This window comes from Scyliorhinus canicula, chromosome 8 (genome assembly GCF_902713615.1).
Source record: "Scyliorhinus canicula chromosome 8, sScyCan1.1, whole genome shotgun sequence".
In the NCBI taxonomy this organism is placed as follows: domain Eukaryota; kingdom Metazoa; phylum Chordata; class Chondrichthyes; order Carcharhiniformes; family Scyliorhinidae; genus Scyliorhinus; species Scyliorhinus canicula.
The window spans coordinates 4,062,335-4,206,513 of NC_052153.1; the positions used below are offsets into that span (position 1 = coordinate 4,062,335).

A 144,179-nucleotide genomic window follows, 5' to 3' on the forward strand; every position below is an offset into this window, starting at 1 on the left:
AATTTGCATCTATTTAGTGGACACGGCCCCTGTGCTCCGGCCTTCCTTCATTCTCTGATCCCCGCAGCCGGGAATCACGTGGGCGCAGATCATGTGTGACTTCTCCTAGTGTGGCCCTGGCATGGTGGCTCACATGGGGGGCTACAGGGGCAACGGTTGCCTCCTTGGCCCACCGTGTGGTCCACCATACCAGGGCCATGCTGATAGAGGCCATCTGAGCCCTCAACAATGCACTGCCTGCTTCATGCCTCCTCTACCAAACCCCCCCCTCCCTCACCATGCCCTCCCCCAGGGACCCCTGTAATAGGTAGACCCCCCACAGGGACCCCTGTAATAGGGAGACCCCCCACAGGGACCCCTATAATAGGGAGACCCCTACAGGGGCCCCTGTAATAGGGAGCCCCCTACAGGGACCCCTGTAATAGGGAGACCCCCACAGGGACCCCTGTAATAGGGAGACCCCCCACAGGGACCCCTGTAATAGGGAGCCCCCCACAGGGACCCCTGTAATAAGGAGACCCCCCCCCCCGACATGGATCCCTGTAACAGTGGGAACCCCCTGCTTGAAGGTACCCAACAGACCCCCCCCCTCATAAATGAGACACCTGCCTGGAAGCAGTCCTCACAGGGGCAGTGTGAGGAATTACAGCTGCAATATTTACCTCAAAGCTCCATGTGTCCATCCTGGAGGGAGAGCAGCTGTGTCCGGTTCCCACTGATCCATTCGCTGCAAGACATTCATAGCTTTCTATTAGTGATCTGTTATTGACAGCTTCTACACACCGTCTGCAGTTTTGATTCATTCATCTCCCTTCAGGGTTCAGTGGCTGAAGTGGTGAAACCCCAATGTTTGTAAACATTGACCACATCAAAGAGAGATAAGTGCAGTGAAATCACAAACTTATAGAGTGATTGGAATGCACTTAATGCTTGGAATGCCGTCCCCCCCCCCCCCCCCCCCCCCCACCCCTTTCATGGACATGGCCCTCCTCAGTCCCCGACCCTTGGCATTGTCAAACTGGCACCTGGATACCCTGGCTCCGCCCACTTGCACCCAGGAAGTGCCCTCCCCAGGCTGGAAGTGCGAGGTTGGCACTGCAATGGTGTCCAGGTGTCAGGGGGAAGGACAGGGGTACATCCCGTCCCCGATCACTTCCAATGGCCTCCGAGAGCCCAGAGTGGCCATAACGAATGGTGTCCGCTTACAGAGATCAGTGCTAATCGGCACCCGGTTGCGGGTTTTGCCAGTGCAGCCGGTCACTCCCGGGCGGTGGATGAATGTGGCGTCGGCATATTTAAAATTGCGGCAGGCACCTCGAATCAGGTGACTCGCACGAGGTTACACACCCAGCCCGAAGGGCGATTCGGGCATCTGCCGCGATTGGTCCATTGTGCCTGGCTCTGTGCTGGGTGCAACGCGATGAGGAAACCCACACCCTTAGTGTCAGCTTAGTCACGCATTACGTGTGCAACCACACACACTGGCGTTAGTGGATTAGCAACTAAATCACACTAACAGATATTGGTTGTTACTGCTTTTCATCAACTCACACTATCAGGAGTCGATTTGAAACTGGCATGTGAGAGTACCTTTAAGAAATGTGTATTTATAAATGGATGTGTATATAAATATCTGTAGTGAGAGTACCTTTAAGAAATGGGTGTTTACTACTGCAGTGATGTCAGAGAGTGGGTGGAGCTGGGCTGTCTGTCAGCTTTTTACTTTTGTTTTAGGTTGTTTGCTGCAGGGTGTGTTTTAGTTTTGTTTTCAGTGTTGGAGCTGAAGCCAGACAGAGCAGGTGTACTGTTGATCTCTCTGCCATGAAAAGAGTATGGGCGGAATTCTCCGCTCCCACGATGAATCGGGAAGGCTGTTGTGAACTCGGCCGAGTTTCACGACGGCTTCGGAGGCCGCTCCTCACATCTTATTCACCACCACCCGGGGGGCTAGGAGCGGCGCTCCGTAAATCTTGGCCGCCGGGCCTTGACGCTTGTGTCAAGGCGGCGCGCCGAGAATGACACGACGGCGGCACCTATGTGACGTCAGCCGCACATGTGCAGGTTGGCCGGCTCCAACCCGCGCATGCGTGGCTGACGTCACGACGGCTCCAACCCGCGCTTGCGCGGTTGCCGTCTTCCCCTCCGCTGCCCCCGCAAGACGTGGCAGCTTGATCTTGCGGGGCGGCGGAGGGGAAAGAGTGCGTCCCTTTGAGACGCCGGCCCGACGATCGGTGGGCACCGATCGCGGGCCAGTCCTCTCCTGAGCACGGCCGTGGTGCTCACTCCCCTCTCCGCCCCCCACAAGCCACAAACGAGCATCTGGTGCCCATGTTCACGACGGCAGCGACCAGGTGTGGTTGCCGTCGTCGTGAACCGGTCAGGAACGGCAGGCCACTCGGCCCATCCGGGCCGGAGAATCGCCGGTCGCCTTGAAAAACGGCGAGCGGCTATTCGGTGAGCGGGGGGGCGGGTGAATCACCGGGGGGGGGGGGGGGGGGGGGGGGGAGGTGTTGTGAGTTGCCCGGCCCTCCCGCAATTCTCCCACCCGGCATGGGGAGCAGAGAATCGCGCCCTTTCTCTTGATCATTTGGTGTTATGGTCTCAGTAGTGAGTGTAAACCTAATGTGCTTCTGTTAAAAAGTGTTTCTTTTGTCTTCTGATGTTGTTTGGGAAGTTATTAAGGATTGTTTGAATTGATGGTTGCTAAGATGTTCATTGTATGTTTCAAAAATGTTAACTTGAGTTCATAGAATAAACATTGTTTTGCTTAAAAAATACGTTTCCATTTCTGCTGTAACACACCTGTAGAGTGGGCTGTGTGCTCCCCATACCACAATCTATTAAACGTTGTGGGTCAGGTGAACTCCATGATACACTTTGGGGTTCTCTAAACCCTGGCCCATAACACAACCTCCAAGCAAGCAACAACATGACAACTCAGCAGCTATACTACCCCTGTGTCCCTCTCACCAGTTGCTCCAGGATATTCTGAAGGAGTTTGTAATTTGCTTTTTTTATTGTGTCTGTTGCTTGTAATTGAACATAGAACATACAGTGCAGAAGGAGGCCATTCAGCCCATCGAGTCTGCACTGACCCACTTTAAGCCCTCACTTCCACCCTATCCCCGTAACCCAATAACCCCTCCTAACCTTTTTTGGTCAAGAAGGGCAATTTAGCATGGCCAATCCACCTAACCTGCACATCTTTGGACTGTTGGAGGAAACCGGAGCACCCGGAGGAAACCCACACAGACATGGGGAGAACGTGCAGACTCTGCACAGACAGTGACCCAAGCCGGGAATCGAACCTGGGACCCTGGCCCTGTGAAGCCACAGTGCTATCCACTTCTGCTACTGTGCTGCCCATTGTTACAATCCAGTTGATATAACTGAATGCAATCCTGGCTTTAAAGTCCCGTAACTTTAATTTTTTTTAAAATCACAACGTGGAGTATCAGAGTAACAATGCTGCTAACTAGTTTTAACAAGAAAAAAAAATGGATAATTATACAATACTCCTTTACTCCCCCCTTAGGTTAACAATTACACACAGGTTTTATCATTAACACGGATGACAGTACATTTGAATGCACAACGGCCTCATTGGCACACAAAGTCCTTCTTTAAAAAACACAGATTGGCTGTGTTCTCGCCACTCTGAACTCAAGTTAGTGTCTCTGGATGCCTAATCCATGACGGATTCTGGTAGAGATCTTTGTAAAATTTTGATGGGCTTTGATATGGTGCGGGTAGGGGCATGTTTCCATTTTGGGTGATGTCCAAAACGAGGGACCATTAATATAAATCCAATCGGAAATTCAGGAGTGTGGTAAGAATGTGGCACTGTCTGCCACAGGAAGTGGCTGGTGGGGGGGGATCTAGATGAATATCAGTTGATATCTACGTCATATCTTTCACGTAAGAACAGTCCCCAAGGTGCTCCACAAGAGCAATGTAAAACCAAGATGTGGGGGTGAAGGAGATGGGGGAGGGAGGTGGCCACGGAGAGATTTGAAAACGAGAATTTTAAAAGTCAAGACATTGAGGACCTTCATTGGCCCCTGGTCAAGCAAGCATGGGGTGATGAGAGAGTATGACTTGGTGCAGTTCAAGACGCGGGAAGCAGAGTTTGGATGACCTCAAGTTTACAGAGGGTAGAATGTGGGAGACCAATCAGGAATACTCCAGCCTAGCTCGAAGAAATACATCGATGGGGTTTATGCAACACCCCTGAGGACCTATGGAGGTTGCAGAAGATGATCCTAGTGTCCCACAAACATGAGGTTGGAATCTCATGTCAGGTCAAATCTGACGCAACAGACTGGATAAGTGTTGGATGTTAGGAAGGGGGACGCAGTCAAGAACGTTTGAAAAAGGGGATCAAAAATGGCTGCAATCTTCAGTCAAGACGTGAGGGAGAAAGAGGATACAGTGAGATGAGTAAGGACATGAGGAGATTCAGCAACAGTGGCACAGAAACATTTAATTAAACCCACCTTAAACAATACCTTGTTTTTAATGTTTACCAATTCAAATGTAAATCCCTTCAACCAGCTTCGTTCTCCTGCCACAATCATCCATATGGTATTGACATTTGTGCAAGTACCACTTTGTAACCATGTGAAAGGGTGAAGGTGGAAGCAGAATCTGTGATTTCGGTGGGTTTTACAGCACCCAAACACTCCAACATATCCATCACTGTTAGTGAACCTCCTCGTGTCCTTACTTCATCTCTCGGTGTGTGTGCGACTTCAGCTGCCTGCGCCGAGCTCTGGAATTCTATCCCTACACCTCTCCGCCTCACTTTCCTTCCTGGAGACACTAAACTTTTCCTCTGTGATCAAGCTTTTAGTCATCTGACCTGTGACTCAGTATCACACTTGCTTTTACAATAATCTTGTGAAGCAGGTTGGGGGAATGTTATTACATTAAAGGTGCGACGTAAATACAAACTGATATCCATCTAGATTCCTCCGCTTTGCAGGCACGTTGCTGCCTCGGCCACTCCCTGTGGCAGAGTTCCACATTCTCACCACTTTCTGGGAAAAAGACTTTTCTCCTGGATTTCCTGGGCAGCAGGGTGGCGCAGTGGTTAGCACTGCTGCCTCACAGCACCGAGGTCCCAGGTTTGATCCCGGGTCACTGTCTGCGTGAAGTTTGCACATTCTCCCCGTGTCTGTGGATTTCATCCCCACACCCAAAGATGTGCAGGGTAGGTGGATTGGCCACGCCAAATTGCCCTTTAATTGGACAAAATGAATTGGGTACACTAAATTTTTTATTTAAAAAAAAATCTCCTGAATTTCCAACTGGATTTATATTAATGGCCCCTAGTTTTTTTTGGGACAAGGCCAAAATTGAAAAACATGCCCCACCCTCACAATATCAAAGCCCTTCAAAATTTTACAAAGGGCTGCACAGTGGTTAGCATTGCTGCCTCATGGCGCCGAGGTCCTAGGTTCGATCCCGGCTCGGGGTCACTGTCCGTGTGGAGTTTGCACATTCTCCCCGTGTTTGCGTGGGACTCAACCCCACAACCTAAAGACGTGCAGGGTAGGTGGATTGGCCATGCTAAATTGACCCGAATTGGAAAAAATATCTTTTTTACAAAGAGCTCAACCAGAATCAATCATTCCCTGTTGCTGTTTGGGGTCAATTACCGCAGGGATCAATTTCACGGTCACATCTGGACAATAGCAGCAACTGCTAAGCTACTTTCCAACCAAGAGCTGGAACCCCAAGGATCATACTCCAAACGGCCCAATGCGGGTCGAGGTACTAGATCTAGCTGACCGCAATTGTGATTAATAGCAGCCAGGCTGTTTTTTGATATGGTGTCTAAGATGGGGGGGGGGGGAAATAAATCTCCCAAGAAAGTTACAAAATTAAAAAGGAGTCATCACTTTTTATTTATCAAGTCAGCAAAACAAAATACCAGGAAGTACAGTATTTACAGATCAGCCTAGAATCTAAAGCAGCTTCATTCAGAAGCTGCACTATCAAAATACAGAGGAAAGCCAATCAATTTTGGTAATGTTTACAGAGTTCATTTCTTCAACCCTTACAGTTGGTTTTAAAATTACAACAGGCTTCCACTGTATGTCCTAAACAGTCAACTTCGAAAGTATCTTAGATAACAAAAATATTTAAAAGTTTCCTAAACTACAATGTAGACAACAGAAAGAACACAATATACACGGTAATCGGCAACATCCCTGTCTTTTTCACAGAAACTGCTCCCATTTTTTTTTTTGCCCCCTGTTTTCAACATGAAAATAGGTGATGTTTAATGAACTGCTTCGCGGAACAGGACACTGGTTGCTGTTCTCCTCCGAAAGCATCATTTCAAAAATACCTTGATCACAATAATATTTCATTTGAAAATGCAAACACCTGGATCCAAACTGTGGAGACGTGGGCTGAACAAAGGTGGTCATTGAATGAGCAATGGGCTATGGCAACCCGTATATAATGACTTAATTAAAGTGTTTTATATAAAACAAAAGTAGAATAAACTGTAAACTTGGCAAACAAAACCTAACCTATGGAATCTTTATTCGTGTAGATTAGTCTCACTACAACATTGCAATGCACCTCTCAACAGAGAGGTTCAGGGGAAAAAGAAAAGTAAAATCTACACAGTTTTATGAACAGGTATCACGGATACAGAGTGAACATTCAGTAAAGATTAATGCTGAGGTACTGCAAATCATATCACCTTTTTGCACCAACTTTTCCTACATTAACAGTAATCGTTAGGACCATATCTGCTATACAAACAAGTTTTCTTTTAAATAAATCGATTTAAAAAAACATTTTACCAGATGCATTAGTGCAAGAAAACAATGTACTCTTAGTATGGTAAGCTTTGTTCAGTTCTGTATTACACGGGGGGGGGGGGAATCAAATAAATGTTGGTGCTATGAGTCGGGCTTAGTACCTGCCGAACTATAACCACCGGGGTCCAAACAGGTCGTTCGTCCACAATTAGAGAGTGCCTCAGTCATTTCACTGTTCACACCAGTTCGGAGACACGCTTCCAAATCACCTCAGTTGTAAGCCTACAGGAAAAGTCAACTATTACAGGTGATGTTTCCATTTCTCCTCTAACTCATGAGGTAAATGTCATCATATCTAACTGGGTGGGAAAGAGGAGGAGGACCTCGAGTAGTTACAGCCTGCAATATGTGACCCATGGAGAGTTAAACAAACTGGTTAAAAATGGTACTTTGGACGCGAATCAGCCAAGTGCCTTGAACCCAACCAGTTGAAGGCTGTAATGCAGCAGTTGGCAAATATGTCCCATCATAACATAAAACTCACTGAATCAGAGGTGCTTGATCGATCAATTCCCAGGACCCACTGGAGATGTATCAATGGATTCAAAACTGTATCAAAGTCAATTTTTGGGGGGGGTTCTCAATTCAGACATTTGATTGTGTTTTTTTTAAAGAAAAGAGTAATATGAAAGATTACTTCAATGAATGTCACAATTCCTAGTGAAGTAATGAGATTCCCACAAGACCATACTAAGTTTAAAATAAAACACAACTTACTAGATTAATGAGGCAGTGCCCAATATTATTTTTCTTTTACACAATTCACTTGAAGAGGATAGGAGGGAGGGAGGAGTGGAAGATAGCATGGGAGGGGGAAAGGGAGGAGGTGGGAGCAAGAAGAGAGGGGAGGAGAAGAGGATGGAAGAGGGGAGGAGAGGACTGGGAAACAGGAAAGAGGGGGCTGGGAGAGGAGTGACAGGACAGGAGGAAGGGGGAGGTGGGAGCAGAGCTGAGCGGAGGAAAGGGGAGGAGCGAGAGCTCCCCAGATGGCTCAGTAGGTGAACACCATGTGGTATATGACCCAGAGTTACAATGTTCATAAGTGTCCGAAAGGCTTAATTTTTCATCTGAGTTAACTGATCTGACCTTGGGTGGCAGTCGGAGGTTCTACAATTTGCCTCAGTCCAGGAGAGGTACAATTTGGCAGGGTCTCTGGTTTTGATCACACTCCAGCGCCCGTGTGTGGAGACATCAATAGCAGGACTGGGCTGAGCTGTCGGCCTACCTCTTTCAGCCCAGAGTCTGTCAGTACTTTCCACTCAGACTCGCACATGAAGAACAGACACTTCGATGAGGTACTAACAGGGTCAGGTGGACCCACGGAACTTTGCGCCAAAGTGAATCAGGAGGACATGGGGGTGGGGGAGGGGGGAGGAAATTAGAAGGAACTTGCACAATGTTTCAAGAATACTAACACAGCTCAGACTTTTGATTTTTGGTCTCAGTATCTAGATCGTGGGAGTTTTCCTTTATTAATGCTACAGGTATTGGACAGGATGGTACATCCTGGAAAGAGATTTCTGTATGTAAATTGTCAGCTGTATCTAAATGCTCTCGTACTCCTGAAGATGTAGTGTTATTCTCTTCACTGGCGCTCTCTGTTACTGGACTGCTTTCACTTTTTTGATGATTAGTCTCACTCAGAGCCCTGGTTTAAAAATCAAACACAAAACAATAATTTAAGGGCAACATTTCATGAAGAGGTAGATAGCCAGTTCATCTTCCATGTAATAATAGTAGCAATCTTTATTGTTGTCACAAGTAGGTTCAGAATTAACACTGCAATGAAATTACTGTGAAAATCCCCTAGTCGCCACACTCCGGCGCCTGTTCGGGTACACGGAGGGAGAATTCAGTATGTCCGTTTCACTCAACTGCACGTCTTTCGGGAATTGTGGGAGGAAACCGGAGCGCCCGGAGGAAACGCACGCAGACACGGGGAGAACGTGCAGACTCCGCAACAGACAGTGACCCCAAGCCGGGAATCGAACCTGGGACCCCGGCGCAGTGCTAACCACTGTGCTGCCGTCCCGCCCATTTACATAAACCAAACATTCTTTTGAGCATCCTCCGAGTAATTTAAGTTCTTACATTCCATGTCGTTGAATGTGCCGCTCCCAGTCAAAGCCACGGGCAAACGTGCGGCCACAGAACTCACAGGGGAATCTTCTCTCGTTGTAAATACGAATGCCACTCCCTGGGCACGTTTCAATTCCTGCAATACAATTTGTTCCATAACCCATCAGTCAAATCTGGTTCAACACCAATTTTAACATAAGAACATAAGCACTAGAAGCAGGAGTAGGCCATCTGGCCCCTCGAGCCTGCTCCGCCATTCAATGAGATCATGGCTGATCTTTGGTGGACTCAGCTCCACTTTCCGGCCCGAACACCATGACCCTCAATCCCTTTATTCTTCAAAAAACTATCTATCTTTACCTTAAAAACATTTAATGAAGGAGCCTCAACTGCTTCACTGGGCAAGGAATTCCATAGATTCACAACCCTTTGGGTGAAGAAGTTCCTCCTAAACTCAGTCCTAAATCTACTTCCCCTTATTTTGAGGCTATGCCCCCTAGTTCTGCTTTCACCCGCCAGTGGAAACAGCCTACCCGCATCTATCCTATCTATTCCCTTCATAATTGTATACGTTCCTATCAGATCCCCCCCCGCATCCTTCTAAATTCCAACGAGTACAGTCCCAGTCTACTCAACCTCTCCTCGTAATCCAACCCCTTCAGATCTGGGATTAACCTAGTGAATCTCCTCTGCACACCCTCCAGCGCCAGTACATCCTTTCTCGAGTAAGGAGAGCAAAACTGAACACAATTCCCCAGGTGTGGCCTCACTAACACCTTACACCGTGCATGTATTGTAAGACTGGAGGGTGAGTTAAAGAGAGGCAGCACAATGACGAGTCAGGACAAGGTTAGAACGGTATTGTTCCCACTGAACCATCTGCAGCTTCTTTGAAAGGCCAATGGCCAGGAAAACAAGACTCTCTCAAACTTTGAGATAGATTTTGTTATTACTGAGCGGGATGCAAGTTTTGAAGACCCCAGTTCCTGATCCAAGTCAGGCTGCACAGGAAAATGACTTCTTCGGCCTCATTTCAGTCAGCATTCATTTATTTAGAGCATTTTACAAGCTCAGAATCTCCCAAAGCGCTTAAAACAAAGTGTGGTCGCGAGTGTAACATAGGAAACAACAGCAGCCAATCAGCAAACAGAATGATCCGTAAAGATCAAATAATCCCGTGTTCACAATCCAACCTGGCTCCCGGTTAAGCAATGTGCAATCACTTCCCAATAGATGTTGGCCCGGAATTAGGGCAAAACTTCGCCATCCTTCTCCGAAACAATGTCACGGGATCTTTTACACCCATCGACAGGGCCTCAATGAAAGGATTCATCTGAAAGAACGTCAACTGGAATTGTCCACTTACACCCCTAAAGCAAGTCTTGAACCCATGACGTTTAGACTCACAGATGAGGCGCGCGGTAACGGGCAGGCAGCTTGGTTAAAGAAAAAAACTACCACCAACAGTGATCTGGGATCAGACCCATATCTTCAATGCTCCCAGCGGAAAGACAAACTGGAATAGCCACTGAGCGCACACTTTTGAAATGACACCTGGTTCCGATATTTCAAAGCGAGTAAACAAAGTCCGGAGCACGGTCCACTCAAATTCTGATGTCGCCGGAGCTTTTGAGTGCGAATAATGCAATTAGCGTGAACTTCTGTCAACCTCCATTATCAAACTTCAAAAATGCTTTGGTGCAGAGGGAGCTGGGATGCGGGAATTGTAGAAAGTTAGTATGCAGCTGCCGCAGGTAACAAGGAAGGTCAATGGAATTTATATCATCCATTGCTAATGGAATTGAGTATAAAAGTAGAGAAGTGTTGCTGCTACTGTATATAGGGGCATTGGCGAGACCACATCTGGAGTACTGTGAGCAGTTTTGATCCCCTTACTTGACGAAGGACGCAAATGCATTAGAGGCGGTTGAGTAAAGGTTAACTAGATTGATTTCAGGGTTGAAGGACTTTTCTTACAAAGAGGAAGTGAACAGCTTAGGTCGACACTCACTGGAGTTTAGAAGAATGATTGGAGATAGAGTTGAGGCGGAGAAGATGCTAAAGGGGATTGCCAGGGTAGACGGGAAGGGGATGTTTCCCCTGGTTGGACATTCCAGAATGAGAGGCCCGTAGTTTTAGTCTAAGGGGTGGAACATTCCAAACAGAAACGAGGAGGATCACTTCACTCAAAGGGTGGTGAATCTGTGAAATTTTCTCCCCCAGAGTTTAGAGTACCCAATTCATTTTTTCCACTTAAGGGGCAATTTAGCATGGCCAGTTCGCCTATCGTGCACATCTTTAGGTTGTGGGGCGAAACCCACGCAAACATGGGGAGAATGTACAAACTCCACACGGACAGTGACCAAGGGCTGGGATCAAACCCGGGTTCTCAGCGCCGTGAGGCAGCAGTGCTAGCCACTGCGCCACCTAGACAAATTTAAGGAGACAGACAGGTGTTTAATTAGTGGTGGGATGAAGGGTTAGGGGAAGCGGTCAATAAGGTGGTGATGAGGCGGAGATGAGGTCAGCCATGGTTGAGTTGAATAGCGGAGCGGGCTCGGAGGGCTGAACTGCCCACTCCCTCCTCTTCATTTTAGGTTGCGTTCTTCTGACCAAAATAACCAGTTCCCACATTCAACGTGCCTCGTGAACAATGCTGCACTGCCAGAACACCAGCAGAATCTCCTTCACCGCAACCTGCCACACTGGTGATCTGTGAAGGCCGCAGTGACACCACAACAATGGAAAAGACTCAAATACGGACCTACTTTTGGCTGCTTATGATGTAATAAAATCTCCAAATCTGTCTCTTCCTCTCATCTGCAACTCACTTCGAGACAAAGTGAACATTTTTTTTAAAAGAAAGCCAAATTCTTACCTTACCAGTTACTTTATTTTTTTTATTATTAGATTTTATTTTTGGTATGTTTGTGTGTGCCCTTCTCTTCTACAAATATATATATTATTCGGTGTACATAACGGTAAATATACTTTATTGAAAAACCCAATAAAAAACATAAGAAAAAAGAAAGCCAAATTCTCGAACGTACGAACCTCTTTGTTCAACACCATGTCCTCCCTTCTCCTCTTCTCTGGCCTCCTCTTCACTGCTGAACCAATCCTTATCTTTAGAATCCAACTGGTCGAGGTTGACACGGCCGACCAGCTCAAAGTTGCGAACTACCTGAAATCGGGGGGGGGGGGAGGGGGGAAATAACACAAGACTGTTGAACATTTGACCACTCAGGCCACGAGGCCATTCAGCCCAACCAGTCGAGGCCCAGTCTTTAAGCTCCACACAAAAGTCCTCCCGCCCCGACTTCATCTCATCCAATCTGACAAATGTTTGACGCTCATGATGCTTCCTTAAAAAAAAATTGTCGGCAATATTACAGATGCAAGGCGAAAAAAAAACTTGCGCCCGCAAAAGGCAATGCTATAACGATCGCATCTTTTTTTAAATAAATTTAGATTACCCAATTATTTTTTCCAATTAAGGGGCAATTTAGCGTGGCCAATCCACCTACTCTGCATATTTTTGGGTTGTGGGGGCGAAACCCACGCAGACACGGGGAGAATGTGCAAACTCCACACGGACAGTTGCAAACTCCACACGGACAATGCATCTTTTTTTTTTTTTTTAAAGTGTCGTGTGGGTTGCTGGATAAAAATTGGCCGGGCACTGCAGATTTAGATTTAGAACAGTACAGCACAGAACAGGCCCTTCGGCCCTCGATGTTGTGCCGAGCAATGATCACCCTACTCAAACCCACGTATCCACCCTATACCCGTAACCCAACAACTCTCCCTTAACCTTACTTTTTAGGACACTACGGGCAATTTAGCATGGCCAATCCACCTAACCCGCACATCTTTGGACTGTGGGAGGAAACCGGAGCACCCGGAGGAAACCCACGCACACACGGGGAGGACGTGCAGACTCCGCACAGTGACCCAGCCGGGAACCGAACCTGGGACCCTGGAGCTGTGAAGCATTGATGCTAACCACTATGCTACCGTGCTGCCTCCTGCTCCTCTTCCAAATAATCAACCATCTGGAGAGGGTGGGGAGCGCTTCAGGTTAACGTTTCATCGGAAAGACGGCACCTCCGGTAGTGCAGCACTCCCTCGGTAAAGTCACCACAGACCCAGATGACCGTCGGCTGCTTTTCCCTTGGAGGGGGAGAGCTGACTGGCGGGGATTTAAACCCGAGAATCACACCTCAGGCGAGGAGCAAGGCCGAGAAGGCGGAGCCTTTGTGAATAGTCTGAATTAACCATTTCAGTGTTGGGATGGGGAGTGTCGACCAGGAATTTGTGCTGAAAGCTCCCAAAGGGTAAGGGACGGCAGTCCCTGCTGTGTGCACTTGGCAGCAGCAGAGCTAACATTACCTTTGACACAGTATCAATATCAACTGTGACGACAGGGATTGTGTGCTCGTTAGCTCCCAGATCATTACATGTGAATATGTAGCAATGATCGCCGGGGGCTTTTCAAATGCAAATTACATTGCCAGAAATACAGCAATCAGTGCGATGGTGTCAATTACTCTGCAACTGAATGCTCTTATTTCCTTATCGCTAGAGCCCCAAATATATAGTTTCAAATGGAAAGGCGGCCAATAAAATAAGCTCAGGAACATCGTCTTCCCCCATCCATTCATCAAAACGAATCCACGGAGGCAAGGACGTTCGGCTAAACCTCGCGAAAGTGAAAGCTTAGAACTCAGCTGGAGAACTGGGTCCAATTCCGAGCACCACTTTGTGGGAAGGAAGCCACGCCCACGGGCAGGGGGGCCACAGGAGGTTCACTGGATCGAGACCAGGGACGGCAGGGGGGTGGGGGGCACAGGAGGTTCACTGGATCGAGACCAGGGACGGGCGGGGGGGGGGGGCACAGGAGGTTCACTGGATCAAGACCAGGGACGGCGGGGGGGGCGCACAGGAGGTTCACTGGATCGAGACCAGGGACGGCGGGGGGGGGACAGGAGGTTCACTGGATCGAGACCAGGGACGGCAGGGGGGCACAGGAGGTTCACATGGATCGTGATCAGGGACGGCGGGGGGGGGGGGGGGCACAGGAGGTTCACTGGATCGAGACCAGGGACGGCAGGGGGTTGGGGGGGGGCACAGGAGGTTCACTGGATCGAGACCAGGGACGGCAGGGGGTTGGGGGGGGGGGGAAACAGGAGGTTCACTGGATCGAGACCAGGGACGGCGGGGGGGGGGGGGGCACAGGAGGTTCACTGGATCGTGATCAGGGACGGCGGGGGGGGGGGGGGCACAGGAGGTTCACTGGATCGAGACCAGGGACGGCAGGGGGTTGGGGGGGGGGGCACAGGAGGTTCACTGGAACGAGACCAGGGACGAAGGACTCTTGGAGAGAATGGAGAAACTGGGGTTGTCCCGCTTAGAGCAGGGATTGTTTTGGGGGTGGGAAGATCACAAGGCAAAGGGGGAGATTTAATGAAGCGTTCAACACCAGCAAGATTTTCAACAGGATTGAGGGGGAGCTATTTCCAGTCATAGGAGGATCAGTAAGCAGATTTAGGCCGATTGGTTAAAAAAAGTGCGAGACAAGATTTACTTATTTTTTTTTTTTAAAAAAGAGGTGCCGAATTATCATAGAATTTACAGTGCAGAAGGAGGCCATTCGGCCCATCGAGTCTACACCGGCCCTTGGAAAGAGCTCCCTACCCCCGCCCACACTTCCACCCCATCCCCGTAACCCCACCCAACCTTTTTGAACACTAAGGGGCAATTTAGCACAGCCGATCCACCTAACCTGCACGTCTTTGGACTGTGGGAGGAAACCGGAGCACCCGGAGGAAACCCACGCAGACACGGGGGAAGAACGTGCAGACTCCGCACAGACTGTGACCCAAGTCGGGAATCGAACCTGGGACCCTGGTGCTGTGAAGCAACAGTGCTAGCCACTGTGCTACCATGCCGCGTGGTTAGTGAAGGCTGGAAAAACCCACGGGGTGATCGAATTGAAATAAATTTTCAGTTCGACTGCAATTGAAAAACGAGCAGACCTGCTGGAATCATCCGAAACATTCCTAACCCAATCCGCTTTCATCACAGACCGAGCAGCAGCCCATTCGGCCCACCATGTTTGTGCGGGCTCACTGAAAGAGGTATTTAATTAGTCCCACTCCCCTGCTCTTTCCCCGCCGCCCTGCGCCTCTTTCCCTCGGAAGTTATTTAATTTCCTTTTAAATCTGCTTCCCTTAGGCTGGGCCCTACCCCCTTTGCCCTGTGGTCTTCCCACACCCACAGCAACCTTTTCCTACCCGTAATGGAGTCTGTCCCACAGGAGTGGGAGGCAACTTACACAATGAGGTGCGTCTATATTCTGTCCTTTAACCTGCAAAATCTAAAGTCTGCAGCATTTTTCCCCCTCGGCAAGTTCTTCCTTTCTCTGTACAGTTGTCAGTTTGATTAAAAATTGCCCGGGGTCCTGTAACAAAACCCAGGCGAAAGGGACAGGACAACCCCTGTCATCATCAGAGCACTGCCCGAATGAAAAGGCTGTTGAACATGACATGCAATATTCCGATAAAAAGGTTCATAAGCTTAGGGGCCATCGATGTAAAGCATCGATATAATGGGGTACTCGGGAGAATCGTCTTTACCCGGAGAGTAGTGAGGATGTCGAACCCGCTTCCACAGCCATTAGTTGAAGAGATCGCAGAGACACACAAGTGACTGCTGGATTAACACATGTCAGAGAAAGGGATGGAAGGAGATAGCTCGAGACGAGGAGAGGGTGCGAGGAGGCTGGTACGGAGCAGAAACCAGCACGGACCTGTTCCTTGCTGCATGCAAATTTAGGTGGCCACCATTTACCAGTTAAAGCGACATAATTGTGTCAACAATTAACCTGAATTAGTAGGATGGAGGCAGTTTGAAGAGTTCAACACTACCGCTTAATGGTAGAAAAACACTTAACAGTCGAGTGTTAATGGGATGGTTTAATCACTAAATTACAGGCCAGGGGAGGATACAATCCAAAACAATAATCAAAGTTACTTTGTGTTCTTCCTGAAGATGATTCTCCAAGTCATCTTTTATTCTGCTCTCATAGTAACACAGTTGGCACTTGTATGGTTTCATTTCCTTGTGCTTTTCCATGTGTTGTTGCAGCGTCTCATCGCTGGAGCAGGTAAATGTGCACTTATCACAGCGAAACACAATTCCCTGCAGGTATCTGGAGAGCTTCGAGCGACGGACTTCAATGGGGACAATCCTCTCCTCTATGCAAGGGCAAAGGATTCAAAAACATTCGTCAGTACCAGCCTCACTAACAGCCACCATCAAACCCAAAAGAGGCAAAAAGCTGCTGGTGAATGAATATAGAAAGCCACGCATACATTTTTCAGAGACATTAAGATCGCTTTGCTCTGCAGCCAAAGGACAACAAGAGGAGCGAGATCTGCAATTAATTTGCCGCCAGTAATTAGGCACTTCTTATAATCGATGGAACAAAAATCCACTGCTTCAGTTCACCCCAGATAAGAATTTATTGGCATGTTTCACAACCACAAGTCTGGTCGACCAATTCTGAAGTGCCGATTGGTGACAGACTTTAATCAACAATCTTTATTGTCACAAGCAGGCTTACATTAACACTGCAATGAAGTTACTGTGAAAAGCCCCTAGTCGCCACATTCCGGGTTCACAGAGGGAGAATTCAGAATTTGACGTTTACTGAAAAGAGTTAACGGCATCAGGCTTTATTACAACCACAGATTTTACCATCTGAAAAAGGTTTGGAAAATAATCAGGGGAAAACCGCTGCTCTGGAACGTCAGCGTAGAAGATTCGATTGCGGCTGATTTAACTTATCTCAATTTCCAAACGCTCTCGCACAAAAGAAAGCTCACCTCTGTGAAGGACGATATGGTCAATCATGCTGCTTTTGTATTTTGTGTGGTACAGGCAGAGAGGACAACGTAGGTCCTTTGGACCCTCAATGGGAGGAGCTGTGTGGCTCCCTTCAACATGCATAGAAAATGTAGACCTGCAAAGCAAACAGAAGCCATCACCACGGACTTTTAAAACCCGAACAGGCGGTTTCATCATCAATACACACAGCATCTTGACATTGAATCAGATAACACGAAGAAGGCCATTCAGTCCATTATACCTCTTTGAAAGAGCTACCCACTTAGTCCTACACCCCCGTTCTTTACCCACAGCCCTGAGAGTTATTATTCAATCTGCTTCCAAGGGCAGCACGGTGGCACAGTGGTTAGCACTGCTGCCTCACGGCGCCAAGGTCCCAGGTTCAATCCCGGCTCTGGATCACTGTCCGTGTGGAGTTTGCACATTCCCCCCGTGTTTGCGTGGGTTTCACCCCCACAACCCAAAGATCTGCAGGGTAGGTGGATTGGCCGCGCTAAATTGCCCCTCAATTGGAAAAAATTAATTGGGTACTCTAAATTTGAAAGAAAAAAAGCGAACCTGCGTCCACCGATCTTTCAGACAGCACATTCCAGATCATAAAAACTCCTTAAGTAAAAAAAAAATAAATCCCTCTTCTCATCCGGGTTCTACATAAGAACGCCAAGTAGAAGCATCATTAGGTCACAAACGAGGGCGGCAGGGTGGCACAGTGGTTAGCACTGCTGCTTCACGGCGGCGAGTACCCTGGCTCGATCCCGGCTCCGGGTCACTGTCCGCATAGAGTTCTCCCCGTGTTTACGTGGGTCTCACCCCCACAGGAGCAGCAGGGTAGCATGGTGGTTAGCATACATGCTTCACAGCTCCAGGGTCCCAGGTTCGATTCCCGGCTGGGTCACTGTCTGTGTGGAGTCTGCACGTCCTCCCCCTGTGTGCGTGGGTTTCCTCCGGGTGCTCCGGTTTCCTCCCACAGTCCAAAGATGTGCGGGTTAGGTGGATTGGCCATGCTAAATTGCCCGTAGTGTCCTAATAAAAGTAAGGTTAAGGGGGGGTTGTTGGGTTACGGGTATAGGGTGGATACGTGGGTTTGAGTAGGGTGATCATGGCTCGGCACAACATTGAGGGCCGAAGGGCCTGTTCTGTGCTGTACTGTTCTATGTTCTAACCCTAAGATGTGCAGGTTAGGTGGACTGGCGATCATGCTCCTCGGGGAACCCTTCCCCCTTCAGCATCTCCTCAAAGATTAACAACATTGTTCCTTGTTGTTGACGTTGATTGTTAAACACACATTTCAAACTGGGCACAGGGAGGATTTAGTCATCAGCAACCAAGTTAGTAACAAGAGCAGCCAAAATTAAAAAAACAATGTTGGCCTCAATGGGAGCCAATTTGGTCCATTGTGTTTGTGCCAGTTGAGAAAAAGCAATCAGACTTAATCCCACCTTCCAGCTTGTGGTTTCCAGCCCTGTAGGGTACGGCACTTCAAGTATATATCCAAGGGCCTTTGATTTTTGCATGAGTGGAGATTTCTGCCTCCAGAACCCTTTCAGGCAGTGAATTTCACAACCCTACTCGCCTCTGAGTGAAAACAATTCCTCCCCTCCCCTCCAAACCTCTCAGCAATTACTGGTATGGAGGGCGCTAACTATGAAGAGAGGTTGAGTAGATTTGGATTATTTTCATTAGAAAGACGGAGGTGGAAGGGGGGACCTCATCGAAGTCTACAAAATTATGTGAGGTATAGACAGGGTGGATAGCAAGAAGCTTTTTCCCCCCAGAGTGGGGGGACTCAATTACTAGGGGTCACGAGTTCAAGGTGAGAGGGGAAAGTTCAATGGAGATATGCGTGGAAAGTTCTTAACGCAGAGGGTGGTGGGTGCCTGGAATGCATTGCCAGCGGAGGTGGCAGGGGCGGGCACGATAGCGTCATTTAAGATGTATCTAGACAGATACATGAATGGGCATGGAACAGAGGGATACAGATCCTTAGAAAATAGGCGACAGTTTTAGATAGAGGATCTGGATCGGCGCAGGCTTGGAGGGCTGAAGGGCCTGTTCCTGTGCTGTAACTTTTCTTTGTTCTTACTTCAAATCTGGGGCGCCTAATTATTGAACTCTTTGCTAATGGATTAACAAGTGGACTGAAAAAAAAAAAATCACACACCCTTCATGATTTAAATTCACCTCAATTAAATCTCCCCTCTGGGCAACACGGCGGCGCAGTGGGTTAGCACTGCTGCATCACGGCGCTGAGGTCCCAGGTTCGATCCCGGCCCTGGGTCACTGTCCGTGTGGAGTTTGCACATTCTCCCCGTGTTTGCGTGGGTTTCACCCCCCCCAACCCAAAGATGTGCAGGGTAGGTGCAATGGCCAGGCTAAATTGCCACTTAATTGGAAAAAATGAATTGGGTACTATTAAAAAAAATTAAATCTCCCCTCAACAGCCCCTGTTCCAAGGAAAACAATCCCACCCCAGCCTATTCAGTCTTTCCTCAGATCCAATACAAAAACTGTGTTCAGGATCACTGACATGTTGAAACGTCGGGTGCAATTAGACGTTCAAAATAAAACATGTGTGTCGGTGGGACGCACACTTCTTATTGTGTTTCTCCGTCCCACCATAACGGGACGTTGTGATTTTGGGTTAACAACTCATGGAAACCAACATAACCGAAAGTCTGGTTGTTTTTTCAGCAAGGTCGACGAGCAGGGTAGATAAAGGGAACCAGTGGATGTAATATATTTGAATTTCCAAAAAGTGGTCATCAAAGTACCGTACGAAAGGCTGGAGTTCCACAGGAATCAGTGCTGCATTCACAATTATTTACAATACATATTAATGACGTGAACGCACTATTGCCAAGTTTGCGGATGACACAAAATAGGTGGGCAGGCAAGTGGCGAGGCTGATACAAAGAATCTACAGAGGGATAAAGACAGGTTAGGTGAGTGGGCAAAAAACTTGGCAGATGGAATATAACGGGGTGGCACGGTGGAGGAGTGGTTACCACTGCTGCCTCATGGTGCCGAGGTCCCGGGTTCGAACCCGGCCCCGGGTCACTGTCCGTGTGGAGTTTGCACAATCTCCCCCGTGTCTGTGTGGGTCTCACTCCCACAACCCAAAGGTGTGCAGGGTAGGTGGATTGAACATGCTAAATTGTCCCTTAATGGGAGAAGAATAATTGGGTACTTTAAATGTTTTTTTAAAAAGTTGGAATATAATGTAGGAAAATGTGAAGTTAACTTTGGTAGGTAGAATAAAGGAGCTGAATATTATTTAAATGGAGAGACGGCAGAAAACTGCAGCACAGAGGGATCTGGGGGTCCTCGTGCATAAATCACAAAATGCTAACATGCAAGTTCAGCAGGTAATAGGGAAGGTAAATGAAATGTTGGCCTTTATTTCAAAGGGAATGGAGTAGAAAAATATGGAAATCCTGCTAAAACTATACAAGGCACTCGTTGGACCACATCTGGAATACTGCGAACAGTTTTGGTCCCCTTATCTAAGGAAATATATACCGGCATTGTGGGCCGTCCAGAGATGGTTCACTCGGTTGATCCCGGGTATGGAGGGGTTTTCTTATGAGGAGAGGTTGAGTAGGTTGGGCCTGGACTCATTGGAGTTTAGAAGAATAAGAGGTGACCTTATTGAGACGTATCAGATTCTCAGGGAGTTTGCCAGGGTCGATGCTGAGAGGTTGTTTCCCCGTGTGGGAGAGTCCAGGACCAGAGGGCAGAATCTCAGAGTAAGGGGTCGGCCATTTCAGACAGAGATGAGGGGGAATTTCTTCTCTCAGAGGATAGCGAATCTGTGGAATTCTTTACCGCAGAGAGCTGTAGAGACGGGGTCGTTAAGAATGTTGAATGGAGGGCAGCAGGGTGGCGCAGTGGGTTAGCCCTGCTGCCTCAGGGCGCCGAGGTCCCAGGTTCGATCCCGGCTCTGGGTCACTGTCCGTGTGGAGTTTGCACATTCTCCCCGTGTCTGCGTGGGTTTCGCCCCCACAACCCAAAGATGTGCAGGCTAGGTGGATTGGCCACGCTAAATTGCCCCTTAAATGGGAAAAAATGAACTGGGCACTCTAAATTTATATATTTAAAAAATGTTGACGGCTAGGATAGACAAATTCTTAATCAGTGAGGGAATAAAGGGTTATGGGGGCAAGGCGGAAAAATTGCAGATCAGATCAGCCATGATCTCATTGAGTCGATGGACTGAATGGCCCACTTCAGCTCCCACGTCTTATGGCTCGAGCTCTGGCCCCCTTTTCGAAAATCACCATTCAAAAGCTCAAGAGTTTGTCCTTTTTTTGCTGGGGTGCCGTTGTATTTTCTCACCTGAATCCCGTGAAGAATGGGCAATCCTTACACTTGTAGAGTTTCTTGCCGCAATGCCGGTCTCGATAGTGACGCCTCATACTCTGAATGTACTCGGAGTTAAACTGGCAGAACTCACAGCTGAAATAGCCCTTGGATATTTGTTCGGAGGAAGCGGTTGGAGAAGGTGCTGGGATGGGGCTGGAACGGTTTCTCGCCATGGCGGCCGTTTGGTAATGGTTAAGCTGTTGCTGCACATCTGGCGGCTCAGAGTACGAAGAATCTGTACGTAAAGAGTCGGTGCATACAAACAGTATAAAATTCAACACTTCCCCATTAGCAATGCCCACCCCTCCCACTTCCCGCAGAAGAAATTCAGATAAAAGCTTAAAAGCACATCAACCGAGCCATCCAATTTTCCCCCATTATCAAACCATTGCCTCAAAACCCTTGCCACAGAAAGCCACAGTAAAGCAAGTACAGCATCTGAAACCAGCAGGAGAAGCCAGGGGGAGCAAGAAAGCGGATCAAAACGAAAATGGGAAGAATTTCCCCCGTCCCCATTGGGCCTCGGAGAAATTCCAGCCATTACTCGGTGAAAATATACTTCACGGACTGGGGGGGGGGGGGGGGTTAACGATTTGAATCCGCAAATCACTCACAGGACAGTGAAGAGCAGCCAGCTGGTTTGATTAGGCTGAAAAAGCAGTTTGGAGCAGCAGACTATACTCTCGTCACTTTAACTTTTTAATGCGATTGTACATGGCCAATAAAGGACATTGCTCACAGATAAAGAGAGTGCAAAATGAAACGTTGACCATCTCCTACCTTTGTTTCTGACGAAGGGGAATTTTAAGAAGGTGGGGTCTGGAATAAGGACACAGAGTGACACTGGGTCTCACATCATTTCCGAGAGTGGTCTTATAAACTCAGCTATTAACAATTCTTAACAGAAGAATACAACTAGAAATATGTCGATAGCAGCAATGGCTTTCTCCCTATCAGTTTCGAGTTGGACAATTTTCACGGACACATTTCACTAACCTTTTTAAACTCTCTCACATGGAGAAAGAGCGGTGTTAGACGTTGGGCAACACGGCAGAATTTGGAACGCAAATTCATGCGCAAGTTACTGTTACAAAAGCTGGATTTTTACTTTTTTTTAAAAAAAAGACATCAAATGTGTCCTCGCTTCTGTGAGCTAACGTTTTGAAGGCATTTAAAATAACTTCAAGTCAAGACTTGAAATATATCAGAGATAGCCACGAGCAGCTTACCATCTGATTCGGCTACTCCCTCAGCCGGGGACTGGGTCTGTGGTGGGCATTCGGCAGGAGTGAAGTCTGCTGGAAGGTCAGTGTGGAGGCTGGACACGGTCAGTGTGTGGCCATGCACTCTCAGCGCATGTTGTTTCAGCTGAGTTATCATCAATGTGGAAAAGGAACAGTAGGAACAGCTGTACGTGCACTCCACTGGCAAGACACAACAAAATGCTTTTTTTTCAGAAAGAAACTGCTGCTCAGGGACCCCTCCCCCTGCCTCCCCCCAACCGTTCAGATTTGTTTTTGAAGAAATTAAGGGCAAACGGTTTGCTAAATCATTAGTTGGCACTTTGATTGGCGCAATGCAGCCCAGGTCAGTTTAAATGCCTTCACGTCATAATAAATTCATTGCCTAATTATATTTTAGAATATAATGGTGATAGATATAAACACACACCCACACATTCTAAACAATAGAATGTGCCCTCTGCTCCCAGGGCACATTTACAGTTAAACAATTCACTCAGGAAAGCAGATACTCCCGGTGCCAATGCCAGGAACAAACAAAAGAGCTACTTGCACAGTGACTAAATCATCACATTACCCTGCTGACTCTGTTCGCTTCTACGCTGCATTTATACATTTAACTGTTCGGAGAGATATTCGCTTTGCGTTTTTATTCATTCATGGAATGTGCACATGGTTAGCTATTCCGGCATGTCTTGCTCATTCCCAATAGCCCTCGAGAAGGTAGTGCTGAGCTGCCTTCTTGAACCACTGGAGTGGTGAAGTGCTGTTAGAGAGGGAGTTCCAGGATTTTGACCCTGTGTCGGTATAGGTACGGCCGATATATTTCCCTCGGAGGGTCACTTGCAGGTCGTGTTCCCAGGTAGCTGCTGCCCTTGTCGTTCTAGATGGTAGAGGTCACGGGGTTGGGACGTGCTGTCGAAGGAGCCTTGGTTAGTTTCTGCAGTGCATCTTGTAGCTGGGACCACAGTTGCTACAGTGCGTTGGTGGTGGAAGGAGAGAATGATTGTGGATGAGGTGTAAATCAAGCGGGGCTGCTTTGTCCTGAATGGTATCAGCTTCTTGAGTGTTCATGATGCTGCACTCATCCAGGCAATTGGAGAATATCCATTACCACTCCTGACTTGTGGCTTGTAGATGGACAGGCTTTTTGGGGGGTCCAGGAGGTGAGTTACTCACCACAGAATTCTTAACCTCTGACTTGCTCTTGGCTAGTCCAGTTTGCCTTCTGCTCAATGGTAACCCCCCACAGGATGCTGATAGAGGGGGGATTCAGCGATGGTAATGCCACTGAATGTCAAGGGCTGATGGTGAGATTCTCTCTTGTTGGCGATGGTCATTGCCTGGCACTTGTGTTGGCGCAAATGTTATTTGCCACTTTCACCTCGAGCCTGGATATTGTCCAGGTCTTGCTGCATTTGGACATGGACTGCTTCATTACCTGAGGAATTGCAAATGGTGCTGAACATTGTGCAGTTAGCCGCAAACATCCCCACTTCTGACCTTATGATGGAAGGCAGGTCATTGATGAAGCAGCTGAAGATTGTTCGGCCTAGGACACTACCCTGAGGAACTCCTGCAGTGATGTCCTGGAGCTGAGATGATTGACCTTCAACCACCACAACCATCTTCCGTTGCGCCAGGTATGACTCCTGCCAGCGGAGAGTTCCCCCTCCCCACTTCCCTTTGACTCTAGTTTTGCTATACTCCATCGCCAACAAAAGAGAATCTCCCCATCAGCCCTTGACATTCAATGGCATTACCATCACTGAACAACCCCTTTATCAAGGCTCCTTGATGCCATGTTCGGTCAAATGCTGCCTTGATGTCGAGGGCAGTCACCCTCACCTCACCTCAGGCATTCAGCTCGTTTGTCCATGTTTGAACCAAGGCTGTAATGAGGTCAGGAGCTGTGTGACCCTGGCGGAACCCAAACTGAGCGGCAGTGAGCAGCTTATTGCTCAGCAAGTGCCATTTGATGACCCCTTCCATCAGTTTACCGATGATTGAGAGTAGTGCGGCATTAGCTGGGTTTAATTTATCCTGCTTTGTCTATACAACATTCCTGGGCAATTTTCCACATTGCTGAGTAGATGCCAGTGTTGTAGCTGTACTGGAACAGCTTGGCTAGGGGTGCGGAAAGTTCTGGAGCACAAGTCTTCAGTGCTATTGCCGGAATATTGTCAGGGCCCATAGCCTTTGTGTTAGGTTGATCAGGGAGGTAGACAAGGATACAGTTGGGTGTTTGGGGGAGGTGGGTGGACGGGGGAGGTGGTCAGTTATCATAGTTACCGAGGAGTCGGGGTGGTTTTAATTCTTCTAACTTCTGTGATGGTGTTTATTTCCACCAGAGCCCCCTCCCCATCACACCCCATCCACATATCCCTCTATTTCCCTCCATGTCTCAGGGTATTTGCCCTGAATTCCACATTGGGGTGATCAATAACCATTTTGCATTTATGCCTGTTCATTTTCATGTAGCGAATGGAAACACCTTCTCCACATCTACCCTATCAAACCTCTTCAGTCATTTTAAAGATCTCTTTGATCAGGAGAACAGAGTCCCACCCAGTTTAGTTCTTCCTGATCCCAGGGCAGAGAGGTATAGCTATCATTCTTAAACCACGGTGTCATATACAGCTGTTTGTAGCTGGAGTTCTTCAATTATCCCACTCACCTGCTGGTTTTCTACACCCTGGTAAATTATTCCCCTTCAAGTATTAATGCAATTCCCTTTTAAAAAAAGAGATTCTAGAATCAGCTTCCACTGTCCTGTCACACAGGGGCGTTCCTGATCACAACTCGCTGCAGAGAAATATTCTCATCTCCCCTCTGGTCCTTTTAGGAATTATTTTAAATTTGTTTCCTCCGCTTACCAACTGATCTGCCAGTGCAAACCTTTGCTCCTTAATTACTTTCCCTCTATTCAATCTCATTTCAACCTTCTCTGATCGAAGAGAGAGTGACTCCTGTTTCTCGCATCTCAGCAGCCAACATTTCTTTTGTAGAGTTGGACTTTTCAAAAGGCGGGGGAATTCACAATGGCGTGGGTTAATGCAGGTCACGAGCGTCTGGCGGAATCGGAGATTGTGGATGTGGTTGTAATTGATTCAAGTCAAGCTTCTAAAGTGTTATAATGAAAGTTGATCATTAGGCCGGAGAATGTTGGCGTGGTTTGAGAACAAGGATTTTAACAGAAGCAACATTGCAGATCCATCTTATTATTTTCCCCCACTGCACTGTACACATTAAATCAAAAGTGAGCTGGTCATTTGCAATTAGTGGCACGAGAGGGGGCGCAAAAAGATTTACAAAACTGGACGAACGATGTGGGAACACTTTGAAGGGGATGGAGGAAGAGAGAGAGAGAGACCTGGGAGTGGATACGGGCAATCATTTCAAGGTGGCAGGATTAGTTGGGAAATTGCGAAAGGATTGAGCTTGATGAATAGAGACACAAGATACAAAAGCAAGGTCGTTATGGTAAACCTTTACAAAACTCTGGTTTGACCCAGTTGATGTATTGTCTCGAGTAAAACCCGGCCTAAAATATTGGCGTACGTAGGCTCAACGTCAAACTTTGCTCGCTAACGCTTCAGTGAAGCACCAACAGATAAAGGAACTAAATAAATAATTCAACTCCATCCACCTTTCTGTCCTCTGCTTCCCCAGTCCTTTGTTCTTACACATACTCCTGCTGCAACGCTACACATTCCCTTTGATTTTCTTTGTAATTTTAAGTTCAGATTTCTCCTGAAGGTATCAGATTAGCAAAAGTTGTGGGTGGGGCGGGGGGGGGGTCTAGAAATTGCCCACGGCAGATGGGAACTGACAAAAACTGTACAACGCAATCCTCAGTGGATAGGTCTACCATAATCATCAAGGACATATCGCAAGTCCCTGTTTAAAATAGATGTGTATTAATAGTTCAGCTTACACAGGATATAGGAGACTGAAAAAGGCCATTCAGCCCATCTGGTCCATGATGGTGTTGATGCTCCACTCAAACCTCCTCCCAACCGTTCTCATCTAAATCTACCATCGTAACCCTCTATTCCCTTCTCCCTCTTTGTAGTTTCCTCTTAAACTGGTTGAGTGACTGGGATGTGCCTCCACGTGCGGTGGTCGGGATTGACACGGGATTGGTATCCGAATCCGATGTCGGTTTCTTGTCGCAAGCTCCCTCTGCCTCGGGCAATTTCTCAAACTGGCCTTTACCCAAATTCTACAATCCTTCCTGTACCTCTACATCCTTTTCATACGATGACCAGAACTTCAGGTATTACGCGGTGATGTCTAACCAAGACTCAGTTTACAGGTTTAATGTCAACTTTGTTACGTTACGATTCTATCCCTTTGGCAATAAAGGGCCTGGTTTGTTTTCTCGTTGCTTTATAAATTCAGAGCACCCGATTATTTTGTTTCCAATTAAGGGGCAATTTAGCGTGGCCAATCCACCTACCCTGCACATCTTTGGATTGTGGGGGTGAGACCTATGCAGAAATGGGGAGAATGTGCAAACTCCATACAAACAGTGACCCGGGACCGGGATTTGAACCTGGGACCTCGATGCCATGTGGCAGCAGTGCTAACCCACTGTGACGCTTTTCAAAAAAAAAATCATACACCAGGTTAAAGCCCAACGGGTCTACCTTGAATCACTAGCTTTCGGAGCACAGCTCCTTCATCAGGACTCACCTGAGGATGGAGCTGCGCTCCGAAAGCTAGTGATTCAAAACAAACCTGCTGGGCTTGAACGTGGTGTTGAAGACGTCTGACAGTGCCTACCCCAGTCCAACACCGGCATCTCCACATCAAAACAAAAATGGCCTTGTTAACCTTTGGTGCAACGTTTACTGATTGTTGCACTATCCTATCCAGACGTGTACCTTCCAAGTAATAAGTGACCTCCCTAATCGTCTTACCAAAATGTACTACCTCACACTAATCAGTGTTGAACTTCATTTGCCAATTATTTATCCGTTCTCCAAGTTTATCAAACCCTCCTCTAACCTGTTGTACTTGCCCTCAGCATTGACTATTTTGGACCCTGACTTGGGCGACGTCCACAAATATACAAGTTGCGTTTTTGACTCCAACTTGAACTTGGAAGGTGATTTTATATTCAACACACAGACTGGGCGTTAACAATGGAAACCTGGAGATAATGAAGTAATTAAAGGCTTTTACTTTTTTAAAAAGAGACTAGTTTTAAAGTTAAGCTAACTTTTGGAATTCGCAATCCACTTCTGTTTATGTTAATTTATCCAACTTGTGAAAAGTGGCATAACTAAGAAACACTGGTTAACAGATTGAGAGTACATTAAACATCGGTGGGCAAAGGGATAATCCAGCAGTCCAACTGAACAGTGCGGACACCGATCATAGGTAGCTCGGACAAACAATTTTAAAATTTTACCACCAAATGTCACCGCAAATGAGATTCAGGATTTGCAGGCAGGTCGGGATGAAATATGAAGCAAATTACAGAAGGCTACATATAATAGTGTTTGGGCGGCACACTAAGAATTAATTGGGCAAAGCAGTGATAAAATGATGGGGTTTAATGGGCACTGTGCTCCTTTGTAATGTTGTTCCATTACAGCTGAAAACTGAATGAGCTCATTAATCCACTGCTGTGCGATGCCAAACTAGATTGTCTATTGTCTCAAAAATAATTGTTTTGAGGGGAATGTTAAAAAGCAAATGTTTCAGAATTTGAAAAATGTAATCACTCAGTGGGAAATAGGGAACGATATTACAACATAAGCCCAAAGCATAACCCCTCACTTGCAAATATCACTACAGGGCAAACAATGATCCTCAGGGAATGAGAAACTCCAGGTTTTACTTTCATGCAAAACGGTGCCCACCCTCAATGCAAAATGACCCAGTTCCAGAATTACAGGAGATACCAGTGTGGTTTTCAGTTAGTAACTATTAATCCAATTATCCAGTTATACAAAGTTTTCCTTCTCTGCCTCGCAACCCCCCGAACAGAACAGAATCAGGTCGTCTAATTTGGAGTTTACACTTGGTAAGTTTAAACAAATGTGCTTAGCCAGCAGACTGCTCGATGTAACGGAGCCACGTAGCCTCAGGTTACGGTAACAGAGCCAAGTGTAGCAGTATCCGCAAAACTGATGCATATAGATTCCATTCCTCCTGCTTTCACATTTACCCAAAAACAAAAATGCTCCAGAGCTGAACGCACCAGAGATGACGGACTTGAAACATGAAAGCGGTTTCGCTCTCTCCACAGCTGCTGTCCGCCAGACCTGAGCTTTTCCAGAACTTACCGGTTTTTATTATTTCAGCATCTGCAGTATTTTGCATTTTTGTACTCAAACTCAAAAACATCTGTGCAAATCCCAAGGATGGGGCATTCGCGACAATCGCCAGCCAGAAGTGCCGAGTGGATGATGCATCTCGGTCACCTGCAGAAATCCCCAGCATCACAGATGTCAGCCTTCAGCCAATACAATTCACTCCACGTGATATCAAGAAACGGCTGAAGGCACTGGATACCGCAAAGACTCTGGGCCCTGACAATATCCCAGCAATAGTACTGAAGACTTGTGCTCCAGAATATGCCACGCCCCTAGCCAAGCTGTTCCAGTACAGCTACAACACTGGCGGCTATCCAGCAATGTGCAAAATTGCCCAGGTGTGTCCTGTACACAAGAAACAGGACAAATCCAACCCGACCAAGTACTGCCCTGTCAGTCTACTCTCCATCATCAGCAAAGTGATGGAAGGAGCCATCAACAGTGTTGATGGGGGGGGGGGGGGGGGAGAGAAGAGACGACGACTCTCCGCTGGTTGGAATCATACCCGGCTCAAAGGGAGATGGTTGTGGTGGTTGGAGGTCAATAATCTCAGCTCCAGGACATCACTGTCTGAGTTCCTCAGGGTAGTATCCTCGGCCCAACCATCTTCCACTGCTTCATCATAGACCTTCCTTCCATTAAAAGGTCACAAGTGGGGATGTTCGCTTTTGATTTCACAATATTCAGCACCATTCCCGAGTCCTCAGATAATGAAGCTTTCCTTGTCCAAATACTGCAAGGCCTGGACAATATCCAGGCTTGGGTTGACAAGTGACAAGTTACATTCGTGCCACACAAGTGCCAGGCAATGATCATCTCCAACAAGAGAAAATCGAATCATCGCTCCTTCACATTCAATGACATTACCATCACCGATTCTCGGTGTCAGAGGCTAGGAATCCTTCAGCAAGTAACTCACCTCCTGACCCCCCAAAGCCTGCCTACCATCTACAAGGCACAAGTCAGGAGTGTAATGGAATACCCCCCACTTGCCTGGATAAGTGCAGCTCCAACAACACTCAATAAGCTCAACACCATCTAGGACAAAGCAGCCCCGCTTGATTGGCACCCCTTCCACAAACATTCAAACCCTCCACCACTGTCCATCAATCTACAATCTAGGAACTCCCTCCCTAACAGCACTGTGGGTGTACCTACACCTCAAAGACAGCAGCAGATCAAGAACACAGCTCAGCACCACCTTTTCAAAGGCAATGAATGCCCATATTCCATTGATGAATTTTTAAAAAGAAGTTGGGTTATTCAGCGACAGCCTTGGTATTAATTTTTAGTGGGTGGACTGTTCAAACATAGCCAAGCACCGAGCAGCGCAGTGCAAGGGTATGTGTGAATAATCTGTCCTCACTTAATCCCTGGTAAGAGTATAATGAGTAATTGTCTGGCTCCACAATTTGGGCCGATAAATCAGCTATATCTCAATTTTTAAAAAAAGGTTAAACAACATCAGTATCTGTCAGAAGTGGTCAGACTGTAGCTTTCGTTTTAACACGAGCTGGAAGGTGGCGTTGTGTCAGTCTCGTAGCAGCGACTTGACTTCTCGATGATGTCAATGACATCGTTAAGAGAACAGGTGATGGGTATTAATTGTGTTTTTTCTTCAGCACAGACAAATAGGGGGCGGGCCGTTAACAGGTCCAGGCTGTCGAGGGGATTGTCCAAACTGACCGTCTGCCCCTCTACCATGGCTACATTCACGGTCAAGAGGGTTTGACAGGCCGCCGGCCATGTCCCCAGCCTCCCGTGACTAGTGGGCTCCTGGGAGCATCGTCACCCCCGGGAATGGTATTTGGGTTTAGTTAGTTACGTTTCCTTTGACGTTTTGTTTCAGTCGGAGTGCCCCACTAGGGGCCGGAATGTTTATAGGGGATAGCTGGAACACTGGGTTGTGCGGGAGGAGAGCTGCTTTGGTCCGAGCCTCCCCTACGGTGTGGATTCCCCGAACAGGTCACCACGAGGATCGAGCAGATGTTTAACCTTCCAGAGATGATCATCATGCTGCTTCATACCGTTCAAGCCACTGGACCAGAACCTGTATTTATATAGTGGGCGGTATTCTCCGCTCCCGATAAAAATCGGGATGGCCGTCGTGAAATCGGCCGAGGTTCACGACGGCCCCGGGGCCCGCTCCCCGCACCTAATTCACCCCCACCCGGGGGGCTAGGAGTAGGAGCGGGCCCCCGTCGTTCCCGGGGGGGGGGGGGGGGGGGGGGGGGGGGAAGGAGAGAATCGCTGGGGGCGTAAGAAATGTCAGGAGGCCCTCCCACGCCACGTGGGGAGCGGAGAATTCCGCCCAGTGTCTTTAGCTGGTAAATTATCACATGGCATTTCACTGGAACATCGATGACACTGGGTTACTTCAGGATAATAATATTAATCTTTATTAATGTCCCAAGTAGGCTTATATTAACACTGCAATGAAGTTACTGTGAAAAGCCCCTAGTCGCCACATTCCGGAACCTGTTCGGGTCACACAGAGGGAGAATTCAGAATGTCCAATTCACCTAACATCACATCTTTCGGGACATCTGGGAGGAAACCGGAGCACCCGGAGGAAACCCACTGCAGACACGGGGAGGACGTGCAGACTCCGCACAGACAGTGACCCAAGCCGGGAATCGAACCCGGGACCCTGGCGCTGTGAAGCGTACCGTGCTAACCACTGTGCTGCCGTGGAGACACTGGGAGAGCTGACCAAGGTTTGATTATATGGCTGGAATTTAAGGAACAGCTAAAAAGGAGAGAGCAGGTTGGAGAGGATTAGGGAGGGAATGCCAGAGTTTGGGAACCAGGCAGCAGGAAGCGTGGCCAGTAAAGATGGAAATCAGAGCTACACGAGAGGGAGCAATTAGCGACATTTTCCTGATACATGTACGGAATACGCAGGGAGGGTGTAAGTTATGGGGGGGGGGGGGGGGGGGGCTGTATCAACAGGGGAATAATCCTCACTGGTGTAATGTCAATTAGATTTAACAATTTTGGTGTAAATCCAATCAGACCGTCACTGGCAGGTGATGTGATGAGTGGATTCATTTAAACCACATCAACGTGATGGGGGTTCGAATCTTTCAGAAGCTGAACATTTCAGAAACATTGTAACCAAACATTAGATTCTACGGGTTCTTCTACAAATGTATTTATTCACAGGATGTCGGCAAACAAGGCCATCATTTACTGTCCCTCCCTACTTGCCCACGAATAAGTGGCGAGTCACCTTCTTGAGCGGTGGCTGGATCGATCCCATTTCAGACGCCAATTAAGAGTCAACCACATAAGGGCAGCATGGTGGCACAGTGGCTAGCACTGGGACTGCGGCGCTGAGGACCCGGGTTCGATCACGGCTCTGGGTCACTGTCCGTGTGGAGTTCGCACATTCTCCCCGTGTCTGTGTGGGTTTCACCCCCACAACCCAAAGATGTGCAGGGTAGGTGGATTGGCCACGCTAAATTGTCCCTCAATTGGAAAAAAAATAAATAATAGGGTACGCCAAATTCATTAAAAAACAGTCAACCACATTGCTGTGGGTTTGGATTCACACGTAAACCCAGGCCAGAACAACAGATTTTGTTTCCTAAAGGACACCAGAGGACCGAGCAGCTGAGTTTGATGACAATCAGTGGTTGCGTTTCACCATTTCTGGCACCATCCTTTTTTCAATTGCTGGTTTATTTTGTTAATTGAATTAAAATTCCCCAGCTGCCGTGGTGGGATTTGAACTCCCCGTGTCTGGATCATTAGTTCAGGCTTCTAGATTACTGATCCTGCGACATAACCACTGCACTACCGTATCCATAATTGACAAAAGAACCACGGGGAGATGAGCAGATTTTTTTTCTTAAATTAAAAACTCAGCGAGTCTTCATCTGGAACTCGCTGCCTGTTCAAAATAATAACTTTCAAAATGGAATTGGATAGTTTTTCAACGCTATGAGGAAAGACCAGGGGTGTGGGGCACTAACTCTTCCAAAGAGCAAGCTGAATTGTCTTTTAATGAAATAGTAAACTTTAAAATGTTTAATTTTTAGTTGAGAAGCAGCCAGTGACTTTCAATATAACACATTCATATTTATATAAATGAATGCCCCAAGGTACAAAACAAAGCTTGACACTGCGCCACGTACAGTGATATTGGTGACTTGGCCAAAGAGGCAGGTTTCAAGGAGTGTCTTAAAGGAACGGCGAGAGGGAGAGAGGCAGAGAGATGGAGGGAGGGAATTTCAGAACTTATAGTTTAAAATCAAAGTGCGTTGTTAACTGCAGGCGTATTAGCTTGGCAGAGCGCTGAAATACCAGTGTGTTGAAATGAAATGAAAATGAAAATCGCTTATTGTCACGAGTAGGCTTCAATGAAGTTACTGTGAAAAGCCCCTAGTCGCCACATTCCGGCGCCTGTCCAGGGAGGCTGTTGTGTGTGTACATGACAATGCTGTGCCTGAGGATACGTGGGAATCAAGAAATCCCATGTTACATCAACAGGACACAGAAAATATTTACAGTCGGGCCATCATATCGAGATCTCTTTGAAAGCATTAGGAAATATCAGAGCAATGGCTGAGCATCACTCATCAAGCCGGACATGTAATTAAAGATTAGGACAACAAATGGTCTCCTATTACTATTTTAAGAGACTGATACAAGATAGGATAGTAACTTGCAGTAGTGCTCAGGTTAGTACACATTAAAATGGGATACTGACGTAGACTGCCTGAATTGTTACTGTCCCGATTAAAACTCAAACAAAATCAACCATACAAAAAAAGCAAACACAGAACACATTACAGACAGTGCAGCACAGACACACAGCTCGTGCAACACAACAAACCACATACAGGCGCTCACACATCATTCACAATCCTTCCCCTGACCACATTCCTTGTAAAAATCTAATTGCTTTCAAATGGATGCAAATTATCTGCTTACTTGAATCTGTTACCAATCTCACATTACATCTCAGCAACATATATAAAAGTGTAATGTATATTATATATTAGAAAGCAATCTTACCAGCGTGAGCTCTCTGTATGTGGCTTTTGAGGCCGCTGATAAAGGCAGTCTTAAATGAGCAAAGTTTGCATCTGAATGGTTTTTGGTGTCCGTGTTGGTTTTGCATGTGGCGTTCCAAGCTGAGAAAACACCGAATACAAATCAAAGCGTCAGAGGCGGAAACCTGTGATTCCTGATTTACAATGAAAATCATGGGTTATGTGCCAACGCCATAGAGGGAGCAAGGAGGGAAAGGCAGGAGATTGAAAACCAACATCGGAAAAAAACTCCCGGTATCCTGGCAGAGGAGAGAGAGCGCGGAGAAATTTGAACAATAGAAAAAAAACAATACTGCTCAGCAGGTCGATTCTGGGAGAGGGATGCGACGCGAAATGTTCACTCTCATCACCAGCATCACGTCCGTCAAAAAGGTCTTTCTTCAAAACGTGCCCGTGATCCCTTCCATTCAGAGCTCCGGGGCAGAGGTAAAACTAGCAAAAGTCTGCATTTGTGCAAATGTTCGAGACCCATTTCTAATGCGTTTCCAGAGTCAGCTGTGGCTCAGTGCCCAGCGCTCTCCCCTCTGGAGTTAGGAGGGTCTGGATTCACCCCAGATAACCGATGGGATCATGCTGTGTATAAGTTGGCTGCCTTATTTCTTCCACCAGTGAATACACTTCAGAAGTACTTCATTGGCTGAAGTGCTTTGGGGACACCCTGAGGATGTGAAAGGCACCAGAGACGCAAGACCCAGAGAGAACAGGCCATTCAGTCCATCCTGCCCATGCTAGCTCATCGAAGGAGCTATTCAATTAGTCTCACGCCCCTCTGCCCAGAGCCAAGCAAAATTTTCCTTCTCTGTACATATTTTAAGTGAGATCCCAGAACTAGCAATGTGGCAATTACCAGATCATCTACCTTCATTAAATCTATTTTCATTAATGCTAGCTGTGGTAATGCTTGGCCATGACCCAGGGTTAATGTTCCTGCCTTGGGGGGAGGGGGGGGGGGGGTCTTTCCCACCCACACAGGGGGGCAGGCAACGTTTGCGACAGCACCTCAGACAGAGCAGCACTCCTTCATTACTGGACTGAATTCATATTCAGGTCTCTCGAGTGGAACGTCACAACGTTCTGACTCCGGGGAAAGAATATGATATACCACGCTTACAATGAAACAACGCCCAACACCCCCATCCCACCCACTGACAAGAATATTTGCTGACCGTCACTTAATCTACTCCAGTGTGTTGACACTACATCCAATGCTGTTTTTACGCTCGGCCCATCGGCAGGCTGACCGCGTAGAGCACCCCAACCGGCACCGTGCCAACCACGTCGGCGCCAATGGCACCGATTCTCCACTCTGCTCTGCGGAGAATCACGTGCTGGCGTCGGGGCCCGATTCGCGCCAGTCGCGGGGATTCTCCGGCCCGGCCCCGGGCTGAGAGAATCCCGCCCCTGGCTCGTGATGCAGAGCGACGCCAGCAGCGTGGGTTCAATTCCCATACTGGCTGAGGTTATTCATGAACCTTGCCCCTCGCCCGAGGCTTGGTGACCCTCGGGTTAAACCACCACCAGTCAGCTTATGGCCGTCTGGGGCTATGGTGACTTTACTTACTTACTCTGAAGCTGGTAGCTAGTCTTGAGGGGCTGAATGGCCACCTTCTGTACTGTAACAGTTCTAGGAAATGATGATAAATACATGGTCTCTATGCAAGGTTCGCAAATACTTAAAATTCCTCCCCAAAGAGCTCACAAGCCGATTGGAACAGATCAGTACGAACGGGTGGTTATTTTAAATTTAGACAAAATCATGCCTTTGCGAGGTCAACCGAGACTAATTTTACTCTTGTGGTATTTTAAACAATAAAATTCTGAAAGAAAATTCCCCGCCAAAATGTTAATCAGTAAACAGGTGCAGTCACGCAATACCGTTAACATCCCCCCCCCCCCGTAAGTAAAGTAATTAATATGTCTATTAAATAGGTCCATTAAATCAGTAAAACCTCTGGCCTAAAAAAAAACAGTACAACAAGCGGAATGCGAGGGTCAGTACAGAGCTAGCGCTGGGCACTGGAACTGCAGTCAAGAAAAATAACAAATAAAGGGGCTAAAAAAAACTTAACACGTGGATATTTTTATTCAGAGAAATTAAGCTACCCATCTACAGACTCAACCAATCGGTTTTTAAAATCCTGAATTTCTTCTAATTTATATTATAAAATAAAATTAGAGAACTGTTCGAAAACAGAGGGCAATTGTATATCTTGGTAACCATCTGGATTTTTACACAAAATACCCTTTAGTTTCAATCAGCTCACATCTCATCAATTCAGGGCAATTAACTTTCTCTCACTGTGGTCGGTCTTTGTCCCGGTCTGGGAATGTCAACAAGGAGTAACGGGTTTGCGAATCAGGAATCCAATACCGAGCAGCATGGAATGGAAGGGATCAAACCAGTCGAACACTTTCTTCCTCAGTTGGTGCTGCCAGCCACAGCGTTATGAGAAGGTGTCGAGTGAAGGAGAGATCCATCGTGGGACGGATTATTTGCGACCTTTGGGATCGTTCCCATCAGAAGAGGATCTGAGAGATGGGCGGCAGGGCGGCGCAGTGGTTAGCACTGCTGCCCCACGGCACCGAGGTGCCCGGGTTCGATCCCGGCCCACTGTCCGTGTGGAGTTTGCACACTCTCCCCGTGTCTGCGTGGGTCTCAACCCCACAACCCAAAAATGTGCAGGCTAGGTGGGTTGGCCACGCTAAAATGGCCCTTAATTGGAAAAAAGAATTGGGTAATCTAAATTTATATCAAAGAAAAGAAGAGGATCGGAGAGAAGTCTCAAAGATATTCCTACACCAGTGAGTGGCATGTTGTAGATATTGCCTTCCCTTCATAAAATTAATCATTTAGATGTGCAAAGGAAGACTGGCTGTCCTTTACATCTTTAAATAATAGGACCCTCATTACGGTAACAAGGATTCTAATTTCAGCCTCATCTAATGTCAGCAGTTAATGTAACAAAAGCACTAAGATGATCTGATCGAGTCTTCAGCTTCCTGGGACCAAAACTCTGGAATGCCCTCCCTAAATCTCACCACCCCTTCTCTCCTCCAAGACCCGCGTGAAAATCTCTTTCTTTGAACAAGCTTCGGGGGTCACCTGTCCTTCTGTGGCTTAGTGTCAAATGTTGTTGCTTTACCCGCGAAGGCGCTTTGCTTACGGTCGTCATACATGTGAAGGAAGCCAAGGTGATTCGGATGCTCAAAGTTGGCTTATCAACAACATGGGACCCAACTGCAATCTCAATGAAACAAGACGGCTCACTTACTTCTGCCGGAAAGCGGTGATGAACAAACAGTACTGGCAGTGATGCTTCCCTTCCCGGCTGAACAAGGCGGAGGCCGTGTGACTCCTCTCGTGGGAACGCAGGCCTTGCAAAGACATGAGGATCCGATCACACTGGCTGCAGGGGTAGCCCCCAATGGTGCCGTCAACACCGACGACATCCTCCTCCCCCTCAAAACTCTGCTGCTCTGGTAACATCTCCGGTGGTTTCTCAGCCAAACAAACTGAAGTGTTATCCCCTTCCTTTTCCTATTGGGAAAATAACACATCGTCAGAAGCAGGGAGTCAAGTCGTACTAACCGGTTCCACTAGAGCTGATCTACCTCAACTCCACCATCACATAAACCCACTGACTGAACATATCACAGCCCCCATGGGAGGAGAGAATTTCAAAGATTCACAAACCTCAAATTTCTCAACTCAGTCCTAAATAGTTGACCCCACGAAGGCAGGAAGATAGACAAAAATGTTATCATTCACCGAGATTTTGAGCGAGAGAGCACAAATATATTTTATGTTTTGAATGGCAGCACGAGGGAATTCAGCTACAGTGAAGGAAGTGGGGTCGTTACCTTTCGAGACGAGGTGGTTGAGGGGAGATTCAATAGCGCTGTTTAAATGTGAGAAGCATTGCGATAAGTATATGAGGCTCCATCATCGGGGGCAGGAGGCTCCATCATCGGGGGTAGGAGGCTCCATCATCGGGGGCAGGAGGCTCCATCATCGGGGGCAGGAGGCTCCATCATCGGGGGCAGGAGGCTCCACCATCGGGGGCAGGAGGCTCCATCATCGGGGGCAGGAGGCTCCACCATCGGGGGCAGGAGGCTCCATCATCGGGGGCAGGAGGCTCCATCATCGGGGGCAGGAGGCTCCACCATCGGGGGCAGGAGGCTCCATCATAGGGGGCAGGAGGCTCCACCATCGGGGGCAGGAGGCTCCATCATCGGGGGCAGGTGGCTCCATCATCGGGGGCAGGAGGCTCCATCATCGGGGGCAGGAGGCTCCACCATCGGGGGCAGGAGGCTCCATCATCGGGGGCAGGAGGCTCCACCATCGGGGGCAGGAGGCTCCATCATCGGGGGCAGGAGGCTCCACCATCGGGGGCAGGAGGCTCCATCATCGGGGGCAGGTGGCTCCATCATCGGGGGCAGGAGGCTCCATCATCGGGGGCAGGAGGCTCCACCATCGGGGGCAGGAGGCTCCATCATCGGGGGCAGGAGGCTCCACCATCGGGGGCAGGAGGCTCCACCATCGGGGGCAGGAGGCTCCATCATCGGGGGCAGGAGGCTCCATCATCGGGGGCAGGAGGCTCCACCATCGGGGGCAGGAGGCTCCACCATCGGGGGCAGGAGGCTCCATCATCGGGGGCAGGAGGCTCCATCATCGGGGAGAAAATTTAACATCAAAATAACCACAGCTAAGGAGATCAAATGTATTTCATTTTAAACGCAGTGAGCTGTTGTGATTAATGTGCTGTCTAAAAGGGCGGTGGAAGATGTAATAATAACTTACAAAGAGTATTGAATTAATACTTAAAAGGAGGAAAATGTGCAGATTGGGGCCTGGGAAGAGTGGGTGAGTTCTTGTGTTGATTTGAAGTGGTTGCCCCTTGATTTCTGGCTGTACTCTTGTCCCTGATCTTTGGCCACCCGGTGTGAGAAGCGCAAACAAGAGCACTTCTTCTTGGGCCTGTTGCTGGGGCTGACCAAGTGACTGTCAACAGGCCCAGGCAGTAGGTGGTCTGGTGTGTGCTTGGGGGGAGTGTTCCTCGTTCAACCCGACTGCCCACCCCCCTTCCCTGGCTGCGTCTGTTGTCCACGGTTTCCGGAGAGGGAGCTTGCAAATTGAACCCCAGGCCTCCCGCCACCAGTGGGCATCAGAGGGACAGAAGGACCTGGTTGACGCCGGGGACAACAATAACTTTCCTTCCCTTTTACTTACAGTTTGACGTTTAATGTTGTTGTCATTTAGTAATTTGATTTTGAGATGGCCCTGTCTCAGAGCAGCTGATGCCACTCATGCTAATTATTCATTAAAACCCACGGGCGACATTAAAACTTGTCGGGTGCAATGAATATGGATCAAAGCCCAGGATGCTTTGCAGCAACCAGTGCATGCCTGAAGTCAGTTATATTAGTGCTAATTACACATTTTGATTTGCAGCCTCCGTGTGCACCTCCAAGCATGTCACTCCAGGGTACTCACAGATATAAAAACATCTCTTCCACAACTCCTTTAGTCACAGGTGTTACAGAACTCCAGGAAAAACAAACACATCTTATATCAGCGTAGTACCTGGAGGGCGGCTTATTCGCAAATGTGTTCCACATGCATTCCTCCTGTGACGTAACGGGTGACTTATTCCTGTACCCATGCAGGATTATCCAATTCTCCAGGGATTAAATCGTGCATTTGAACCATTAGCTACATGTGTGTTGCTGAACTGTATAATATTGCAATTTAAGAGCTGGACCACACAGTTAAGCAATGAGCAAGTCGCCCCACTTCCCTGGGCCATGCATTTAAATAAAAACAGTGCAAATAAAAAAGCCACAAATGAAACTTAGTGCAAAAGGAAAACAAGGTTTTGAAGAGATTCCTCTTTATTTTCCCCCCGAGCCCTTTGGCCCGTTATTGTGAACCTTTCGTTGATGACCCATTTACTTATCAAATCTTATTTTCAATTATCAAATCAAAACTTATCAAAACTCTTCATAGCTTTGAAAACCGCGACGGAATCAGCCTTCTCTGTCCCGAGGAGAAAAATCTCAGCTTCTCTGATCACTCCACATAACTGAACTTTGTGATGGATACAAGATTTTGCATCAGCTTTCACTTACATTACAGTACTGAAACTGACATCAACTTCTGGATTAGTTAGATGCAGAAATACACGTGCTGAGGGCAGCACGGGGGGGGGGGGGGGGGGGGGGAAGAGAGAGACAGTGGGTTAGCACTGCTGCCTCACGGCGCCGATGTCCCAGGTTCGCTCCCGGCTCTGGGTCACTGTCCGTGTGGAGTTTGCACATTCTCCCCGTGTTGCATGGGTCTCACCCCCACAACCTAAAGATGCACAGGGTAGGTAGATTGGCCACGCTAAATTGCCCCTTAATTGTTGGGGGGGGGGGGGATAACTGGGCACTTTGAATTTATAAAAAAAGAAATGCAGGCATTACATTGGAATTAGGAACAGGCCATTCGGCCCTTCAAGCTCCGCCATTCAATATGAACGCGGCTGATCAGATTGTGGTGCCAGTTCATTCAGTGCCTTTCTATAGGGGATGCTGTGGAAGCTCCCACAGGATATGAGAAACCACTGAAACAATGACAATTTTCACTCCAACACATCTCGTCTCACTTTAGAAAACACTGTAAAAGATGCACCTCATCGAATGAGAAATGAACGGGTTTTTAAAAAGGCATACTAAATTTATAATTACTGCTAAACGCCCTCAATGGCCCCGAAAACCTCATTTCATATTTGTGGATCGTCAAATTCCATTATAATAAAAAAATACCTTTTTTTTCCCTCCAGGTTTTATGATGCTTCAACTTTTATCTTAATCTCATGCGTATGTCACAGGTTAACAAGTGCCGTGCAAAATGGAGGTCAATATTCAATGACATATTTGAACAAAGAACTTAAGCACATTTGGGAGAATTTAGTTCTTGCATTATCGTAGCTTTGTTAAAACATCAGTTGTATCAATTCCAACCATTTTCCCTGCCTTTCTTAGTGAGTCAGTAATGGTCAAAAACTGCTACATGTTGAAGACAACTTGGTCTACATATTATTAAAGACCAATTTTTGGACAGGCATTTAGACAAACAGCCCTTCAACTCTGGCGACCTCAAGTTAAACCCAGCCCAAGTTAAGCTAATTTTCACAAATCTAACATCTTGTACATTAGACAAATCAACGGGGCCCGAAGCAGAAGCGAACCTGCAAGGAGAGCTGGCCACTCAAGAAGAAGTGGAGTTAGTGAATGTTGTGTTCCTTGGAACGAATGAGGCTCAAGGGTGGTCTGATCAAAGTTTCCAAGATATTAATGGGACGGAGAAGGAGAAACCTCTGTCGCTGGCTTGGGGAGTCTCGAGTTTGGGAATCTAAAAATTAGTCCAGACCGTAAAAGATTAAAATTAAGAAACGCATTTCCACGCCAATTCTTGGTAATGGTTTGGAACTCCCTCCTACAAATAACACTTTCTACTGGGCCAGTTGTTAACTTTAAATCTGTGGCAGGCAGGTCTTTGTTACACAAGGGATATGGGGCAAAGATGGGTATTTTGACTTGGGTCAGATCAGCCCACGATCTCACTGAATAATGAACAGACTCAAAGAGCTTTTCTATATTCTAACTATTCGATATAGAAACCAAAAGACGTGCAATGCCTTCCCCAAATAACGAAGATAGTTCCAACGAGACACTGTTGCCTGCGAGTTGAGTTCTAGTTTTAGAAAGTCAATGTGGTGCCTCTCGAAGGCCACCCCCATCTGCCTGTCGTCTTGCAGCTGATTTATGGGCTAAATTCTCAGGACCAGCAATCAGGCACATGAGCTTTTGTTTGAAGATTTCATAGCCAAAGGGAGTTAGACGAGGGCGAGTCTACACTACAGGACAGATGGTCAGGCCTAGCAGAATGCAGCTTCCTGTCAGTTGAACAGCGTAGCGTTGATAATTTTAATTCTGTTGCCTTTGCTGAGTCACAGAAACTTAACAAAAGGCTTGGGTGGAGGGGGGCAATTACTCAAAGGCATCAGAACAGAAACAAAACTAAAAAATGCACACAGTTTGCCGATTTGCTGCAATGTCACTCCAGAGTTTAGGTTGCGTAGCAGACTTTGAACAGACATGAGGGCCCATTTGAAACAAGTGCACAACAGTAAAGCTCACCTCTTCACCGCTCCGAGCAGCATCCAACGACTCGCCAAAGGCAACGTGCTTACGAAGGTGGTTCGATATAGCTCTGGGTGTTGGATGGACCTCGAAACAGAAACTGCACTTGTACCCCACAACATTCCGCTCTTTAACCAACGAGATTGAGCTTGTTGTCTGGATAGCGTCCGGCTAGCGAGGAAGAGGGAGCAAGAATATTGAACAGTTAACAGTTTTTCATTGACCGGAGCAGGGGATCAATCGGAGTAACAAACAAAACTGGATCGAATGGCTTCCGTTTCCTTGCTCTTGGTATCAGCTGCTGCTCAGTGTGGGTAGCACTCCCAACCTCCCAGTCAGAAAGGTACCGGTTCAAACCCCACTCCAGGGCTTGAGCACCGAATCTAGGCTGACACTCCCCAGTGCAATGCCGAGGGTCAGCTGCACTGTCGGGAGAACTCTCTTTCAGGTGGGACTTTAAACCGACGCCCCGGGGAGACGCAAAACATTCTCTGCTCAATATATCAAAAGAGAAGCAGGGATCTTCCGCGGTGTCCTTGTCAGCATTTATCCCTCCAACAACAACAACAACAACCACCCCAAAACAGATGATCCAGTCGTTATTGAGCAGCAGCCAATTTTGCTGCCATGACCACTGGTCTTCCCATCGTTCCAAAATGAATTAACTGGCTGTAAAAGGCTGACCTGAATTCAGGAAAGATGCTATAGAAATGCAAGTTTTGAATACACACAATAATAATCACGTTGATGTGCTTCAGTTACATTTACCCAGTGACTGATACATGTGAGTACCCAATTCATTTTTCCCAATTAAGGGGCAATTTAGCATGGCCAATCCACCTACCCTGCACATCTTTGGGTTGTGGGGGTGAAACCCACGCAGACACGGGGAGAATGTGCAAACTCCACACGGACAGTGACCCAGAGCCGGGGTCGAACCCAGGACCTCGGCGCCGTGAGGCAGCAGGGCTAACCACTGCGCCACCGTGCTGCCCCATGTCTGGTTTCTTTAATTGCATTTTTAATTTTGGCCTCTCGGAAAAAACCCTCCCAAGCTTCAATTCACAAAGCGCAAACTTTTTCTTTTAAAAAAAAAGGTATTGGGCGGGGCGCTCCTTCAGCGGGATCCTCCGTTTCGCCGGCAGCTCACTCACCCCCGAGGATTTCCCGACGGCGTGGGGCCCAGAATGGTAACCACCACTGGCAGGCCGCCGGGACAGAGGGTCCCACCCGTCTTATTTCACACCACTTTTAAAAAAAAAATAAAAAGCAAAACATTAGACTGCTCATTTGAAGTTCGAATTTGAAGAAAAGTACAGCACAGGAACAGGCCCTTCGGCCCTCCAAGCCCGTGCTGATCACTATGCCCTATCTAAAAAGAAAACCTTCTGCCCTCACTCGTTCCGTATCACTATTTCCTCCCGATTCATTAAGAGATGCCTCTTAAACGGTGTTAAAGTGCCTGCTTCCACCACATCCTCAGGCAGCCCGTTCCAGGCACCCACCACTCGCTGCGTGAAGCACCCCTAATAGGGTTAAAACATCCCAACAAGTGATGAACAAACAAAATTGGGCACCAAGCCACAAAAAAAAAAACAGCTGAACAGGTGGAGTGGGTTTTGCGGAGAATCTTAAGAAGGAGGGAGAGTGACAGAGAGGTTAACGGAGAGAATTGCAGAGTGTCCAGGCAGCTGAAGGCACATCGTCATTGGTGTAACGATGCAAACAGGAGACGTAAAAGGAGGCCAGAAGTAGCAGAGTGCAGTTACCTCAGGGGGTTGTGGAGCCGGAGGAAGATAATCAAGTTAAGCAAAACTGACAGTCTAAAAAAAAAAGTTAAGCTCCAATGAGCCCTTATTTATTCCAGGACACAAATCAAATTTAATTATTCACAAATGTTTCTTTTTGGTTGAAGAAAGTTACGTGACGAGTTTCCTACCAGAGAAAAATCCATTTCTTGAATCCCTCCCATTTCCTCAGAACTTGCACCTTGGAATTTTGAGAATTATTTCTAACCCCTAATTATCGTGGGCTTTTTATTTCTGTTCCGCAGTCTCGCCTGGAGGTGCAATCTGCTCAGCAAATAGGTGGATCTAAAAATAAAACTGCCACTTCATTAACATTCAAAAATAGGCATTTTATTTTATTACTAATGCTGCAGAGCCCTGTCACAATGTTCTGAAAAGTGCTCTTGAAAAAGAAAAAAAAACAAACACGGATCACGTCCCCAAAGATTTGATCCCAGTTCCATTCTCAAAGACGCTGACCAAGTTCGGGAACCCTCCCCACCGCCACGTCTCGGTTCCTTCAGCTTCGCCGATAGTTTCAGACTAGAGAGCGCTGGGTCGGAATGCGATTCAACGCTGTGTGTGTGTGTGTGTGTGTGTGTGTGTGTGTGTGTGTGTTCCAACAAATTCCATTGTAGCGCAATTGCTGAATCCTCAAGAATCATACTCTGTCCGCCCAAATATTCATCGGCTGCAACGGGGCAATAACTTCACCACACCTCAAAAAAATGCCCCTCCTGATATTACCTCATCTGGGCTTGGTGCTGGAGGGATGTTTCACTCCAACGCCCATCACCAATGCAGCTCACTTGATCTACGTTAAATATCATTCATCTCTGAACAAGTGCCAATTTCTTCACTTAGGCTTTCCCTCAAAAATAATCTGACCCCCCACACAGGAAGATCCCACAAGCAGTCAAAGCTTTGACAAAGAGTCATTGGACTCGAAACACTAGCTCTTTTCTCTCCCTACAGATGCTGCCAGACTTGCTGAGATTTTCCAGCATTTTCCCTTTCGTTTCAGATTCCAGCATCCGCAGTAATTTGCTTTTATTATGTTGAGCTTCACTGGAACATTGCAGCAGGCCAAGGACAGACATGTGGGCGTGGGAGCAGGGTCTTTTTTTAACGATAGGTCACAAGGGGCTGTTTAGCACAGGGTTAAATCGCTGGCTTTGAAAGCAGACCAAGGCAGGCCAGCAGCACGGTTCGATTCCCCGGACAGGGGCCGGAATGTGGCGACTAGGGGCTTTTCACAGTAACTTCACTGAAGCCTACTCGTGACAATAAGTGATTTTCATTTCATTTCAAGGTGTGAAACTGGTCCTTTAAAAATAATCTTGCCTGTTGGGTTTCTAAAACGTTATATTGTTCAGTGCATTGTAACTTCATCTTAATATTAGCTGGATGTTTTTTTTTTAAAAAACCATCAGCCTTTCTTCCCCTTTTCTCAAATCGTGGTGGCAACTCAAGGCCGTTGTGATGATGGGAGGAGGCCAGCTCCTCGGCACCTGCAAACAAAAGTGCCCACCCCCAACAGCACGTTTCCCTTGTGATGTCCCTTCACTTCCAACCCTGATCCTGCAACCCGAGAGGAATGGGAGGTACAAGGAATCCAGTGATTCCAGAACTCCGATCGCTATCTCGCGCAGCTTTCAATTCCGATGATCCCCACAGTTGAACAGCTCTCGACTACTTTTCCCTCCGTCACTGGTTCCCACTCCCAACCAGAGTGGGTCCGAGCAACGTCCACTCTTGGCTTTACTTTTAGAATTATCTGGAACTTGCATTTCCCTCCACCAAAACATGCGGCCTTTTCAAATGAACCTACGATGCACGTCACATTGGCCAGGCTTGAGTGGAATACTGAAAATGAAATGAAATGAAAATCGCTTCTTGTCACGAGTAGGCTTCAATGAAGTTACTGTGAAAAGCCCCTAGTCGCCACATTCCGGCGCCTGTCCGGGGAGGCTGGTACGGGAATCGAACCGTACGGCTGGCCTGCTTTTAAAGCCAGCTATTTAGCCCAGTGAGCTAAACCAGCCCCTGGTTATACTGAGCCCAGTCTGGTAATCCGTCATGGCAACTGATCTTCAAAATAATCCCGAAGAGTGCTACGAAACGATTCCTACGTTAGAGAACCTCAGATGTGTCAAATGGCCATGGTCTATTTGTCGAGCACTGCAAACTTTTGAGGTGATCTGTTGTAAGCCGATAAAACAATTGAATAGCTGGTTAGCGTTCCTGGGGTTTAACTGATTGAGGAGGGTCAGGGGGCATCATTTCAAACTGTGTTGGGAGGAGGAATGGATTGGGATGGTGCCAGTTTATTTCTTCCCCAGAAAAGCGCAGCGAGGTTCTGAAATGTGTCGGCAGCTGGTGCAGACCTTGCCTCAAGAGCAAGCTGGGCTGGATTCTAACTGGGGACAGATATCACATCACATCGAAGGTCAGTGTCGTTATGGAGAGCACTTGGATTAGTGTGCTCTCCTGGACTGGTCTCGCTCGTCCGCGAGATCGGAGAGGAATTTCACAGGGTATTTGTTTTCTCTTATTTTCCCTGTCGCTCCCTGGAGATTTTATAGAAAAGGCTTGGCTTCACCAGGAAGAATCGGCAAGCTTTTTCCATAAAGGTGGTGGTGGGGTGCGCAGAGGGAGAGGGTGCATGGAGAGGAAATATGTAATCAGGATTTCCTGCCTATCATGGGCGTAAGGGCAAGCACGATGGCTTATATTTCCTGTATTCAATCCTCGTCCTGTGGTATAACGTTTGCTATTTTCTAGTCCTCAAGATAGAATTTTTCTTTTTTTTTTTATACAGTGCAGAAGGAGGCCATTCGACCCATCGAGTCTGCACCGGCTCTTGGAAAGAGCACCCTACCCAAGGTCAACATCTCCCCCTATCCCAATAACCCAGTAACCCCACCCAACACTAAGGGCAATTTTGGACACTAAGGGCAATTTATCATGGCCAATCCACCTAACCTGCACGTCTTTGTACTGTGGGAGGAAACCGGAGCACCCGGAGGAAACCCACGCACACACAGGGAGGATGTGCAGACTCCGCACAGACAGTGACCCAAGCCGGAATCGAACCTGGGACCCTGGAGCTGTGAAGCCATTATGCTATCCACAATGCTACCGTGCTGCCCTTGTCTACATTGTCTACATCTTCCTCCCTCCCTCTTCAAATCTTCTCATTTCCTCCCAAGTTTTTTTAAAAAAGGAAGATTTTGCCATGCCTGTCATTGGAATCCAATACTTTGTTCATTCTGAAAAGGTCTGATCTCCAAATAAGCACTTTCTCAATTTCTTGACTTTCAATAGATGCTACTGTGTGCTGATGTCTCGAGAGAGAGAAGATTACAAGGCCTGGCACATTGCCACATATTTTTCATGTGAATAATGGAGAACGAAAAATTCAAGAGCGCCACTCTGATCCTCTCAACCCTACACCATCCACTGAATCCTACAACTAAACCCGTTTGCTCGATCACTTTGCTTCCGGCAGGATGACAAACTCAGTCGCAACCTCCTTACTCATCACAATGAGTATTTCTCAAATTTGCCCCCCCCCCCCCCCCCCCCCCCCCCCCCCCCCCCCCCCCCCCACTTTTTTAAAAAAAATTATAAATTTAGAGTACCCAATTATTTTTTCCAATTAAGGGGCAATTTAGAGTGGCCAATCTACCTATCCTGCACATCTTTGGGTTGTGAGGGTGAGACCCACGCAGACACGGGGAGAATGTGCAAACTCCACACGGACAGTGACCCAGGGCCGGGATTCGAACCCGGGTCCTCAGCGCCGTAGGCAGCAGTGCTAACCACTGTGCCACCGTGCTGCCCCTCCTCCCCCCCCCCACTTTAATCTACTGCGTAAAACAAACTGGTGTGGCTCAGCAGGCCATTCAGCCCCCATGCCTGTGCAAGAACTATCCCCCTGCTCCTCCCCACCCCCACCAACCCGCAGGGTCCGGCAAATATTTCCCCTTTCAAGGATATATGCAAACCCCATTGGAAAATTACTACGGAAGTTGCCTCCACACCGCCTCTTGCGGCTTTGATAAGTCCACGATTGGTTTTGAGACACATTAGAAATTTATCAAGGAGAGCAGCAAATGTAATTTGCACCTAAAAAAAAAAGGAAGGCGACAGATCTGCAGCGTCTGTGAAAATACAGCAAAAAAAAAAAAAACCAAACGGGATGGAGCAAGATCGAAAACAGCCGTGAACACTGCACCTTGGGAAGAAATATTGGCCTTGGGAGAGAGAGAGAGAGAGAGAGAGAGCGTGCAGATTCACCACAATGATACGAGGGCTGAAAAGGTTAAATCATAACGACAGGTTGCAGAAGCAAGGTTTGTAATCCCTCATGTAGAAGAGATTAGGAGGCGATCTCATTGAGATGTTTAAGTTGAGCAAAGGGTAGATATAGAGAAAAAAATATTTCCCAGAGTTGCGGGGGAGAGAGTCCAGAACAAGGGGGGAAAAAAGATTACAATTGTCAGCGAGGCCCGTTAGGGGCGGTGGCACACAAAGGGGTGTGGAAGTCCGGAATGTTCTTCCCACCAAAAAGCCGCGAGGCCAGGCGGAGGAGGTCAACTGAAAATCCCCACAGCCCTGCTGCAGGGGGATTCAGTGCAAAAGACTGCGAAAAGTTCTATAGGTCGGTGGTAGGTTTGCAGGAATAGATCAAGCTCCTTACTGACATCCAGAGTATGGAATATCTAAGCCACACGGAATAGAAACCGCTGCTGAACAAAGACAAAGAATAACCAAATGGCCCGGGATGGACCTTTACCCAGGTCATCAGGAATGGAGGTCGGCTTATCGAGCCAGGCAATAATAACTCCTCAGTTTCTCTTTAGGAAAGTTAGCATTTGCAAGGATAAATAGGTTGTGGAAAGCTGGCTTTGGAGTGGCAGTTCTGGCAAAGCCCACAGATCAGCAGCTGTTCAGAGGGCTAGGAAGACAGCAAGGCGAGCATCTTTTTGATGCAAGTTCCTTGTGCGAACGTAGACCCAGCACATTCACACAGGCTGCGTGCCGGAAAAAAACCTGGCTCAGGGTACTTCACGCCAATTGGATGGGTCAGTCAAAAGAAAGAAAGGCCGAGCCTTTTTTCCGAAATAGAAGGAAGGGCGGTAGTTACAGCAAACAGAATGTGATATCAGATTCGACTGGAGCCGATGGGGAAGGGGAGGCGGGGAAAGAAGCAACTCAACACTCCTCATACTTCAGCTGGTCGGAGAGGAGTGCAAGAAGATTGAAAGCAACAACTGGTCTTCGGGAAGCGGCAATTCTTGCAGGATTCTTGTGCCAAATAAGACATGGCTGGTTGGCGGAGGGTTGAGGTGTTCCAAAAGAGGCAGACATGAAATGGCGGTCAGAAAAGACAAACACAGGGGCGGCTTGTGGCGCAGTGGATAACACTGGGACTGCGGCGCTGAGGACCCGGGTTTGAATCCCGGTCCTGGGTCACCGTCCGTGTGGAGTTTGCACATTCTCCCCGTGTCTGCGTGGGTTTCACCCCCACAACCCAAAGATGTGCAGGTTAGGTGGATTGGCCATGCTAAATTGCCCCTTAATTGGAAAAAAAAGATAATTGGGTACGCTAAAAATTTATTAAAAAAAAGAAGAGACAAACACAGAATTGGGAAGCATGGGTAAAGTTCTGAGAGTCTGTTTGATGAGACGTGGAGTGCCAGATTCAGGATAACACAGGACTGTGCAAGAGCGAAACAAAGCTAATCCCCTTGGCCATTCTCGCAGGGAGAAAACGAAGAGGTCCCGAAAGAAATTTTGCTTGACAGAGGGGGCTTAAAAATTCTGAAGAAACAGTTGGTCAGTCGGATGAAGAGGTGACAGAGCTGACAGGTCAAGAGAAAGGCGAAGGGGCATTGAAACCAAGTGACTCAGGGGAACGGAGAGAGCAGGTGGGAAGCTTTAGGCCGAGTTTGAAAGATGCAGTCGGAAGTCCAAGGGGTCAAAGTGAAAAGGGGAAAGAGCCTGAAAGACAAATATGACACGGAAGGTGATGGAAAAGGAAATCAAGGAACAGGAGGAGGCCAATCACATCCTGGATCCAGCTCCACCAATCAATTCGACCATGATTGATTTGCATCTCAACTCCATTTAGCTGCCTTGGTTCTGGTACCCTGGGGGGGGGGGGAAGAGAACATAAAGATAGGGCACAAATGCGATTGACTAGTCATGGCTCAGTGGTACAGCACTCGTCACAGAGTCAGGTGATGTCAAAACAAAATTCCCCTCCATGGACAGAAGCACAAAATCTAGGCCGACATTCCCAATCTGCCCTCCTCGGTGGGTTTCAAATGATCCCATGGCACTATTATAAACAAAAGCAGGGGAGTTCTACCCAGTGCCCAGGTTGATATTTATCCCCCCAACTAAAACACATCAGCTTGTGATTATTATTTCTGGGAGCTTGCTTTGCACATATTGGCTGCCATGTTTCCCACGTCACTTCACAAAATACTTCATTGGCTGTGAAGCTTCCGGGAGGTCAGGGCCATGCACGTTTCTTTCTTTATGGTCGGTGGAATAGCTGTGCGTGTCTCCAAGGCTGGGGTAAATTGGCGAATCTTTGAGTCTGCGCTCGCATACTGTTCACGAGAGATGCACGCAGGGGTTTGTGGCAGGGGTGGGGAGGTGGTTCCAAAACCAGAGGCCATAAACACAGAACAGTCACTGCTCAATAAAATAGGGATTTCGGGGGGGAAATATCGGAGAGTGCGAAGCTGGATGAAGTCACAAGGCGGAAAGGAATGAAGGGAGATGTTAATGGGGTTGAATGCAGAGGGAAATGGAGCAGGCCCACGTTGGGCATTGAGACTGGAACGGGCCCGTTCAGCTGGTAACGTCTTCACCAACGGCGGCCCTCTTAACATCGCGAGTGGTGGTGGAGGCGTGGGAGGGAACTGGGCGGAGAAAATGTAAACTTTCGAGAATGAAGGGAGCAGCAAAGAGTTGTCGCACGGACAAAAGAGAGAGTGAAGCACTGGCGATTTACAAGTCACACTGAACATCATTGGGAAAAAGCTTGGCAGGATGAAGGTAGTGCAAGAAACACACATTTATAGGCAGTGGGTTAATATCAAGGGCAGTGTTTAGTGGAGGCGACAATCTCGTCTATTATTGATATATTTTACAATACAACCCACACAGCTAATTCTGCAGCTGGGGGCGTCTAGGGCCAGAGCACATGAGGTACACAGGAGTTCTCAGTCCGGCATTGAGCATCGAACTGTCAGAGCTGCATACTACTACTACTAATAATAACTAACTTATCAGACTTCCGCCATTGTTTAACATGTTGTTTGTTTGCAATGACCAAGTTGTGATGGTCAGTGATACGGCTGTCTTGATTTTCTATTATAAAACACTGCATTTAAATGAACACACTTGTTACCTTCTGAAAGGGGTCATTAGTATTATACAAATACAGCACATAAACTGGCATCCAACCTACCGGACTCTTGTTGCCGTCTACTTCAGTCATCTCCGCTTTCTCTTCCTCTTTCAGTTTCTCCTCTTTAGGGCTTTCCTCTCCTCCTTCAGGGTGATCTTCATCTTTCAGCTGATCTTCGCCTTCAGGGTGATCGTCAACTTTCAGCTGATCTGCCCATTTAGGGTGTTCTTCCAATACAGGGGGATCTTCTTTCGGCTGAACCTCCCCTTCAGGTCGATCTTCCTCTTTCGGCTGACTTTCCTCTAGAGGTCGATCCTCCTCTCGAGGTCGATCCTCCTCTCGAGGCCGACCTTCCTCTCGAGGGTGGTCTGCCTCAAGCGCCTTCACCTTTTCGTGGTGGAGCTTTGCCCGTCGGCTGAAGCACTCGTTGTGCTGGGTGAGGTGAGCACTGAGTTCGAGGGTGCTGAGGATTTTACTGGAGCAGTGGTTGCACTCGTAGGTGGGGCTGTGCGAGCGGGTACTGCCGGGCAGCAAGGTGAAGTCTAGTTTCAGGTCCCGGCTGTGATGGTCCGTGTAATGCATGCAGAGGAGCTCTGGTGTGTTGAACGAGAGTTTGAAGCACTTCACACATTTGAAAGGGAGCCATTCGCTCTCTCTCCCATTACTCATTCCCGTAGTTTCGACAGCAGTAACCTCGTCCTTTACACTGCATTCTTCCTGGTCATCAGAGTACACAACAGTGAAGTAGCCATTATACTTGCTTACGTACTGCTTTCGCGGATAGACTCCAGGGTGGCGCTTCATATAGTGGGACACAAGACCCTTTTTCGTGTAGGTTTGGAATGAACATAGTGAACATTTCTTTTTCTCCACTGCCCGCCTCAGCTCCTCACTCAGGGGCGGAGACTCTGGTTTGGACTCGACAGGGAGAATGAGTTTCTCTGGCTTCTTACTGACCATGGTTTTGGAGGCAGCCAAGCAGTGTGTGTAGTATGAATCAATATCGTGGCGTTTTTGGTAGTGAGCGGCCAGCCCTTTGCGGAGTGGGTGAGTGTACACACACAAGGCACATCTGAAGATGTTGTTCTTGCCTTCTGGTTGGGCGCGGACGTTGTTGTGCTTATTACGGTAGTGTCTCGCTATGCCCTTCCTGGAGGAGCAGAAGTATTTGCACAATTGACATTTAAATAAGGTACTGAGTTCCGAACAGCCACTTACAAAGGGAGGAGCCGCAGGAGGTGCGGCCGGTGCTTCCGCTGCTTTATATCCGTCACCGTTATATTCTGCAGAGGTATTTGGTTCCTCGCATTCCGCCGCCTCAGTCACGGAATCGGTGAACATGTCGATGGCCGGCTGTCTGTGGTACTTTTCGTAATGAACCTTGAGCTTCTCGAGGGAGCCATGTGCGTACGGGCACAGCTTGCACCTGTAAGCACCAAACCCTTGCTTTGGCACTTTGGTCATCTCTTCCAAGTCGTTGCTCTGCCCATCGGGGAGTTTCTCGGCCTCATTCATGAAGTCATCGGCCGTGACCTTGATGGAAGGATGGCGCTTCTGGTAGTGCGTTAGGACACCGTGGATCCGAGTGTTAACGTACGGGCAATGTCGGCATTTGTACAGGGTGCTGGGCTTCTCGTCTTTCTCCAGGGCAAACTCTGCCGCTTTCACTTTCACCCCCGGGTGCTTCTTCCCATAGTGGGTCAGGAGGCCGTGCAAATTGTTGTACTCGGATTTGCAAATCTTACACTGGTAGGGAGACCCTGGGGGGACCGAACTGGGGGGGGCTCGAGGGGGAGGATGAATCGGAGAAGAAACAAAGTCCCTTGGGGGCACCTCGTCCTCGACCACACCGGACTCGGGAATGCTGCAGGAATCCAGAGCGGAATAATCGTGCGCGGTGGGGTTATTCTGTTCCGATGCGTCCTTCCCCAGGATAATGTCGAGAAGCACGGACTCGTCGCCGCTGACAGCCCAGGGGTGCAAAGCCTGATAGTGGTTTGTAATGTCCCAAATCGAGGCAGCTTCAAACACGCAATCCCTGCACTTGTAGTGTTTGAGGTCAATGAGTGCGATCTGCGACGGGTTGGCGGAAGGGTCAGGACCTGCCCAGAGTTTGCTGGAGATGTAAGTGTAATCGACAGGATGTTCCGGGTGTCGCTTCTGGTAGTGTATCAATAAGCCACTGGGCTCCTGATGCGAGTAAATACACCATTCGCAGTGATATCCGGCAGTCACCACTCCATCCTGGAATGCCCACCGCAATATAGTTGTGACAGTGGCCTTCACGCTTGGGTGCTGCTTCCTCAGGTGTTTTTTCACAGCGTACAAATAATGGGCCGTGTAGGAGCAGTGCCGACACTTGAAGAACCGCAGCTGCTCGCCCTCCGTCTCCTGCTGAGGGGCGGCCACCGGCACACTGACGCCAGCCTGATTGTTCGTGGCCCTCTCGCGCTGGCTTCTCACCGCTGCCGTGTGCTGGCGGACCAGCTCAGCCGTGGCTTTGATGTCCCGGTGTTTCTTTCGGTAGTGAATGACCACCCCCTTCACCGTTCGGTTCCCGTAGTTGCAATGCTGGCAAAAGAACATTAGTTCCCCCTCCCCTTTCTCAATCAACCTTTGCTGGGGGCTTAGAGCAGCGGCATCATAAGTGGCCTTGTTACTCTGGCTCATCGGCTTTGGAATGAGTGGCCTTGCTGGTGTAATCTGCAGCTCTTCCATAGTCTTCCTCAGGGCTGGAGTCGGAGGTGCATGTTTGATATATTTTGCTGTTACCTTAACCTCTGGGTGTCTTTTCTGATAATGGACAAGCACGCCAACAACCGAGCGATTGCTGTACACACAATGCTTGCAGTAATACAACTGTTCAAATTCAACTGTCTGAGGGGTGGCCGGTCGTTCGATAGTTACTGGCGCAGGACTCATCTCCACAACATTCGGAGCACTGAGTGCAGGGTTCTGCACAGAGACTACACGCATCGTCTTCTGAATTCGAAAATAGGACGCCTTTTCCTCTGGGTGCTTCCTCTGGTAATGGACCAAGACCGAATGCATGTTTGGACTGGAGAACGGACAGACATCACAACTGTACACCACAGCACTAATCATCGACGCCTCTCCCTGCTTCGGGCTCATGCTCTTGGGCGAGTTCATGTTCGAAGGGCTCGAGGAAGCGGCGCGCTGAGATAGTGGAGTGGACGTCGCGATATTCTTCACGCCAGAGTTGAGAATTTCTCTCAGCGTCTGGGACTCGGCGCTGATCTCATTGGTTTGCTGCACCACGTAACTGGAGAATATCATGGAATTGTTAATCTTTACGGTTGGGTGCATTCTTTGGTAGTGAGGCATAAGGCTGCGGACATTTGGACTGGTATAGGAGCAGAAACGACACCTGTACGTCAAGTTGGCTTGATGAAAGTTGAGGATATTCTGAGCTTCAGGATGGAATTGAGCGTAATGCTGTCTCAAATCTTCGAATTCCGCGTACTCCACAAAACATTCAAGGCAGCGGTACACTGCGCTGTGATCGGTGGGATCTTCAATGTACCTGAAGCTGTATTTAATGTAAGGATGCATCCGCTGGTAATGAGTGCTCACACTGCGCGCCACTTTGTTGCTGAAGTTGCAATGTTTGCAATAGTACGTCTTGCCAGAGTCTTCAGCAGCTTCCGGGTTTTCCTGAAAGCTATCCCTATTTTCCGAGCTAACTTTTTTGTAAACCATGTTCCCGATCTGCTTGCGTGACGAGCCGTCGCACTGCCCCGCTGAATTGGAACTGGCGTAAAATTCCTCGTCGTCGGAGAGAGTCAGCTCAATCTCTGCACTGTTGCTAACAGAATAATCCTGCTCCAAAGTGCCATATCCCGTCTCTTCACGCATTCCATCGGTTCCCTCCACCCACATCTGGTGGCCACCATAAGTGTAGTTCTGCATCTCCATCAGGCGATCAACCTTCCCTTCCTCCTCATCTAGATCACCATCCATATCCAATTCCACTTCCACATCCCCCTCTCCCTCCTCCTCCTCCTCTTCCTCCTCCTCTTCCTCCTCCTCCTCCTCCACCTCTTCCTCGACTGCAATCACCGACTCCACCTCGTTAGCTTGTTGGTTGGCCTGACTGATTTTACTCTGCAGGTTGTTTGCTATCTCGTCGATCCTGGTGCGCTTCTTGGCTGGGGACAGATCCAGGGGACTGTCCGTCACCAACCTTTTGCCTTTCTTGAACAAAAAGGAATTCTTGGATGTCGATCCAAGTATGGAGGTCTGGGTTTTCACAATGCCTGGTGATGGGAGAGCTTCAAACTGTGATGATGTAGTGTCCTGTAACGCATCTGCAGTCTCTTCACTCGCGGCCAGCAAAGCGTTGTCGCAGAACGAGTGTTTATGTTGCTGGTGTACGCGCAGTCCCTTTAGGGTAACTGTAGAATAGCTGCACATAGTACATTTGTAAGGATATTGCTGCTTTGAATCCCCAACCAAGGCAGGCTTTTCTCCATTGACCACTTGACTCGGATTTGTATCCACAGTAACTAAGCTGTCATTCAGCGGAGCAGTGCTGCTATTTTGTACGGTAACGGTGTCCCATTCCGAGGAATGGGACTGCTTGTGGGCCACCAGCTTCTGGGCAGTGGTACAGGTGAAAGAGCAAAGGTTACACTTGTGGACGATGGTCCTTCCTGACAGGTGAATGTTTTCAATGTGACGGGAGATACTGCGACGGTGCATCGTGAGAAAAGAACAGAAAGGACACTGGAACCTGTTCATGTACTTCCGGAAGGGAATTCCCTTGGTTTCCAGCAGCTTGGTGTTCCCAACCGTCAACAGCTTCTTCCCAGACCCTTCGGAACTCTGCGATGCCAAAGAGTCCATCTCGTCGACGTCCTGCTGCTCGTCCTCATCGGAGGTACTCCGATCGTCGCTCAACAAACTGCTGGTCTCCAAACCAGAACTGGCCACGTTGAGGTCGGCGATTCCAAAGGAGGACCTCCCGGTCATTCCAGCTTCAGCAGAATCAGGAGAAGCCTTGGGCTTCATTTTGGGAAAGGGAAACTTTATTTTAATGGGAGCAAACCTGGGGACAGCAGCAGGAGCCTGCTTCAAGGCGGAGTTCCCCAACGAGCCTTTCAGAGCAGGATAATGAGGTAACTGCATTTCTCTCTCAGACACCTTCATCGGCAGATAATTAGAGTTAGGAGAGGATTGCGGGACATCCTTTTGTTGGGGCTTTGTGGGACTACCGTTTGAACCAGACTGTTGCTGCCTCAACGATGAAATGATCTTCACCAAACCCTGGGCTAAAAGATTCCGATGTTTCTTCATCAAATGGTCGCACCAGCGCTCTCTCCTGGAGGTGTGGTACCCGCACCATTCACAGCAAAAGCTACCCCTCGACTTGGTTAAGGGTTTCACCTGTGCCTCCAGGATGCTGCGCTCCACCGCGTCCATCGGCACGTCGGCCACCATCTCCTGCACCTTGTTGGCCGCCCTGTGGCACAGCTTCTGGTGCTTGACGATCCGCGCCCGTCGGGGGCTCTTGTACGTGCAGTAGCGGCAAGCAAAGACTTTGCCGAAACCTTCGTGCAGGAGGACGTGGTAACTGGAAGGTGCGGGAGGGGGGGCCATGTCCGACGTCTCTCCGCCAAACGGCGGGCCTTCAACCTGCCCGTGGATCTTCCTGGTATGCTCGCTCAGAAGGTTCCTGGATCGAAAGTAGCGGACACAGTACTTGCACTGAAAAAACTTATTGGCAGGTCTGGACTGCGGATCGACATGATGACTGTACAAAACCGATGGGTTGTTACTGGCGAAATTAGAAGGTCCGGGGTGAAAGGAATTTTGTGCTTTAAAAAGAAAAAGGGAAGCATTATCAACATTTTTCTCGAACTGTTGGCACATGCAAGCGCTATTTTAATTTTCATTCTTTCAGAGTTAAATCGCGGAAAAGCTGAAGCAGCCCTCACTGAACTGGGCTGAGCGAGGATTTCTCTAACTTTTCAATCAAAGGAAAACGTACAGAACGATCGAGGCCATTCAGCCAGTCATTCCTGTGCTGGCCCTCGCAGAGAGCTATCTGATTAAACCCAATCCTCCCCAGAGTCCTACAATTTTCACGTATTTATTCAATTCCCTTTGAAAAGGTTTGTAAATTTGTTTCCACTGGGCCAAATCTCATCAGAGTAAAGATGTGGAGGGGGTGGGGGTCATATTCTTTGCAAAAGATTATTGGATCGGTTGAGAGGGCAAATGAAACGGGGTGACAGGTGACTTGGTCATAAAAATGATGGGAAGGAAATCTGCCACCCCAACCTGGTCTGGCCTATATGTGACGCCAGGCCCACAACAACAAGATTGACCTCCGAGGCGGCCTAAATAAGTCACTCAACGTGTCAATCCCCTGATGACACCAAGATTGGTGGAGTAGTGGATGAGGTGGAGGGCTGTTGTAGGCTGCAAAGAGGCATTGATAGGATGCAGAGCTGGGCCGAAAAATGGCAGATGGAGTTTAACCCTGATAAGTGTGAGGTGATTCATTTTGGTAGGAAAAATTTGAATGCGGATTACAGGGTCAACGGCAGGGATCTGAGGAATGTGGAGGAACAGAGAGATCTTGGGGTTTATGTCCACAGATCTCTGAAGGTTGCCACTCAAGTGGATAGAGCCGTGAAGAAGGCCTATAGTGTGTTAGCGTTTATTAACAGGGAGCTTGAGTTTAAGAGCCGTGGGGTTTTGCTGCAACTGTACATGACCCTGGTGAGACCATACTTGGAATATTGTGTGCAGTTCTGGTCACCTCACTATAGGAAGGATGTGGAAGCATTGGAAAGGGCGCAAAGGAGATTTACCAGGATGCTGCCTGGTTTGGAGGGTAGGTCTTATGAGGAAAGGTTGAGGAAGCGAGGGCTTTTCTCTTTGGAGCGGAGGAGGATGAGAGGCGACTTAATAGAGGTTTATAAGATGATAGAACATAGAACAGTACAGCACAGAACAGGCCCTTCAGCCCTCGATGTTGTGCCGAGCAATGATCACCCTACTCAAGCCAACGTATCCACCCTATACCCGTAACCCAACAACCGCCCCCATTAACCATATTTTTTAGGACACTAAGGGCAATTTAGCATGGCCAATCCACCTAACCCGCACATCTTTGGACTGTGGGAGGAAACCGGAGCACCCGGAGGAAACCCACGCACACACGGGGAGGACGTGCAGACTCCGCACAGTGACCCAGCCGGGAATCAAACCTGGGACCCTGGAGCTGTGAAGCATTTATGCTAACCACCATGCTACCGTGCTGCCCCAAATGATGAGGGGGATAGAAAGAGTGGACGTTCAGAGACTATTTCCTCGCGTGGATGTAGCTGTTACAAGGGGGCATAACTATAAGATTCAGTGTGGGAGATATAGGAGGGATGTCTGAGATAAGTCCTTTACTCAGAGAGTGGTTAGGGTGTGGAATGGACTGCCTACTGTGATAGTGGAGTCGGACACTTTAGGAATTTTCAAGCGGTTATTGGATAGGCACATGGAGCACACCAGAATGACGGGGAGTGGGATAGCTTGATCTTGGTTTCGGACAATGCCCGGCACAACATCGAGGGCCAAAGGGCCTGTTCTGTGCTGTACTGTTCTATGTTTTAAAAACAGCACCATGGGCGTACCTACACCACGCGGACTGCAGCTATTCAAAAAGGTGGCTCCGCTCCTCCTGTTCACCGGCAATTGGAGATGACCATTAAACGCTGGCCTCGCCAGCAACACCGTCATGCCAGGGGTCGGGGCTCGTGTCCATTCCGCAGTTAGCCACAGTACAGCATAAAAACTGCAGGCAAATAATTCCCGAGGACAAATTCTCTCGTCCCGTTAGTCGGAGCTGGTCTCAATGCCCACCAATATAGACGGTCACGCCGGATCCTGCAACTCCTTCCCGCATCATCCATTAGTCAGACAGGCTGATTTTACCCCATCAACTGTGGTTCAGAGACAGCAATCCCAACTCTTTAACGTGATTAATTAATGTCAAAAAACATATCACGATGGGAGGACAAACTCCACAGCTGGTGGATCACTTGCCAAACAGCAAGCCGTTTCAGAAAGCAGGACAAGGGACGCTACCGCAGCAGCTGTGGTAACGCAGAAGCCATTCTGGCAAGTAGGGGATAGCATCTGAGCATGACTCATGTCAAAAAAAAAGAGTTAGGGCAGCACGGTGGCCTAGTGGTTAGCACTGCTGCCTCACGGCGCTGAGGTCCCAGGTTCGATCCCGGCTCTGGGTCACTGTCCGTGTGGAGTTTGCACATTCTCCCCGTGTCTGCGTGGGTTTCGCCCCCACAACTCAAAAATGTGCAGAGTAGGTGGATTGGACACGCTAAATTGCCCCTTAATTGGAAAAAATAATTGGGTACTCTAAATTTATAAAAAAAATAAAACATTTCAATATTTCTTTCTACGGACATTTTGGGAGGGAATTAGGTACAGTTTAGACCATGAATGCACCCTATCACACCACCATTCCTTGTTTGACGACATTAAACGTAGGGTGGGTGATGTACACAGCGACACGTACATAGAATCATAGAATTTACAGTGCCAAAAGAAGGCCATTCGGCCCATCGGGTCTGCACCGGCTCTTACAAAGAGCTTTCCACTCAAGCCCACCTTTCTATCCTATCCCTGTAACCCAGTAACCCCCACTTAAACGTTTTGGTCACTAAGGGCAATTTATCATGGCCAATCCACCTAACCTGCACATTTTTGGAGTGCGAGAGGAAACCGGAGCACCCGGAGGAAACCCACGCAGACACGGGGAGAACATGCAGACTCCGCACAGACAGTGACCCAGCGGGAATTGAACTTGGGACCCTGGAGCTGTGAGGCAACTGTGATAATCACTGTGCTACCCGTACAGCTTTGTAATATTTTAGCACTGCGTTAAAACAAAGGACTTTGACCCAACGCCAGAATCTGCACCAAAATCTAACATCAAGCCCCTCAAAATAATCATTTTCTCCAAAGTGATTTAAATTGCAAGAGGAGATTTGACAAGCGGTACTGAAAAATAAAAGGGTGTGGACGGAGTAAACAGGAAGAACTGTTCTCGTTGGACAACCAGAAAAGGGCCCTGGGTGAAAAGGTGGAGGAGTGGAACCAGGCGAGCTGTTCTTGCAGAGAGATGATGGGCTGAATGTCGTCCCGCTGTGCTGTAACCATTCTATTCAGCAAAATCACAATAGATAATTTGTTAGGGGATGTACGTCATCGAATAACCTTTTCTTTAATTTTAGAGTACCCAATTATTTTTTTCCAGTTAAGGGGCAATTTAGCGTGGCCAATCCACCTACCCTGCACACCTCTGGGTAGTGGGGGCGAAACCCACGCAGACACGGGGAGAATGTGCAAACTCCACACGGACAGTGATCCAGAGCCGGGATCGAACCCGGGTCCTCTGCGCCGTGAGGCAGCAGTGCTAACCACTGCTCCACCGCGTCATCGAATAACCCTAATACATGGAATAACGCTGGAGATGTGTAGATGCAATATTATTTTAAAATATGGCTCACAAATAAAAAAGACGATAGGAATATTATTTGTTCAATGAAAAGGAATTTAGGTGAACGCTCATTCACCACCCTCTAATGAGCTCAAGCAGCTATCACAGTGTTCCAACTTGCCTTCAAAAGAAAAGGCCACTAACCAAATTTAAAATAGAAAAGGCACAACATCGTGGGCCGAAGGGCCTGTAGTGTGCTGTGCAGTTCTATGTTCTAAACTGGAACAGAGCAAAATCTCAGTTCAAACTGGCAAAGGCTAACCGTTCACCTGCCAGTTCGAAGTCTAAAGTACACCAAATGCAAACAATGTGAGGCACTGGTTGAGCGTGTCATCAAGACTGGGCCTGAAACAGTATACCAGGGATATTATAACCAACACCCACTGTCTGCTTGGGTGTGCGCGCGCCTGTGGTGATCTTTTTAAATTTGGAAAGGAACTCACTCACCCGCTGTTTCCACGGGAGAACCAAGCTCAGTCTTCACCGCAGGCAGGTTCCCGTCGGTTTCAGGATCTTGGGTGGGGGTAACCGATTGGGATTGACTGCCATCGTCCTCGGCAGCTTCCATGTGGGGTAAGAACACAGTGTGGACATCCTGGATGTGGGCCTTCAGGTCGTCGTAGGTTTCCGCTCGGTAATCGCATCCATCGCACTGCAGGGCCTCCATTACTTTCAATTAAGAGGATCTGGAACGCAATTAAATTAGCAATTCACTTATTGACTGAAACCAGTGCAACAGAACAAAAAGATGCCGGCTGTCTCAATGGTTTGCACTCTCCTCTCAGTCAGTAGTTTTTGGGTTCAAGGTCCACTCCAGACACTTGAGAAAACCTGCCCAGGCTGGCTCTCTCGGCGAGTGCTGCTCTTAAGATGCCATCTTTTGGTTGAAACTTTAAACTGACGCCACATCCATACCTTCTGAAGACTGGAAAAGATCTCATGGCTCCTATATCAAAAAACAGGGGTGTTTTTCTCACTGGCTTAGGCCAATATTTATCCCCCAATATCAATAAAATAGATTATTGCAGGGCGGCATGGTGGCGCAGTGGTGAGGGGGGGGGATACTCTGATTATTAAAACAGTTCACAACACATTTCTACAAGAAACAAACGGTACAAGCACTAAACTTTGCACTGGAGAGACCAGATACCCTCGCCTCGGTGCCACCCTAAATTGGAAAAAAAAAATAATGGGGTACTCCATTTAAAAAAAGGTTATCTGCTTATTACCCATCACATTTTTCACGGGTCCTTCTCTTTTGTTTTTGCTGGAGGAGTGCGAGGTCACCCATTTTGGTGAGAAAGGAAAGGCAACTTATTATCTAAATGGGGAGGGACTTTGGGGTGCTCCAGTGCAGAGGGATCTGGGTGTCCTTGTGCATGAGTCACAGAAAACCAGCATGCAGGCACAGCAGGTAATAGAGAGAGAGAGAGAGAGAGAAATACAGCACAGAACAGGCCCTTCGGCCCACGATGTTGTGCCGAACTAATAACGAAAGCAAACGGAATGTTGGCATTTATAGGTAAAGGAATAGAGTGTAAAGGTAAGGAAGTGTTGCTGCAATTGTACAAGGCATTGGTGAGACCGCACCTGGCGTATTGCCCACAGTTGTGGTTCCCTTATTTGAGGAAAGATATAGTGGCTTTGGAGGCAGTTCAGAGGAGGTTCACTAGGTTGATTCCAGGGTTGAGGCGGCACGGTGGTTAGCACTGCTGCCTCACAGCTCTCAGGTCCCGGGTTCAATTCCGGCCTCAGGTGACTGTGTGGAATTGGCACTTTCTCCCCGTGTCCGCGTAGGTTTCCTCCCAGAGTCCAAAGATGTCCAGGTTAGGTGGATTGGCCAGGCTAAATCGTCCCATAGTCTAAAAAAGGTTTGGCGGGGTTACTGGGATAGGGTGGAGGCGTGGGCTTGGGTAGGGTGTGTTTTCCAAGGGCCGGTGCAAACCCGATGGGCCGAATGGCCTCCTTCTGCACTGTAGGGATTCTATGATATGAGGGATTGGTCTTATGAGGAGAGACTGAGCAGTTTAGATCTATACCCTCCAGAGTTTAGAAGAATGAGAGGGGAGCAAATTGAGATATACAAGATGATAAAAGGTGTGGATAAAGTAGAAGTTTCCTCCTGTGGGACATTCTAGAACGAAAGGCCATAGTCTCAGGATAAGAGGTAGCAAATTTATAACAGCGAGTTGAGGAGAAACTACTTCTCCCACAGGGTCATGAATCTGTGGAATTCGCTACCCCAGAGTGCGGTGGATGCTGGGCCAGTGAATAAATTTGAGGAGGAGTTAGGCAGATTTTTAATTAGTAATGGATTGAAGGGTTATGGAGAACGGGCAGGACGGTGGAGTCGAGGCCAGGGTGAGATCAGCCATGATCATATTGAAGGGTGGAGCAGGTTCGAGAGGCTAAATTGTCTACTTCTCCGATATATTCTGAGAACTACTGTGTGTAATTCCGCCTTCCATCTCTTGATCTGTGGGGGAGAAGATGGGAGAATGGGGAAGAGGAACATACCAGCCATGATTTCTAGGCGCTGTCGTGATCAGACATTCAAAGGTTGTGGGTTCGAATCCCACCAGAGTCGGTTTTTGGGGCAGCAGGGTAGCATGGTGGTTAGCATAAATGCTTCACAGCTCCAGGGTCCCAGGTTCGATTCCCGGCTGGGTCACTGTCTGTGTGGAGTCTGCACGTTCTCCCCGTGTGTGCGTGGGTTTCCTCCGGGTGCTCCGGTTTCCTCCCACAGTCCAAAGATGTGCGGGTTAGGTGGATTGGCCATGCTAAATTGCCCGTAGTGTCCTAATAAAAGTAAGGTTAGGGGGGGGGGGGGGTTGTTGGGTTACGGGTATAGGGTGGATACGTGGGTTTGAGTAGGGTGATCATGGCTCGGCACAACATTGAGGGCCGAAGGGCCTGTTCTGTGCTGTACTGTTCTATGTTCTATGATTGAATGGCGGAGCAGACCCGATGGGCCAAATGGCCTAATTCTGCTTCTACACCGTATGGTTTTAATGTGCCACCAAGCCACATCAGGACAAGTGACCAATAGTAGGTAAAAGATGTAGATTTTAAGGAACAGAGCGGTTTAGGGATGGAATTATCGAGTTCATGGCTCAGACAGTCAAAGGCACGGCCACCAATAGAGGAATTAAAGCAATGGGGGGGGGAAACACCTCACATTTCTCCAAGAACTCGTGCCCACCTCTTGTTCGTGCTGGTGTTGAGAAGGTCACAAATATATAATTTCCCTGATTCTCCTCCCCCAGCTTGCCCTGGTTCAAACCTTTGCAGTAATTGAAATTTCGAACGCACACTGCAGCCCTCCGAACAACACTTCAACCCAAGCATCTATCCTGCGATAATTGAGCAGTCATGACAGCTTTATTACTGCCTGTGTATGCAAATACAACAAATCCAGAATTCGGCACCAGAACCCCTCTCATTTTGGTAAATACAAACTGCTTTTATCGTTTATTATGGGTTTAGGCGAGATGTGATTCTATCCCAATCTGAAGCAAAATTCTAAAACGCTGTTTACCGTGCCGAGCAGGTTTGTGTGCTTGTTACGAAAAGAGAATGATACAAGGAGGCCGTTCAGCCCACCCTTCCCATGCTAGCCCTTTGAAACATATATCCAATAGTCCCACTCCCCCTGTCCTTCTCCCATCGCCCCCAGAATTTTCTCACCGAGTATTCCTCCAATCCCCTTTTGCAAGCAACCTGCTCAATCGGTTTCCAACCCCCCATCAAAGCGCGCCTTCCAGATCAAATCCCCCTGCCCTGAATGGAAACAGAACCAAGTCACTCAGGGCGCAGTTAAGCATTGGGGTCACCCACATTGCCATGCGTCTGAGTCACACATGGGCCCACAAGGCCGGCGTCCTTCTCTAACAGGAAACTAGTGACAATCCAAAATCCAAAGCTTTGACTGGCGACTGTGCATTTCATTTAAAGATCTTTAAAGCCGAGTTCAAACTCTCAGGCAGTCCTGGTGGGATTTGATCTCACGTTCTCTGGAATATTACAGCAGCAACATAATCCCTATGCCACCCACCCCTCACTGCCACGGACCTATAAAAGAACAGCTTGTTCCCAAAGTTTCGGTACTGAAGGTGGAATGATAGCGATTAACCTTCCCTTGCACTAACGATCAAAGTAGGCAGATATCAATTATAAAAACTTTACTGGTCTATGTACTTCCTGTCCATCACACATCGTTTGACAACGTCCAATCTGAATCTGTCACACGGTTTGGATGGGTGAGGGGTTGGTTGGTGGGGGGGGGGGGGGTAAAGCAAGGGAAATCACAATTCTGAACTAATCCAGCATTTGCTTAAAAACTTTCACACAATACGAATCCAGGAGTCAGAGAATTGGAGATCGTGGAGGTGAAATCCCCCCCCTCGTTTTCTACATTCACATCCCCTGGATCTAGCTCCTAATCACCCAGATCAGGTGCTGCCCCCATATTCTGCTGATTGCCCTGGTTTAGGGAAAGTTTTCATTAACTTTTACACACACACAGACCATGAAGCTTGGTTCTAAAGACGTTTCCATTTCAAAGTGACAAGTGTACACCAATGAAAGGCCGCACGGTGGCGCAGTGGTTAGCACTGCCGCCTCAACAGAGCCACAGGTCCCGGGTTCGATCCCGGCCCTGGGTCACTGTCCGTGTGGAGTTTGTACATTCTCCCCGTGTCCGCGTGGCTTTCACCCCCACAACCCAAAGTTGTGCAAGATTAGGCGGATTGGCCACGCTAAATTGCCCCTTAATTGGAAAAAAATAATTGGGTACTCCTGAATTTATTAGTAAAAAAGTGTACACCAATGAAACTGGATCAGGTAAAGTTGCCACAGTCCCAGATGGCCACGGGCTGTTCTCTCTCTCTGAGGGGGGAGAGCTGACTAGTGGGGATTTAACCCGAGGATCGCCATACCTCAGGCGAGGGGCAAGGTTGAGAAGGCGGGGCCTTCATGAAAATACAAATCAGTTCAGGGCAGATTTCAAGTCATTTTTTAAAAATGGGTCGCTCACGGGCGAACAACCTTCATTTGAAAAAACAATTAGACCCCCATTCTCAGCTGCATTAAGAAAACCGCTTCGAATTACCATTGTTCAGTACAAAACGCAAAGAACAACCCCATTCTTCAACAGAGATCAGCGAGGCCCGCACTTTTCCGGATTTATTTCTCGTCATCACCCTGTCGAACTGGAAAAGTTTGGGAGTCACAAACGAGATGTCAAAGAGTCTCCACGTTGCTCTGGAGCTACAAGGTTACAGACCCCCGCCCGCCTCAGTGTCCTTTACACATGTTTGGCCTCCAGCCACCCTCTGGGTAATGCCACAGGCGGTTGGCACATATTAGGTTTGGAGACATAAAAGCAAATTTTAGTCAAGCATGCAAAAAAATATTTTTAAAAAAAATAATATATACACAATTTCCAAGTAGAGAGAGAGAAAGACCCTCCCCCCAGCAAACAAAACAGTGTTTTCGGGACTCTTAAATATATATATCAAAAGAAGAAAGTCAAGCCTGACCTCTAATTGACCTGACTATCTGCCAAGAACAATTAGCCTTTCATTCAGGCAGGAAGATAGTAATTACACCTTGTAATCTTAAAGGGACACAACTGTTGTTAACACACAGCTGCAATTTTGCACCAGAATGATACGGTGTTGAGTATTACGGTGTGGTGCGCCTTCCCCTGCGAAAGCAATAGCAACGTGCGCAGGACACCCAAGGTTTCAAATAGTCTTGTCCGGCCTGCGTCAGAACGGAGTTGGTGTTGGGAGCAGAGGACACAGTGGCGTTGGTTGTCCCATTGTTCAACCGCAAAGCATTCTTGCTCATCCAGTTCCCAGCATCACACGAGCTATCGGACACATGACTCTCCAAAGACTGTCCACCATTGACAAATCCCCTCCCCCCAATCATGCCACGCACCTAAAATGACCGGGGTGGGGGAACCCAAGCAAGGAGTCAGAAGCGAGGGAAGCACAGACAATAGCAAGAGACAGAAAGGAGAACAGGAGAAGTGATAGGCAGAGACGTCAAGGGTCAGAAACAAACAGGGCCGCAGTGAAAAATAACAGGAAAGGGGCAAGAAATGTTAAAAAGATCAACCTCAAGGCTTTCTTTGTACCTTACGGAGCATTCGCATTAAAGTGGATGAATTAATTAATAGATATTAACAGTTTATGATACAGTTGGGATAACGGAGACATGGCTGCAGGGTGACCAGCGGTGGGAATTGAACCTCCAGGGGTTTTTAGGAAGGACGGACAAAAAGGAAAAAGAGATGGTTAATGAAGAAATTAACGCAATAGTGAGGAAAGATATTAGCTCCGACGATGTGGATTCTGTATGGGTAGAGCTGACAAATACCAAGGGACAAAAGAACCTCAGTAGGGGTTGTATATAGACCCCCAAATTGCAGTGGTGATGTTGGGAATGGCAGTAAACAGGAAATTTGAGATGCATGCGATTAAGGAACATCTGTAATTATGGGCAATTTAATCTGCATTTAGATGGGAAAAATCAAATTAGTAACAACACCGTAGAGAAGGAATTCTTGGAGTGTATATGGGATGGTTTTATGGGCCAATGCGCTAAGGAACCAACTAGCGAACAGGCCATCCCAGACTGGGTATTGTGCAATGAAAACAGAATCATTGGCAATCTAGTTGTGTGAGACCCCTTGTGGATGAGCGATCATAATATAATTCATCAAGATGGAGAGTGAATTAGTTGATTCCGTGACTCGAGTCCTGAATCTAAATAAAGGAAAATATGATGGCGGACAGCGCGGTGGCGCAGTGGTTATCACTGCTGCCTCATGGCGCTGAGATCCCAGGTTCGATCCCGGCCCCGGGTCACTGTCTGTGTGGCGTTTGCACATTCTCCCCGTGTTTGGGTTTCGCCCCCACAGCCCAAAAGATGAATGAAAAATGAAAAATCGCTTATTGTCACGAGTAGGCTTCAAACAAAGTTACTGTGAAAAGGCCCTAGTCGCCACATATCTCGTGCCTGTTCGGGGAGGCTGGTACGGGAATTGAACCCGCGCTGCTTTAAAAGCCAGCTATTTAGCGCATTGTGCTAAACCAGCCCCAGTGCACGGTGGGTGGATTGGTCACACTAAATATCCCCTTAATTGGAAACATGAATTGGCTACTTCAATTTGATCAATTGGGGAATGTTACTTAAAGGGATGATGGTAGATTGGAAATGGCAAAAATTCAAAGGGTGCGGAGTAGCATGGTGGCACAGTGGGTTAGCACTGCTGTCTCACGGCGCCGAGGTCCCAGGTTCGATCCCGGCCCCGGGTCACTGTCCGTGTGGAGTTTGCACATTCTCCCCGTGTTTGCGTGGGTTTCGCCCCCACAACCCAAAAGATGTGCAGGGTAGGTAGATTGGCCACGCTAAATTGCCCCTTAATTGGAAATAATGAATTGGGTACTCTAAATTTATATATTTTTTAAATTCAAAGAGTGCATGGGTGAACTGCAACAATTGTTCATTCCTGTCTGGTGGAAAAGGTAAACAAAAAAGGTGGCCAAACCATGGCTCACAAGGGGAATTAAAGATTGTATTCGATCCAAGAAGAGGCATACAAATTGGCCAAGAAAAGAAAACAGCAGCCCAGAGGATATGGAGCAGTTTAAAATTCAGCAAAGGAGTTCAAGAGTAAGCTTGTGGACTCGAAAAGCTTCTATAGGTATGCAGAGGCACAACAATTGGTGAAGACAAATGTCAGATCTTTCCAGTCAGAAACAGGGGGATTTATAATGGGAAATAATAATGGGAAATAGACAACCAAGTACATATTTTGGTTCTGTTTTCAGGTCACACATAACGTCCCCGAGATGTTGGGGAACACCCAGAGAGAGGAACTGAAGGAGATCAATATTAGTAGGCAAACGGTGTTGGGGAAATTGGGGATTGAAGGCCGATAAATCCCCAGGGCCTGATATTCTACATCCCAGAGAACCTAAGGAGTGGCCCTAGACATAGTGGATGCACTGGTGGTCACCTTCCAAGATTCTACACACTCTAGAACCGTTGCTATGGATTGGAGGGTGGCTAACGTAACCCCACTATTTAAAAAGGGAGGTAGAGAGAAAACAGGGAATTATAGACCAGCAAGCCTGACATCGGTAGTGGGGTAAATTCTAGAATCTATAATAAAAAATTTAATAACTGAGCACTTGGAAAACAATGGCAGTCGGATAAGATTATATTCACTGGGGTTTACAAGAATGGGGGGGGGTGGGAGGGGGTCTCATATGAACCTATAAAGTTCTAACGGGACTGGACAGGGTAGATGCAGGAAGGATGTTCCCCGTTAATGGGTGTGTCCAGAACCAGGGGTCACAGTCCGAGGATACAGGGTAGACCATTTAGGACAAGAGATGAGAAGACATTGCTTCACCCGTGAATGATGAGCCTGTGGAATTCACTCCGCCACCATGCAGTTGAGGTCAAAATATTGTACGTTTTCAAGAATCAGTTAGATATAGCACTTGGGGCTAAAGGGATCAAAGGATATAGGAGGGGGAAAAGTGGGAACAGGTTACTGAGTTGGAAGTTGATCATGAACGGCCTCCTCGTTCTTCTAATTTCTATGTTTTTATGTCAGGAATATTAATGAATGCTTTTCGCTTGCCTGGATTTATACAACTCCCAACACTCATGAAGATCACATCAAAGACAAAACATCCGCTTGGTATTCACCATCTTAAACATGCACTCCTTCCATGTGTGCCATCAACAAGATGCTCTGAGGCAACTCACCAAGTCTCCTTCGCCAAATCTACGACCTCCACCATCTGGAAGGTCAAGGGCAGCAGATGCCTGGGAACCCCACCACCTGGAGGTTCCCCTCTAAGTCACTCACTACCCTTACTGGAAATATATCAGCCGTTCCTTCACTGTCACTGGGTCAAAATCCTAGAATTCCCTCCCTGACAGCACAGTGGGTGTGCCTACACCACAGGGACTGCAGCGGTTCAAGAAGGCAGCTCACCACCACCTTCTCGAGGGCAATTCGGGATGGGCAATAAATGCTGTCCTCGCCAGCGACGCCCACATCCCGTGGAAGAAGTTTCTGAAAATCAGATGTGTGGTAGGGTTCCAGAAAGGTGGTGCTGTGCTGGATCTGGGTGTCATCACATTACATGCGGAGACTGACTTTTGTGACCTTGCCAGTACGCTCTCTGATTGGCCCAGGGAAACATGAACTGAGACGGCAGCAATGAAGCAGTGCGCTTTGCAGCATCCAGTGCAGACAGGGAAGAAGTGGTCAGACGTGGCTCAGTCAGAGGGACTCCTATCTCATTGAGCCCCTTTGGCTAACCTTTTTGGACACTAAGGGCAATTTATCATGGCCAATGCACCTAACCTGCACGTCTTCGGACTGTGGGAGGAAACCGGAGCGCCCGGAGGAAACCCACGCAAACACGGGGAGAACATGCAAACTCCGCACAGACAGTGACCCAAGCCGGGAATCGAACCTGGGACCCTGGAGCTGTGCAATAACAATACTGAAGGCCGGAGCGGGGGCGGGGGACATCTTCGAAAGATGTTGTAGCTAAAAATCACTCTAAGCTTTGCAATAGGTACCAACACATTACCTCAAATGTCAGTTACATGCAGCTAACAGCAATAATTGGAGAATAATCAACATTATAAACACTTTACTGAGTTTACCGCAGAGGCAATCCTATTTCAGAATACACCACAATTCTCAGGTCACCTGTCCGAATATCTTGTGGCTCAGTCTCAAACGCTGTCGGTTACGTCCTGTGAAACAATTTGCAATATTTGATGCGAAGGGCGCTATATAAATGCACACTGCGTATAAACAACTTGGATGAAATCTTTTAGCAGCTGTCTTTCCCCCACCAAATAATAGAGAAAAATCAATTCACAGAGATTTGAGTTGAGCCAGATTGACAGGGGTGCGTTTGCATGAACAGTCGTAAGCACAGTCAACGTGTTCCAGTGGGGGCCAGGTGCAGCAGGGCACATATACAGTCGTGACAACCTGGAATTCCAAATATCAACAACATCATCAAGTTAACACCTTTTACTGAAGGGAAAGTAGGCCCTCTCCCTCACCGAATCGTCCGGCACCTCTTCCCCTTAATGTGGGTCTGTCACTGGGAACGCACCGCGATACCACACATGGAATTGCAGCCATGACTGGGTGGATCAAACACACCCCCCCCCGCCCCCCGGAATCTGTAGGGGGGACTGCATGCACCCAGAGAGCCAGCCACGAACGGGGCTCAGAAAACGAGCGAACGGCTTCGGGATCCAAATACAATTGGCCCGGCTCCATGTCGCTTGCAAGTGACAGGTCATTGGCATTTGGCGGGCCCAAGTGTGCATGCGCAGACTGGCAGGGCTGCCATCTTACATTGCCAGGAGACACAAGTGATCGGCAATTGGATAGGGAAAGGAATAGACTCGCTTCACAACTCGAGTTCCGTTGTCGATAAAACAGTGACTGAAAACAGAAACCGGAAAAAAACCGATCGCCATCCAAGTTAATTTGAGAAATTTGCAGAGTTCCCATCACCAAAAATCAGCAGAGAATTCATCGCGGGCAAGATGGCCATTGTTACATCTGGAAATACTGCTGCAGTTTTTAAGTGGAAAGATCAACTGGGCCACCAACCGGAGCAAGTTAAATTGATCAAACTCCCGTAAGCTCCCTCTTCCTTCCGCCCTCCACTCTCCAAAAACACCTGGATTGTGACAACAACAGAGTGGCTATTGAGGCGTGTGCTGCACAAGATCAATAAATGTGCAACGTGGCTTTGCAGGTACTTTGCGTATTCAAGGTGCATATCCCCGTTTGACAATCATGCAAATCTAACAAAGTGTCTTCCAAATCCTCCCCATGCCCTCAACGTCTCCCATCATTGCAGTCCCGAATTCCTTCGCTGCGGTAAAGGTTTCCCTGCATGCTCTGCCTAGCATAATGGGAGTTTCAACATCATACATTTGGACAACCGGTGCAGGAAATGCAAAACTCTAGCACCAATGTTACTGTTACGTGGCAGATTCCTCACCAAAATGAGCAAGAAGTGATTTTTATTTTCTTCGTTATTTCACGGAATGTGGGCTCCACTGGCTGGGCCAGCATTTACCCCCGAACGGAGTGTCTGGCTCGGCCATTTCCCGGGGCAGTCAAGGGTCAACCACACTGCTGGAGTCACCTGTCGGCCATTACAACGATCGATGACCATTTCAGGGCCAACGTCGCCGAGAGAGGCTTTACAATTCCAGGTGTATTCACCTTACCAGCTGCCGGGGTGGGATTTGAACCGCTGTCCCCAGGATATTAGCCTGGACCCCTGGGATCACCCACCCAGTGAGATGACCACCACCTCTCCCTTTGTAGTCTGCATCGATTGTCAATAGCTTTGTGAGCAAAGGCCATATAAGGATTATTTCGAATTACATTTATTCTTTCCAATTAAGGGGCAATTTAGTGCGGCCAAACCACCTACCCTACCTTTGGGCTGTGGGGGTGAGACCCACGCAGACACGGGGAGAACGTGCAAACTCCACGCGGACTGTGACCCAGAGCCGGGAGAGAATCTGGGACCTCGGTGCCATGAGGCAGCAGTGCTAGCCACTGTGTCCCCGTGCTGCCCTAAAGTCCATACAAGGATAGTCAATCTTCTGTGATCTTGCTTTAATGATAAAATATATAGAGAATTAATTCGCGACCGTGAAAATAGTTCGCAAGACAGCCGATTACCATTTGTAATTCTGTGGATGAATTTTTTAAAAACAGATTGGCTATTTTCCCCACACAGTTTCCCATCCCATGAATGAGTCTTCCTCCTCAATCTATCGGATTGATTTTGGATTTCAGTATACGGTGCAAAATGTTTCTGTTTTCAAATGCCGCAGATCTCTCCAAATATCAGCAGCAGGTTTGTCTGAAAACCCTCTCCTCTACAACCTTAACGCAAAGGGCTGCATTCTCCATCCTCCCAGCAGGAGGCGGCGCATTGCTGCGGATGGGAATCCCCATTGAAGCCACCCCGCACCGTCTGGGAACCTACGGGTGAAGGTGCAGCGCCTGCGGTACCGGAGAACCCCGCCGCCAGCGAATGTACGGAGAATTCCGGCCTGAGAAGGTGACTTGCGTGAAAACAGACTTGCTTTCCCACTCGTTTTGCAAGGTACTAAACTGTGGGATTAGACCACGATCCTGGAGCATCCGCAGCCAAGCAAAAAAAACAAAACAATATTCTCCTTCGAGGAACTGCAGCACAGTGGTTAGCACTGTTGCTTCACACCTTCCGGGTCCCAGGTTCGATTCCTGGCGTGGGTCGCTGTCTGTGTGGAGTCCGCACGTTCTCCCCATGGCTTTCCTCCGGGTGCTCCGATTTCCTCCCACAAGTCCCGAAAGACGTGCTTGTTAGGTGAATTGGACATTCTGAATTCTCCCTCTGTGTACCCGAACAGGTGCCGCCATGTGGCGACTAGGAGAATTCCACAGTAACCTCATTGCAGTGTTAATGTGACACCTTAGGCGAACGTCTGAACACTTACGTGATTATATATCCTCGGGTGCCACACTTTACCTCTGCTCTAGTCGGGTGTCGATTAGCGACGTTATCGGCCACATGGAGAGAGCAAGAAATATGATGGGAGTCTACAGTTGGATTATTTCTAACTTATGGGATCCAGGAAACATAACATGGTGGCAGCAGGTTGTAAGTGGGCGTAAACACAACAAAGCTAATGCCGAATTAGATTGAAAAATTAACCCGGGTTAGCGAATCGTGCAAAAATCAAAATGGCTCCTAAAACAGCAAGAAACACACTGTTCCAGCCCCTGATGAATTGGGAAACGGAGCTGTTGCAAAGGCATTTGAGAAGTTTAAACAGAAGTGTAGACTGACAAGTCACAAGTTAAATTCGTGCCACACAAGTGCCAGGCAATGACCAACTCCGACGAGAGGATCTAACCATTGCCCTTGACATTCAATGGCATTACCATCGCTGAATCCCCCACAATTAACATCCTGGGGGCTACCATTGATCAGAAACTGAACTGGACCCAGCCACATTAATACTGTGACTACCAGGGCAGGTCAAAGGCTAGGAATTCTACAGTGAGTAACTCACCTCCTGATCCCCCAAAGCCTGTCCACCGTCTACAAGGTACAGGTCAGGAGTGTGATGTAATACTCTTCACTTGCCTGGATGAGTGCAGCTCCAACAACACTCAAGAAGCTCAACACCATCCAGGACAAAGCAGCCCGTTTGATTGCTCCCTATTCCACAAACATTCAATCCCTCCAACACCGACACACAGTAGCAGCCGTGTGTGCCATCTACAAGATGCACTGCAGTAACTCGCCAAGGTTCCTTAGGCAGCACCTTCCAAACCCATGACCACTACCATCTAGAAGGACAAGAGCAGCAGGTACCTGGGAACCCCACCACCTGGAGATTCCCCTCCAAGTCACTCACCATCCTGACTTGGAAATATATCGGCCGTTCCTTCACTGTCGCTGGGTCAAAATCCTGGCATTCTCTCCCTAACAGCAATGCAGGTGTACCTACACCCCTGGGACTGCAGGGGTTCAAGAAAGCAACTCACCACCATCTTCTGAAAGGCAACTAAGGATGAGAAATAAATGCTGGCCTAACCAGCGACGCCCACATCCAGTAAATGAATAAAAAATATGAACATTTATCTCAAGGGATCTAATGAAGAGGAAGGGATCAACAGCACCCCTTTTGCGAATGGAAAGAGGGGTTCAATTTGTTTGGTACTTGGGAGTTAGCTGAACCGCAGACAAACAAAAGTTTTGAAAAATTCAGCACACATCCCCAGCCAAGTTAAACCATCAGATTTGCCCATGTGAAATTCCGGGCCAGAGGCAGGAATAGGGTGAGCCTGCTGACAATTTCCGAACAAGATTGAAAACCGCAAACTGAAAATGTAAATTCAAGGACACAGATGTGATGGATCAGTTCATGGGAGGCTCTGCACACACCGAAATCCAAAAAGATTTAATTGGAGCCACTGCCAGGGCACCGGAAGCCGGTGGAGACGCGGACTGTCCGGATGGCTAGCTTTCGGTTAAGTCAGGAGAAAGGCAGCAAGACCGATGCAGTAAAACAGCAAGAAGAGAATGCCCACCAGGCAGAGGGAAAGATGTGCAACAGCTGTTGACCACAAATTCTCAGACTGTAGGAAATGTCCCACATGTGGATCAAACAGCAGAGCTTCTGCAAAGCCCAATCACTGGGAGAAGATTTTCAGAACGAAAGCAAATGAGTTATCTGAGCAAATAGGAGGAAATGATTCACAAAAGAACGGAGGGTGATGAGATTGAGAACACGATTGGCAGAGGAACCAGGCAGCTGAATGAATGGCAGAATGGTGATAGTCCCCAGAGAGGAAATTCACACACACATTCAGATCAGCAAGAGGGCTGGAAATAAGCCATCCCGATCGACACCTACCTCTCAAGGCTGGGATGAAATCACCTAGAGAGCTGCTCAATGCTCGAAAATACACAACCACTCTACCAAGCAAGATACTCTTCCTTCATGAGCAGGAAGACTGGTGCACAGGTCAACACTTCCACCAGGCTAAATTTCTGCCTGAGCTACTGAAAGGACGGACTGCACGTGTACAGGATTCAATCATGAGAACCTGGAACCCGGCAAAGTTATTGGTGAAGTTGAGACTCCCAATGACTCCCATCATTGAGACCGAAACCAGAAAGCAATTGAGAAGGAACAGAGTTCATACTCCACCTTTCTCTGAGCTAGAATAGCAGAAAAGATCTGCAGCAACACCAACAACATCACTAACCAGTGACATAACATCAGCAACGCCAACCAGTGACATATCAACAAATGTCACCAAAACGATGGTGTGGCGGTTAATGTCACCCGACCAGTAATTCAGAGGTCTCGGGGAACATGGGGACGAGGGTTGAAAACTCACCACAGCAGATGGTGACATTTAAATTCAATTAAATAAGTGACAAAAATGTCAGTCTCGGTAATGACCATGAAAAACCATCTGGTTCGCTAATCTCCCTTCAGGGAAGGAAATCTGCCGTCCTTACCCGGTCTGGCCTACATGTGACTCCCGACCCACAGCTATGTGATTGGCACCTGACTGGCCCCCTCAGAAATGGCCGAGCAAAGGCAATTAGGGAAGGCTAACCGATTCGGGCCTTGCCACTGACGCCCGCAACCCCCAAGAAAAAATAAATAAACTTAAAAAACATACATCACCAACAAATGACATGTTCGCGACATCAAGCGTGACTCCTAACTTAGCCGGCTGAGAGTAATAAATGCCAAGTCCACAAGATGGGGGCACAACACAAGACCATAAGACACAGGGGCAGAATTAGGCCACTCGGCCCATCGAGTCTGCTCCGCCATTCAATCATGGCTGATATTTTCTCATACCCATTCTCCTGCCTCCTCCCCATAACCCACAAGACCTGAAGACATGATCCTAAGTGACAGTATGACTAATGTTTTACTGAGGAAAAGAAAAAAATCTATGAAAGTCCAAATCGATTGTTAAATCTTCTTTAGTCTAGAAAAAAGTTAATGACTGGACCATTTATAGAGGTATATATATATATATATATATATATATATATATATAATATATTTTTTTTTTAAAGTGGGTGTTATAGAGCTGGGGACTAATTAAGTGAATTTATACCCTTGGATGTCAATGAAGATCCAACACTCGATGAAGACCCAACATTCTGAGTCTTAAGTGTGATTATTTTGAATTTATGGGAACTAGAAGATGTAACAGCTAACGAGCAAGATAGTTAAACCAAAATCCTCCATAGATGAATGCTTCATTCACCGAGTGTTGCATTACAATCCAACGCCAAAGTAACAGGTTTTCGCAGTTCTTCTCCAATAAACACAGCGAGCTTCTCCCTCGAACAACCACTGCTCAAACTTTGTTACAAATGAGAGAACATTTGGAACTTGGAAAGTACATCGGGTTTTTGGACAACGTGCCCTCACCTCTGGGGCTCACTCAGACGTGCCAGCTCTCTGCCCAAGGGGGTGCAAGGGTCGGTGAAAAGGAGCTTGGGACAGCTTTCTGCAAGTAAAGAGCATCCAAAAACACATCAAACTTTCAGGGGGCTAGAAGGGGCCAGCTCGCACGGGAGAGAGCACAAGATTGTCTGATACGGGAGAGGATGGGGGTGGTCTAGAGTGGTGACTGGGATGCGGTGGAGGTCCGAGGAGGACACGGGGTGAAACAAGGAGAAAAAAACAACTTTCCCCTGGGAGTTTTGTGGGAGAGACAGTCAGTTGGTGCCATCCCAAAAGAAATGGGAGCGAGTTCAAGAACAGACACAAGCAGAAGGAGCAACCCCAAAGTTGCAAATTAAATATCTCCATGTTCATTCCCCTTTCACTGACTCCTCTCTCTTCTGTACCTGACTGGGCTCAGACACAACCCCCTCAGATTAAAAAACGACCATGTGTTTGAAGAAGAATTCTAATGTCCTAAACAGCAACACACACAACCTTGAAACAACTGCATTTGAGTGGTTGTGTGCTCAAAGCTGCTACTGCAGTTACAATAAAAATATATATTTTTTTAGAAAAATTAGCGAGGTGTTTTTTTCTTTAATTTGAATCATTGCAGTGGACCTGGTAGACGAGGGAAGGTTGTCCCCTCAGTCTTGCACGAGATAAGCTTTTTAAAAAGAAAACAAAATTAGGTGCATCTCAAATGAGTCTCACTGTGACTGCAGGTTGTAATCATCTAGCACAGTTCACAATCATCTCCTGCAGCCAAGACAATTCCCTCCACGGTGACCTTCCCCCACCGCCCGCCCCTTAATCGGGGTCATGGTGTGAAGGCGGCTGGAGTGGAACGTGCAGAATCTGGCTGCACCATAACCCATGGAGGAGGCACAGCCAGATACACACAGGGTCATCCATCACACATCTTCTCAAGATCCAGCGAGGTCTGCAAAGGCTGAAAAGGTAAGATGCTTGCCTGCTTCATATCATCTCCACAATCCCACTTCACTGATCCTCTTGCACATTAATATCCAACAGCACAGCAAGGGTGCTATCAAAAGACGGCATTCCCTGCAAATTTGCAACCACGTTAGCAGTACTTACTGTTGAAATTCAGCTCCATTCCCCCTCCATCTTCATTCACTCTCCTCCATCTTCTGAAATGATGTTAAAACAAGGAGGTTATAATCTTCTGTCGCTCCACCTTGAGACAGTGTACCATTTCATACAAGACCTGGCATTGCTCAGAACAAAGAAAGCAAAGCAAAAAAAAAAGGCACAGACACCTACAGAGCTGAAGGTTTACTTCCCAGACCTGTATCTACAAAATAAAGAGACTAGAGAGAGAGAGAGAGAGAGAGCTGTTTCCAACTGAGATGTGGATCAAATTACAGCACAGAGAAAAGGACAGGCCCCACCCCATTCTTCTTCAGGGCAGCCCAGCACATCATTGAACAAATCTCAAGGCTCTGTCTCTCTCTCTCGCGCGCACTCTGTATGTGGCTCCTGCTCTTAGGAGAGAATTAGCAGATCATTCAAGTCTTCACTTCCCCACACACCCACCACCCCTTGCTCTCTCCTGCTCAAAAATGAGACCAGCTTCTAGCAACCATTAGATGTTGAGAGAGAAAGAGAGAGAGGGAGGGACACGGTATCTGCTGCCTCGTCAGTACAGCTTTAAGACACACACAATAAAGCTGCCTAGTCCTACCAGCTTCAGGAGCAGCCATTTTACCTCCAGACTCTCCACCAGCTCTCAGTAGCTGAGCTCCAGGCAGCAGCACAACATGGCCCCACTTATCTACCATTCATCTCAAGCATCTGAGGCACTGAAAAAATGCTGCTCAAAATTCCTAGCTAGCTTCTCTTGCCAACACCTTGCTGAAAAGGAGGAGATTGTCTGAGGGGGTGTTTTTTTTTCCCTTCAAATTCCCCCTTCCTCTCTCAAGTGATTGAGATTTTCTCTCACTTTCTTCATCAACAACAAACAAAACACAAAAAAAAAAATCACACACAGCTCTTCTCCCCTTGAAATGAGCCATATACCCAGAGGAAAGACAGTAATAGCACTTGCTCACATGAAGCAAGTTGGAGGAACGTTCATTTTAACAGGAGAAAGCTCTGTCTGCTCCATAATCCTCCTCCCCCCCCCCCCCCCCCCCCTCTAAACCAGAGCTGCTTTGTTGGTGGAAGCAAGCAGATACAAGCATTCCATAATACCTGCACCACCTTCAAAACTTTCAATGGTCTCACAAGGAGAGGGAGGGAGGGAGAGAGAGAGAGAGAGAGAGAGACAAAGACCATCTCGCTCTACTTCAGAGATTCCAAAGTTTACTGACCTTTGTTAATCACCAGCCAGGCTGTCTGCAAATAAGCAAACTCTCCCAATGTTAGCACCCTCCCTCCCTCCACACACACTGCTGCACTGGTGAAAGAAGGTCTTTTGGAATAGACAACAGCGCACATTTTTATTTAAATGACAAGTTTCACACAAGTGCTGGTGACCCTTTGCTTCCAGGCCTCCATCTCTCCAGGACAAAAAAAAAACACCGAAACCTGCCGCTGACTCTAATCCATCACCAACCAGGGGGATAAGAACAATCAGCTCCCGAGCAGCCCCAACACCCCTTCTCGCGCAACCCCCCCCCCCCCCCCCCCCAGCACCCCTGCCCAACCCAGCAGTGAAGCACACAATGGGTTAAGGCACGGCACCTACGAGATGCCTTCAGGAGATCCACTCAACAATCTGCATAACAAGCTCACTGTTCAAGAAGGACTGCTAATCAGCGAGGATGAAAACGCAAGGGGTCAGCAGATCCACTGCCAGCCCTGTAGTCATATTATTAACCAACCTTTTCTTAGGATTTTTCTGCCCACTCTCCCCCTCGGGGTTCCTCATTTGGGAAACATCCCTTTTTCCACCCTTGATGTTTATCAGGCGGATGAGCTGACAACGCACAGTTTGCATTACTGCACCACCACAGCATTATGTTAATGCACCCCACACCACCTAACAAAAGCCCACGGCCGCCTCAAACGCAGATCTTCGGGTAGCAGAGTGGCGCAGTGGTTAGCACTGCTGCCCCACGGCGCCGAGGTCCCGGGTTCGATCCCGGCTCTGGGTCACTGTCCGTGTGGAGTTTGCACGTTCTCCCAGTGTTTGCGTGGGTTTCGCCCCCACAACCCAAAGGTGGATTGGCCACGCTAAATTGCCCCTTAATTGGAAAAAATAATTGGGTACTCTTAAATTTATTTTTTTTAAATGCAGATCCTCGTGAATTAGGTGGGGTGTATTTGAAGACAATGCATGGTCGTCTTGGATGAGCAATATTTCTTCAACAAAATCAAAGCAATTTTTACTCATAACTGATCTTGCGTGAGCTCCGCCAATTCTCTCGACAGGATTCCTGCATGTTTAGAATCAGGGCCCCTCGTTGTTCCATTTTAAAGTGGGTCACTGGTGCAGACCGTCAACACTAACTCCAGTGGGCATCTTAAAAAAAAATACCATAACATACGATGACGATCAATTAAAGCAAAAAATTTACAGATGTGGCCACGGCTCTCGGGAAACGTGCATGTGGAATTACTGGGATCGTACTGTGTAAAAATAAGATTGGCTGCAGGAATGAGCTAGACTAGAAGATAGCAAGACCAAGGCCACAAGGACCCAACCAGCTTCCCAGCTTCAGGAAACGGTCCCCAATTACAGGAATGCCCAACTGCCTCAAGCCAAGGTCCTTAAAAGTGGTTCCAATGCAACTTTCTAGGTCAGAATGCTCTGGCTATCATATAAAAATTAATGCAGAGCTGCAACTGGATTAATGCATGGGAAAGTGTGACCCAGTAACAATTTACACCAGTGGCAACTCTTTTTAAAAACGGAAAGCAGGTTCAGAACCATTTAATGCAAATAAAACCTCTTGAATACAAAATGCTGGACACAAAACCTGGCCGTAAATAATTTCTCCGTGCAATTTTTAGAAGACCAGCTACTGAAACATTCTCTACAACTGGTAGATAAACCCATAATTTGCCCGAAAATGCTCTCGTCCTCACGTCCAACAAGAAATAGTCCTCGGGCAGCACGGTGGCGTAATGGGTTAGCGCTGCGGCCTCACGGCGCCGAGGTCCCAGGTTCGATCCCAGCTGTGGGTCACTGTCCGTGTGGAGTTTGCACATTCTCCCCGTGTCTGCGTGGGCTTCGACCCCACAACCCAAAGATGTGCAGGGTAGGTGGATTGGCTATGCTAAATTAGCCCTTAATTGGAAAAGAAATAAAAATGAATTGGGTACTCTAAACTTTAAAAAAAGAAGAAATAGTGCTCAGCGGGCATGAAGTCGCCAGGCTAGAGAAACGGGACCAACACACTAAACATGCAGGACAGAAAAACTTTTGACGATGAAATGACGTCCGGCAGTGCTTCAAACGGGAGTCCAATGGGCTGAGTCCACATTATCGATGCACATTGATAATATGCGATCTTTAATACTATTAAACATGATCTACACTCCCTGTATGAACACTGCATAAAAACGTGTAAAGTTCAGACATTTAATGAACGATGTACCCGGCACGTCTCTCAAGTCCTCAAACGGTTATCGAACAGAACTGTTAACTGACTGCGAGAACCTCAAGGCCGAATGACACAGTCAGTGCACTCTGTCAGATTTCCACCTGGATGCCAGTGGCTACATGGCATGCCACTGAACCCAGCGCCCCCATTAAAGTTCGGCTGGCCTTGCCAGGATTCAGCTGAAGCCTCCAACATGTTCTTTAGAAATGCAGCCCAAACTTTCACAAGACGCTATTCTGCGCAGTGCAAAGCAGTCCCAATCAATGCTCTTATTTCCTCTATTCACTGGTATTATTTCACAAAGACCTTTGCAGCTGTGGTCTCCAATACCACTGTATGGTCGCACCAAGGGCCAGGCAGGTTTTAACTTTCAACCACACAAACAGGGCACATTTGCCGAGCTCCCCGCACACGGGAGTTACCAGTGGGCGAAAAGCTTTGCACATAACTAAGTACCTTCACCTACCCCCGTCGCCACTCTCTTTAGTGTTTCAATGTTAAATGAGGTCAGTGCGGTTAGAAATATCCTCGTTCTTCAAAATCCACAAATATGTAATTTTACACGTTACAAAATTCCACAGCATCAAAACAGGCCATTCGGCCCAGTTGGCCCATGCTGGCGTCTGTGCTCCCGAGAAGCCGTCTCTCGTCTCACCTTAGCATCATATCCCTGCGTAGAGTTTGCCGATGGCACAAAGAGGGGTCGGGAAAAGGGATCTAGAAAGGTTAAATGAGTGGCAAAATGCGACATACTTTGGTCGGAAGAATAGAAATGCAGTGTGTGGTACAGAGGGATCTGGGTGTCCTGGGACATGAGTCACAGAAAGTTAGTCTGCCGATACGCCACTGCGGAGTGATTGGGAGGGCAAATAGAATATTGCCACTTATTGCAAGGGGAATGAAAAATATAAGTAGGGATGTTTTGCTGCAGTTGTATTGGGTATTGGTGTGAGCAGATCTAGCGTAGTGTGCAGTTTTGGTCTCCCTTATTTAAGGAAATATATTAGAAGTAGTTCAGAGTGGGTTCACTGGGCTGGAGGAGAGGGGTTATCTCATGTGGAAAGGTTGCACAAGTTAGGCCTGTATCCATTGGGGCTTAGACGATTGAGGCACCTCACTATAAGAAGGATGTGGAAGCATCGGAAAGGGCGCAAAGGAGATTTACCAGGATGCTGCCTGGTTTGCAGGATAGGTCTTATGAGGAAAGTTTGAGGGAGCTGGGGCTTTTCTCTTTGGAGCGGAGGAGGGTGAGAGGCGACTTAATAGAGGCTTATAAGATGATGAGGGGGATAGATAGAGTGGACGTTCAGAGACTATTTCCTCGGGTGGATGTAGCTGTTACAAGGGGGCATAACTATAAGGTTCAGGGTGGGAGATATAGGAGGGATGTCCGAGGTAGGTTCTTTACTCAGAGAGTGGTTAGGGTGTGGAATGGACTGCCTGCTGTGATAGTGGAGTCAGACACTTTAGGAACTTTCAAGCGGTTATTGAATAGGCACATGGAGCACACCAGAATGACAGGGAGTGGGGTAGCTTGATCTTGGTTTCGGACAAGGCTCGGCACAACATCGAGGGCCGAAGGGCCTGTTCTGTGCTGTACTGTTCTATGATCTTATTGAAACAAAGGAGATGCTGAAGGGGCTTGACACGAGGATATTCCCCCTTTTGGGCGAGACTAGAACTAGAGGACACAGTTTAAAATAAGGCGCCTCCTTATTTAAAACGGAGATTAGGAGAAAAACGACACCCCCCTCTCTTCCTTCTTTTAAGATGCTTCATAAAACCTCCCCCTTTGAACAAGCGCCCTGACATGGCGTTAAATGCAGTCCCAATATGGGCAGCACGGTAGCACAAGTGGATAGCACTGTGGCTTCACAGCGCCAGGGTCCCAGGTTCGATTCCTGGCTTGGGCCACTATCTGTGCGTTCTCCCCATGTCTGCGTGGGTTTCCTCCGGGTGCTCCGGTTTCCTCCCACAGTCCAAAGACGTGCAGGCTAGGTGGATTGGCCGTGCTAAATTGCCCCTTAGTGACCAAAAAATGTTAAGAGGGGTTATTGGGTTACGGGGATAGGGTGGAAGTGGGGGCTTGGGTGGGTCGGTGCAGACTCGATGGGCCGAATGGCCTCCTTCTGCACTGTATGTTCTATGTTCTATGTAAATTTTATTTAATAATCACTATGAAGTGCATTGGGATATTTTTCGGTGGTAAAAGTGCTGTTTAAATGCTGCTATCTGCCCTGTTTACATTGGTGTCATTCAACACTTTCTCTCCTCAAAATCTACCTTTACCTGATCTTTCCTGAAGCTGTCAATTGTTGGACTCCTTGAATGACACCACATATGAGCCTTCAGTGATTACAGACCGGTTACTAGTGAATACAGTGGTTGTTTAGCACACTGGGCTAAATCGCTGGCTTTGAAAGCAGACCAAGGCAGGCCAGCAGCACGGTTTCGATTCCCGTACCAGCCTCCCCGAACAGGCGCCGGAATGTGGCGACTAGGGGCTTTTCACAGTAACTTCATTTGAAGCCTACTCGTGACAATAAGCGATTTTCATTTTTTTCATTTCAATACAGGCCCACAGCACATCCCGTCTTCCCTGATAATGGTACGGTAATTACATTAAGATATGCAGGATGAAGCGCATTATGTAATTCAGTACTTCGAGCATGTACAAAGAGAGTCTGCTGGGACACAGGTAGAAGAAGCAGGCATGTGCCATGCTGCATTCTGTCAATAAACCCATCATCAAGAAAAGTAGTGTATGATTTTTATGATGCACCAAAAAGCTTAGGATGGATGTGTGTCCCATGTCTAACCTTTCCAGCAGAGATCTCCTGGTTGTTTTCTTCCGCATTTCAGCCAAATCTAGAAATGCAGAGAACAATTTTAGCCGCCATACTGCCTCAAATAGCAGAGGTAAGCAAACCCAACACGTCGGTAATCAAACCTGCACATGCTTTGATTTTCTGGTTCACAGAGCCACTCACGGGAAAGTGGCCTGATGCTAACGATTCTGAATTTTGCAACAGATGGACACAGGAAATCAATGGTCAAGTTATCAATTTCGGGCGACACGCTGGAGCGGTGGTCAGCACTGTTGCCTCACGACGCTAGGTCACTGTCCGTGTGGGGATTGCACATTCTCCCAGTGTCTGCGTGGGTCTCTCACACCCCCCACCCCCCCCCCCCCCCCCCCCCCCCAAACCCAAAAAGATGTGCAGGGAAGGTGGATTGGCCACGCTAAATTGCCCCTTAAACTGGAACGAAAATACTTGGGCACTCTAAATTTCTTTCTAAAAGTTGTCAATTCCACAACAGAGCAAGTGACACACTTCACTTACACGACAAGCTTAGAACCACATTTCACCCCCCCCCCCAAATATTATAGCTACAAGCATATTTTTTGGCATTAAATTTGGAAAACAGTTCGGATGCTGCGCAAATTATTTGTCAGTGTTTTTAACTGAACAATTTTAAAAATGTTGAATTAGTAGGTAGTCTTGATTCATGGGCAGTAACTCAGGGGAGTGCATGGGCTAGAACTCAGAAAATGCCCCTTGAATTTCAGTGCACAACCCTCGTAATAAAGGTGTAATCCAACAAAGCTTTTCCACAGAGCAATGAACCCCCCCAAAGTTGCATTTCCAAAACTGTGGTCAGTTGGGTTAGATTTAACAGGAGACCCAACACCGGCTTTCTTGCAATACTTTCACACCAGACGCCTATTTATTGCACGTAAAAACTTTATTATTACATGGTCAGCCTTGTGCAAAGTTCAGTGATAACATAACTGTATTACTCTTCTCTTTACAACTCTGCATTTATTTCAATGTTATTTCAGCACTTGCGAATCCAATAAGCAGCCAAGCAGAAGTGTAAAAATTTAATATCCGATAAGACGCACTGTGGGAAAACAAGGGATCAAATCCGAGAAGGTTAACACCAGGAACCAGACCAACACAAGAGTCGATGTGGGACAGTCACAAACTAGGGGGTCATAAACCATAGAATCCCTACCATGCGGAAGGAGGCCATTCAGGCCATCGAGTCTGCACTGACCTTCTGAAAGAGCACCCTACCTAGGCCCAATCCCCCACCCTATCCCCGTAACCGCACCGAGTGGCAATTTAGCATGGCCGATCCACCTAACCCGCACATCTTTGACAACATAGGATTGTCACTAATAAATCCAACAGGGAATTCGGGGGGAATTTCTATACAAAATGCGGGATCGCACTACTGCAGGGGTTGGCTGGAGGTTAATAGTATTCATAAATAGCATTTAAGGGGAAGGTAATTAACATGGGCAGAATCCTGTGTAATTCTACAAAGCCAGAAACACAAGGAGGTTCTGTACAACAACATCCCCAGGCAAATAGAAGGAATGAGTTTGGATAAAGATTCCATCTTACGGAGGTTCTTCTGAAAGCTTTCCACCGAAAATGCAACAAAGGTCAAAATATAATCCACCATCTCCCAGAATAGGAGAATTCCTCCTCATCGATATCAAAACAAACAGATTGGAACATCAAACGGTGTTGACAATGATCATCAATAAAATTTATGGTGGCAGTATGGTGGCGCAGTGGTTAGCACTGCTGCCTCACGGCGCCGAGGACCCGGGTTTGATCCCAGCCCCGGGTCACTGTCCGCATGGAGTTTGCACATTCTCCCCGTCTCTGCGTGGGTCTCACCCCCCACAACCCAAAGATGCGCACGTTAGGTGGATTGGCCACGACAAATTGCCCCTTAATTGAAAAGAAAATAATTGGGGACTCGCTAAATTTATTTTTACAAATAAATAAAGAAATAAAATTTATGAATCTATTTGAAGTGTTTAAAATGAAGCAATTTGATGAGATCGATACAAGACCATAAGAAATAGAAGCAGAATTAGGCCATTCGGCCCATCGAGTCTGCTCCGCCACTCCATCATGGCTGATATGTTTCTCATCCCCATTTTCCTGCCTTCTCCTCATAACCCCTGATCCCCTTATGAATCAAGAAATCCCCTTACTAATCAAGAATTGTGCTTGAGGTGCTGTTACCTACAGGGTTACAGACCAAGAGCTGGAAGGTGGAATTGGACAGAATGGTTCTTTCTTAGAACATATGAACTCAGAGCAGGAGTCGGCAATTTAGCCTCTCGAGCCCGCTCCACCGTTCAATACGATCATGGCTGATCTCATCATGGTCTTAACTTCATTGCCCTGCCTGTTCTCCCTAACCCTTCAAGTCATTATTAATTACAAATCTTGGGCGGCGCTGTGGCGTAGTGGTTAGCACTGCTGCCTCCCGGCACCGAGGACCCGGGTTCCATTCCGGCCCCGGGTCAAATCTGTCTAACTCCTCCTTAATTAACTCACTGTCCCAGCATCCACCGCACTCTGGGGTAGCGAATTCCATAGATTCACAACCCTTTGGGAGAAATAGTTTCTCCTCCAATCTGTTTTAAATTTGCCATCTCTTATCCTTTTTTTAAAAAAATATACAAATATACAAATTTAGAGTACCCAAATTCAATTTTTCCCATTAAGGGGCAATTTAGCGTGGCCAATCCACCTACCCTGCACATCTTTGGGTTGTGGGGGCGAAACCCACACAGACACGGGGAGAATGTGCAAATTCCACACGGACCGTGACCCAGAGCCGGGATCGAACCTGGGACCTCGGCGCCGTAAGGCGGCAATGCTAACCACTGCGCCACCGTGCTGCCCCTTATCCAGAGACTTACCTTACGAGGAAAGATTAACGGCTTGGGCCCATACCCGTTGGGAGTTCAGAAGAATGAGGGGTGATCTTATTGAAACATACATGATCCTGATATAGAGAAACTATTTCCTCTGTTGGGGAGAGTCCAGAACAAGGGGGCAGAACACATGATCAAACTGAATGGTGTAACCTGAGGGTTGTAGGTCTTCCTGCTGACGTATGTTCTTAAATTATCAAGAAATTAATTGCATAAATTATGCCAGGAACTTAAAACACTGAATTTTACATTGCCATACGAGTTCTGCCCAAACAGAATTTTTACATGCATTATACATAATATTCTGAAACAGCCACATATTCTGGTCGCACCTGTGGCGGAGTAGATTGTGCTGTATTATATTTCGAAAAGTCATGAGACATGACATTCCTGAATAAAGGTGCGGAATTACCAGCCAGGATCCTTGTTCCTGACCAGGGGGTTGCAGCAAACCCCTCCTGAAGTTACACATCCGCGACATCGAGAAGAACAGAAACGGACAATGAAACCAGACAGCACATCGCGCGACAAAATGGTGGACGAGGAATTGGATGGTGAGCAACTCTCTCAATTAAACAAAGACGTGGAAGGATGTCACCAGACTTGGGAAATTATTTTTCAGCAATGGGGGGGGGGGCTCTTTCCTCGAGCAAGGAGCAGGAGGACAAGTGATTGGACAGAGGTCTATAAAATTATCAAGCCATCAGGTAAATAGAACTTTCCACTTTGGAGATGAAAACTACACACACACAATCCCCATCAGAAATAAATCCAGTGAAATTTGTAACTCAGAGGGCAGCTTAGGATATGGACCTCGCGATCATGCGGGTGTGATTGGGACAAATAGCATAGATAGATTTTAGGGGAAGCCAGATAGATACGAGGAAGAAAGCGATTTGCCAATGGTGTGGGAGGAGGTTCACATGCAGCACAAGCACTGGCATGGAGCAGATGGGCTGAATGGCCCCGTTTCTGGTTGTGCAATATCGCAGCGAGGAGTCAATCAACAGCAGAGAGAATATAATGGGGAGGGGGAAACGGGAAAAAAACATCTTGGCCCTGTACGGATAATTTACAACCCAATTGTTGTGTGTCCTTCACCACTTTGGCCACTGGTTCTGTGGTTCCAACCTAGAGAAACAGAGGCAGCATCAATTCAACCACAAAGACGCTACAACCCGCATGGAACGCTGTTAAGTCTAGAACAGCGTAGGACATGTTTTCACCGACAGCGAGCTGCCACCACACCCATGGTAAGCAAATTTATCCACTTGTTTCAATTAAACAAACAGCAGAATGTATAGGAAGTGGGCCTCATGCCCAGACAAACACTGCCATTAGCAGCATGCTGGTGTTAAAACAGTGCATCGGACTGCCACAGTTTGGTGGCCTGACAAAGTCTCAAAAATCAATGAAGTTTCTCTGAAGTTACCCAGCTTAACGCTGGAGAGTTTGCATGTCAAAAAACAAAAACCTCCGGAAAGCCTCTCGGAAGGAGAAAAAGGGTAGAGCACATGGAGTTACTGCACAGGCGCGGCGCAGAATGGGTTAATTTAGGATCCTCCTCGACAGGAATGTTTCATCTCCAGAATAGTTCTCAGCCTCACCGTGTTTTCATTTTGCAACGCTGCCTCCACTTTCCTACTCTTAGCTCAGCCCAGAGCCACTGAAACAGAGTACTGCAGGAAGCATATGGTAACAGAACTAGGTCAACCATTAACCAAGCAAAAGGAAGTCTAACTGCATACACCCTACACAAGGATTTTAATCTCCTCAGTGCATGACCTTCACCAAAGTCATGCAGTGTGCTCAAGAATGCCAGCTCGAAAACCTACTGTCGTGTTCACATACAGAAGGTTCAACGCATGAACGTTCAACAGCAACAAAAAAAAACATCAAATGGAATCCTGCAAATACCAATCCATGCAACGTTCACAAGCCACATACCTTTCGGGAATTTTTTTTTTTAATTTAAAAGGAAGCTAGGCCACTTTAGGAACAAGCAAACCTCGAGAACAATTTCCCCACCGGTGGGGGGATTAAAAAAAAAGTGATTCCTCACAGCAGCTCTACTTTAATCATCTAAAATATCAGCTCAGTTACAAGACTCCTGAGCTTTTATTTAAATATCGAATTCCTCCCCATCTCTGGAAACCCCTCCAGCCCTCCCGAGACTTTGGCATTCTTCTCAATTCTGCACACTTACGCATCTCCCATTTTGACCGTTCTCCTGCAGTGGCAGGAATGCCTTCCGCTTTCCAAGCTCTGGAATTCCTTCCGTAAACCTCTCAGCCTGTCTCCTCCTTTAGGATACTGCTCAAACCCTTAGCTTTGACCAAGATTTGAAGTGCCCAGAGATGTTTCGCCCATTGAACGGCACCATCAGAATGCACGTTGTTGTATCATGTACCTATACAGTCAGCATTATAGCATTCGGACCAGTACAGCTCACGGATGTTAAATATATGCCACCATAATCACCACTCGTCTGACAAAAGATTATCAGATCAGGCTCAACTTTGAAAGCAGGAACTCATTCTCCAGAGGAAACCGCATGCAAAGCCATTCTTCAGTTTTTTTTCGCTTCACAGATAGATGCAGGGACAATTTACTACCACCTACCCTGCAACCCCACGGAAAGGGGACCTACACAATATCTGGATGTACACCATATTTTTTGGATGTGGGAGTCACATTTACTGCCCATCTCAAACTGGCCTCGAGCAGGTGGTGCTGTGCTACCCACAAATAAGTGGCTTTGTGGGGTGCATGTGGCGCAGTGGTTAGCACTGGGACTGCGGCGTTGACGACCCGGGTTGGAATCCCGGCCCTCTGTCCGTGTGGAGTTTGCACATTCTCCCCGTGTCTGCGAGGACAACCCAAAGATGTGCAGGTTAGGTAGACCGGCAGGGTGAATGGGATACCACTTCGGACATGGGCTGCTGGATTTCAGCTCACCATTGTACCGCGCTGGGAAGCTAGCTAGGTGAACACTGGTGTAGTCCAACGTGGAAGTAACAAAGTAGATGGTCCCAGTAACGTGAAACCAGCTAAAAACAATAAATCAAAGACACTGCCATAGAGAAAGATGCATGTCACCTTTGAATGAATAATAGCACCAACCAAAATGGGGAGAGGTGTTTTTCCTGTTTCAAAGCACAATACACAGGCCATCAGAATGCTGTGAATAGAGACAATCCTCTTCATGTGATTTGAAATACAATAATAAAAATAATCGCTTATTGTTTACAAGTAGGCTTCAATGAAGTTACTGTGAAAAGCCCCTAGTCGCCTCATTCCAGAGCCTGGAAGGAGTCTTCTTTGAGATTGCCTTAAAAACGCTGCTTTTATAAATTATTGGATTTTAGTGTTTAATTATTAGAGGTCACCAATTTGTCAAGCAAAACGTTTGCGGCTTATCACTTGCCTTTCTGCACAGTTGCCTTTCTGCATAGTTGAATATTAAGTACTTTAGACAGGCCCAGTATGGAAGTGTTTTTTATAGCAGCCATTTTGTGATAAGAACTCACAGGTGGGACAAATTGTCGGCAAGTTTGATCCACGCATCAAAACCATGAGAACAGGGGAAAGGATCTACATTTCAGTCCCCAATGCTTTTTGGAAACTAACATACTTGGAGACGGGAGAGAAACTAGACAATTCGACACACCGTCCATGCTTTTTCCAAAATAGTTCCATCTGTAGGTTGTTCCTCCCTGTTCCTGATGCGACAGGATTCCTCTGGGAGGGACATGGATACATTTTTTTTCCTCCAGTATGTTGTGTTGGGAATCAACCAAGTACAATTTAGTCCCTTCAGGTTTTCTGGCTGTACTCTCAAACCATTAACGTTTCCACTTTGTGAAATATTCAGAAAAATCTAGAGTCAGGCTTACCTGCATTCGAAACAGAGTGCAATAAATATCTTCAATACATTGCGTTACTTTCTAAAATTCATTCATTCATTCATTCACAGGACGTGGACTTCGCTGGCAGCATTTCTTGTCCATCCCCAATTGCCCTTGAGAAGGTGGTGGTGAACTGCCTCCTTGAACTGCTGCAGTCCACGTGGTGTAGGTTCACCCACTGTGCTGTTAGGGCGGGAGTTCCAGGATTTCGACACAGCGACAGTGAAGAAACGGCCAATATATTTCCAAGGCAGGACGGTGAGTGACTTGGGAGGGGAGCTGGCAGGTGGTGGGGTTCCCATGTGTCTGCTGCCTTTGGCTTTCTAGGTGGTAGAGATTGTGGGTTTAGAAGGTTCTGTTCGAAGGAGCCTTCGGGAATTGGTGCATTGCATCTTGTAGATGGTACGCATGTATTGCTGTCGGTGGGGGAGTGGACAATGCATCATTCCTGGAGTCCAGTCATTGTTGGATAGTCTGTAGCATGATTCATGACTGAATTGGTACAATATAACTCACTGGGAGATCTCAGGGTCATGTTGGACTGGACAGCTTCAAAGTGAAGAGGCTCTGCCTTATGCGTTATTCATTAGGCATATGACAGGAGCCTCAACCCACCGAAGAAAGAACGGGAGGTTAATGGTGTTCCCCAAGGGCAGCATGATGGCGCAGTGGGTTAGCCCTGCAGCCTCATGGCGCTGAGGTCCCAGGTTCGATCCCGGCTCTGGGTCACTGTCCGTGTGGAGTTTGCACATTCTCCCCGTGTCTGCGTGGGTTTCTCCCCCACAACCCAAAGATGTGCAGGGTAGGTGGATTGGCCGCGCTAAATTGTCCCTTAATTGGAAAAATGAATTGGGTACTCTAAATTTATAGTTTAAAAAAATGGTGTTCCCCATGGAGACTGTACTAGACTCGAGGAAACCATCCGAGGGATTATTGTTTGTCGAGTCCTTCTGGTGAGGTCTACACAGAACCTCAGACACAACGGGGGAAGATTCTCCGAGCCCCACGCCAGGCCGGAGAATCGCCACGAAGCCCCGAGGTGTGGGGAATCGGTGCCATTTGCGTTGGCGCATTTGGCGCGGCATCGGCGTGGCCGCCGATTCGCCGCATGGATACGCCAGAGTACCGCCGGCGCCTTTTACCCCTGGTCGCTGCTGGCGGGAACTCTGCGCGAACGGTCGGGGGGCAACCTGTGGGGAGGGGGGGAGCCGCCGGTGCGCGAAAGAAGTCCCCCGCGCATGCGCAGGTTGGCACGGCGCCCATTTGGCGCTGGGAAAGGAGGCTGGAGCGGCGGGAACCACTCCAGCGCCATGCTGGCCCCCTGTGGGGGGACAGAATAGATCGTATCCGGACCTGGTTCACGACGGCGCAAACACTTGGGCTCCATTTGTGATAATCGCCCCCAGCATCTTCAGAGAGGACTCTCAGTAACGTGCCCCACATTTCTCTTTTCCGAATCACTTTAAGAACTGGAAGAAAGGCTGAAGTTTCAGCGAGCCTCTTCCAGCTAAGATGCAAATCCAAGCAAACAGCCTAGTCGCAGGCTGCAGTATAAAACTCCTGAATCTGTTAGCTAGACATCAGAGTGTTGTTGAAACAGGTGCGGAACGTGCAAAATAACCACAGGAACCCACCAAGGAATAGGGAGTCAAATGGCAGGAACAAGACACACACGATGCCAGTCTGCGGTAGACCAATCCAGAACCATTTACAGCTGGCTAGATCATTGCAAGAGGTTCATTTAGGAAAAATCCTTCCTTTCTCCCCATTCCTAAAATCATTCTGCAGGTGGAATCTCGGTTTTCGAATAAGAATTTCTCCGACTGCGTTTTCCAGGTTGTCCGATCAAACAATCGCATTCTTCTTATGTTTCAGAAACAACTTGAATTTATATTGCACCTCCAGTATAAAACGTCAAGGTGTTTCCCAGGAGCCAAGACGATCAAAATTGGACACCAAGCTGCACGAGGTGATATTAGGGACAAGTGACCAAAAACTTAGTCAGAGGAGGAAAGGAGGGGTGCATTTCCATAAGCGAACAAGAATCATGCCAATCTTCGTTGAATCATAGAATTCCGACAGTGCAGGAAGCCATTCTGCCCATCGAGTCTGGTCTCCGTGGATTCGGTCAGCTGTTTCTTCGTTCCATATTTGAAAGTCTGTACTGCCCACTCTGCCAGGCCATTAGATGATCGAATGTGTTTGATACCGTGTGACTTCAGGAACGCAAAGGCTGTCGGAGACGAGGACCGCCGGGATTCTGTGAATACAAAAGCTTTGCCGGAGTTTCTCTATCGTGGACGAGAAGCTCCAGGGGTCATGAAGTGTACTTCCATCCAATTAGAATGGGCATCTATCATGGTGAGGAACATGGAACCTAAAAATGGACCAGCAAAGTTGATGTGTACCCAAGGTCTTCCTGGCCACTCCCACGGGTGTAGGAAAGCTGAAACAGGCAGCTTCTGGTTCTCTTAGCACAAGAAGAATTGCTTTACCGAGTCCTCGATACCAGAGAGTCAAGCCCGGGCCACCAGCCGTAGCTCCTCACGAGCATCTCCATCTTGGAAAGCTCAGGATGACCGCTATTCAGTTCCAATAGGATTGGGCACCAACCTGGGTGGAGGAGGGGGTGGCTACCTGGGATCCCCGCGGGATGTCATCCGCGACACTCTTTTTGTGAGGGACTGCTTCCTGTCATCAGAGGGGTGTCCTCGGATCCCGCCATTAAGGATCATGTGTCTCAATTTGAAGGGTCCTTCTATGTCCAAGCCTTAACCTGTAATGTAGATACCAGTAGGGTTCCCAGACAATCCGACGGTCATGATGACCTCTACCGCCAGCAAAGATGCCAAACCTGTGGACAGCAGAAAGCACATCAAGGCGAGCGGATTGGCTATTCGAGCCCCGGGGGGGGGGGGGGGGATACTCGGGGGAGTTTTTGTAGGCTGCCAGTAACAAGGCCTAACGTTCGATCCAGGACAAGGCGACAGGAGAAATTTCCTAATCCTCTTGGTGAAGGCTGAAAGGCTTGTGGTCTGTCACCATTATAAAATGTTGGCTGAAGATATACTAGTGGAATTTTATTTTTCAAACACCCAAGACAATTGCCAAACAATTTCTGATGTTTTTTTTTTAAAAGCAGGTGTAGCGGTGACAAGTTTGGGATGAATTTCTGATAATTAATCAATCCTAGTCATATTTCATAAGGTAGGAGCCTCCTTAATGGTCTTGACCTTGTTAGTCTTCCACGGGTCGTAGCCCTTTCTTGTCCACCTGGCACCCTAGATTTTTTGATTTTTTTTAAATCTTTTTTTTTTAAATTTAGATTACCCAATTATTTTTTCCAATTAAGGGGCAATTTAGCGTGTCCAATCCACCTACTCTGCACATTTTTGGGTTGTGGGGGCGAAACCCACGCAGACACGGGGAGAACGTGCAAACTCCACACGGACAGTGACCCAGAGCCGGGATCGAACCTGGGACCTCGGCGCCGTGAGGCGGTTGTGCTAACCCCTAGGCCACCGTGCTGCCCCCTGGCACCCTAGATAAGTCACCTCGCTCACTTGGAATATGCATTTTTCTCTTCAGGTGTTCACCTGCGTTTGAAAACCGTCTCAAGATCTCCTCCAAGTTTGCTAGAGGTTCCTTTCTGCAGCCCCTGTAATCACTAAGTCATCAAGGTACACTGCCCCCTTGGAAAGTCCCTGGGAGGATATTCTCCATGACACAATGCAACATGGTAAATGCTGATGAGACTCCAAAGAACTGGTGGCTACACCTGTACAGGCCCTTGTGTGCGTTAATTGCGACCTATTTACAGGATAGTTCATCCAGTTTGAGCTGGAGGTATTAATGGCTCATGCCCAGTTTTGTGAAGGTCTGCTCACCAGTTCATTTAGATAACATACCCTCTCTGCGTGGCACGGGGTCCTGGCACAGATTTTGAGACCCTACTGATTGACTTTATAATCGCCGCAAAGGCGGACTGAACCATCGGGTTTGAGGACAGGAACAACGGGTGCAGCCCCCGCGGACTGCATCGGTCGTATCATCCCAAGATTTTCCCAATTGTTCAAGCTCAGTTTCCACCTTCTCAAGCAACAGTATGGAACTGGTCGTGCTCCAAGTATTTCAACAGGGACCGGGATCTACATAGATTCTGATCCTGGCTACTTTTATTTTACCGAGGCCCTCCTGTAAGATTTTTGGGTATTTACTGATAATCTCATAGCGTCCTCCAATCCCCAGTTTAAAAATTTCCAGTGTATTCAGTCGGATCTTCTGGAGCCAATCCCTGCCCACGTGACTTGCTCCTTCCTGATCCTTGCACGGCTGAGCGAAAGTCAAGCCGACTGTTGTCTGACGGTTACCAGGGCCGTGGTGGTCCTCGTATACATGGCTGGTTCTGTTATCCTGTAGGTATACGCGTGGAATATCCGTTTGGAAGCGATTGAATGCATGTTCACCAATGACTGGGACAGCCTCTCCTGTATCTACCTCCATCTGTAAGGAATGATCATTCGCAAGTAACCTTATCCTTAATCAGGTAACCTTGGTTGCGACAATGTAGTTCGACGAGTTATGAGCCCAAGTTGACCTTGGTTTCTTGCCCGATGGGTAATACCCATATTGCCCATTCCGGCAGCCTCAGCGAGGTTGTGCCCTTCTACAGCACTCGTAACAATCCAGTGGCTGGCACTTACCTTCCACTGGGGTGGTTTCCCAGTATACCCAGGGTTGCCACTCATTTTTAGACCTCCAGGGCTTCCCTACGGGATGTTGGGTTGATCATGGCGATGCACGTTGGTGCCTTCAACTGAAACGCAGACTCCGCTAGGCGAAGCACCTCCCCCCAACCGGAGGACACTGTCTGGTGACCCTTGAAGTTCCCGAGACCCTTTTTCAACATTCTCCAGGGATACAGCTGTGTCAGGTGGCTTTTAGTCAGCGTCAAATTGGGCTCCACTAGCAATTTATTTTGAGTTGTGACATAGTTAATTCCAAATACCAATCTGTCGCGCAGCATCTCGGTCAGAGGCTGGCCAAATTCACTGTACTCTGCCAATTTCCCCAACACACCAAGTAATTCCATGACGGGTTCCCCGGAGTCCACCCTGCCGTATTAGAACGGTATCATTGGAGGAGGATTGACGGCGTTGGGTCTCACGAGGTCTACCAGCTCGTCAAAGGTTTTGGAGTCGGGGGACCGCTGGGTCGATTAAGCGCTTTGTGAAGCTAAACAGCAAGGATCATATTCTGATTCTCATCTCCTATGTTGTTGGCACAAAGGAAACAGCACATCTGCTCAGCATACTGGGCTCCGTCTTCCATGTTCGTGTCATACAGCATTTCCCCGTCTGGTTTTTTTTCCCCCCTTACCAGAGAGCCTATTTATTGACTGTAAAGGCTTCTCGTTCTTCTTCCTCGTCGCCAGTGGAAGCCAAGCTAAGCAAACCCAAGGTTTATTCTAAAACAGAACGGGAGCCGTGTGCCAGCTCGGGTCCATTGGGGACAGCAGTCCGGCCTGGGTTACACTATTTAATTTCCCGCTACAGAGTCCCTATGGATGACTCTCCACCCGCTCAATACGGGAACTCTTATCCCACAAACCCCACAGGTTTCACCACCCCCCCCCCCCCCCCCCTCCCCTCCGAGTTCTTTGCAGGGGTTATAATGACCTCAAAGGATGGAGGGATATATATATATATTTTTAAATCAGGGATTCCCAAGTGGACAGGATCAAAGGGGCTCAGAGATCCCCGGTTGTAAAGCTGGAAGATAGGGCGAGGACCATGCAGGGATTTGAAAACAAGGGTGGGAATTTCTTTTTTTTTTTAAATCGAGGCATTGCCGGCACAGTGCCGACATGGATCAGTGAGCACTGGGAACGATGGGCCAAAGGGGCTCGATGGGAGTTAGGCCAGGGGCAGAGGTTTGAATGGGTGTCGCAACATTACAACTCAACGTTACATCAGCAGCAGCCACCGCGGTGTCCCACCACAGCTCCTCGGCAAGAGAGGCTAACCTGTCCTTTCAATGGAGAAAAGCTGCTTTTATCTTTTACTTAATTCTACACACAGCAAGACACAATGCCAAGTGAAACCGAGGACTGGTTTCATAATGGGCTCACACCTCCCTCCCCCTGCCCACCACTAAATTATGTAATTCTCACTGTGGGAAATCTGATAATGGTGTCGGTTTTTAATCAATCTCAACAATCGGGGCTGCTTCTACAAACCTAGATACGGTTCTACCAGGTTTGGTCTAAACCAATTCTCTCCAGTCTAATTTTCTTCTCCTTCCCTCGATTACTATTTATATAATCGCAGAATATAATATTGCAGAAGGTGACTTGAGCCATCACCCACCCGGCTCCAATCTTCCACAAACATGCATCATTTTGCTTTGATTACTCGCCCCCCCCCCCCGATTTTCCACAGTCTTTATTCCATGTACCAGGAAAGCCAGATGATTTTTTTTTTCCTCTTTCTGCCCCGGACGCAACAACAGATTTCTCCTCGAGCGCAGATTATAAAACGTATGCTCAAATCTCAAAGTGCTTGGTGAGGGCGGGTGTGCACCTCACACTCAATTAGCTTCTGGAAACCTCAACACTGGCACCGGAGCGGCATGCATAAAATTATGGTGAGTTTTCCCAGTTGTTGAACACCCACTTTGCCAAGTGGACCACCTCCCTCTCAAACCCCAGCTGTTCGAAAAGCCCATTTCTGCCAATTTGTTGCACAGGAATTATTGTTCACACTTTGTCCGTTCGGTTCGAAATCTATATACTCTTCCAGCTTGGCGATGTCGTGTCTTCAATTGCTCGATTGTCAGACTTTTAAACGCACAATTCCCACAGATTTCTTCATCCCTGCATTTCAGATTGGAGGGGTTTTTTTTTCCCCAATTAAGGGGCAATTTAGCGTGGCTAATCCACCTAACCTGTGTATCTTTGGCTTGTGGGGGCGAAACCCAGGCAAACACGGGGAGAATGTGCAAACTCCACACGGAAAGTGACCCAGAGCCGGGATCGAACCTGGGACCTCGGCGCCGTTCGGCAGCAGGGCTAACCCACTGCGCCACCGTGCTGCCCTACAAACTGGAGGTTTTGATGAAAGAGAAAATGCTGGAAAATCTCAGCAGGTCTGGCAGCATCTGTAGGGAGAGAAAAGAGCTAACGTTTCGAGTCCGCTGACTCTTTGTCAAAGCTAACGGACAGAGAGAGTGGGAAATATTTATACTGTGGGGTGAGAATGAAAGATGAGTCATAGCCACAGAAACCCAGGGAAACTGGGTGCTAATGGCCACAGAAACCAAGGGGAAAGAGTGCTAATGGCAGTCCCCAGGGAAAACAAAAGATGTGAAAGGTCAAACAGCAGGGAAACTAACATCAGAAGATGAACTGTAGGTTTTGAGGACACTGAACCATGCAGCTGGACTCGAGAATGGTGAAAGCACAGGAGGCCATTCGGTCAGTCATGACGGTGCTAGCTCTCTACAAGAGCAACTCACCCAGTGTCCCTCCCAGTAACCCTGCAGATAACTAACTGATTCCCTTTCGAATGTCCCGGCCATGCTCTCAGGCAGCGCGACCCAGACCCCAACCACTTGCTGCATGGAAAAGCTTTTCCTCCTACGCCCGCTGGTTCGTTTGCCATAGAATAGGCGAAATACAAATGATAATCTTTCATAATGGTTAGCGCTGCCGTCTCACGCGCTAATGACCCGGCTTCGATCCCGGCCCCGGGTCATTGTCTGTGTGGAGTTTGCACATTCTCCCCGTGTTTGCGTGGGTTTCACCCCCACAACCCAAAGATGTGCAGGGTGGGTGAATTGGCCACGCTAAATTGCCCCTTAATTGGGAAAAAAAAAAGAATTGGGTACTCTAAATTCAGTTTTAAACGGTAATCTTTCGGGCAGCACGGTGGGTTAGCCCTGCTGCCTCACGGCGCCGAGGTCCCAGGTTCAATCCCGGCTCTGGGTCACTGTCCGTGCGGAGTTTGCACATTCTCCCCGTGTTTGCGTGGGTTTGGCCCCCACCACCCGAAAATGTGTAGGGTAGGTAGATTGGCCGCGCTAAATTGCCGCTTAATTGGAAAAAATTAATTGGGTACTCTTAAATTTACATTTAAAAAAATCTTTTGTAAAAGTCTCAATATTCAGTGCAGTAAATTTACAGCGAAAGTCAGCCCATCGTGTTGGCACATGCCCGAAACCTACAAGCTAAATACTTCAATGACATTACATATCAGGCATATGCAGAGAAACGGACCATTAGTTTGCGACAGTGCGCTTCATACACTGGAAGCCATGACGATTGCCAGAGGGACATCATGCAAAGATCCCTTCCCATAGAAACTGATGGCACAAAGCATCAGTGCTGTTTGCGAGGTGCAGAGTCAGCTGGTACAACACAACAATGGACCTTCACATGCATCGAGGGTTTAAAGAGCTTCAAATGGCACAATGTGATGGTGCATTGTCTGTGCTCACAGGCTCGAGATGCTATGCGACAGCATCAGCATACAGATGAGTGGCAGTGAGACACCACTCTATGTGGAATGCAAATAACTACCATTACTTGGGAGCACTGCTGGAAACAAAGACACTGTATTGCGATGCACTTCCTCACCAGAGTGCGCTCATTCCTGCCGCACACTGTGCCTCCCTCAAATAGTACAGAGTTCAGGGTGCACTGGTGCAGACATCGCAATACAAATGGTCTCCGCACAACCACAAAAGCAAGAGCCATCTTGGTGGAGGCGACTTAAAGCAATGTACCAATTTCCCGTCACGGAGGAGAGATACCCGACCTGCATCCATCAGATTAGCATTTGCATGAATGCAAAGCATCACTTCAGGATGGGCCAAGTCACAGAGCCAAAGCGGACATTCAACTGCAACGAAGCAAAGAGATTACTTCATTTCTACAGTGACAACCTCCAGGCATTCTTACTGCAAATATACATACAGATTTACATTTCCGTAGCACCTTCCACGTCCCCCACACATCTCAAAAGGTGATTACAGCCAGTAAGGCACTTTCTGATGTGTCATCACTGCTGTAATATAGGAACCATGGCCAATTTACACACAATATGGGTTCACTAAATACTGACCAGGAGATCAAGAACTTTCTACTCTTTTGGAAATAGTGCCATGGGATCTATTAGGTCCACCTGAGAGAGTAGACGGTGCCACTGTTTAACACCCGATTTGAAAGCACCTCTGACAGTGCAGTGCAGCACGCCCTTAGTACAACGCTGGCAGGGTCGGCCATTCATTTGAACTCGAGTCTGTATTGGGACTTGGACCTAGAACCTTCTGATGTAAAAGGGAAAGAGTGCCACACAAGTTTGCGCAGGAGAATCCTTATATATTTATCTATATCTATATTTCACAGCCAAGCAGATGAAGTTAGAAGAGAAAGATGAGACATTATGAGAAGGTGGAACACAGATTTGAGTCCATCTCTGGGAACATTAATGTGATGTCTCAGTGGATGCCACTTTCGCACCAGAGTTTGAAGGAGGTGGGTTTAAGATCTGGGCACAATCCATGGCGGCAGGGGGAATGTGGGCAGGGGGAAAGATATCGAGTTGAAGTGTTTGTGAATGGTTTGGGGCGCGGGGGAGGTTGTTTGCAGGCTCCGGTGGAGCCTTTGAGCGATGAATGGTAAACACCACTTGACGAACCAGGACAGTAAAAAGCCGTCCCATTGGCAATCTATTTGGGAGTCACCATTGCTGCCTCGGACCGTGTGATCCCCAATGATGGGGCCAATGATCCTGGATCCATGATTTGGAAATCCCTGTCCCATGCATTCCCCAAATCCAGACAATCATAAAGCACAGAAGCAGGCCATTTGGCCCATCACTCCTGTGGTCTTTGAGAGCACCACATAATTAGTCACACTCTCCACTGTTCCTCCCCACTGCCCTACCATTGTTCTTTCCCCTTTCTCAATATTTATCCAATTCCCTTTTGAAAGTTATAATTGACTCTGCTTCCACCGCCCTTTCAAAGACCGATCAAAATAACCTGGTACCTGGGAATTTAAAAAAAATAATCTCCACCTCTGGTCCTCTTGTTGATGATCTTCACCCTGTGTCCTCTGGTAACTGACCATCCTGTCACTCAAAACTGTTTTGCCTCGTCTATCAAACCATTTCGAATATCTTGATTAAATCTCTCCTTAACCTTCTAAAAATTAATTTAAGCTTCTGTAGATATTGGCAGTAAAATGCAAAGATTTCTTTTACCAAAATAAAATGTTTGATCCATTCGAAAGAACAAACGAAAGAACAAACGGTCCTTTTAAACCATTCAAATACCTTGTGTTAACTGAACTTATCTGAAACTTACCACGAAGCCACCTACTTCACAAGGCAAGTGTCCATTTATCAAACTCAATATTACCTTGAAGCTAGGAAGTCATCTTTATGAGGCAGGTCCTGACACAATACGATTCAGAAATGATGGCAGACTTGCACATTACAAAAGCGGATAGATCAGAAGGCTTTAAATCGTCTTGCAACAGTCCCATTTGAAAGGATAGCACATTCACCCTGACTCCTCCCCTATCTTCATGTCACAAAGAGAGATTAAATGGAGAAAAAGGGCCTCTTTCATCTTCAACCAGCTTTAAACTATGTTGATGAGGGTATTCTGAAGCAGAAATCAATTCAACCCATCAAGCCCTCTACCCAACTTCGCTCTTTATTCCTCACGTGCTCGTCACCTCATTAAATCGCTATTAAATCCCACCTCCACAAACAAATGCAACTGGCCTCCCCTGGTAACTCACTCTGCAATGGCTGCAGAACCTCCATTTGACTTCCCTTTTTACTACATGGCCACCATTTTAAACCATGCGCCCCAACACTTCAAGAAAGTGAACCATTTCCCCACGTGATTTAATATGCATCAGCAATTCACAATAGTCTCCCTTTGTCTACCCTCCGAGATGGAATCTATTCCCAAGACTCACATTACAGCAAAGACACGGCTGATGGACACATCATTCTGACCAGGCATTAAGATCTTTACAGTGACCACCAATCATGTACCAAACCCTCTACCATGCTCATCGCCAAACGAGAACCTTTCTATAAACATCTTTCTGGATTTTAACGGTGCCCCTTTTCTTTGGAAACCCTGGCAGATGATAATGTGAGAAAATTGCTTCTCAAGGGGGAACAGGCATGGGGAGTGGCACCAATTGGACAGCTTGCTTCCAGAGCCAGCACGTCAACAAAGGCAAAATGACTTGCTTCGGAGCTGTCTGACACTGGAAGATTTTCTTCAGTGTTGTAACCAATCTGAAAATGGCCAGGAGGAGATAATGAATAATGATCGCTTTCCCAGTCAGACATACCATAAAACAAAAGGTCTCCGGGCAAGAACTGAGATTCTAAGATTCCCAGACAAGGGGAATTTTCAACTCTTGAATCTAGCACTTGTCAGAGAAACCTGTCCTGCCCTTTTAGGTACAGAATCTTACAAGCATACTTTAAGCTGCCTCACTGCGCCAGGGACCCTGGTTCAATTCCGGCTTTGGGTGACTGTCTGTGCGGAGTTTTCACGTTCTCCCAGTGAATGCGCGGGTTTCCTCCGAGTGTTCCCACAGTCCAAAGATGTGCAGGTTGGGTGGGGTTACGGTGATAGGGCGGGGCTGTGGGCCTGGTTGGGGTGCCCTTTCAGAAGGTTGGTGCAGACTCGATGGGCCAAATGGTCTCCCTTCTGCAATGTAGAGATTCTAGGGATAACGCGGCCACTGTATTGTAACTCCATTGCTTGCATCAAAGATTACATTTCGATATAGATCTACTCGTGTATTCCTACTTCTCGGTAAACTAGCCCACCCTTGCAGTAATTGCAGGATTTTCCCAAGCGATCCACTGCCATTTGGAAAAGACAATTCCCAAACGTTCAAGGGTTTAGGGCAGCCTGGACACACCAACGTCCAAGACTCTTGGGTTAATCTCATTGATGAAACCGGAAATGGTCAGAGTCGCAACAAGTTGAGGGGCTGCTGGGGTCACAACTGGCCTTGATAAGGCAGGCCCAATTTTAGCACAAAGGCCCTCGCCCTATTCTCAAATGTAGTGCATCCACCTTGGCGGCACACTTAACACCCGCAGACAAGTATTTAGTTTGCCACCAGTAAATGCTAATTACGTAAATGGCTGTGTTAGATCTGGTGCCTCTGGGCCACTATAATCTGACACCTTCATGAAGATCCGACAGTTAAATAACACAAAAAGCAAAGATCACCAATGCGCCCTAAATTAGACAGCCACCACCCCACCCCACCCTCCGCTTTTATAGCACCCAATCCTGACAATGGACGTAAATGCAGTAGGGTGTAAGTAAAGACTGCCGCTTCCATCGGCTGGATTTAATGTTGGTTTGATAGCACCCATACCAGATGGCAGACAAAACATTCTGCCCCCATCTGCAAGTAAGCGGTCCGGCTCGATGCCTGCCTGGTCCGCATGCACTACGCATTTCAAACAGATCTGCGAAGCTGAACACATACACACTGTGCTGCATGCAAATTACCGATCCAGCACCTGAACTTTGAACAAATCCACCAGCGCATTCACTTGATAAAATATGGGGATCTGAAGATAAGAACATTAATTGCTCTTCTTCTCCAATTGTTTTCTAACACCGTCTCGCGGCCTACTGCCATTTCAGGAAGACACTTCCCTCAAATTAGGCTAAACCCACATCTCGGGCAAGCTGTGAACTGACCATCGTCTCGGAGCCTTCCATTTCTAATTGAACCGAGGAATGCTGCACATATTAGCCTCGTCGCTGTGGAAGAGTTCCATCAGAATCTTTACTGACTGACTGGATCAAAGTTGGGGGGGCGGTGGGGCGTGGGGTGGGGGGGGTAATGCACCAAGTGTTAACTGGACAACCACGAACCAACAGTTCAGCAGGTCTCGAGGAAAAAAAAGAACATTACTGTGACTACCATTTTCTTATTAAAATTGTGCAGTAGTTTTATAAATCTCAAGTCAATGCACACACAAAGGAAACGGTTCAAGCTGGGGCGGGGGGTGGAAAAGAGAGAGAGAAAAAAAAAGACCAAATGAAATGGTCCTTTCATGAGGTGATTTTGTTTTTTTGAGGGAAAAATCAAACTTGGGAGGGTTTTTCTGCCAAGTGTTTAAAATGATTCTTGAAGTTCTGAATCTAACTCTACATTTTTTTTCTTTCCCCCCCCCCTCCTCCTTCCCCTCCTTTGGTGCTGGTTGCAAGCTCCCCTAGCAACCAGCATTATAATCTACAGAGATGAAATGGCTGCCTGCTTTCTGCCAAGCCAACCTCTTCATGTAGACAGTACATCCTTCTCTGTAGGCCCACCCCCCAGCTGCTACTGCCCAACAGTTTTATCTCCTGCGTCACAGCTCTGGCAGCAGAGGCTTGCTAGCTTTGCAGATCAGAGGCCCCATTTTGCAACTCTCCAGATGCAGATCTTTTCTTTAAAAAAAAGAGGCATTGAACACGACCACAATGCACATGTTAGATCCCATGAGTTCTTTTATCAAAATCTCAGCCTGCCTGCCTACTACCCACCTTGGAAAGTCAAACTGCAAAGCAGTTCTCCCACCCCCCCACCGCCCCTTGCAACCTTGGGTAAAAAAAGTAGGACAGTGTGGATTACCCAGACACTATCTCCTTACAGCGTCAACATTCACTGGTTGCTCTCTCAGCAAGTGACATCAATCACCAATCCCATTATTTCCTTTAAAGGGACAGCTCATGCAATGCTCATTGTGTGGACTTGCAGATGAGGAGAGAGTCAGGGCAGATTACTTCATCTATTACCTTCTGCTTTACAAAAAATAAAGACGGGTGGAGATCTAAAATTCAACCAGTTTCATACTTAACAGACTCAACCCTTCCATGGAGGGTGCAGTTTTCTAGGTCACACCTCAAATCGCCATTTTCAGCTTCTCTGAAATAAAACAAGATTCCTATTGGCAGTTGTCCAAATACGTGGAATCCAGTTTGACAGGATTTGGTGGCTTCTCGTTCTCTTTGCTCCTGCACTTCAGGAGTTTGCACAACAGTGCCTATATACATCCAAGTTACAGTCTGCACAGTCCCTCTGCAGCCGAGCAGGTATATTAACTCCACATTTGCACCAGCTCACTCAGAGGCTCAAATTCAAGGTGCGTCGCAGTCTGTGGTACGGGAGATGGATGACTATGCTCTCTCAGATCCCTGGATGCAGTTGCTGAAGAACTCTGATATTTTGTTCGAAAAAGGATACAAGTTTCCATTTATTGGAACATCCTTAGACAACATGGAGGTAATTTTTTTGTAAAGCAAATCATGTCATGTTTACCTGGGATTCTGTCCAGCCCAAGCGTTTCATAAACATGAGCTACACCGTTATTTAGTCTTCTTCTAGTCTCTCTAACCATGTCCTTAGTTTTTAATCTAAAGAATGGTTCCCCCTCAGATTAGCAAAGGCATATAATAGGGAAAAGCGGCCTGACACAATAATGGAATTCCCTAATCATGACTCTTTCCCATTTTTTAACCCTTTCCCAGCACAATCTTTTGTGGAGGTGACGTTTGCAAAAAAAATATGAAATTCTCTGGATGTCCTACAATACCAAGTCAAACTCCTCTCAAAAAGTGCAGCCACAGAAAAAAGGTTCCAAATCACAACCGACATTGTTTGTTTTTTTATATATTCAAGTTAAGGCACTGAAGGATCTGTCTGTATTGTGGCCGACAAGTATTCTTGATAAAACTGACAAATTAAACAATATATACATCACAATGTGTGACTCCCACAACAACCTTCATCAGTCAAAGTTTTTGACCACACTGGCCGATTCATCGCTCATTCACATCTATGATGTCGAGTGAGTCTTCATCTCCCAACTAGAGTTTAAAATCTGATGACCTCCTATCCTGAAAAATATTAAATCTCTAGTCTACAAAGATCCCATTTCCATTTCAGTAGAAAAGTCTTCTCGTGTTTTCCAATAGCCTACCCATGACACAAAGACACACACCACCTTTCTTTACATCAATTTATTAATCCATCATTCTGAGGCATCTCATTAGTCTTTACACGAGAGACTTTACAGTGAAACAGTTCCAGCAGAGCAGGGTAAGACCACTGTCTATACACGCATTGAAATTCAGGAAGCACAATTAGGTTGCAGCCATTACAGATCTCAACAGGCTACATTCTTGGAGTGTCTAAACCACCATCTTGTGCTAAGCTCGTTGGAAAGCACCCAAAACATTAATTCACGGAACTGAGAGCCACTCATTGTTAAACAATCTAAGTCGTGGACAGGACAACATCAATCATATGACTCAAGTCCCCACGGAGACCTACATATTGCTTCTCTGTCTCACCAGATCTTCAGTGCTGAACCTTCCTGATTCTGCTAAACCTCGTACTCAGAAAAACAACCTTTACACTTTTCTTGCCATCAACAACTGCACTATTAGAATTCCCAATCAAGTCTCAGCCCTTTGGAGACCGATACCCATGTCTGCTGCGATGAGCTGCAGAAAGGTGGCCTATTGTATAGAATGAAAGGCTTGTCTTCACTTCAACATGGTTCTGACTTGAAAATATACATTTTTACGCATGTTCTGGATGCCCCAAGTAGGTGCAGAGCGAGTATTATGAATAGAAAATGGAACGATCTAGAAGTGCAGAAACACTATGGGTGGTGCAGTTTCCATTTGCATTAAAATAATTTAGTTTTACCAATAAAACAAGTTGTCATCACTAATAACGTGGTCAGCTACATGTTGTTTATTCAGCATTTTTCTGACAGCTATCTTATTTGAGAGTTAAGAGTAAAGCTCCTCAAGGTTTTCAACACTTGCAGTCCACATATACATGTTTACAAACTGGAAGCAATGCAATGGGCAAACGTGGAAAATCCTAAAAGCTCAAGAGGAAATGGCTGACTACTGCACTTCAGAATCGAGCCAGCAAAGCCACATTTCAGAAAGGTCTAGCAACTGCCTTTGTTCACAAGAAGAGAAACATAAGAGTTGCAGAATAAAAAGGGGTCTGAAAGTTGCAAAGTTGAACTCCTCTCATATATCCCATAATTTTAAGATTGTCTGCCATTTTACAAGCTAGCTTCTTGCTAAAATGGATGAGCGATGTCCAAATCTCTCAGAATAAAGTCCATCCTGTCACCTAACTAAGTTATATTTCCTGCCTCAAGGTGCTTCCAGATCCTGTGCCAAGGGGGAAAATTCCACAGATGTTGCGAAAGTACATCAGAAATAATCAGTCTGTATTTTATTGTTACCAATATTGCTTGCATATTTTTTAAAATCACAAGGATATCGGACACAGAACAACAAGCACATCTGCAAAGATTCTAGAAATTTCCATGCACCCCTACCACTCTAATATAACCCTCAAATTATCGTCTTTATTAAGTTTTGAAAAGTAGCAACTTCTGAAGTCCAGATCTCCATGGCTTCTAGAACATATCCCAGAAGCCTATCCATCTTTCCCAGAACAAATCCTTATATTTTCAGAACATGTATTCCAAAATCCTCCCCCACAGAAATCAGGCACATTTACTAGGTTGAATGTCCTATACTTTTCTGGGTCTAACAAAGATTGAGCTTCCACCAAGACATATTTATAAAACTATGAACAGCAAAGTCAATATTTGTCCAGGGATCTTCAACATTCCAGAATGTAGGCTGGTTGCGACATTATATAAAAACCAGGGTTGGCTTTTTATGACTTAATTTCACCCTAAAAGCAGAACAATTTTTGTGATTGGGCGAGAGAATTACCTTATTCACTGTGTGTATTCTCTACCTTGTTTAAATGGACAATCCAATCATTGAAAAAGCCAAAACCAGTTTTATTTAATGTCTCACCTGACCTTCTGTTTCCATTCCAGTATCAAAAATTGGGAAACTCCCCCCAAAAAAATATTGATCTGGGCCAAATACGCCAAGGAAAAACTGTTCACCAAGCATTCCAACAAATCCGTAAAATAATTAAGTCCTGCAAAGCATCTCTTCGAATAAATCAGGCCTTCCTGATGTCAAACGTTCAACTGAAAATCTAATGCAACATTCAATAGTCTTGGTCACCACATTGAAACTGGAGTTGTCGCTACAAAATGGCTACTTTTAAGGAGCATCCATTGAAAAAAACCCAACATGGATTCATATCTGGCATTTCCTTTATTTAAAAAAAACACACAGGAAGGTACTATGGACAATCAAGTCCAACTTGCCCTGAGAAATTGCCCACTGGAGCTCCTTCAACAAGCAGATGATGAGTTGGGGGTGCCAGAAATTGACAACTATTTTGATGCGATCCGTGCAGTTTCAAGATCTGTGGAACCATGACTGCACAGCAAGGAGGAACTGAGCACGAGGGGAGCAGGACAACTTCTCCTAATTCCCCATTCTATTAACATTCGCTCCTCCAAACCAGGGACAACACTAAAGCTATTTACAAGCAAACCTCCAGTTCATAAGCAACTTCTCCTCTGTGATGCTGAAAGGCCACCACAACATGGCTGTCAAAACATGGGCAATTTTTTTGTTTAAGCATCATTGTTCCTTGATATCTGTGATAAATAATCTCCATTTTCTCTTCAGCACATTTTGAAATACTTTTTCATTGATTCAATGTCCAAGATTGCATATTTAATGGTCATCTAAGAGTCATGAACCATCTCATTTTAATTTATGATACTCACTTATTGCTAGACAGGCACCAATATGTAATTTTTTAAAAAATCTCATCAATGCTGAACACTCCCCCCAAAAAACCTTTAAATTCAACGAAACCATGGAAGCAAAGCTCTCAAATATCTGCAGAGCTCAGCTTAATTGTAGCTCAGTTAATTGTCTTAATTGGAGAACAGCAACAGAGACAACATTCAAAAATAATTAAAGCTCAATAAACAAGGTTCTGAGAAATGCAGCACGTCTCATTCTGGAGATCTTTCAATTCTCTGTCCTTGAGATTTCAGAACATACATGGAAAGACCATCACATTTTGCAACGCCTCTCTCAGTCCATCGTTCCTGATGTCTGCCAGGACCTGCATTCGGGGAAGAATGAATTTCACTTTTCCTAAACCATCCAACACAAAAATGCTTTTAAAAGGTTTAGCATGGCCATGCAAACAGTTCACCAGAACTTGGATACCATAACTGAATCAAATTGGAAAGGGATTTTTAAAAAAAGATCTCTGGCTTACCAAAAGCATCTTAATCTCCCCCAGAATGCAAGGCTGAAAACAGTTTCTTTCCCCACCATTTTCTGCTCTCTCTCTCTCTGAAGGACAATGATGTGGGCCTACCTGAATGCAAGAGGGATCTCTGGCGCTTCCAGTGGCAGCAACATCTACAGACTAAGAAGTCGTTCTTCCTTCACACAACTCACTCCCCAGAGCCTGTTCTAAAAAAAATGGCTTCACATCAGGCTAGAGGAGGAGTCATTCCTATGGACCCTCATGGGGAGGGAGGGAATTGTCCACAACACACTCAACTACATAAAAAAAGAACCTTGCTTTTCAAACTAGAGTGAGATAGACCTTCAAAGGGAGGGGGGGAGGAAGCCAGGCAGGTCTGAGGCACATTTAGGAGAGCAGAGACACCAAGAGCAGTGGGGGGAGGTGGCTTATGAGGAAGTGTAATGGTGTTCAGCTCTGGCTGCTGTTGTCGCTGCCTTTGTCTCCAGACCTGGGACCAGCTGCACCACAACTAAAGGAGCTTTCATGGAGAGAAAGCTAGGCATGGTCACAGGCAGCTCCTGAAACAAAAATACACCAACCAAATAAAGGAAAAGCTCCGGATGCAATGGCTTCTGCGTTAGCTGAGACACAGAGAGAGAGAGAGCGAGAGAAGCACTTTCCCTTCTCAACTCAAAAGGGGAGCCACGAGAAACATTCAAAAAAACAAAAGAACAAAGAGACCACTCACCTCTTGCCCAGCCACAGTGTGTTGAGGGACCTTCCTTCTTCCCGGAAAGCGCAAGATCCATGCAAGGGGAAGAGGAAATGTTGAGAAATGTTGAGAGAGAGCGCGGGAGGGGAGGGGGGGAAAGATGGGACTCTGCCTGCGCTCCTAGTCCTCCAGAGCTGCCTTCCCTGTGTGTGCTAGCACTAACCACCCCCACCACTGGAGAAAGCAGAGGCACACATCAATACAACACACACACAGAGAGAGGCTCGCCTCTCACTAATCAGCATTGGCAACTTGGAGAGGAGTAATCTCCCTGCCGGCACTTCCAAGCTGAGGAGGACAGGATCTGCCTTCCCCCACCACCACCACCACCTCCTCTCTCTCTCTCTCTGGCTGCCCTGCTCTTGAAAGTTCCTCCTTCATGGGCTTGTCTGCAAGGATCTCAGAGGGTCGCCATCTCTCTCTCCTTCCTCCCTCCCCCACTCCAGCTCCTTTTATTTTTTTTCCCCCCCTTCCCTCCCTCTCTCCTCCTCTTTGCTGTTAAAACTGCAGATGACCTGATCTGTGACGGGCACTTGGCAGGAAAGGGAGAGAGAGAGAGAGAAGAGGGAGAAGGCAGAGAGAGAGAGAGGATTGAAAAAAAAAAGTTGATGACAAAGCGTTGGTGTGGGGGAGGTTGGAAAGAGTTGAGCAGAAAGCAGCCACTGGGAGGGAGGGGGGGGGGGGGAGAGAAGAAGCTTTTCCTCCACCCCCCAGGCAATGTGCCAATCTAACAGGTGCCAGGGACAGGCACTTGAACCCATGAAGGAGGGAGTGGAGGTTTTTTATTTGGGGGGAGGACACAAGGCTTATTGGGAGGAAAAACTATTTAAAAGTTCTTGCCTTGGCAGCCAGTGAAGACCTGGGATTGTTCAGTCTTGCCCCCAAGATGGATTTTTTTTATTACATTGATAAGGTCTGGGGAAGTTCTCAGTAGGTCCAGAGTGTGACACTTGTCCCCCCCCCCCCCCCCCCCCCCTCTGTGATGAAACTTTTTTTTCCTAAGATATTGTCTCAATGTCCCTTCCCTCTTGGCGAAGTGAACTAGCTTGTGACGTGAGCCACACACTGCCCAAAGAGAGACATTAAGAAGGTCCAGTTCCCAGCTCTGTGGCTAAATATGCCCCCTGGATCCTTGAGCTGCAGTTTCCCCCCCCCCCCCCCCACCCCACCCCACACTCACCGCCTTGTCTGGGTGGCTGCTGTGTGGGAGAAGGAGTTTGAGAGCATTAATCCCAGGCTGTAAACAAGTGGAGAGCCTGTGTGTGTGTTAGTGTGTCTGTACAGCAGCAGCAGAGCTAGACTTTAACTGGGATCTAATCTGCTGCTTCTGCAGAGTTGTTCAGCGACAAGACAGCCTGTGATCTAAATGCTGAGCTCGGGGCTGAGGCTGGGTGAAAGGCTCTGGAGCTTTGAAGTTATGCAGATCAGATGAATGTGGGATTATTGGAGGACAGAACACAAGGCAGTGTCTTCAAATCGTGCATCAGAGAAATCCCAGTTGACAGCCCTGCCATTCTCCAGAGCTCCCTTTGTGTTTCATCTCTTTCCTCCACCTTTGCTAAAATTGGTGTCCAATGTTTTCATTTTCACCTTTTGGATTCGATTCTGGACAAGGAGACCCTGTCCCAGGGGAAATGGCCAAGAACTGTGAAAACTATCGAGATGAGCCCCTTGCTCACACTCATTTACACTCAGTCACTGAAACACACTGATTCACACTCACTGAAACTCACTCACTCACACTCACTCAGTCAATGAAATTTACTCATTCACACTCACATTCACACTCATTCATACTCACTCATTCACACTCAGTCATTGAAATTCACACTCACTGAAACTCATTCATTCATACTCAGTCACTGACACTCATTCACATTCACTCATTCACACTCAGTCACTAAAATTCACTCGTTCACACTCACTGAAACGCGCTCATATTCACACTCACTCACTGAAACTCACTCATTCATAATCACTCACTCAAACCCATTCACACTCACTCATTTACACTCATTCACACTCAGTTATTTACACTCATTCACACTCACACATTCACACTCAGTCACTGAAACTCACTCATTCACACTCGTTCACACTCATTCATGCACACTCACTCGGTCACTGAAATTCACTCATTCGCACTCACTGAAACTCACTCATATTTACACTCACTCATTCACACTCACTCATTCACACTCACTCGTTCACACTCATTGACACTCACTCATGCACACTCAATCACTCAGTCACTGAAATTCACTCATTCGCACTCACTGAAACTCGCTCACATTAACACTCACCCATTCACACTCACTCATTCACACTTACATTCACTCACACTGAAACTCACACATTCACACTCACTCATTCACACTTACATTCACTCACACTGAAACTCACACATTCACACTCACTCATTTGCCCACAGAAACTCACTCATATGCACCCTCATTGAAACATACACATTCACACTCACTCATTCACACTCACATTCACTCACTGAAACTCGTTCACACTCACACTCATTCATTCACTCACTGAAACATACTCATATTCACACTCATGCATTCATACTCATTCATACTCATTCACACTAATTCACACTCACTCATTTACGCTCACTCACTCATTCACACTCAGTGAAACTCACTCATATTCACACTCAATTATTCGCACTCACTCATTCACACTCACTCAGTCACTGAAACTCACTCATTCACACACTCATTCACACTCACTGAAACGCACCCATACTCCCACTCATTCACACTTACATTCACTCACTGAAACTCACACATTCACACTCACTCATTCGCCTATTGAAACTCACTCATTCACACTCATTGAAACTTAGACATTCACACTCACTCACATTCACCCACAGAAACTCACTCATATTCACACTCATTCACACTCACTCATTCACACTCACATTCACTCACTCACTGAAACTCACTCATATTCACACTCACTCACAGTCATTCATTCACACTCATTAACACTCACTCATTCACCCACTGAAACTCACTCATATTCACCCTCATTCACTGAAATTTACACATTCACATTCGCTCATTCACATTCACTCACACATTCACACTCATCCAGACACACAAATTCATTAACTCACACGCACACTCAGACCTCACATTGACGATTGCACACATTCGTGCACCATGTTCACACTCACACATACCTACACAATCATAGACTCTCACATGATCATAGACTGTCACACATTCAAACATCACACACACATACACAGCGTACTCATTTAAAACCTTGCCTACATCTCCTGGATCCACACACAGATTGCCACGTTGAACCCAATTGGGTCCCACACTTTCCCTGGTCATCCTCTTGCCCTTAATCTACTCCGAAAACACCTTTGGATTTTCCTTTATTTTGCCCCCTTTCCGCTCTCCTAATTTCTTTTTTTTTCTATAAATTTAGATTACCCAATTCATTTTTTCCAATGAAGGGGCAATTTAGCGTGGCCAATCCACCCACTCTGCACATCTTTGGGTTGTGGGGGCGAAACCCACACAGACACGGGGAGAATGTGCAAATGCCACACGGACAGTAACCCAGAACCAGGATCGAACCTGGGACCTCAGCGCCGTGAGGCAGCAATGCTACCCACTGCGCCACCGTGCTGCCCAATTTATTTTTTAAGTGGCACCTGCACTCTCTATACTCCTCAAAGGCTTCCGCTATTAAGAGCCCTCGGTATCTGCCATAGCCTCCTGTTTTTTTCCTTCCCCAACCATAGATATCCCTTGACATCCAGGGTTCTCTGGACCTGCTGTTCTCTCCCTTCACTTTTACAGGATGAGCGTTCACTATGGAGAAGGATGATGAAATCAAGGAGGGGGTCTGTGATGTCCTTGAACAAATTAACAGTGAGAGGGAGGATGTATTAACAGTTTTAACGGACTTAAAAGTGGATAAACCCCCAGGCCCAGATGGAACGTATTCCAGGTTGCTGTGGGAGGCTAGGGAGGAGATTGCAGAGATTCTGACAATTTTCCAAGTCCTCAATGGCCACAGCAGAGGTGCCGGAGGACTGGAGGACAGCTAATGTGGTGCCATTATTCAAGAAGGGAAGTAGGGAAAAAACAGGTAATTACAGGTCAGTGAGTCTCCCGTAAGTAGTCGAGAAACTACTGGAAAATATTCTGAGGGACATAATTAATCTCCACCTAGGGAGACAAGGATTAATCAAGGATAGTCGGCATGGCTTAGTCAAAGGGTGATCATTTTTTCCAAATCTGTTTGAATTACTCGAGGAGGTGACTAGGTGTATAGATGAGGGTAGTGCAGTTGATGTAGTCTACTGGACTTTAGTAAGGCTTTAGATAAAGTCTGGCATGGGAGACTGGTCAAGGAGGTAAGAGCCCATGGGATCCAAGGCAAGTTAGCAAATTGGATCCTAAATTGGTTCAGTGGCTTGAGGCAGAGGATGATGGCCAAAGATTGTTGTGACTCAGAGTTTTTGTGACTAGGAGCCTGTATCCAGTGGTGTTCCGCAGGGATGGGTTCTGGGTCACTTGCTGGTTGTAGTGTACATTAATGATCTGGATGTGAATGTAGGTGATATAATCAGTAAGTTTGCGGATGACACAAAAATTGGTGGTGCGGTAAATAGCGAGGAGGGAAGCCTTAGATTACAGGATGATATAGACTGGATGGTTAGATGGGTAGAACAGTGGCGAATGGAATTTAACCCTGAAAAGTGTGAATTAATGCATTTTGGGAGGGCTAACAAGACAAGGGAATAAACAATGAATGGTAGGACCCTAGGAAGTACAGAGAACAACAGGAACCTTGGGGTGCACATCCATACGTCTCTGAAGACAGCAGGACAGATAGATAAGGTGGTTAAGAAGGCATATGGGACACTTGCCTTTATTAGTCGAGGTATAGAATATAAGAGCAGGGAGGTTATGATGGAGCTGTATATAACACACGTTAGGCCACAGCTAGAGTGCTGTGTGCAGTTCTGGTCGCCAGACTGTAGGAATAAGTGATTGCATTAGAGAGGGTGCAGAGGAGATTCACCAGGATGTTGTCCAATATTTTGTGCTTCACCAGATGTTGGTCTGGGCTGGAGCGTTCCAGCTGTCAAGAGAGACTGGATTGGCTGGGGTTGTTTTCCGTGGAGCAGGGAAGGTTGAGGGGGGATTGGATTGAGGTGTATAAAATTATGAGGGACATAGATAGGGTGGATAGGAGAAAAGTTTTCCCCTTAATGGAGGGGGTCAATAATTGGGGGATTTAAGGTAATGGGCAGGAGGTTTAGAGGAGATGTGAGGAAATACCTTTTTACCCAGAGGGTGGTGGGAATCTGGAATTCGCTGCCTGAAAGGGTGGGAGAGGCGGGAACCCTCACAGCATTTAAGAAGCATTTGGGTGAGTACTTGAAATGGCAGAGCAGGCAAGGCTATGGATCAATACTGGAAAATGGGCAGCAAGTAAATAGGTGCTTGCTGGCCGGCCCAGACACAATGGGCCTCTTTCCATGCTGTAAAACTCTCTGACTCTCTGTGTCACACATATATACTCCACAGACACTCATGCACACACTCACAAACACACGCATACACCAAGACGTAAGCATATATGTCATGCACACATACACATACACAGATAATTTAGTCTGCCACGGTCTTTGTTGGCACCAGGTTCAAAACAGTACTGAAATGCACCAATGGAATATTGATATTTATCTCAAGGTGATTGGAATATTTACTCTATTCCACAGAGACTGGGTTAGACCCGATGTGGAGCGCACTGCTCAGTCCAGTGCAGTCTCTGGTAGGATAATTTCAGTTTCAGCATAGATTCACCGGTATAACACCAGGTCTCAATGGGATCAAGATGTGTTGGCCAGACGTGAGTGAGTTTAGAAGATTTACGGATGACCTGATCGTCTAATGATAATAAGATTCGATAAAGGGGTGCAGATAAACTATCTCCTCTGGTGGGGAGTCCAGAATAAGGTGAAAGCAGAGCAAGGCAACTCCGAACTGCACTCAGGAAGCACTTCCTCACAAAAAGAGTTGAAAATCTAGAACTCCCACAAAATACTGTGGATGCTGGAGGGCAGTGGAAATTTTCAAGATCAAAATCAATAGATTTTTGTTCAGGATATTGAGAGATATGGAGTTGACAGACGATCAGGCTGGGTGGAACAGTTTTGAGGGGCTGAATGCCCTATTCCTATGATCCAATCTACGTTTGCCATTTAGAATTAATCTTTTCTGAAGGCTGCTTGGGAAAAGCTACAGGAGGAATCTTGTCCCTGCTCTAACTTCACTTAAACACCGACAATCCCTCAACTCCCCAACAATGGCTCCAGGGTCCCAAGTTCGATTCCGACCTCAGGTGACAGTCTGTGCGGAGTTTGCACGTTCTCCCTGTGTCTCCGTGGGTTCCTCCGGGAGCTCCGGTTTGCTCCCACAATCCAAACATGTGCAAGTTAGGTGGGGTCACAGAGATAACAGGGATAGGGCAGGGGAGTGGGCCTGGGTAGGGTGCGCTTTCGGAGGGTTGGTGCAGATTCGATGGGCCAAACGGCCTCATTCTGCACTGTAGGGATTCTATGATTCTACGAACAACTTGCGTATTTTTGTTTCTTTTTATTCGTTTATGGGGTGTGGGCGTCGCTGTCTGGGTCAGCATTCATTGTCCATCCCAGAGGGCATTTGAGAGTCAACCACATTGCTGTGAGACAGGAGTCACATGTAGGCCAGACCAGGTAATGGTGGCAGATCACCTTCCCTAAAGGACATTAATTTAATTTAATAATCTTTATTGTCACAAGTGGCTTACATTAACATTGCAATGAAGTTACTGTGAAAACCCCCTAGTCGCCACATTCCGGCACCTGTTCAGGTACACAAAGGGAGAATTCAGAATGTCCAATTCACCCAACAAGCACGTCTTTCAGGACTTGTGGGAGGAAACCGGAGCACCCGGAGGAAACCCACGCAGACACGGGGAGAACGTGCAGACTCCGCACAGACAGTGACCCAAGCTGGGAATCGAACCTGGGACCCTGGAGCTGTGAAGCAACAGTGCTAACCACTGTGCTACCGTGCCACCGATTAGTGAACCAGGTGGGACTTTTCGACAATGGTTTCGTGCTCATCACTGGACTTTCAGGTTTATATTGAATTCAAATTCCACTATGTGCCCTAGTGGGATTCGAACCTGGGGCCCCGGAGCATTATCCTGGGCCTCTGGATTATTATCCACTGACAATACCGCAATGTCACCTTCTGCCCTTTTTAGCACCATTAACATGCTCACAGCAGTGTTGTCAAAGAAAGTTTAACCGTGAGCCACATAATGGGGTCGATTCCCCGAGCCCCGCGCCGGGCCGGAGAATCACCGCAACCGCACCACGACACCCCGACTCCGGCACGCGATTCTCCGAGCCCCGCGCCGGGCCGGAGAATCGCCGCAACCGCACCACGACACCCTGATGGCGGCATGCGATTCTCCGAGCCCCGCGCCGGGCCGGAGAATCGCCGCAACCGCACCACGACACCGCAACGCCGGCATGCGATTCTCCGAGGTGCGGAGAATTTGCGCAGGCGCATTCGCGAGGCGCCGGCCGTGGGCCGCTGGAATCGGCATGGCCGCCGATTCTCCTGCCCCGATGGGCCGAGCGGCCGCATGGATACGACAGAGTCCTGCCGGCGCCGTTCACCCCTGATCGCTGCCGGCAGGAACTCTGCGCAAAAGGACGGGGGGCGGCCTGTGGGGCGGGGAAAAGCGATCCTTCACCGGGCCGGGGGGGGGGGGGGGGGGGGCCTCCGCTGGGGTCTGGCCTGCGATCGGGGCCCAGTGATCGGCGGGCCGGCCTCTTCCCCCCCCCCCGGGCCTACTTTCCTGCGTGGCCGTCCCCTGAACACCGACGCCATGTTGAATCGGGGCCGGCGCGCTGAAGAAGTCCCCCACGTATGCGCGGGTTGGCGCGGCTCCCATTTGGTGCCGGGAAGGGAGGCTGGAGGCGTGAACCGCTCCAGCGCTGTTCTGGCCCCCTGTGGGTAACAGAATCGTTCGTTCCCGTGCCCGTTTAGCGCCGTCGTGAAACGAGACGGCGTTCACGATGGCGCAAACACTTCATCTCCATTTTAGAGAATCGCCCCCAAGGAGAGAGTGGGATATGCAATAAAAGAAGTAGGCTTTAAGGAGCAACCTAAGGGCAGACGCGAGGTAGTGAGGCGGAGATTTATAGCTGGAATTTCAAAGTTGAGGGACTCGGCAGCTGAAGGCACGGCCCCCAATGGTGGAGTGATTAAAATTGGGGATGCACAAAATACCAGGATTGGAAGAGAACTCAGAGGGTTGTGAAGTTGGAGGTTATTATAGAGATAGGGAGGGCATGAGGACATGGAGGGAATTGAACATTGAATCTAATATCTTCTTCTCAACTTGCTTTGAGACACCTGTGAAGCATCATGGGACATTTTATTAATTTAGATATATATATATATATATATAATTGACAAGGCCGAGAATTTTTTAATTCTAGTGATTTAAAAATTCCTGTTCAAAACATGTATGAAGTACTTGCTGTTTATTTCTATTCCAGAGATCCACTTATAGAATCCCCACCAGTGCCGAAGGAGGCCATTCAGCCCATCGAGTCTGCACCGGCCCTTGGAAAGTGGATCCTTGTTCCTTCACCCACACTTCCAACCTATCCCTGTTACCCTGTAACCCCACCTAACCTTTTTTTGGACACTAAGGGGCAATTTAGCATGGCCTATCCACCTAACCTGCTCATCTTTGGACTGTGGGAAGAAACCAGAGCACCCGGAGGAAACCCACGCAGACACGGGGAGAACGTGCAAACTCCACACAGTCACCCACGGCTGGAATTGAACCCGGATCCCTGGCGCTGTGAGGCAGCAGTGCTAACCCATTGTGCCACCTTCTGAGAGCTATGAAAAGTGATGAATAATGGGATTGTTTTACCGGTCACGAAATCTCATTTGTTTTTAATCAACCTTGAATCGCCAGTGATTATGGATCACTGTTCAGGCACATCGTTCCTTCATGGTGAGACAGGGATAACCCCGAGACCTTGTCATCGGGAGCAGGGTGGGGAGGGAAGCAGGGAGGAGGGGGGAGGTGAAGAGGAAGGGGCCGGGTAGACATGGAGTGGGGAGAATAGGGGAAGTAGGAGGTAGTGTGGGTGGTATCAGGGGAAGGAGGGGAGGGCAGGGCGAGTGAGTGGAGAAGGTGGAGTACAGAGCGGGTATGAGGAAGGAGCCGGGAAGGGTGAAGGAACAAGGAGGAAGAGTATAGCAGGGAAAGGGAGAGTGGTAGGAAGTGAGTGGGGAAGGAGGTGTGAATGGTGAAGGGAATGGGGCAGGGAAGGTACATGGACAGTCACATTTCTTACTTCTATTTCCCCAGCAGTGGACACATTGAAATGCAAGAAAACCAGCACCTCGAGCAGAGTCGGGAGAATCACTGGAACAACGCCTGGTAAACAGGAGCGGGAGGGAATGGGGGCAGCTCCTCTCCAATCACAATCATTGAGCCACAATCCTGTTCCTCCTGGTCCACAAGTAGTGCTGTAAAACCCATTTCCCTTCTGAAGCGGTGTACTCCCACCTCCCTATCACTGCCTGTTTCCCCACACCCTGGGCTACCCGAGTGGCAGCTGATAAATGTAAACCATGCTCCCAATAACAGGGCAGGAACCTTGATGTGTTAATTAAGCCTTTCTGAGACCCCCCCCCTCACTGAACATCATACAAAAGGCCAACTGAACGGAATCTTTGCTCATCTTTTTGAGCGTTTATTCCCCTCCCCATCATGCAATGGCAATGGGGTTGAAATTAAGTTGATACCAATGGCTGTTAACTGTGCCTCTCTCTCTCTCTCTCTCTCTCTCTCTCGCACAGAAGCTGAGGGTTTCCAGAATTTTCTGATTTTATTTCAGATTTCCAGCATCTGCAGTATTTTTTTTAAAATTTAGAGTACCTAATTATTTTTGTTTCCAATTCGGGGCAATTTAGTGCCAACTACCCTGCACATCTTTGGGTTGTGGGGGTGAAAGCCACGCAGACATGGGGAGAATGTGCAAACTCCACACGGACAGTGACCCAGGGCCGGGATTCGAACCCGGGTCCTCCGCGCCGTAGTCCCACTGCGCCGCCGTGCCACCTTGTATGTTTGTTATTTGATGCAGATTCCCAGAACCTTCAAGCTGCTGCGTAGATTTCTGGAAACGGCGGCAGAAGTCGTAACATTTCAGTTCACTTCCCTTCCATGAAGTTAGGTTTTGCCAACACGGTAAAATTGCTCCTTGTCCGCTCTCCGATCTCCAGGACCCAAGTCAGAATTTCCACACTCATTTTCTTCTCCGTCGGCGTTTAATCACCATCTCTTTCGCCAGCCCATCCTTTGTAACGATGCCACTAATATGACGAGGCAGACGTTCTTCAGTCTCTTCAAAACATGTAGTGCTGTTAATTGTAAAGCTTTTATACTCGAGTCTTCCGGCATTGTAAGGATCTGAAGATACGATTGTTTCTGTTAAATTACTGGTTGTATCCGCATTAAAAGCCAATTACATCCAAAACATTTAATCATTCTTATCTTCAATTCATAGTTATCACCCCTATATTTAACCTAACTATATATCTGAATCACACGAATCACACCTGCTGCTGCAGGAATATATTAGTAAGATAAAGCTCCCCGAGTCGTCTGCACAGTTAGGTACTAGATCGAAGGCTGTTGATTTTGATGGCTCGTTTAATTAAGATCGACAGAATTCAACTCCGCACGTCCCGCCTCGAGTTCTGAGTCAAACATCTCCGTCCCACCAGGGTTGGACTTCACCCAGGGTTAAAACAATCTGAATCTCGGCCGCTAAATGGACCCAGTTTTATCTAATCCATTTGGATGTTTGAGTTTCGATAATAGACGAGCCATGTTTGGGATTGGCCAAGGGTTTAATTGGGATCACCCCCCCCCCCCCCCCACCCCCACCCCCGGCCCCCGCATCATATTTTCAGTCCGATCTCAAAGAATTGATGTTCTCAGTTACGAAGGGTTCTCCTTATTCCAGATTTATTTATTTCTCCGTTGTTCGTTTTTCTTCCCTTAAAAACAAAATGAGCGTTTGCCGGGCCTGGGGTGCTTTAGTTTGCAAGGAAGGCTGAAAAGGCTCGGGTTCTGTTCTGTAGAAAATGCAAGGCTGAGCTCTTTCAGATTGTCAAAGTGCCCGACAGGGTCGACGGAGAGACGGTTTTCCACCGACGGGAGAGGCAAGGATCAGGGGACAGAAATGGAATAATAATTCCAATAAGGAACGCGAGAGAAACTTTCTTATCCAGAGAATGTGGAACTCGCAACAAAGGGTCTGGTTGAGGTGATCAGGAGAGAAACATCTAAGGGTAAACTGGATGGACAGGTGAGGGGGAAAGGAATAGGAGGATCTGTTGTCAGGGAGGGATAAAGAGGGCTGGGAGCAGGCTTGTGTGGAGCAAACGCTGGCACAGACCAGTTAGAACAATTGGCCCATTTCTGTGCTATTGGCTGATGTAATTCTATGTAATACACATCCTCCTCTAACTTTAACAAGGAGACCATGTGCAAAAGTATCTTTCGACTGGCTCCTTGCACCGGCTCCCTGCACTGGCTCCTTGCACCGGCTCCCTGCACTGGCTCCTTGCACTGGGTCCCTGCAATGGTGCACCGCACTGGCTCACTGCACTGGCTCACTGCACCGGCTCCCTGCACTGGCTCCCTGCACTGGGTCCCTGCAAAGGCCAACCGCACTGGCTCCCTGGAACCGGCTCCCTGCACTGGGTCCCTGCACTGGCTCCTTGCACTGGGTCCCTGCAATGGCCCACCGCACTGGCTCCCTGCACTGGCTCCTTGCACTGGGTCCCTGCAATGGCCCACCGCACTGGCTCACTGCACCTGCTCACTGCACTGGCTCCTTGCACTGGGTCCCTGCTATAGCCCACCACACTGGCTCCCTGCACCGGCTCCCTGCAATGGATCACTGCACTGGCTTCCTGAGCTTTCCCCCTTCACTGGTTCCCTGCACTGGTTTCCTGAGCTTGCTCCCCGCACTGGCTTCCTGTGCTTGTTCCTTGCACTGGCTTCCTGATCTTGCCTGCTGCACTGGCTCCCTCCACTGGCTTCCTGAGCTTGCTCCTTGAACTGGCCCCATGCACTGGCTTCCTGTGCTTGTTCCTTGCACTGGCTTCCTGATCTTGCCTGCTGCACTGGCTCCCTCCACTGGCTTCCTGAGCTTGCTCCTTGAACTGGCCCCATGCACTGGCTTCCTGTGCTTGTTCCTTGCACTGGCTTCCTGCACTAGTTTCCTGAATTGCTCCCATCACTGGCTTCCTGAGCTTTCTGTTTGCACTAGCTCCTGAGCTTGGTCCCTGCACTGACTCCCTGCACTGGCTCCCTGCACTGGCTTCCTGAACTTGCTCTCTGCACTGGCTCTCTGCACTGGCTTCTTGAGTTTTCTCCCTGCACTGGCGCTCTGCACTGGCTTCCTGAGCGTGCTCTATGCACCAGCTTCCTGCACTGGCTGCATAAATTCAACTGTAGAATTCTGTAGAGGCACAGAGTACATAAACAAGGAAGTCACGATAAGCCTGGAGAAAACATTGGTTTGACCTCAACTGGAGTATGGTGTGTAATTCTGGGAGCTACACTTTGCGGAGAATGTGAAAGCATTAGGGAGGACGCAGAAAAGGTTCAGAAGAATGGTTCCAGGTTGAGGAACTTCAGTAACGTGAATATCTTGGAGAAGGTGGGCTGTTATCTTTGGAGAAGGGAAAGTTGGGAGGAGATCTGTTCAAGGTGTTCAAAGTCATGAGGGATTGGGACAGAGTTGACAGTGAGAAACTGTTCCCATTGGTGGAAGGTTTGGGAACCAGAGGCCACCCATTTAAGGCAAGTAGCAATCGAAGCAACACAAGGAAAGGTTTTGTACACGGTGAGTGGTTATGGTCTGGAATGTGCTGCTCGGCAGTGTGGTGTCTGCCTGTTCGATCGCGGCTCGCAAAAGAGAATTGGATCATTCTCTGAAGAGGCGAGAGATTGCAGGGGCGTGGGGGAAAGGCAGGGGAGTGAGACCAGGGGGATTGTTCTTGCAGAGAGCTAGCAGAGATAAGGTGGGCTGAATGGCCTCATTTTGTGATGTAACCATTCTGTGTGTCTACGATTCTAAGTCTGGCTATGGAGGGAGAAACAGAGTTAGCATTTCAGTTTATAATAATAATCTTTATTGTCACAAGCAGGCTCACATTAACACTGCAATTAGGTTATGTGAAAATCCACTAGTCGCCACATTCCGGCGCCTGTTCGGGTACACAGAGGGAGAATTCAGAATGCCCAATTCACCTAACAGCACGTCTTTCAGGACTTGTGGGAGGAAACCGGAGCACCCGGAGGAAACCCACACAGACACGGGGAGAACGTGCAGACTCCGCACAGACAGTGGCCAAGCGGGAATCGAAACTGGGAACCTGGAGCTGTTGAGCAACAGTGCTAACCACTGTGCGACTGTGATATCCTTTCACCTGAACTGTAAAATGTTAGAGATCTAACACACGTTGAGCAAGCGACAAAATAAAAGAAGCAAATGGAAATCCCAATTGAAAGAAGAGCAGAGCTCATTAAATAGATTTGGTTTGGCGCAGAAGTTGCACAGGGGTGCACAGGGGTACGAATGCGGAAGCTAACAGCAATCTATGCAAAACCAGCCTGTTCTTTAAAATTTAGAGTACCCTATTAATTTTTACCAATTAAGGGGCAATTTAGCGTGGCCAATCCACCTACCCTGCACATCTTTGGGTTGTGGGGGTGAAACCAACGCAAACACGGAGAGAATGTGCAAACTCCACACAGACAGTGACCCAGGGCCGGGATCGAACCTGGGATCCCGGCGCCGTGAGGCAGCAGTGCTAACCACTGCACCACCGTGGTGCCTGCAAAACCAGCCTTGATCTGAGATGAAGAACTGAGAGCTCTGATGGGTTGAGGAGATCGCTGCCACCCTAAAGAGGAAGACACGTCCTTGGACAAGGATAAAGAAACATCCTTCAGAGGCTCACGGAAACCTTCTTCCCAAGCAGCTGGCTTGGGTATTCAAAGCCTCGCCGTTCATGCCAGAGGGGGGGTAAGATCCCAGTTGTCCAGGGGACATTGAGACCCTGGATCTCACTTTCCGACTTTGAGTAGTTCAATGTTTTTTGAAAGAAAACTCACACATTTGGCTTCAGCAGAGCTGCACCACCTCTTGGAATCTTCTCGTTCAACTTCATGCGGGCCCAGGTGACAGATGTCTGAGCAGATGGCAACCTTCCCTCTTTTAATATTAGATGATATAACAGGATGCAACCAAAGTCAATTAAAGCAAGGTCAGGTGTCCCACAGATTTAGCTCTGATACTTCTTGCCGAGATAGAAAGGCACCCAGATTGAAAAACCCCGTGCACGTCGGTATGAAGTCCCTCAGCTGTTTTGACAAAGATGCTGAACCATTTCAAAACTAATAGTTTGGCCTCTCGAATTCCGCTCTGAAAATTCCGTACAAATGGCCGAGGTTTTCCACCACTCGACGCTGCTCCGCATTTCTTTCCGTGGCCCTCAGAGAGCTCTGTCGCAGCAGGGAGGGGCTGGGGGGAGGGGGGGGGGGGGGGGGGGAGGATGGGACAGCGCAGAAGGAGGCCATAAGGCCCATAATGTATGCTCCGGCTCCCAAAAGAGCAACTGGGAGAATGGTCCCATTCCCCAGACGTATCTCTGTAGCCCTCTAAATTCAGCACTTTCAAATATATATCCAGCTTTCCTTTGAAACCTCCCATGGAATCCACCTCCACCACCCTCCCAGGCAGCGCTTTCCAAACCCCAACAACTCTCCCACGCAGCGCTTTCCAAACCCCAACAACTCTCCCAAGCAGCGCTTTCCAAACCCCAACAACTCTCCCAGACAGCACATTCCAAACCCCAACAACTCTCCCAGGCAGCGCATTCCAAACCCCAACAACTCTCCCAGGCAGCACATTCCAAACCCCAACAACTCTCCCAGGCAACACATTCCATCCCCAACAACTCTCCCAGGCAGCGCATTCCATCCCCAACAACTCTCCCAGGCAGCACATTCCAAACACCAACAACTCTCCCAGGCAGCACATTCCAAACACCACCAACTCTCCCAGGCAGCGCATTCCAAACCCCAACAACTCTCCCAGACAGCAGATTCCATCCCCAACAACTCTCCCAGGCAGCACATTCCAAACCCCAACAACTCTCCCAGGTAGCACATTCCATCCCCAACAACTCTCCCAGGCAGCGCATTCCATCCCAACAACTCTCCCAGGCAGCACATTCCATCCCCAACAACTCTCCCAGGCAGCGCATTCCAAACCCCAACAACTCTCCCAGGCAGCACATTCCAAACCCCAACAACTCTCCCAGGCAGCACATTCCAAACCCCAACAACTCCCCCAGGCAGCACATTCCAAACACCAACAACTCTCCCAGGCAGCGCATTCCAAACCCCAACAACTCCCCCAGGCAGCACATTCCATCCCCAACAACTCTCCTAGGCAGCACATTCCATCCCCAACAACTCTCCCAGGCAGCACATTCCAAACCCCAACAACTCTCCCAGGCAGCACATTCCATCCCCAACAACTCTCCCAGGCAGCACATTCCATCCCCAACAACTCTCCCAGGCAGCACATTCCAAACCCCAACAACTCTCCCAGGCAGCACATTCCATCCCCAACAACTCTCCCAGGCAGCACATTCCAAACCCCAACAACTCTCCCAGGCAGCACATTCCAAACCCCAACAACTCTCCCAGGCAGCGCAATCCATCCCCAACAACTCTCCCAGGCAGCACATTCCAAACCCCAACAACTCTCCCAGGCAGCGCATTCCAAACCCCAACAACTCTCCCAAGCAGCACATTCCAAACCCCAACAACTCTCCCAGGCAGCACATTCCATCCCCAACAACTCTCCCAGGCAGCACATTCCATCCCCAACAACTCTCCCAGGCAGCACATTCCAAACCCCAACAACTCTCCCAGGCAGCGCATTCCAAACCCCAACAACTCTCCCAGGCAGCTCATTCCATCCCCAACAACTCTCCCAGGCAGCACATTCCAAACCCCAACAACTCTCCCAGGCAGCACATTCCAAACCCCAACAACTCTCCCAGGCAGCACATTCCAAACCCCAACAACTCTCCCAGGCAGCACATTCCAAACCCCAACAACTCTCCCAGGCAGGACATTCCAAACCCCAACAACTCTCCCAGGCAGCACATTCCAAACCCCAACAACTCTCCCAGGCAGCACATTCCAAACCCCAACAACTCTCCCAGGCAGCACATTCCAAACCCCAACAACTCTCCCAGGCAGCACATTCCAAACCCCAACAACTCTCCCAGGCAGCACATTCCAAACCCCAACAACTCTCCCAGGCAGCACATTCCAAACCCCAACAACTCTCCCAGGCAGCACATTCCAACCCCCAACAACTCTCCCAGGCAGCACATTCCAAACCCCAACAACTCTCCCAGGCAGCGCATTCCATCCCCAACAACTCTCCCAGGCAGCACATTCCAAACCCCAACAACTCTCCCAGGCAGCACATTCCAAACCCCAACAACTCTCCCAGGCAGCGCATTCCAACCCCCAACAACTCTCCCAGGCAGCACATTCCAAACCCCAACAACTCTCCCAGGCAGCGCATTCCAAACCCCAACAACTCTCCCAGGCAGCACATTCCAAACCCCAACAACTCTCCCAGGCAGCACATTCCAAACCCCAACAACTCTCCCAGGCAGGACATTCCAAACCCCAACAACTCTCCCAGGCAGCACATTCCAAACCCCAACAACTCTCCCAGGCAGCGCATTCCAACCCCCAACAACTCTCCCAGGCAGCACATTCCAACCCCCAACAACTCTCCCAGGCAGCACATTCCATCCCCAACAACTCTCCCAGGCAGCACATTCCATCCCCAACAACTCTCCCAGACAGCACATTCCATCCCCAACAACTCTCCCAGGCAGCACATTCCAAACCCCAACAACTCTCCCAGGCAGCACATTCCAAACCCCAACAACTCTCCCAGGCAGCACATTCCAAACCCCAACAACTCTCCCAGACAGCACATTCCAAACCCCAACAACTCTTCCAGGCAGCACATTCCAAACCCCAACAACTCTTCCAGGCAGCACATTCCAAACCCCAACAACTCTCCCAGGCAGCATATTCCAAACCCCAACAACTCTCCCAGGCAGCGCATTCCAAACCCAACAACTCTCCCAGGCAGCACATTCCAATCCCCAACAACTCTCCCAGACAGCACATTCCATCCCCAACAACTCTCCCAGGCAGCACATTCCAAACCCCAACAACTCTCCCAGGCAGCACATTCCAAACCCCAACAACTCTCCCAGGCAGAACATTCCAAACCCCAACAACTCTCCCAAGCAGCGCATTCCAAACCCCAACAACTCTCCCAGGTAGCACATTCCAAACCCCAACAACTCTCCCAGGCAGCGCTTTCCAAACCCCAACAACTCTCCCAGGCAGCACATTCCAAACCCCAACAACTCTCCCAGGCAGCACATTCCATCCCCAACAACTCTCCCAGGCAGCACAATCCAAACCCCAACAACTCTCCCAGGCAGCACATTCCAAACCCCAACAACTCTCCCGGGCAGCACATTCCATCCCCAACAACTCTCCCAGGCAGCGCATTCCAAACCCCAACAACTCTCCCAAGCAGCACATTCCAAACCCCAACAACTCTCCCAGGCAGCACATTCCAAACCCCAACAACTCTCTGAGTGAAGACGTTTCTCCTCATCCCACTCCCAGCTCTCTCGCTGACCATCTTGAAATTGTGACCCCCCCCCCCCCACAAGTCACTGACTTACCAACTTGTGGGAACAGAAAATCCTCCTTTACCCTGTCAAAATTGTTCAGAATTTTGAACCCCTCAATAAGGCCTCCGCCTAATCTTCTCGGGGGCTTGCTCCATATTTATGTCCCCAGCTGTCGTATGTAAGTTTTGAGTTTCTGTGTGAATGTTAGTGAATGGATGGAAGGATAAATGAGTAAATGGGTATGGTAGGGGGTGGGTAACACCAGTGGGCAGGATGGGTGATGTGGTAGGTGGTTGAGGTGGCAGGTGAGTGAAGTGGCAGATGGTTGAGGTGGTAGGTGGGTGGGATGGCAGGTGGAGAGAGTGGCAGATGGTTGAGGTGGTAGGTGGTTGAGGTGGCAGGTGAGTGAAGTGGCAGATGGTTGAGGTGGTAGGTGGGTGGGATGGCAGGTGGAGAGAGTGGCAGATGGTTGAGGTGGTCGGTGGGTAGGATGGAAGGTGGATCTGGGGGGGGTAGTTGAGTTGTCAATTGTGTAGTTACCCAGGTGTTAGGCTGGGATCTTTCTGTTTCACATCTCCTGGGTAACTAACTGATAAGTACTGGAAACTGTCTGAAGTCTCTAACTCAAACTCAATCGGAGACATTGGCCAAGGTTCAGCGTGGCTGGACAGTTGCGCATCGGAGGTTTAAACATCCGTGTGGCCCCCATGTGCATATCCGACTGGACACTGGTCTCCGACAATCCGGAAACCTGGAGATTTGGGACTTTGTTTCACTAATATTACACAGAGGTACTTTAACTTATTGCACTGAGGCATTAACAACTCAGTAACAGGTTTTTGAAAGCTTGACACATGGTCCAGCACGCTCGGGTGAGCAAGTGCATTAGGAAGCGTGTGAAGGTCTTGGAGAGGTGACAGGGGAGGTTTACCAGAATTAGGGACGAGAGGTGTAGAGAGAATCTGGGGTCGTAGAGAGAAAGAGGAGATTTGGTAGTGTCATGAGAATGTCTGTCTGCTCATGTTACTGCAGTGATGTCAGAGTATGGGTGGAGCTGAGCTCTGGCTCTGCTTTTTAGTTTCACTTTGAGAAAAGCTTGGGTGTGTCTGGGTCTTTTTGGTTTCGTTTTTTCAGTGTTGGAGCTGAAGCCAGACAAAGCAGGTGTACTGTTGTCCTCTCTGCCATGAAAAGATTATCTCTTGATCATTTGGGTGAATTCAGAATTATAAATGTTTTCAGTAGTGAATGTAAACCTGATGTGCTTCTGTTAAAAGGTGTTTCTTTTGTCTTCTGGATGTTGTTTGGGAAGTTATTAAGGATTAGTTAGTGCTGTATTCTTTGGGGGTTGCATTTGAATTAATGATTACTAAGATGTTCACTATATGGTTTAAAAAGGTTAACTTGAGTTCACAGAATAAACATTGTTTTGCTTGAAAAATTATTTTTCCATTTCTGCTGTAACACACCTGTAGAGTGGGCCGTGTACTCCCCATACCACAATCTATTAAAAGTTGTGGGTCAAGTGAACTCCATGATACACTTTGGGGTTCTCTAAACCCTGGCCCTTAACAAATTGGGGACTCATCCGGGATAAAAGTCTATCTAAAGGATTTGCCTTGTGAACATAAAGACAGTGAGGGGTGAGCATATTGTGGTTGCTTTTCAGTTGTGGTATTTTATTTTAAGTGGGGAGTGTGTTGTGGACAATGGCTCTTTCAGAGGCTCTGAAGTTTTTGGGGGTGGAGGCCGTCACACGCAGTACCTTACGGACAGAGACTAAAAGCAGACTGTTATATTTGGCAAAACTATCGCAGTTAACATTACCTGACAAAATGCGAAAAGTTGAGGTAATTATGGCGGTGACTAAGCATTTAAAGTTGCCTGAGATACAGTTTGACTCATTGGAAATGGCAAAAATTCAGTTACAAATTAAACAAATAGAACATAAGAAAGAATTAAAGCAGCTTGAATACAAAAGAGAGCGAGAGGAAAAAGAAAGAGAGAAAGAGAGAGAGGGGGAAAAAAAAGAGAGAGAGAAGAAAATAAAAAAGAAAGAATAGCCCGAGCAGAACAAAAAGAAAGAGAAAGGAACATACAGATCAGGGAAAAAGATAAAGAGAGTTTGAACTTCAGAAAATGGCCATGAAACATGACAGGCAGTTAAAATTGGCAGATGTAAAGGGAAACGTACAGTTGGATGATAGTAATGAGGGTAGTGAGAAAGAGCATCAAAGTCGAAGGCTTGGTGGGGATCTATTTAAATATCTCCGAGCATTGCCAAGGTTTGATGAGAAGGAGGTAGAAGCCTTTTTCATTTCATTTGAGAAGGTGGCTAAACAAATGAAATGGCCACAGGACATGTGGGTATTACTGATTCAAACAAAGCTAATAGGTAGGGCTAGTGAAGTGTTTGCATCATTATCAGAGGAGGTATCTGGGACATATGAGGAGGTGAAAAATTCTATCTTATGAACTAGTGCCTGAACCCTACAGACAAAGGTTTAGAAATTTAAGGAAAGAATTTGGTCAAACAGACATAGAGTTTGAAAGGCTCAAACAGAGTAATTTTGATAGGTGGATAAGGGCTTTGAAAATAGACGAAACGTATGAAGTTCTCAGAGGAATTATACTTTTGGAGGAGTTAAAAAATTCAATTCCTGATGTAGTGAGATCTCATGTGGAAGAGCAGAGGGTTAAAATTGCGAGGTTAGCAGCAGAAATGGCAGATGATTATGAATTAGTTCATAAATCAAAGCTTGGTTTCCGACATCAGTTTCAGCCTGTGAGGGATAGAAACTGGGGACATGAGAAATACTCAAGTAGTAAAGGTAAAGGTGATCTGATGGGAGACAATAAAGAGAATGTACCTCAGATTAAAAATTAAATCCAGGAGGGTGGAAAAGAAGTGAAATGTTTCAAATGTTTTCACTGTAATAAACTAGGCCATGTAAAGTCACAGTGTTGGTGGTTGATGAAAAGCACTGGGAAGGTTGATATGGTAAAACAGGATAAGACAGTGGGGTTTGTTAAAGTGGTAAAGGAAAGCCTAAGTGAAGTGAAGGAGGTGCAAAATATTGTACAGCCTGTTCAAGAGGTGATTGATAAGAAGGTGCCAGATCTCTTTAAAGAATTTACTTGTGTGGGTAAAGTTTACTCATGTGTATCAGGAGAAGCAGGTAAAGAAGTCACAATTTTAAGAGATACGGGAGCTAGTCAATTTTAATGGTAGGAGATGAGGAGTTATGTATTTTGGGAAGAATGTTGCCAGAAAAGGTGGTGATATGTGGAATTCAGGGTGAGAGGAGTAGTGTTCCATTATATAAGGTAAGGTTGGAAAGTCCAGTGAAGAGTGGTGAAGTGGTAGTAGGAGTAATAGAGAAACTATTTTCTCCAGGAATACAGTTTATCTTGGGTAATGATATAGCTGGATCGCAGGTGGGAGTGATGCATACTGTGGTTGATAAGCCAGTGGAAAATCAGACAACTGAAGTGTTGAAGGACGAATATGCTGGGATTTTTCTGGATTGTGTAGTAATAAGGTCGCAAAGTCACAGGTTAAGACAAGAGGAGAAATCAAAGACTGAAGATGAAGTGGAAGTGCAATTATCAGAAATGATTTTTGATCAGATGGTTGAAAAAGAACAGGAACAGGTGGAGGATGAGGCAGATATTTTTAGATCAGGAAAATTGGCAGTTACACCAGAAAGATGTAGAAATAAAACGGATGTATCAGAAAGCATATAGGGAAGAGGAATCTGAGTGTATACCAGAGTCTTATTACCGTAAATGTGATGTCTTGATGAGAAAATGGAGACCTTTACATATGCAGGCGGATGAAAAGTGGGCAGAAGTTTATCAAGTAGTATTGCCGGTAGGGTATAGAAAGGAGGTGTTGCGAGTTGCACATGAGGTACTAGTGGGAGGTCATTTGGGAATAAGGAAAACTCAAGCTAAAATACAAAAACATTTTTATTGGCCTGGACTACGTAAAGATGTAGTTAAATTTTGTCAATCATGTTACACATCTCAAGTGATAGGGAAACCTCAAGCAGTGATAAAACCAGCGCTCTTAATACCCATTCCAGCATTTGAGGAACCTTTTACAAGGGTCCTAATTGATTGCATAGTTTCATCACAACATGTGATGATACAGGTAGTGGGCAAGAAATCCAAAGTTCGTAGTTTTGCCTGTGGAGATAAAGTTTTAGTGTTGTTACCAATGGTAGGTGAACCTTTAAAAGCAAGGTTTAGTGAAACTTATCAGATTGAAAGGAACTTAAGTGAGGTGAATTATGTGGTAAAAACGCCAGATAGAAGGAAAACTCACCGAGTGTGTCATGTGACTACGCTTAAAAGGTATTTTGAAAGGGAAGGAGAGTAAAAGGAGGCAGTTTTAATGATTCTAACTCAAATCTAGATGACTGTAAATTTGACATACCTCAAATTAAATTGGAAAACAAGGATGTTCTTAAAAATTGGGATAAATTGTTGAGTTACCTTCCAGAGGAAAAACGGACTGACCTGAAAGAGTTATTGATATCACATGGGCAGGTTTGTGGAGATAAATTGGGAAGTACTAAAATGGCTATACATGATGTAGATGTGGGTAATGCTGTTCCAATCAAACAGCATCCATAAAGACTTGACCTTTTAAAATTGGCACAGGTTAACAAAGAGATTGAGAGTATGCTTAAAAATGGCAGAATTGAAGTGGGTTTCAGCCAATGGAGCTCACCCATAGTGATGGTACCTAAACCAGACGGTACCCAACGGTTGTGTGTGGACTATAAAAAGGTTAATGCAGTTACAAGAACAGACTCTTATCCTATCCCACGTTTGGAGGATTGCATTGAGAAAGTGGGACAATCAGCTTTTATTTCCAAACTGGATTTACTTAAAGCTTACAGGCAGATACCTTTATCCGAAAGGGCGAAGGAGATTTCGGCTTTTGTGACTCCAGATGGTATATACCAATTCAGAGTTATGCCATTTGATATGAAAAACACCCCAGCCACATTTCAATGGTTAACTAACAAAGTCATTTCAGGATTACCCAATTGTGCGGTATACATCGATGATCTGGTCATTTTCAGCCAGACATGGAAAGAACATTTGAAACATCTGATGGAGTTATTCGATCGACTTCAGGAGGCGGGTTTGGTGATTAAACTAGCCAAAAGTGAATTTGGAAAAGCCCAAGTCACTTTCCTTGGCCATACAATTGGACAGGGTCGAATGGTCACACGGGATGTGAAACCAACAGTCATTGAGGAGTTTCCGATACCCTCAAGGCAAAGGGAAATTATGTGATTTCTTGGCATGAGCGGATTTGATCGAACATTTGTGCAAAAGTTTTGTAGCGTGATTGCTCCACTGATGGACTTGCTGAAGAAACGTCGAAAATTTCAGTGGACAGCGGAGTTTCAACATGCATTTGACTGCCTGAAAGCTGTGATAACCAATGCTCCTGTGTTGGAGAATTACAAGGGACTCTGTGATCAGATTGGACTAAAGTATCTGACTTTAAAGAGACATGCCAAGGCGTAGAGAAATGGATGGATCGTGCAGAGACCTTCCTGTTCAAAGTGACTGTCAATCGAGAAGGATTCCAGTTGGAGGAAGAAGAAAAAAAATGGACTATATTATTGTACCTTTTTGCGTGTGTTTTTTTTTAATGAAAAAGTATTTTTACTGTGTGCATTTCTTAAAGGATAGTGAAAAGGTGAAAAACGAAACTATCTTGAAGTTGATGGGTTTTTTTTTCTTGGGGTGGAGGTGTCATGAGAATGTCGCTTTAAGAAATGTTTGGCTGCTCATGCTACTGCAGTGATGTCAGAGTGTGGGTGGAGCTGAGCTCTGGCTCTGCTTTTTAGTTTCACTTTGAGAAAAGCTTGGGTGTGTCTGTGTTTTTTTGGTTTAGTTTTTTCAGTGTAGGAGCTGAAGCCAGACAGAGCAGGTGTACTGTTGTCCTCTCTGCCATGAAAAGACTATCTCTTGATCATTTGGGTGAATTATGAATTATAAATATTTTCAGTAGCGAATGTAAACCTGATGTTAAAAGGTGTTTCTTTTGTCTTCTGGATGTTGTTTGGGAAGTTATTAAGGATTACTTAGTGTATTCTTTGGGGGTTGTATTTGAATTGATGGTCGTTAAGATGTTCACTGTGCATTGTCGCCTACGGCGCTGAGGACCCGGGTTCGAATCCAGGCCCTGGGTCACTGTCCGTGTGGAGTTTGCACATTCTCCCCATGTCTGCATGGGTTTCACCCCCACAACCCAAAAGATGTGCAGGGTAGGTGGATTGGCCACGCTAAATTGCCCCTTAATTGGAAAAAAAATAATTGGGTACTCTAAATTTATAAAAAAAGAAAAAAAAAGATGTTCACTGTATGTTTTAAAAAGGTTAACTTGAGTTCATAGAATAAATATTGTTTTGCTTTTAAAAATACTTTTCCATTTCTGCTGTACCACACCTGTAGAGTGGGCCGTGTGCTCCCCATACCACAATCTAGTAAAAGTTGTGGGTCAGGTGAAAGCCATGATACACTTTGGGGTTCTCTAAACCCTGGCCTATAACAGTGGAGGTGCTCAAAACCACCACAGGCTTTGGTGGAGTAAGAAGGTGAGTGTCAGGAGGGTCGGTAACCGGATGACATAGTTTTAAGACAAAAGAATCAGAGGCGACATGAGGAACGTTTTTTTCACACAGGGAGTTGCTGTGATCTGCGGTGTGCTATCACGAGGGGCACTGGAAGCAGATTCAGCAGCAACTTTCAAAGGAAATTAAATAAATACTTGGAAGGAAATCACCCCCAGGATCAGAATGGGAGTGGGACGAATTGGATAATTCTTTCCAAGGGTTAGCACAGGCACAATAGGCCAAGTAGCCTCTTTCTATGTAAAGACAGATTGGAGGATAGCTAATGTAACCCCACTATTCAAAAAGGGAGGTAGGGAGAAAACAGGGAACTATAGATCAGCGAGCTTAACGTCGGTAGTAGGGAAGTTTCTTGAGTCCATTGTCAAACATTTCATAGCACTGCATTTGGAAAGCAGTGGTGTAATTATACAAAGCCAGCGTGGATTTATGAAAGGATAATTATGCTTGACAAATCTACAAGAATGCTTTGAAGATGTAACTAGTAGAGTTGACCAGGGAGAACTGGTGGATGTGGTTTATTTAGACTTTCAAAAGGCTTTTGACGAGGTCTCACATGGCAGATTACTATGTAAAGTTAAAGTGTATAGGATTGCGAATAATGTCTTGAGATGGATAGAAAGCTGGTTAGCAGACAGGAAGCAAAGAGTTGGAATAAATGGGTCCTTTTCCGATTGGCAGGCAGTGACTAGTGGGGTACCGCAGGGATCTGTGCAAGGACCCCAACTGTTCACATTATATATTAATGATTTTGGCGAGAGAACTAATATATTATCTCCAAATTTGCAGATGGTACCAAGTTGGGTGGGAGGGTGAGCTGTGAGGAGGATGCAGAGATGCTTCAGTGGGATTTGGACAGGCTGAGTGAGTGGGCACATGCGTAGTAGATACAGTATAATGCGGATAAATGTGAGGTTGTCCCCTTCGGTCGCAAAATAGGAAGGCAGATTATTATTTGAATGGTGTTAATTGAGAGAGGTGGAAACTCAGCGAGACCTTGGTGTCCTCGTGCATCAGTTGTTGAAAGTAAGCGCACAGCTCCAGCAGGCGGTAAAGAAGGCAAATGGTATTTTGGCCTTTATAGCGAGAGGATTTGAGTACAGGAATGTTTTACTGCAAATGTATAGGGGCGTTGGTGAGGCCACAACTGAAGTATTGTGAGCAGTTTTGGTGTCCTTATCTGAGGAAGGATGTTCTTGCTATGGAGGGAGTGCAGCGAAGGTTTACCAGGCTGATTCCTGGGAAGGTGGGACTGTCATCTGAGGAGAGGCCAAATCAGTTAGGATTATATTCATTGGAGTTTAGAAGAGTGAGAGGGGATCTCATGGAAACTTATAAAACAGATCCAGAAAGAATGTTCCCGATGTGGGGGTTTCCAGAACCAGGGGTCATCACTTCAGGATTTGGGATCATAGTTTGAGGATAATAAGAACATAAGCCCGCATCTATCCTATCTATTCCCTTCATAATTTTATATGTTTCTATAAGATCTCCTGCATCCTTCTGAATTCCAACAAGTACAGTCCCAGTCTACTCAACCTCTCCTCATAATCCAACCCCTTCAGCTCTGGGATTAACCTAGTGAATCTACTCTGCACACCCTCCAGTGCCAGTACGTCCTTTCTCAGGTAAGGAGACCAAAACTGAACAGAATACTCCAGGTGTGGCCTCACTAACACCTTATACAATTGCAACATAACCTCCCTAGTCTTAAACTCCATCCCTCTAGCAATGAAGGACAAAACTCAATTCGCCTTCTTGATCACCTGTTGCACCTACAAACCAACTTTTTGCGACTCATGCACGAGCACACCCAGGTCTCTCTGCACAGCAGCATGTTTTAATATTTTATCATTTAAATAATAATCCGTTTTGTTGTTATTCCTACCAAAATGGATAACCTCACATTTGTCAACATTCATTCCATCTGCCAGACCCGAGCCCATTCGCTTAACCTAACCAAATCCCTCTGCAGACTTCCAGTATCCTCTGCACTTTTTGCTTTACCACTCATCTTAGTGTCGTCTGCAAATTTGGACATATTGCACTTGGTCCCCAACTCCAAATCAGCTATGTAAATTGTGAACAATTGTGGGCCCAACACTGACCCCTGAGGGACACCACTAGCTACTGATTGCCAACCAGAGAAACACCCATTTATCCCAACTCTTTGCTTTCTATTAATCAACCAATAAGGGGTAAGGGGTAAACCTCTTAGGACTGAGGTGAGGAGAAATTTCTTCACCCAGAGAATGGTGAATCTGTGGAATTCACTACCACAGAAAGTAGTTGAGGCCAAAACGCTTTGTAAATTCAAGAAGGAATTAGATATCGCTCTTGCAGCTAAGGGGATCAAGGGATATGGGAGAGTGCAGCGTAGGATATCGAATTTGATCATTAGCCAGGAACATAATGAATAGCGAAGCAGGCTCGAAGGGCCAAATGGCCTCCTTCTGTTTCTATTTTCTTTTTTAAAATAACTTTAGAGTGCCCAATTCATTTTTTTTCCAATTAAGGGGTAATTTAGTGTGGCCAATCCACCTACCCTGCACATCTTTGGGTTGTGGGGACGAAACCCACGCAAACACGGAGAGAACGTGCAAACTCCACACGGACAGTGACCCAGAGCCGGGATCGAACCCGGGTCCTCGGCGCCGTGAGGCAGCAGCGCTAACCACTGCGCCACCGTGCTGCCCTCTATTTTCTATGTACGTTTCATCTCCTCCATTCCGCCAGCTCTCCCAGACCTCGGCCCTCTTCCAATTCGCACCCCTTGCACATCCTCAATTTTAATCACTCCACCATTGGCCGTCGTGCCTTCATCTGACGAGGCTGCAAGCTCCAGGATTCCGATCTCTCCACCTCCCTGCCTTTAAGATGCTCCTTGAATCGTACCACATTTACTAAGCTTGTGGACGCCTGCTCTAACATCCTCTATGTGGCCCCATCTCAAATCGAGTAACGGTGGGTGGAAAAGGCAGCAAAGTGTCCAACCCAGCCGCGCTCATATAGAATGGCGGAGCAGGTTTGAGGGGCCGAATGGGATCCTCCTGTTCCTATTGCTTTTGGTAATTGCTCCTCTGGAGCGAGTTGAAACATTTTACAGCATTAAAGGCATTGTGTAAATGCAAGCTGTTGTTGTAGCAGAAGCTTTGTCGTGCATTATGTGTGACAATCTGTCAGACTGAAATAACTGTTAACCTTACAACAAACTTTGCACCAAATGGAAAGGAGATGGTACTTTGGTACCATCAGTCTGTGTCCCAGCTAACCCTGAACCGAATGCCGCAAAACCAGAACATCCAGCCATTTATCTTATTCATTGTTTGTGGGGCCATGCCGTGCATAAATCAGCTGGCACGGCAGTAAAGGTATTTTATAAATTAATGAATTGACTGTGGAATGCATGCGGTCGGCCCTTATGATGTGTTTCGGGAATTATCGCAAGGAAGTGACCTTGCCCTGTGGTGGCATAATCGCTGTCCTTCCTGTCCGTCTGTCCCCGAGTATCTCAATGGGTTGAGAGGCTGTTAGCCTCGGTTTAGTCGGCAGCACTTGTGCCTCTGAGTCGGTGGGTTGTGGGTTCAAACCCCACTCCAGACACTTTGAAAAGAATCTCAGCTGGCACTCCCAGCGCAGGATCGAGGGGGTGCGGCATTGTTAGAGGTGGCATCCTGAGGCTGAGATGGTAAAACAAGGCCTGGCGTGTTCTCTCAGGTGGGTGTAAGATCCCACAGCACTTGTTACCGAGGGTTTATTATTTAATGGAAATGTACCAGAGTCCCGTTTTGGGCACGTTCAGCAGGGCGTGTCCCCGGAGCTTGCAGCGCGGAGAACGACCCCACTATTAAACGGGGCTCTGCTTCATTTCTGGGCCCCAGTGAGGAGCACCCTGCCAAGGCCGCGCGGGTGGACCTTTCCTGCACCAACCAGCTCAGCTCACCAGTGCAGCAAGAGATCGGGACACCATCTCTCTGGACCCCCCCCCCCGCACCAAAGACCCCATTCGGGGGGGTCCTCCTACATCCCACCTCATAAGAACAGGGCACCCGCTGACCCGATTCCCAGCACGGGCAAGATGTCACCTGGGGCACCTTGGTAGTGCCAGCCTGGCACTCTGGAAATGCCCCAGCCAGTCTGGCAATGTCACCTGGGCACCCGGGCACAGCCTGGATGGCACTGCCACAGTGCCTGAGTGGCATCGCTTATTGTCACAAGTAGGCTTCAAATGAAGTTACTGTGAAAAGCCCCTAGTCGCCACATTCCGGCGCTGTCCGGGGAGGCTGGTACGGGAATCGAACCATGTTGCTGGCCTGCCTTGGTCTGCTTTAAAAGCCAGCGATTTAGCCCTGGGAGTGCCCGGATGCTACCCTGCCCAGAGCCCCACCACCCAGGGGCCGCCGTTCGCCTGGAAGCCCCCCCAAGTGCCGGTTCGCCTGATCCATGTTTGTGGAAATCCTGCAAGAGACATTTTGCAAGATTTACCGCCCTCATCGCGCCCCGAGTCAGGTGCGACGAGGCCGTTAGATCGTGCCCAGAGTGTTTCAATAGTGTTTTAATGGCAGCGCGGAAGCACAGTGGTAAGCACAGGTGCTTCACAGCGCCAGGGTCCCAGGTTCGATTCCCCACTGGGTCACTGTCTGTGCGGAGTCTGCACGTTCTCCCCCTGTCTGCGTGGGTTTCCTCCGGGTGCTCCGGTTTCCTCCCACAGTCCAAAGATGTGCAGGTTAGGTGGATTGGCCATGATAAATTGCCCTTAGTGTCCATAAAATGGTTAGGTGGGGTCACTGGGTTACGGGAATAGGGTGGAGGTTTGGGGTACTCTTTCCAATGGTCGGTGCAGACTCGATGGGCTGAATGGCCTCCTTCTGCACTGTAAATTTTATGTCTATGTTTTAATAAGCATCTTCCTGTTTGATTATGTGTATGGATGCCTTTGACAAAAGTGCGCACGAACTGTGACGTGATTGGGAGCCCGGACTTGGGCAGGTTTACACTTTATCCAGAAAGCGCTTGAGTATTGTCATGTTTAGCTGCTGCTGGTATCTGTGTCCAAGCTGCTGGTATCTGTGGCCAAGCTGCTGGTATCTGTGTTGAAGCTGCTGGTATCTGTGCCCAAGCTGCTGGTATCTGTGTTGAAGCTGCTGGTATCTGTGCCCAAGCTGCTGGTATCTGTGCCCAAGCTGCTGGTATCTGTGTCCAAGCTGCTGGTATCTGTGTCCAAGCTGCTGGTATCTGTGTCCAAGCTGCTGGTATCTGTGCCCAAGCTGCTGGTATCTGTGCCCAAGCTGCTGGTATCTGTGTCCAAGCTGCTGGTATCTGTGTCCAAGCTGCTGGTATCTGTGTCCAAGCTGCTGGTATCTGTGTTGAAGCTGCTGGTATCTGTGCCCAAGCTGCTGGTATCTGTGCCCAAGCTGCTGGTATCTGTGCCCAAGCTGCTGGGATCTGTGCCCAAGCTGCTGGTATCTGTGCCCAAGCTGCTGGTATCTGTGCCCAAGCTGCTGGTATCTGTGTCCAAGCTGCTGGTATCTGTGTCCAAGCTGCTGGTATCTGTGTCCAAGCTGCTGGTATCTGTGCCCAAGCTGCTGGTATCTGTGTCCAAGCTGCTGGTATCTGTGTCCAAGCTGCTGGTATCTGTGCCCAAGCTGCTGGTATCTGTGGCCAAGCTGTTGGTATCTGTGCCCAAGCTGCTGGTATCTGTGCCGAAGCTGCTGGTATCTGTGCCCAAGCTGCTGGTATCTGTGCCGAAGCTGCTGGTATCTGTGCCCAAGCTGCTGGTATCTGTGCCGAAGCTGCTGGTATCTGTGCCCAAGCTGCTGGTATCTGTGTCCAAGCTGCTGGTATCTGTGGCCAAGCTGCTGGTATCTGTGCTGAAGCTGCTGGTATCTGTGTCCAAGCTGCTGGTATCTGTGCCCAAGCTGCTGGTATCTGTGCCCAAGCTGCTGGTATCTGTGGCCAAGCTGCTGGTATCTGTGCTGAAGCTGCTGGTATCTGTGTCCAAGCTGCTGGTATCTGTGCCCAAGCTGCTGGTATCTGTGCCCAAGCTGCTGGTATCTGTGCCGAAGCTGCTGGTATCTGTGCCCAAGCTGCTGGTATCTGTGCCGAAGCTGCTGGTATCTGTGCCCAAGCTGCTGGTATCTGTGCCCAAGCTGCTGGTATCTGTGCCGAAGCTGCTGGTATCTGTAGCCAAGCTGCTGGTATCTGTGCCCAAGCTGCTGGTATCTGTGCCCAAGCTGCTGGTATCTGTGCCCAAGCTGCTGGTATCTGTGCCCAAGCTGCTGGTATCTGTGTCCAAGCTGCTGGTATCTGTGCCCAAGCTGCTGGTATCTGTGCCCAAGCTGCTGGTATCTGTGCCCAAGCTGCTGGTATCTGTGCCGAAGCTGCTGGTATCAGTGTCCAAGCTGCTGGTATCTGTGCCCAAGCTGCTGGTATCTGTGGCCAAGCTGCTGGTATCTGTGCCCAAGCTGCTGGTATCTGTGGCCAAGCTGCTGGTATCTGTGCCCAAGCTGCTGGTATCTGTGGCCAAGCTGCTGGTATCTGTGGCCAAGCTGCTGGTATCTGTGGCCAAGCTGCTGGTATCTGTGGCTAAACTGTATTACTCCCTTACTTCCCTTCTGAAGTGAAGAGGGTTTAATTTTTACAACTCGTTTGACTACCATTCTTGTGGTCAAGTTTCCACAACTTTTTTCTGGCGACGAGGATTATAAAGGACAATTAGTAAGGGAATTCGAGGTACAGTGTGATGGCACAACTGTTTGCAATGTGGTCAGTGGCAATGGCTATGATGAGGTCTATCAGTGAGTTTGTGGAGGGCCGTGAGGACTGGACTAAGTATGTGGAAAGTGTGGGGCACTTTTTCCTGGCAAATGCAATTGCAGACGAGGCTAAAAAGTGTTCAATTCTCCTGTGTGGGGCAAAGACTAAGGGAGGAATATCACAACACCATGGAAATCAGGAGACATTTCATTTTCAGAGTTAGGTGCGCTATCCTAAGCTCTCAGTTTGACTATCCAAATTTTAAATGTTCCACAGCCAGTTTTTTGAAAGGCAGGACAGTCTGTAGCTGCTTGTATCGCTGAACTGCGTCAATTCTCTGAGCACACTGAGGGTGGGGCAGTGTTAGAGGATATGCTCCAGGACAGATTGTTCTGTGGCATTAATGAAGACAGCATGCAGCGTCAGTTGTGGTGGTGGTGGTGGGGGGGGGGGGGGGGGGGGGGGGGGGGGAGAGATGCCACGCTAACTTTCAAAAAGGCGCTAGAGGTTTCTCAGGGCGTGGAGGTGGCTGCCAACAGTGAAAAGGACATTCAATGTGCAAATAGTGGACCACAGGTCGAGGGGGCGGGGGTGGGGTGGGGGGGGGGGGGGGGGGGTGAAACACCAAGTAAGAAAAGAGTCAGCAGACAAAAAAGGCAAATACAGTGGAATGTTTCAGGTGCAGAGCAGATACGATGTTCATCGTTGCAAGTCCAGGGACACCTTGTGCCATAATTGCAACAAAATGGAACATTTGGCTAAAAGGTGCAGGAGAGCTAAGAGCTGAGCGGGGAATTTCAAATGTAAATTCACGGAAACCTCATTCTGCTACACATCACATGGAAAACACGGAGCAAGGAGAGGCAGGAGTGTTCCTGCCACGTGTTCGACGTGAGTGGGGTGCATGCGGAGGCTCATCCATGCTCTAGTGCAGGTCAGTGGACAGAAGATGGAGGTGGACACGGGAGCCTCCGCCCCTGTCATCAGCGAGGAGACCTTCCAGGAGGATAAGCGGCAGTTAAATTGTTCGTTGATCCTCAGGCTGCTCGTCGCTTCTTCAAGCCCAGGGTAGCGCCATGAAAGGCAAAGTGAAAGAGGAGTTGGAGCAGCTGCAAAGGCAGGGGCTCATTGAGCATTTCTTCCAGGCATTTCTGGAGTGTGAAATATCTTGGTCAGAGAATCTCCGTGCAGAGTCTGGAGGAGAGGGTTTGAGCCATGGAGGAGGCTCCAAATCAAGAGAATGTGTCCCAGCTCAGAGCTTTCAACGCGGACACTGTGTCTGTCGCTCCACATAGAGACCCAATGGAAGTGGGGAGCCAGAACCTAGAGAAAGCTTCCAAGAATGTGAAAACGCTGCTACAGTCAGCTGATTCTGCTGGTTCACAGCGATCAGGATAGAGAGCTCCACCGGCACAGGCCCCACGCTCTCATCTGATAGAGGACGGGTCAGAAAAACCCACTGGATTTGAGTCACCAAGGCTGACCTCAGGGGACAAGACATAGTCACGGCTGGACGAGGAAGGTCCACTGTGGAACGGTCCCTCAGGACCTTTATGGGCGATCATTCACCATATGTACAGACCACAAGCCGTTGATGCGTCTTTTCAGCGGGTTCCAGATGCATTCTTCCCATGGGCTCGGTGCGATTACAGGGCAGCGCTCTCACACTGTCAGCCTCTCTGTCCAACGCCGTGTACAGGGCAGGGCTCTCACACTGTCAGCCTCTCTGTCCAACGCCGTGTACAGGGCAGGGCTCTCACACTGTCAGCCTCTCTGTCCAACGCCGTGTACAGGGCAGGGGAGGACAACGCAAACCCAGACGCAGGCACACTGAATCGTCTTCCCTTACCGGACATGCCAACCAAGACAGTATTTCCTCCGGAGACAATTTCCTTCATCCAACGACTTTCAAATTCTCCTGTGGATGCCAAGCAGATTAATCAGTGGACAGGCAGAGATCCTGTCCTGTCCCAGGTGGAAAGATTCCTTCCGCCTCCCGTTAGAGATGATGAGGTGCTGAGGCCATTTGTAAAACGCAGGGTTCTGAACGTGCAGGACGACTGCATTCTTTCCGTGTCCAGACTGGGCCGTTCCACCCCCTGGTTTTTTTGCCAGCTGTAGATGAAGTCCATGAGACTCATCTGGGTGCCTCCCGAATGAATCATAGAATTTACAGTGCAGGAGGAAGCCATTTGGCCCATCGGGCCTGCACCAGCCCTTGGAAAGAGCATCCTCGATCCTATCCCCGTAACCCAGTAACCCCAACCAACCTTTTGGGACACTAATGCGCAATGTATCATGGCCAATCCACCTAACCTGCATGTCTTTGGACTGTGGGAGGAAACCGGAGCACCCGGAGGAAACCCACGCAGACACGGGGAGAACGTGCAGACTTCGCCCAGACAGTGACCCAGCGGGGAATCGAACCTGGGACCCTGGAGCTCTGAAGCAACTGGGCTAACCACTGTGCTACCGTGCTGCCCAAGGTTTAGCATGGGCGTACATTCGGGTGGTCAAAAATGGATCAGGACTTGGAGAATAAGGTGACATCGTGTTCTGCGTGTCAAATAAACCAAAAGATGGTGCCACCAGACCCACTCCACCCACGGGAGTGGCCTTCAGTCCCCGGTCTAGACTTAAGGTGAACATTGCAGGGCCTTTTATGGGTCACGTCTTTCAAGTCATCGTGGGTGCGCATTCTAACTGGTTAGAAGTCACACCGCGGGCAACATCACAGCATCCATTACAATACAGAAGCTACGGCAAGTCTTT

General features: G+C 47.7%; 1 protein-coding gene across 7 annotated transcripts; it reads right to left on the reverse strand.

Moving 5' to 3' along the window:
- Positions 1-5,885: 5,885 nt before the first annotated feature.
- znf462 (zinc finger protein 462) lies at positions 5,886-110,527 on the reverse strand. Of its 7 annotated transcripts, none has more exons than XM_038804036.1 (15): positions 110,057-110,527; positions 77,947-77,999; positions 61,219-61,457; positions 51,288-57,064; positions 42,006-42,179; positions 37,094-37,359; positions 33,784-33,902; positions 22,421-22,615; positions 21,972-22,010; positions 21,165-21,426; positions 16,808-16,944; positions 15,954-16,177; positions 11,973-12,102; positions 8,931-9,054; positions 5,886-8,487 (listed from the first exon to the last, which is right to left on the reverse strand). In XM_038804036.1, exons 3-15 carry the CDS (start codon positions 61,436-61,438, stop codon positions 8,250-8,252), a joined length of 7,905 nt encoding a protein of 2,634 aa, XP_038659964.1. In that variant the 5' UTR covers positions 61,439-61,457; positions 77,947-77,999; positions 110,057-110,527; the 3' UTR covers positions 5,886-8,249. The 7 variants fall into 7 exon arrangements, with proteins under 7 accessions (XP_038659964.1, XP_038659965.1, XP_038659966.1 ...); XM_038804033.1 differs by lacking the exon at positions 110,057-110,527 and adding an exon at positions 109,435-109,490 and having other exon boundaries at positions 8,250-8,487; XM_038804037.1 differs by lacking the exon at positions 21,972-22,010.
- Positions 110,528-144,179: the final 33,652 nt, after the last annotated feature.

Bases quoted from the DNA above. Each gene is read 5' to 3' on its own strand.
- znf462 (XM_038804036.1), bottom strand. From the start codon at position 61,438: ATGGAGGCCCTGCAGTGCGATGGATGCGATTACCGAGCGGAAACCTAC. The intron at 37,360-42,005 runs GTGAGCTTTACT...TTTTCCCAATAG, and splicing joins CTGCTCGGAGCGGTGAAGAG to GAAAAGGAAGGGGATAACAC. The intron at 22,616-33,783 runs GTAAGATTGCTT...GTGTCTTGCCAG, and splicing joins CATACAGAGAGCTCACGCTG to TGGAGTGCACGTACAGCTGT.